The 143,588-nt window shown below is 45.3% G+C and overlaps 2 protein-coding genes and 1 long non-coding RNA gene across 16 annotated transcripts; 2 read left to right on the forward strand and 1 right to left on the reverse strand.

Moving 5' to 3' along the window:
- Positions 1 to 515: 515 nt before the first annotated feature.
- On the forward strand, positions 516 to 29,905 carry Ralbp1 (ralA binding protein 1). Of its 7 annotated transcripts, none has more exons than XM_004853231.2 (11): positions 615 to 803; positions 9,424 to 9,460; positions 15,846 to 16,148; positions 17,974 to 18,432; positions 20,814 to 21,163; positions 22,517 to 22,678; positions 23,834 to 23,965; positions 25,954 to 26,061; positions 27,349 to 27,470; positions 28,043 to 28,226; positions 28,575 to 29,905. In XM_004853231.2, exons 3-11 carry the CDS (start codon positions 15,905 to 15,907, stop codon positions 28,791 to 28,793), a joined length of 1,980 nt encoding a protein of 659 aa, XP_004853288.2. In that variant the 5' UTR covers positions 615 to 803; positions 9,424 to 9,460; positions 15,846 to 15,904; the 3' UTR covers positions 28,794 to 29,905. The 7 variants fall into 7 exon arrangements, with proteins under 7 accessions (XP_004853289.2, XP_004853287.2, XP_012930760.2 ...); XM_087190005.1 differs by lacking the exon at positions 9,424 to 9,460 and adding an exon at positions 2,792 to 2,963 and having other exon boundaries at positions 673 to 803; XM_087190013.1 differs by lacking the exon at positions 9,424 to 9,460 and adding an exon at positions 2,792 to 2,963 and having other exon boundaries at positions 673 to 803; positions 28,103 to 28,226.
- A 2,662-nt stretch (positions 29,906 to 32,567) lies between these two features.
- On the reverse strand, positions 32,568 to 89,744 carry Ppp4r1 (protein phosphatase 4 regulatory subunit 1). 8 transcript variants are annotated; one of them, XM_087189990.1, is made up of 20 exons: positions 89,562 to 89,744; positions 89,366 to 89,410; positions 74,447 to 74,582; positions 73,780 to 73,886; positions 61,752 to 61,894; positions 61,188 to 61,334; positions 58,558 to 58,665; positions 58,354 to 58,419; positions 57,575 to 57,733; positions 54,939 to 55,063; positions 47,995 to 48,506; positions 43,740 to 43,912; positions 42,409 to 42,504; positions 40,925 to 41,110; positions 38,861 to 39,022; positions 36,684 to 36,784; positions 35,240 to 35,360; positions 35,019 to 35,153; positions 34,203 to 34,344; positions 32,568 to 33,511 (listed from the first exon to the last, which is right to left on the reverse strand). In XM_087189990.1, the coding sequence occupies exons 1-20, from the start codon at positions 89,566 to 89,568 to the stop codon at positions 33,483 to 33,485; spliced, it is 2,700 nt and encodes an 899-aa protein (XP_087046116.1). In that variant the 5' UTR covers positions 89,569 to 89,744; the 3' UTR covers positions 32,568 to 33,482. The 8 variants fall into 8 exon arrangements, with proteins under 8 accessions (XP_087046116.1, XP_087046117.1, XP_087046111.1 ...); XM_087189991.1 differs by having other exon boundaries at positions 74,447 to 74,531; positions 89,562 to 89,741; XM_087189985.1 differs by having other exon boundaries at positions 32,568 to 33,458; positions 89,562 to 89,740.
- A 223-nt stretch (positions 89,745 to 89,967) lies between these two features.
- On the forward strand, positions 89,968 to 93,612 carry LOC147830179 (uncharacterized). The gene is made up of 3 exons (XR_015444813.1): positions 89,968 to 91,333; positions 91,910 to 91,933; positions 92,232 to 93,612. It is a non-coding gene; the product is annotated as an uncharacterized LOC147830179 (long non-coding RNA).
- The last annotated feature ends 49,976 nt before the right edge of the window (positions 93,613 to 143,588 follow it).

Raw genomic sequence — 143,588 nt, forward strand, 5'->3', positions numbered from 1 at the left:
GACCTGAACCCGGCCAGGGCTGTAAGGCAGGTAGGTGCTGCTTCGTTGCCGGGGAGCCGCCAGCTCCCATCCCAGGACTCGCCCGGGTATTCTGACGCGACGCTCTCCGCACAGTCCGGGCGCTCCCCTCCTTTGAGACCCCGAGCCCGCGTCCCCACCCCAAAACAGCGGCTCCATCGGGGCGGTGCGCGGGCACGTTGGACCGGTTAGGACTGCTGAGGTCCGCGTGGCACAGTGTTGACTTCGGCAGCAGCGGGACAAGCCGCCCAAGCGCTAGGACGAAAGCTCCTGCCCTCCTCAGGCCCACGTCCTCTCCCAACTAGCGCGCTTAGGCACCGGTGCCTCGGATCTCCAGGCCTCGTACTGCGCAGGCGCCTGCCGAGTACCAGTGTTCTCTCTCGCGCTCGAGTCCCACCCAGAACCGAGGGGAGAGGGGAGAGAGGGAGTCTTCTGGGTGTTGTAGTGTGCTTCCCGGATGAGCGGCCTCAGAAGGGCTCGGCGTCGGAGTCTGCAGACTACAACTCCCAGCGTGCGCAAGGACCCCGGGCGCTGTCCATGACGACCTGAGTCGTCACAGCGAAGCGACCCGGGAAGCCGGCAGCGGCGGCGGGAGGAGCAGGTGCGCGTGCGCGCCGGGCCCGGACTGCCGCCTTTCGTCCGTCACTGTAAACAGGCGGAGGCTGGGCGGGGGTGGGAATGGGGCGCTCGAGGCCGGCCCGGGGCTCAGCGAAGGAGGCGGTGGCGGTGGCGTGAGCGGGAGAGGCGGTGGAGTGTACAGTCGCGCGGCGGCAGCGGCAGCGCAGGTCAGCCGGGCGGGCGCGTGCAGGCGCGGCAGCGGCGCCCTGAGTGCCCGGAGCCCCACGCCTGTCAGGCTGCTGCGGGCTCAGGCTCAGTGTTCGGGGTCGGGGTCGATCCGGGGCCGGGCCGGGCGGGGACCGGAGCGAGCGTCCCGCTGCGCCCACCCTGCGCCCACCTGCGCCGAGGCCGGGCTCTGCGGCCCCGTCGGCGGCGGGAGGGTGGGGCCCGCGTTTCGCGTACCTCGGATCCAGGCTGGACGCGCGCTGCCCGCGGCGGGCACCGGGCTGGGACGCCTACAGGGCGCGGGCCCGACTGCAGGTCCAGCGGGGTGGACGGGCCGACCTGGAGTCCAGCATTCCCTTTCCAGGCTGTTTCCAACGATGCTTGCGCCACACGGCCTTTAATTGAGGTCAGCCCGTTGTCCTTTTCCTTCTTTCCGGTTTGCTCCGGTGGAACAGGTTTTACAGCACCTCGGTCTTCGCGGATTGCTGCTGCTGGCTCAGGTTCTGGGATTCAGCATTGCAGAGCGGCCCTCCCAGCATGCAGCGTTTGCCCCGAGGCCTGGTAGCCTTCTTGCAGATCGCTGAAATTTCAGTTCAGGGGATACCTACGTTGGGTTGGTGCACTCTTCGGCCCCCTTGGATACGCTGTCACGGAGTTCTTGTTGGAGGGAGTGGACGGGTTTGAATGCTGCAGTGCTTTTGTCATCTTTGGCAATTATTCACAAAACATTCAAGTGGTGATAAGGAATAGACCCACTTGTGGTTTGATGTTCGGGGAGACAGCCCTTCTCAAAGAAGAAATGAGACTGTAGATGAGAAATGTAGCCTTATTTTCCCTCTTTGGAATTGTGTAGGTGATCTGTTGATAATTCCTTTTTGGCATCTTCCTGAAAATAAGCTGTACTGGCAGTAGTCAGGGTAGGAAGAAAGTAGGGTAGTTCCCATTGTTCATCCCACGAGTCCCGAGGTCCAAGAGGATAGCTAGTTTAACAGTAACTACAGGCAAGTATATTTAAAAAGTACCTAGAAACTACACAAGAGAACTTAATGTTTCTTACAGATCTATAGAGGCTGTTTCCCCCCAGTTTAGATGTGGTATGAGAAAATGCACATTAACCTTAGTTTGTACAGTTATATTTGCAGAGTTGTTCGTTTGGCAGAGAGATTTGGTCCCTAACTTTATGCGAAAGTAACTTTTTCTTTTTAAAAAAAATATCCCTCATGGATGCTTATGTTTATCTAAGAAGGAACAGGGAAAATGCAAACTTTTTAACCCAGGAATTACTGTGTAACAGACTCATGGGTGAGACAGCCCCGCCTTCAGGTGGTCACGCTTCAGCTCTCAGTGGCATCGTGAACAAGTACAGGCGCATGGCCCCCCCCTCCCCAGGCCAGTGCTGGTGTTGGACCCAGGACCCAGGGCCTCAGGCATGCCAGGAGAGCTCTGCCACTGAACCACACCTCTGCCACAAATACAATGTGTCCTTAAGATTGCTTTGATGGGAGAAAGTGTGCGTGTTCAGGGATGTACAGAGGAGCTGGAGAGCAAAGATGAGATTATGGAGGGGCAGTTCCTAAGAAAACCTTTAAATAGAAAGTGATGGAAACAGCTGGACAGGCATAGAAACAGCATTTGGGTAGAAGGAACAGTGTGGGCAAAAGCGTCCAAAACTATATTGCAGGATCTGCAAGGGTATATCTAGTTAGAGTGTAAGATGGTGGGGAGACATCAAACTGGGGAGGTAGGCAGGGGCCAGACTATGGATAGAGATAGTCTTGTACACCATCAGAGAAATTTCAGCTTTTTCTTTTCTTTTGGTACTGAGGATCGACCTGGGGACCTTGCGCTTTCGAGGCAAGCGCCAGAACCACTGAGCTAAATCCCTGGCCCCTTCAGCTTTTTCTTGTAAGCAAGTAGCAGGCACTGAGACAGGACGAATAGGAGAGATCTAAACTGGCTCAACCCATTTTTAATTCCCTGTCTGTAACAGGCACTATACTAGGTACTGTATATTTTATTATACCTGAAGCTTAAGGACTTAATGACTGAGGCAGAGATTGAAGAAAGAAACTTAGACCAAAGGAAAGTTGGGACACACATGTGGCACGAGAGAGCATGGGACACTGAGGAGGAGGAAGTGTTCCACAGCTGTGGCCATTGTGGTAAGTAGCAGACAGGGCTGCAAATAGATCCTCAAAAGTGCTACCTGCCGCTCTAGGGTGTTCAGTGTTTTTTCCTATGGGTGATAGTAGGGTTTATGGATGTTACTTGGGAAAGATGCATGATAATGTTTTCACTTCAGAAAAGTCATTCTAGAATTGCAGACGATAACTTTAAGTCAGTTGGGATGCAGTTGTAGGTTAACAGCACAGATAGTTATAAAGTACAGCTTATAGGATTCAGCAACAGGTGGATTTGGGGAGTCGGGGAGAAATAACAGGATTAGGTGACCTGGATCTCACCTTGGGTAATTGAGTAGACAATGATAAAGTATACTGAGATGGAATTCAAGGAGGGGAGCAGATTTGGAGAGGAGTATTTTTTAAACTTTGGAGATGTTATTATTTTTTCCCCAGTCTTAGTGATTGAACCCAGTACCTTTGCCTTGAGCTACAGCCCCATCCCCCCTTTATTTTAAATTTTGAGACAGGGTCTCGCTAAGTCACTAAATTGCCCACGTTGGCCTCGAGCTTGTGATCCTTCTGCCTCGCCCTCCCAGAGTACCGGGATTCCACCACACCTGCTGAGCTTTGAACATAATGGGAATTATCTGTGAAACCTCAGGTGGCATCACCTGCTATGGAGTTGCATGTGTAGATTTGCATATGAGAGAGAGATGTTGATGTGCAAGTCAATAGACTGTTTTAACTGATAGCTGAAGCCTTTGGCTTAAGAAACATCACACAGGAAAAGTCGTACCAACAAGCAGATAGTTCTGGAAATAGGCCTGGAGGACAAATAGGTAGAGGAAGCTAGGTAGAGGGAAAAGAACCAGAAAAGGAAACTCCTAAATGTTCAGAGGTGTAGAAAAATCGTGAAGAAATGTCATGGAAGCCACAGTAGGGTCATTTTTACACTTGATCTTAGCCAAAAGGCCGAGAAGTGATAGTAGGGTCATTTTTAAAGGCAGCTCTACTTCACAACTCTCCAGAAAAAATAAAAACAAATAAAGGAAATCCTTGATTATTATTATTTTGGGGGGGGTACTGGGGGTCGAACTCAGGTCCTTGCGGTTGCGCAGTGGGTGGCGAAACCCAGATTTTTTTCTTTGGAGAATAAATACATCGTTTTTTTGTTTTGTTATTTTGGTACCAGGGATAGAACTCAGGACCCTGTGTTTACATGGCAGGTGGAGGAACCACTGAGCCAAACCCCCAGCCCAATAAATACATCTTAATGGTGAAGGGAAGAATGGAAACAGATGGCAGCAGAAAGTGATAAAGGATGGAGGGAAGGGTTTTTAACATGACAAAGACTTGAACCTGCTTTTCGAAAATATATTTATTGAAATTTAGTTCATATATCCATAAAATTCACCCTTTTATTTTTTATTTTAAAATTCGAGACAGAGTCTTGCCAAGTTGCTCAGGCTAACCTATAACTTTGGATCCTCTTCCGTCAGCCTCCTCAGTAGCTGGGATTATAGTCATGTACCACTGTGCCTGGCAAAATTGATCCTTTTAAAATGTACAGTTCAGTGATGTTTATTATATTCATAGAGTTTACAGCCATTACTAAAACAGTCAGTTTTTAGAAGATTTTCATTATCTTTCCAAAGGAAAACTTACTAGCTGTCTCTGCTTGCCCATTAATGTACTTTCCATTGCTGTTGTTTTGCCAGTTGTGGACATTTCATGAGTGAAATCATACGCGTGATCTTTTGTGACTGACTTCTTTCACTTAGCACATTTTCAAGGATCATCCACAATGAAGAATTCTCTATTGTCTGGATATACAGGTCGAGCATCCCTAACCTGAAAATACCAAATCCATAATGCTCTAGTGTGTGCTAGTTTGAGATTTTTGGATTAATGCCCTTCCAGTAGAGTTTATGTATATGTTCCCAGATCTCCAACTCTGAAATCTGAATCACTTCTGGCTCCAGATGTATCAGACAAGGGATACTCAGCTTGTGCCACATTTTGTTTATCCACTCATTGGTCGATGAATGTAAATTAATACTTTTTGGCTGATGTGTATAATGCTGGGTGAATATTCATGTACAGCTCTATTGTGGATATAAGTGTTCTTTCTCTTGGGTATATTCCTAGGAGTACAATTGCTGGGGTGATATAATAAAAATTTATATAGGATTAGGCTTTGTTCCTGATTCTTAGCCCAGAACTTCCAGGACCTGTGGAGTCTCCTGAAGACAGTGGTCCGTCCCTTCTTATTTGCAATTCTGCTTTCAGCTGTTAAAGTTGCCTGTACTGAGCTATCATCCACAAAAATTAAGTGGGAATTCTAGAAATAACCAGTTTATGAGTTTTAAATTGCATAGTTCTGAGGAGTGTGATGAAATCTTGGTCTGTCTCACTGGGCACATGACATCCCTTTGTCCCCCACACACACCCAGCTGTGCGCTACCTGCCTGCTAGTCACACAGCAGCCTCCTCGGTTATCAGTTCTGCTGTTGTGGAGTTGCAGCACTAGTGTTTTGATAACCCCTGTGCAGTGGCTTAACATGATGTCAGTGCCTGCACATTCACCTTGCTTCGTCTCATCACTTATGTGTTGTACTGCCTCATGCCATTGCAAGAAAAGGGTACAGTAAAGTAGGAGATTCTGAGAGATTTCGATCACATTCATGTAACTTTTATTAGTCTGTTGTTAACACTGTTCTATTTTATCATTGGTTATTGTTGCTCTCTTACTGTGCTTGTTTTATACATTAAACTCTACTGTAAGGTCTGTATGTATAGCAGAATTATAGTTTCAGGCGCCCTCCATGGTTAAGCAGGGAGTGTCTTGTTTTCTTTTTTGGGGTGCAGGTACTGGAGATTGAACTTGGGACCTTGTGCTTGCAAGGCAGGCGGCGGTGTCCTGTTGCTCTTAATAGGCCTCTTCCAGTCACGCCTGAGTTTATGCTAATAAAGTGACTGTCAGCGGGCCACTAAATAACTTCAGGAAGGGACTGCTTCCCAGAGGAGCCAACCATGTGATTGGAACTTTCTGCCCCAGCCCTGGATGGGAGCAGGTGTGTGTGTGGGGTGCACATTGAGCTCAGTCATACTTTTGAGATGGTGCCCCCATAAGACCCACTGAACAGTGGGTTTCACAGTGCTTCTGGGCTGGTCCTGGGAGGCTGTTGCATCCTACTGTCACAGGAAGGAGCTCCTGCCCCTGTGACACTCTGGTCCTCATCTGTGTAACTCTTTATTTAACTTTTCATTTGTGTCCTTTGTATCCTTTATCACCAGCTAGTACGTGTGAGTGACGTGTTTCCCTAAGTTTTGTGAGCCACTTTTGCAAATTACTGAATCTGTGTCGGAGGTTTCGGGAACCCAGATTTCTGGCTGTTTGGTGAGAAGTACAGGTGGTGGGCAGTGTGGCGCACGAGACTGGCGGCTGAGGTGAGGCAGTCTTGTGGACAGAGCCTTTAGACCTTGGGAGCCTGACTTTAATTCTTGGAAGAGGGTGTCAGAATTCAGTTGTGTTAGAGGACAGTTGGTGTCTGAAGGGTTTTGGTGTGGAAAAAAATACATGTGGTGTCAGAAGTGAGAAAATGCCTCATATGGCGACCCTGATGTTTAACATCCGTGGGTCTGATTATTGCCCAGTGCCCTTGCATGTCAGCATGGAGGACTCCCTTCAGCATGTCTTGTCGGGTATGTCTTCTGCTGATGACTTTTCTCAGCTTTTCTTTTTTTGTTTTCTTGTCTGTTTCTGAGACAAGGTCTCATGTAGCCCAGGCTGGCCTCATACTGATGGAGATCCTCCTGCCTCAGCAGGTATGTGCCGTCATGCCTGGCTTCAGTTTTTCTTAATCTAGAAAGGTCTTAATTTTTTAATCTTTTGCTTTTGAAAGATAGTCCTACCAGATAAAGAATTCTTGGTTGGCAGGATTTTTCATTCGGTGCTTTGACTGTGTCATCCCCATGCCTTCTGGCCTCTGGTTTCTGAGAAGGCAGCTGTTACCGACGAGTCACTTTATTCTCCCTTCTTTGTTTAGGATATGTCTTGGTGTGGATCTCTTTGGCTTTATCCCACTTGGAGTTGGTTGAGCTTCTTCATTGAATTGGGATGTTTGGGGCTGTTATTTCTTCCAAGATTCGTACTGCTTCCCTCTCTCTCCTTTTATGTGGATTTTGGCATGCTAAAAGAACTAAAGGAAGGGGTTAGGGATGTAGTCAGTGACAGAACACTGAACCAGCATGCTGGGAGGCCCTGGGCTTGATCCCCAGTACCATTGAAAAAGAAAGAAAGGAAGGAAGCAAGGAAGGAAGGGAGAAAACGCGAGCAAAAAGAACTAAAGGAAAGCATCAGAACTGTCATCGAAAGAGCATACCAACAAAGAGAAAGAAATTATTTAAAAATATATCAAATTCTGGCATTGAAAAGGTCAATAACGGAAATGAGAAATTCACTAGAAGGCACAACAGCTGACGTGAGCAGATGGAGTGAAGACCCAGGGACATGAAGACAGGTCAGTTAGGACAGGTCTGCCTACAGTCGGAAGGAAAGCAACACCGAAGAATGCAGGACAGCTCCTGAGAGATTTGGGACACCACCAAGCATACCCAGTCCTGACTGTCACATGCCATTCCTTAGCCTTTTCTCTCCAGACTTTTGGTCGGTGTGTTTGCCCTCTTGTCTGTTGCTCCAAGTGGCAGCAGCTATGAAGATTTATGTGCCTATAAGTGTTTTTTACAACATTCCCCTTGTCCCATAGTGCCATTCACTTCAGGGGAGTTGCAGATTAGCTGCTTTAGGGGAGATTTAAAAAGTCTTTTAAGTAGGTGTCTATAGATGGGGCAAAGCAAATATCATGATATTATAATGTGTTGCAAATGAGGTTTATTCTGCGGTACCGGTCTTGGGATATGGGCTGTTATTTTCAAGGCTGTTTTATCAAAAGTAACTTTATAGGGCTGGGGATTTAGCTCAGTGGTTTTGCCGCCTGCTGTGCAAGCGCCAGGACCCAAGTTCAATCCCCAGTACCAAAAAAAGGGTAACTTTATAAATTATTTGTCATGTTTAGTACCAGTATTTTTCCCAGGCTTCTTGTTGGCCTTTTGAGTTTATGAAATTTTTAAAATGTTGTCTTTCTGAAGGTCTTTTCAAACAATTAGGGAAAGAGAAAGAATTAAAACCCTTTCAGACCTTCAGACTTTTTATATGGGGGATGTGTTTATTCAGACACTTTTACACTCTTGCATGAATATAGGTAATAGCAGAGAAGTTGAGGTACTGAAAGTCTACAGGTGTGTTCCAGACAGAGCGCCAAGGCTGCACCTAATATACTTCCTGCTTACCAAACTAACTCTCCCTTAGTGCATTTCCCAGTTTACAAAGCGATGGTGGTCTGGGTGAGATGGAAATAAAATGATCACATTTCTCATTAAGAGCACTTAGCATTTAGTTTATTTTTTGACAAATGGATTGCTCCTGGCACATAAGGGTGAGAAGTATTTGTCTCCCCTGTACCCTGTTGCCTCAGCCATCCACGATCCCTCCCAGAGGTGACAGGGTAATACATCCATGTGCATTCTTCAGAGGTATTTTCTACTCATCCAGGTGAAAGTGTGTGTGCAGATGTGTGTACTCTACCCTAAACAGCCCTCATATGTAGACAAAGGGGCGGTGCTTGTAAAACGCCTGCTCTGTGAGGGCTGCTGGGCCTGTTTATATGTGAGTGAAGTTCCTCAAGCTGATTTGATTAGCTTGAAAGGCTATAAAATTATTTAAGAAACTTTTGGATATAAGATTGTTGAAAACAGAAATACTGGTAAAACTCATTTGGAATTATTTTCTGAACTGATACCATGGTCTAATGAAGCATCATAAAATAAAGGTTAAATTCACAAGCACCAGAAATTGAGGGCCCCTGTGTCAGGTTGAGAATAAAACTACCTACCGTTTCCCTTGTTTACAAATGAAGTGACTCAGTTATAAAACAGTATTTTTGTGTAATTGGAACTTTGCCCTAAGCTTGTTTATACATAGTGACCTTTCCCAGTTTGCCAGTGATTGGAGTGTTGATTTGAACACACGGTGGGCTCTCTGTGTCCACAGCCACGTACCCCTATGAAATGTACAGGCACCGTCCCTAAACAAGACACCACAGCACCCACTGGCGGAGCACTGACATTGTGTTACATATTATAAGCAATCCTGATTATAAGCCAGCAGGCAGATGGCTTTCCATCTATGGGGATGTGTGCAAATCCTATGAGAGTCTACATTCTAGCAGCCTCACATTTTGCTGTCTGCAGAGTTCCTGCAACCAAACCCCCTGGGGTACCAAAGGAGGATTGTATTTTTTACATCACAGCAACTTAGCCATTTGAAAAAATAATACTAAAGCTGAAAGAGAGCATCATATTTCACTCTTCTGTAACTAAAATTACTGCCTGTCTCTCTTCTTCCTCCCTCCCTCACGCCTTTGTCCTGCTACCCTAGAAGACCCATTTCACGAAGGGCTGTCATCGAAGAAAAGGTAATATTGTCGGATGTTGGAACTGAACTCGAGGCCTGTAGATGGTGCAGTGGCTGACAGTTGTTGTTTCTGTCAAATTTAAGATGTCCCAGGGCTCTTTAGTGTGTTGCCTGCAGTACCCTTGGGTGCCCTGGTACAATGCCTTTATCCAGTTCCCATTTTAACCAGTGGTGTAAATTTTTCCCTTCCATCCCCAGTTAAATTCTGATTTCAGATTTTCTTCAGAATAGCTTATATGATCATGAAATGTAGCAGGAAAGAGGCCTGCTCTTCCAAAGGAAACACCATCCTGTAAAAAGTATTATTTCATTGTTAAGTATCTTTGATATATTTTTATCAGAAAACTTTTTTTTGGTACCGGGGATTGAACTCGGGTCCTTGCACTTGCAAGGTAGGGGGTGGAACCACTGAATTAAATCCCCGGCCAGAAAACATTTTTTAAAAGAATTTTTTTTTTGATTTCCATGTTTAGAATGACTGCTACTGATAGCACTTTTGACTTTTAACTGCAAGAGCCCAATGTGATTTTCCCCTCTGGTGCTGAAGATACATGTGCAGTATACCTCTGTGGCTCAGCAGCTGTTTGTAGCACTGAATCATGTCTTTCCTAGCCTTTCACTTTGAGGTCAGGAGGTAGAATTAGCCAGGTCTTACAGGTTTCCCCTGTGTCGGTCCCCCCCCCCCCCCCCCAGGACCTTCACACTTTTAAAATGTGTGTGTGTGTTTGAGTCTGGGTCTCAGTAAGTTGCTCAGCTGGGCTTGAACTTGCAATTCTCCTGCCTCAGCCTTCCAGAGTGCTAGGATTACAGGCATGTGCTTGCCCTCATAGCCAACTCAAGTGTTCATTTTTTTGACATAGAGCATTCTGATCCTCAGTTTACAAACTTTTCTCTTAAAATCCTGGATATAATATATGGTTTTTAGATTTTAGCTGCTTCTTAGAGTTGATTTTGCATTGTCTTGTTTTTCCTGGGATGATTTATTAACTTTTCTATTTTCTTGTCAGTATTCTTTAATAATTGTCAATATAAAAAGGTATTTCATATATTATATTCCTTATGACACAGTTGTAGACTTTTCCATTTCCTAGGCGATTTTATATGTAGATCTTGTTTTAGGGATATTGTTTAATGTGTAACGGTGACAGCATGGGGAAGCTGTGTGGAGAGCCCTGTGTCACTATGAAGTTAGTGAATTTCTGAGAGTCACACCCTGGGCTCTGAAAGTTTGTTTTTAATCTTTTAATAAACACTTGAGGGTAGGGAAGAAGCTAAATAGAAGATTAAGTCTGGTGATATATGAGAAGGGTATAGAAAAAACAGAACAACCCAAGTAAAGAGTAAAACCTCTATTAAGTAGTACATCTTAAAGAGTGTTTGTAGATTTGAAAGGGTTAATTACACAGTCACATTGGGTGCTAACTGGTCTGTGGGGATGTGTGTGAGAAATGAGTCCAAACCTGTAACTGTGAATACTAGTTGGTGTTTACTAGGTCCCAGTCATGGCCTCAGATGATTGCCGTGGGAAGGATTTCGCTCTTGATGATATGGTACCTTCTAGACCTGCTTGGTCTGATAGGGTTATTTCTGTCCCATTTGTGCTCATAAGGTAAAAATAGATACATTAAGAATACTAATAATCATTTTAAGAGAAAGTCCATTTTCCCTTTTATTTTAAAAGATGTACAATTGCTCTTTATGTGGACACAGCTTTTTTATGGTTTAAGTTTAGTTAGGGTAACTTAGAAGAAAGAGTAGCTGAAGACACGCGTGGGTGCCTGTGCGTGAACGTGAGCGGCAGGCCCGCTCGCCACTTGGCTGGCAGACAGATCCCCACACTGCTGGGGAACTTCGGCCGGCCGGAGCGCTCCTTGAGCCTGAGCTATCCAGACAGGGTGCTTGGCGCTGGGCACCTGCTTTTTGCGGGGCCGAGCGTGCCCGTGTGATGAGCCTCGACAGAGTCCTGGGGTTCCCGTCTCCGTGGAGCTCTTCCTGTCCTGGAGGAGCCCAGCGTTTGCTGTGTGCCCCGAGGCGGGAGGGCCTTGGAGCTTGTGCTGGATCCCTCCAGACTTGGCCCCATCTGCCTTTTCCATTGCGGCTTTGCTTGGTTTCCATCCACGTGAGCGTTGTGAATCCCGGGCCTGGGAGGTCTTGGCGACCCAGACACGGCGCTAACAGACGCGAAGGGCCGAGCACTATTCCTGCCTCTTTCTGTACCCCATGCAGTGCTAGTTTCTTCTATTAGCTGTTTCTTATTTCAAAATAAAATCTCTAAACTGCTGTTTCTTGTCATCCTGGTTGTTGTGTTGTCTGCTAAGCTGATGTGATGGATGATCCCCAGCCCTGACTTGATATTTTCTTTTTTTTTTTTTCCAGGAAGGAGTTTTTTATCTTTTTATTTTTTTATTTATATATTAATTGGTACATTTTAGGTATACGATACATTTACATTTATCATTGGGTGCTTGTACCTGTACATGATGTTTCTTCGTTCCTACTTTTTTCCCATTTCCTGTGCACCCTTCACCCCCTCCACCCTTCCCGATTTACATAGATTTTGTTTCCTTTTTTTTTTTCTTTCTGATAATTTTTCCTTTCCTTTCTTCCCTTTCCCCTTCCCCTCACGCCACCCCTCCACCTTTGGACCTTTTCCTATTGCAAAGTATCACTTATTCATTTTAATCATTTTCATCCTTATTTACACTTTCAGTTTCTCATATTAGAGAAACTATTTGGTATTTACACATGTGTGTCCTATTTATTTCACTTAAGAGTATGGCCTCAGTGTGTATCCATTTAGCTATAAATGACTCTAGTTTCTTGTTCTTTATGTCTGAGTAGTACTCCATTTTATAAAAAAGCCACATCTTCTTTATCCAGTTTCCAGTTGATGGGCACTTGGGCTGTTTCCAAACTTTAGCTATTACAAACTGTGCTGCTATGAACATGGGTACACATATATCACTGTGGTATGATTCTTTTAATTCTTTTGGGAAGATCCCCAGCAGGGGGATAGCTGGGTCAGATGGGACCTCTAGTCCTAGTTCTTTGAGGTGTCTGCATACTGACTTGCACAGTGGTTGCACCAGTCTGCACTCCCACCAACAATGGGGAAGGGTTCCTTTCTCCCCACACCCCCGCCAGCATTTGTTATTGGTTCATTTCTTGATGGCAGCCATTCTTTCTGGGGTGAGGTGGAATCTCAGTGTTGTTTTCATCTGCATCTCTCAAATGACCAGTGATGTTGAACATTTTTTCATATATTTATTTGCTGTTTTTACTTCTTTGTCTGAGAAATGTCTGCTCATTTCAGATGCCCATTTTTGAATTGGGTCTTTGAATTTGGGGGGGGTCTGATTTTTTTCAGTTCTTTATATATTGTAGACAGTAGTCCTTTGTCTGAGGTACAGCTGCTAAAAATTTCTTCCCACATTGTAGGTTGTCTCTTAGCTCTGTTGGTACCATTTCTCTTGCAGTGCAGAAGCTTTTTAATAAGATGAGATCCCAGTTGTTGATTCTTTGTGTTAGCTCCTGTGCTGCTGAAGTTTTGTTCATAAAGTCTTTTCCTATGCCAATGTCATTGAGAGTTCTACCTAACTTATCTTCCAGCAAGTTTAGTGTTTCTGTCTTGATATTTAGCTCTTTAATCCACTTTGATCTTAGTTTAGTGCACGGTGATAGGTATGGGTCTAGTTTTAATCTTTGGCAGGTTGAAATCCAGTTTTTCCAACACCATTTATTAAACAGGCTATCTTTTCTCCAAAGAGGGTGGTTGGCTCCTTTGTCAAAGATGAGATGGCTGAGTATGTCTGGAGTTGTTTCTGCATCTTCTAATCTATTCCACTGATCATTGGGTCTGTTTCTTTGCCAGTACCATGCTGTTTTTATCACAGTAGCTTGTAGTATAGTTTCAAGTTGGGGATTTTGATACCCTCAGCCATGTCTCTGTTGCCTAGAATTGCTTTTGTTATTCTAGGTTTCTTCTGCTTCCAAATGAGTTTTTGGATTGTTTTCTCTAGTTCTGTGAAGTATATTTTTGGAATTTCAATTGGTATTGCATTAAATCTATATAGCAGTTTTGGAAGTATGGCCATTTTCACTCTATTGATTCTTCCTACCCAGGAACAAGGGATGTCTTTCCATTTTCTTTTTTTCTTTTTTTTTTGGTACTGGTGATCGAACTCAGGACTTTGCGCTTGCGAGGTTTCCATTTTCTGATAGCCTCTTTGATCTCCTTCAGAGTGCTGTAGTTTTCAGTGTAGAGGTCTTTTGCTTCCTTTGTTAGGTTGATTCCTAGATATTTCATTTTTTTTAGATGCTATTATAAAAGGAATTATTTCCCTAATTTCTCTCTCAATGGGTCTGCTATTTGCGTATAAGAAGGCTATTGTTTTTTGAGTGTTGACCTTATATCCAGCTATTCTACTGAATCTCTGACTTGATATTTTCTTAATGGAGTCTTTGGACAGAAGTCTAATTTGTCATTTTAAAATGTATAGTTAGCACTTTCTAGTACTTACTGTCTGGGAAAATCTTGGAAATTTTAAATGTTTTTAATGGTCTTTGTTTGTTTGTATTTTTTTTTTTTTGGTACCGGGGATCGAACTCAGGACCGCTTGTGAGGCGGGTGCCGGAACCACTGAGCTAAATCCTGGCCCTGTTTGTTTGTATTTTGAGATAGGACCTTGCTGTTGTAGTCCAGCTGACCTCGAATTCCCAACAGTCCTGCCTCAGCCTCTTGAGTGTGGAAATTACAGGTGTGTATCACCACGCCTGCCATTTTGTGATTTTTAGACTTTAAATTTTAGGTCTGATGTCTCGTGAGTTACATTTGTGTGTGATGTGGCACCGCGTGCTTATCCAGCTCCAGTTGTTGTAAAGGCTTTCCTTTCTTCTCAGGAGTCTCATTAAAATCAGTTAATTGTTTCTTCCTGGGCTTTTACTTTGTTGCTCTGATTATTTGCATGGTCTTCAGTCCCATACTGTCTGGATCGCTAAAGCTTTTAACCCCTTGTTGACGCCCACTGGGGCTTGGGTTCCTGATAGCATTAGCTCCAATGTGTGACGTGAAGCAAGAGAAAATCTTGGTGACTGGTAATGGAGGTCAGTGCTAGAGCACTTTCCGATCACTGCAGGGCCCTGGGTTTGATCCGGAACACATGCACACACACGCGTGCACCCCCCCACACACCATACACACTCTGCAAAACCAAACCAACACAATAAAACCTCTTATTTTTCTAGCCCTTTGCTCTCTGTCCACCTTTCAGTTGTCTTCCTTTTCAGTATATGTGCACATGTACCCATTCGCCACCTTACTGTTCAAGGATGGGTATGAGTTAGTCAAGCAGACATGTGGAGAGAAAGCCCAGTGTGGTGGTACTCCCGGGGGTTCCAGCTACTCACAGGCTGAGGCAGGAGGGTGGCAAGTTGGAGGCCAGCCTGGGTAAATTGGGGAGATCCTGTCTCAGAAAGGGGGCTGAGGATGTAGCTCAGTACTGCCTGGATTCAAGCCCCAGTACTGTTGACACGAGGGTGGGGCAGAAGGCTGGCTGGGCAGCAAAGACGGCGGGAGGCCAGGCGGGAAGCGGGGCTGGGGCCTGCTCCCTCTATTTGTGCGTCCAGGCGGACCACGGTGCAGGGGCATTGAATCGTGGGAAATAGAACGCACTTCGGAAAGTTAGTGATCTGTAATTATGCAAATCATTAGACACACCATTTAACCCCAGTAAATTAATGATATAAACTGCTCGTGGATGGTTCTGATCCATTGGTGGCAAATTTATGGCACCCGTGTTGTTTTTCTTTTAAGACAAAAGATGCTAATGTACGAGTTGCTTTTTCTAAGCTAAAACCTCAGTGCTCAGGTTTAATTGCAGTGTTGGCACCTTGCGATGAGTAAGTGGGTTTTTGGTTGCAGTCTGGGCAAACTGGCTGTGCTGTGTGACTTGTGCGAAGGGGGCATCCTTCCTCGTGATGTTTGTTAACTTCATTCATGTTGTGACCAAACAAGCATGCATAATAAATTATGGAGACTAGAACAGTGATGGCAGCCTTCTAGAGACAAGTCAGAAGAAAGCCCTCTGCATTGGTGAGTTCTTTCTAAAAGAACTCCGTACTCTGCTTAAGAGCCAGAACTCTGATTTTCATCTGGCTTACTTTGCTAACACTTGGAGATCACAGTGCTGTCACCCCAGAATGGACACGGGTGACGCCTGGGCCGTAATCTGTGGTAGCACATGGAAGGGTGTCTCAGAGGGTGTGTGTGTGTGTGCGCGTGTGTGAGAACAGTCTGGCGTGTAAGTGTAAAGCGAACTGCTGCACCGGCTTGTGTGGCGTTTCTGCTTCTAGAGTGGAGTTGGTGACCCTGGGTGTTTTCTCCGCAGAGGTATGTGATGGACAGGTGACCCCGAGGCCACCCCGTCGCTGCGCTCAGGGTGCCAGCATGACCGAGTGCTTCCTGCCCCCACCCAGCAGCCCCGGGGAACACCGCAGGGCCGAGCATGGCAGCGGGCTGACTCGGACGCCCAGCTCAGAGGAGATCAGCCCCACCAAGTTCCCCGGCCTGTACCGAACGGGTGAGCCCTCGCCGCCCCACGACGTCCTCCATGAGCCCCCGGATACCGTGTCTGACGACGAGAAGGACCATGGAAAGAAAAAGGGGAAGTTCAAGAAGAAGGAGAAAAGGAGTAAGTGCTGTTTGTCTCTCTGCTCCTGAGATGTTTTAGATAAACTTCCCCCAACCGGATGTAGTCTGGAAAGATGTCCAGTCCGAGACTTTGGTTTGATTTTTTCTGTTCTTTATTTTTCAGAGTCTGTTTTTGATACGGGAGTTGTGTTTCAGGGTCTTAATCTCACAAATAAAAATACCTAATTTCCAGAAGTGGCAGTTTTCCAGTGGATAGTTTTTGAAGTGTTTGTTCAGAATAACTTGAAAAGTGGGTCCTGGAGTTTTGCACTGACAGTCTCACTTTGTCTGCTGGGTCTGGGTGCACTTTCCTGGGTCTGTGAAGAAAGCAGTGCGGTTTTCTTAGAGGCAGCCAGGACCCCTCCCTCCACCCAGACTCTTGGGCAGCGGGAGGGAGGAGTCTAAGCAGAGGTCTTTAGGGTGTTAAGCAGAGAAGGTGACTAAGTACTTTGGATTTCATGATGCTTTTAAGTTGATTTATGCACAAATGGTGTACAGCTTGATGGGACCACGGCTCGGCCCTGAAAACAGCACTGTGGGCCTCGCAGTTCCCCTGGCCGCCTTGGAGAGGGGACCCAGCTGTCTCCTGCACGCTGCTGTACCCCGTCGTGCTGCCTGACTTACGTGGTGGGGCGTCCTTCCTCTGGTGTTGTCTCCTTGGCCCAGTGTGCTGTTCGTGAACTCACTCTTGCTGTTCCTGTGACAGCGATCTGTCCGTCTGCCTGGGTGCTTTCCTGCTGACACACTGGAGCTTCTCCTCTCTGCTGTTCTTGGTCGTTTGCTGTTTTCAGTGTTTGACTGTGATGAGTGGTGCTTCTGTGAACAGTGCACATGCGCCTTTTCGGTGCGTATGTGCACATTCTTGTTGGGCGTGCCTGCACGGAGCTAGGCCCAGTGGTGTGCACGTGTGTGTGTCTGCTGTGTGTGCCCGCGTGGTTTTGCCCCATTAGTGTTCGTGTGTGCGCGTGTCTGCCGTGTGTCCTGTGTGGCGTGCAGGCTCCCGGGCGTCAGAGAGGCTTCTGGAGTCATGGCGCCGTTTACATCCCCAGCAGTGTGAGGGCTGTGCTTTCCACCGTGGCATTTTGTCCTTCAGATATTTGCCATCTCCTCGGGGAAAGAACACAGGTAGGGAGGCTCGGGGCACCATCCTGTAGTCCCACCTGCTCAGGAGGCAGAGGCAGGAGGATCATTTGAGGCCTGCTCTCACAAGTGGACGCAAACTGAGATGACTGATGTGGTGTGAAGCAGGCGGGGTCTCGGTCAGTGCGGAAGCAGCTGGTGTGGGGACCCAGCCGCCGGGTCTGCCGTCGTCTACACAGGAGGGCGCCTCCCTGGGCAGGCCGCAGCCACTGTGTCTGCAGGGAGAACTGGCCAGCTGGCCACAGAAGCACCCGCGTGGCATGGAGGTGACGGGAGCCAGGAGCACAGAGGAAGCGGTGCAGCTGGCGTCCTGCTAACAGGGCCCAGTCCCAGCCTCCCCTGTGGGAGAAGCGCACATGAGGGGAGGATGCGGTTTCTCAGGGTGCGTTCCGTTGGGCTCTGTGTAGAGCCTGGCGCTGGCGCGCGTGTGGACTTTTGGCTCCGGGTTGCTGTACGGCACAAACCAGCGTCCGCTCCGGGGAGCTGCCAGGGTTCAGGCCGGCGCCCGTCTCCCTCTTGTGGCCGGTCGCTGTCACTGCAGTCTTCCCTGGCTGAAAGATCATTTCTTTTGCAGGGTGCCCAGGGAGGTAGTGCCGGCAGGCACTTTTTTGATGGTCCCTTTTTAGGAAGCACACAGTCTGCGGCTAAACAGTTGTCTAACGTACACCCTTGCATTGCTTTGGCAGCTGAAGGCTATGCTGCCTTCCAGGAAGACAGCTCTGGAGATGAGGCCGAAAGTCCTTCAAAGATGAAGAGGTCCAAGGGCATCCATGTCTTCAAGAAGCCCAGCTTTTCTAAAAAGAAGGATAAGGATTTTAAAATAAAAGAGAAACCCAAAGAAGAAAAGCATAAAGAAGAAAAGCACAAAGAAGAAAAACATAAAGAAAAGAAGTCCAAGGACTTGACAGCAGCTGATGTTGTTAAACAGTGGAAAGAAAAGAAGAAAAAGAAGAAGCCTATCCAGGAGCCGGAGGGGCCTCCGCTCGACGCGCCCAGCCTCAGGCCCATCTTTGGGATTCCCTTGGCCGACGCGGTGGAGAGGACCATGATGCACGATGGCGTCCGGCTGCCGGCCGTCTTCCGGGAGTGCGTGGACTACGTGGAGAAGCACGGCATGAAGTGCGAGGGCATCTACAGGGTTTCAGGTACGGCTCGCGTCGTCGCGTGCTCACCTGCACTTCTCAGAGGCAGGAAAACCGGTGCTGCACGAGGACCCTGATCTGATCGTGTCCAGGTCCCTTCCACCCCAGACTCTTCCCGCGTCCTCGGTGCTGGGCGTCCCTGCCCACAGCAGCAGCAGCGCAGCAGCGCAGCCCCTTGCGCCGGCCCTGCAGCTCACACTCAGCACTCCGTCGGCTTTTGTTTGAGAGATTGAGTTACACATCCACCTGAGGGTCTCATGCGTTTCCGGGCTGAACTAGTCTACATATATACTTAGGGTCCATAGGTTAGACAGTTTTTCCACTTAGTTGGTTCCTATGCATTTCCAGCAGGCCGAGGAAGGGCGGCTGCTCTGGATGCTTGGGGAACCCTCTGTGTGCCCCAGTAGGCAATAGGCTGTCACTTAAGCATATTTGGGCTGCACTGCTACTGCTCTAGAGGAAATAATGTAAATCAGGCAGTGAATTGGAAGTCATTGTTCCTTAGCACATAGAATGCACTTTAAACACATATTTGAGTTCGATTTTTAAGAATAATGTATGATGAGCTGCTTTATAAAATATTTAAACAGTAATGGTATAAGCTGTTCCCCTCACCCAGTCTTGGTGACCATGAAGGAGTTTTGTTTCAGGCAGAAGTTTTCCTGAAAGCTTCTGCAGGGTTGTTCAGAGGGTCCTCTTCTGCCTCTGACCTGTGTCTGAGCTGATGCGTGCACCCCTCCGGAGTGTGCCTTGCAGGGCGTCTCTGTGTGAGCTGCTCACCGAGCTGTCCCCCGCGGTGCTCCTGCAGAGCGGGCTGCTCCCCGGGGACTTGCCTTCTCGAAAGCCAGTAGTAGAACTAGTTTCTGCCGGAGAGCTTTGGTTCTCATTCATGAATCAGTTGCAGTTTAAAAACTGAAGTGAAAGACAATTTAAGTTACTTTATGTTTTTTAATTGACTTGTCTGTGTTTTCTTATTCTTTTCATTAAAGTGTACCTGACACTCTTTCTCTCTCTCCCTGGAATTCTTTACTTGAAGTGTCCAGCTTTTAAAAGTTGTTAGCATTTCCAGAGTAACAAGAAAGCAAATGTAGTCAGATTGTCTGAAGATAATCTGATTGGCTTTGTAGGCACTGTGGGTGGAAAATTAAATGTATTTAAAGCAAGTACATTATGCTGTTTTTGTTTTGTTTTGTTTTGTTTTGTTTTTTTGGTATTGGGGATTGAACTCGGGTCCTTGCGCTTGCGCAGCAGGCGGTGAAACCACTGAGCTAAATCCCTGGCCCAGCAAGTACATTATGTACATGAGATGCTGCATATCTATCTCATGTGTGTTTGACAGAGATCTTTGCTAAGAATTTCAGTTATTGTTCACCTGGTTTTATTCATTGTCATAAGAAATGGAAATTAATTTTCTAACTTTTCTGTCTCAGAGATTATGCATAAAGATTCTTATTGTTATTTTTGTATTTGGGGCCATTTGATTTTACTGTCAGTGCTGGATAAATTAAGATTTACTTATACCATTGAGAGGTTTTCATGTAAGACCAGGAATGCCAAAGCCCAAATGTGAGCTCTGTGTTGACTATAAAATGCTGTTCAGATCAGAGGACAGTTGCTGTTAGAAAGTATTAGCCTTCATTTGTGGCTTGATTCAAATAATTGGCCTGACATTTAAGCTCAGAGCTGGTTTGTACCCTAATAAGCAGCCTCTGTCACTGAACAACATCGCCTAGTGCAGGTTGGAGTGAAGACGTCGTACCTGATGCAGTGTTTGAAAAACACTCACTTCATGTGTTAGTTTCTTTCTGTCCAATAGGAAAACCCAAACAATTTGATTTTAGAAACTCAAACTTGAATTGTTTTGTTCCAGCTTTGTTTGGATTAAGAAAACACTTTAAAAATTCAGATAGAAATTAAGTGGGAACTATTGAATGGGAAATAATTTTCGAAGAATTCATTTGATAGGTAACTTACTTTTTGTATTTGTTTACAAATTTTACTTATACAAATTGACTCACCTACAACTTTTGCGAACATACACAGTGTGAGCCAGGTTGCATTTTAGGGCATCAGCCTTATGACAAGTGAGAAAAAGCAGTCGGCTCATGTTGGGTTGTGGTTCAATTCTTCCCCAGGTTCCTGTGTGGCTCCCGTTAGACTGTAAGCGCTTTGTCAGTGGGCGTTAATACATCCACCTCGCTTGCTCTCCGGAGTGCGCGCTGCCCTTTGGATGCAGCTCATCCTGCACTGCACGCTCGGAGGCAGTGCAGGCGCACAGGGAGATCTCCCCATCTGTCAGGAGGGTGGTGTCACGGTGAAGAAAGCTCTGTGTCCATTTCCTGCCCGCTCACTGTTCTCCTGTCCTCTTCTGGAAATGCCTTAAGGAATTAAGTCCAAGGTGGATGAGCTGAAAGCAGCCTACGACCGTGAGGAGTCTCCCAACCTGGAAGACTACGAGCCCAACACCGTGGCCAGCCTGCTGAAGCAGTACCTGCGTGAGCTCCCGGAGAACCTGCTTACCAAAGAGCTCCTGCCGCGCTTCGAGGAGGCATGTGGGAGGGCGGCGGAGAGCGAGAAGGTGCAGGAGTTCCAGCGCCTGCTCAGGGAGCTGCCCGAGTGCAACTGCCTCCTCGTCTCCTGGCTCGTCGTGCACATGGACCACGTCATCGCCAAGGAGCTGGAGACCAAGATGAACATTCAGAACATCTCCATCGTGCTCAGCCCGACCGTGCAGGTACCGCCTTCTGTGCGCGCCCTCGGCTCTGCGTGGGAGGCGGGCACAGTCTGACGCTTTGTTTCTGGTTGTGGTGCTACGTGGGCTTGAATCAAGGCCTTGTGTGTGCCAGGTAAGCGCTAAGCCACTGAGCTGTGGTGGACCGCAGAGCTTGTCCTTCATGATGCAGATGGCGTTGACATTTAATAAGGAGCACATTTGCTGCTTGGAGTGCAGCTGTGAAATTCGTGAGTTTGGGAGCCGGCCCCGGATGTTGGTGATGTCAGTAGTAGGGGACTCTGGGTCCTGTAACTACAGCGCTCAGCTGTAAGGTTGTAAATGTTCCAGGTATTTCATCAGGCAGCATGATTGCTCAGTTATATCACATACAGGTCCAACTCAGGCACCAAGGGGGCCTATATTAATTTGTTGAAGAATTTATTGAGGGTCCCATTCATAAAGACTGATCTCAGAGCTGGAGGCTCAGGCAAGAGGGTCACAGATTTGAGCCCAGCCTGGGCAGCTTAGCAATGTAGTGAGGCTTACAGAAAAGGCGGGGGATGTAGCTCAGTGCAAAGGTCGGGTGAAAGAGGTGGGCCCCAGAGAGGCGTGCCACCAGAGCCCTTGTCTCAGCAAGGCTTGTGGGCACAGTCTTGCTTGCCGTTCATGCACAGTACACGTTTGGCCTCCTTTGACCTTAGTCTAAAAAAAACAGGACATAATAGTTACATTTTTAATTTCAACTACTTTTTGGCATAAATCACTTTGGCCGTAAGTCATGTCACTGTTGTAAGAGTGGGTTTTCTTTAAAGATTGTTTCATTGCTTATGTTGCTTATATTTTATAAGCAAGATGTTTCTCAAATTTCTCAAACTGAAACGATCCCTAGTCTGGATTTCAGAATCCGGTAGAGGTCCCCGTTCACGGGTGACGCGACACAGCAGGTCCAGGTTTGTTGCCAGCAGACACTGGTGGTTCCAGGCCGTGGCCTGTGGTCCCGGGCTCCCAGGTGCAGCGGGCCCAGGGGCCTTTGCCTCTGCAGCCTCCCCCCGGCCCTCAGGGGCTCTCAGCGACTGGAGACGAAGGACAGCGTGTGCTTGGACCAGGTCACCTTACAGGGATAGAGGAGGGCGAGCTGATGTAGCACTGTCGGCAGCCTTCTCAGGGCTTGTGTTCCACTTCTGTTCCGCACAGTGGCTGAACACGTGATGTGCCTCCGCTTAACCATCCCTTCTTAGACTGGCCATTAGTGGGCAGAGCCTGTCTCGTCACTACGGAGAATTTCCATTCATAGGTCCCAGGGTCCAAGCTTGCGCTGTGCGATGCACACAAATGAAGTAACTTTGTTCTTTTGTAAATCTCCTTTTCCTCCAGATCAGCAATCGTGTTCTATATGTGCTTTTCACGCATGTGCAAGAGCTCTTCGGGAACGTGGTACTGAAGCAGGTGACGAGGCCCCTGCGATGGTCCAACATGGCCACGATGCCCACGCTGCCCGAGACCCAAGCCGGCATCAAGGAGGAGATCCGGAGACAGGTGTGCCGCCTTGCACAGCTGCTGTGGGGTGGGGGCAGTGGGCTCTGCTGCCCATGTGTGACCTGTGTGTGGGGCATGTGAAGCACACATTCCCACGGGCACTGTTCATGCCACAGATGTCAGGGCCTGGGTGGGGATTTTAGATCCGAACACTGCTCTAAGCTCCTGCTCTGCTGGATAGTAACACCCTGGCTTTGTGCCCGTTGCTCAGCCCTCTTCAGCCTTGGTGGTCTTATTTTTTTCGTAATTTAAAATTTTTTTTTTGTTTTTTTTTGAGACAGGGTCTTGCTATGTAGTTCAGGCTGTCCTTGAACTCCCCTCATAGCCCAGGTGGGCCTCAAACTCATGGCGATCCTACCTCAGCCTCTCAAGTGCTGGGCTTACAGGTGTGCACCATCACGCCCAGCTGATGATGTTCTTATTTTATTTATTTATTTATTTATTTATTTTGGTACCGGGGATCGAACTCTGGTCCTTGTGCTTGCGCAGCAGGCGGCAAAACCACTGAGCTAAATCCCCGGCCCAGATGTTCTTATTTTAAAGTGCGCCCTGTCACGGGGTGCTGTGAGTTCCCGAATGGGATGACGGATGAGGCGCTTGGCTTGGCCTGGCATGTGGTCACATTTGCTTGTTTAGACGAGGCTGCATTCTTGGCCATTTTACACATAGGGAGGCTGAAATTTAGGGGAGTTAAAAACTGTCATCTGATTTCCAGGCTAGAGAACCAAGATTGAGCCCAAATTGTGCTGCTGTGACTTTGACATAGGAAACAGTGCTGTGTGTGTCACATTAAGCAATCCAGGACTAAATGAGGAATCCAGGTGCACCTGATCATTTGTATGCACATCACCACCTTGCTCTCCTCCCTTCCTCTGCTTGGAGCTCCTGGTGGTTGTCAGGGGGGGCTGTGTGAGGAGCAGGCACCAGGTCTGGGTCAGCTGCTGGTGGACCAGTGCGAGTCAGTGAACGCGAGCCTCCTTCCCAGGAAAACTAGCGAGGATGGTTCCTCATTTCCTCGGGAAGTACCTAGTGCTGTTCGCTCACTCCTGCAGTGCTAGGTGAAAAGTAGCTGATTCCACATCTTTAGGGATTGTGTGAGTTATAAAAGACACAGTAGGATGTGGGACGCTATCAGTGTGTGCTCTTATTTTCCAGGAGTTTCTTTTGAATTGTTTACATCGAGATCTGCAGGGTGGGATAAAGGATTTATCTAAAGAAGAAAGATTATGGGAAGTACAAAGAATTTTGACAGCCCTCAAAAGAAAACTGAGAGAAGCTAAAAGACAAGTGAGTTAATTTCTCATTTTGATATATCATTTATAAGAAGATATAAAAACGGGGGCCGGGGATTTAGCTCAGTGGTGTCGCTGCCTGCTCCTCAAGCACAAGGACCTGAGTTTGATCCCCGGTACCAAAAAAAAAAGATATAAAAAGAATGTGCTGGAGTCTTATACACTATTGTAAATTATTTCTCCTAAATATTTGTACATACCTGTTAAAGTGAAATTCTCTACTGGGAAGTTATCCCCTGTAGCTAGCGTTCAGGATTACCGGTGCTTCAGCTTGCTGTGAGTCAGATGTTGCATCAACTTAGAAAGGTTTTATGTTATTAAGACGATCTTACTAAGAGATGTGGCCACCTCCTGCTCAGTCACACCTCTGCTCTGCGGCTCAGGACAAGCAGCAGCAGGGTTGGTGACATCTCCAGAGCTGTGAGGGCTCGGGCTGCAGGGCGAGGCGAAGGTCCCCGGATGGAGTGTGCAGCACCAGGCTGCTGTCCTTGCCTGCCGTGTGGGGTGCTCACCGCGGGGTGCGCGTTTCAGGCGGTTGAGGCCTCTGACACCCCAGGGGCTGTCAGCAGGAGGGTCCGGGAGAGACGCCGGAGGACAGCAGCGCCCTGTGTGGTTCTCTGCCGGCTCAGACCCCGTCCAGCTGCTGTTGCCTGCTCCTGTGCATCGAAGCCTGGGCCCAGGCGCTGGAGCCGGATGGCCTGGCCCGGCCAGATGGGGCAGTGGCCGGCTGGCGCTGGGGCCCCGGGCTAGGACAGCGAGTGCAGCTTCGGCCTTCATGCCTCTTGCGCCTGTCCCTCGGTAGCGGAACCGTGCTGTGGCAGCCAGGGCCAGTGTGAAGGGGGTGCACTGCCATCCTCTCCGGTTCTCCAGTTCTCCCATTGTTGTTCCCCGTCAGGGGCTCGTGCAGTGTGAGCCTCACCCGCAGCCTTTCCCAGTTTTCTGGATGCTGCAGTTTACGCCTGCTGTCAACTCACAAACTGCCCAAAAGACTCCTGTTGGCTCTTCACCTTTGAGGGAGGCGTGATTTCTTCGAGACAGGGTCTGTGTAGTTGCAGCTGGCCTCCAACTCTCTCCTGCCTCAGCCTCCTCGAGTGCTGGGATTACAAGTGTGTCCCGCCACGGCCTGCTTAGGAGTGCCTGACTTTTAATCTCAGGTTTTAGCAGGTAAAAGTAAGAAAAACCACACAATCAGCGTGGCGTTTTCTGTAAACAGTCCCACTCCTGCGTGTGTAAGAGAAAAGCTGATGTTGCCCGACGTGTGTGCATGCGTGCTGAGGCTCTCATTCTGCAGGGCCCCTGCCCGCCTTCTGGTGAATGGTGGGGTCCTGGCTCTGTCCGCGCAGACTGGGGTACGTCTGTCCACAGCATGGTGCTCAGCAGCTGCTGATACAGACAGCACGGGAGGAGACTCAGCACGATGCTCAGGAGAGAAGCAAGACTCCGAGAGACTCCTTGCTGAGTATTCAGTTTATATGAACCTCAAAAGGAGGAGTGGGGTGTGGTGGCGCCTACTGGTAATCCTAGCACTGGGAAGGCTGAGGCAGGACGATCACTGCAAATTCAAGCCCATCCTGAACTACAAAGCGAGATCCCATCTCGAAAGAACAACAGCAACAAAAAACTGAAGGAAACCTGGTAGTGGTGGGGAGCAGGTTCGTGGGGGTATGAGCCAGCGGATGGCAGGGCTGGGGGACTCTGGTGACGGAATGTTCTGAAGAATGACGGCGGCAGTGTGGCTGCACACCTGTGTCAGAACTGACCCCTAGGCCGGCGTCCCCAGAGGCCCCAGAGGTGGCGAGCAGGGCAGACTGGGAGCCCGAGTGAATTCTGGTCCCCGCCCAGGAACAGATGCGTGTCCTTCCGGACGGCTCATGCAGTGGCATCCTGTGATTCTGCCCAGTGCTGGAAACGAGAGCAGGCTTGCGGAGTGGATGTGAACGAGTGACACGCAGGCTGACTGCTCTCTTCTGTCTTGCTGGACAGGAGTGTGAGACCAAGATCGCCCAGGAGATAGCCAGTCTGTCAAAAGAGGACGTTTCCAAGGAAGAAACGAATGAAAACGAGGAAGTTATAAATATTCTCCTCACCCAGGTAAGCAGAATTCTTTTTCTCTCTTTTATAAGACTTTTAATCATCATTTAAAAATTAAGCCTGCAAAGGTCTGCTGCAGAATCTTCTAACCTGAACCATGACGTGCAGGTGAAGGGCATTCAGCACTCGAGACCAGTGCTCTCCCACCGACCCCTTCCGGCTCTGCCCCATGTCGGCCTTGTCGTGCTTAGCCCACACGATGGCCGAGCTACACGGACTCTCCCGCGCACAGAGGCGGGCGTCTGTTCCCTGTTGGTGAGATCGCACTCCAGGAAGGATTTAGCTTGGGGTTCTTGGAGGTCGGGACTGGAGCAGGCTTTCTTCTTTGTGGGGCCGGAGGTAGTTGCTGGAGGTGGGTTGTCTCGAGACTCCTCACTGACTCAGTAAACAGGCATGGGCTGAAAATGAGCTTGTTTGTCTTTGAGTTGTCCAAGTCAGCCTTACTCTGTTAGGAAATTCCCAGGCTTTAAATGGAAAGGCGGAAGTTCCAGCCACTACACGTCTCTGTCCAGGCCTGCAGAGACCTGGGCACGTGGGTCACCAAAAGCCCTGCAGGGTCTGCTGCTCTTCCGTCCAGCAGGGACGCGGCTCCAGGCCGGGTCTTCATTCAGGGTTTCTCAGCTGAGTGCTCCCCGGTGTAGCCACAGGGGTGTGGGGCGGATGTCTGAAAGGGAAGCTGAAGACCTTTGCGTCCAGCTCCTCTTTCCCACAGGCAGATTCTGCCGCTGCCTGCACTGTCTGCCTTGGCCTCTCCTCTGGAGGCTCTGGGTCTTGGGCGAGTGATGATTCCCTGCTTTCACGAGCCTATGACTGTCAGCTTCAGGCATGGGTCCTCTGTTACACAATGTTTGTTTCCTGTCACTTGGTCTTGGGGATGGGCAGTGGACAGTGGCTTGTGGTGAGAAACGATTTCTGCACCTTCTTGCCTTGCACGGGACACTGACGCCAGCCACATGTGGCCTGGGCCCTCTCTCTCTAGTGATTCGGTGGAAGGAAGCCCCCCTGGCCCTGGGGGATGCATTTCCTGAGAGGCAGGGTGGCATTAAGCGGGTTTGTCCCTTGGACTCGTCTTTGTTCTGGTGCTGCTCCCAGGCAGTGTTGGCAGCAGGCGCCTCAGCATCCCAGTGGGTTTTGCTGCAGAGAAGCCTGGTTGCCTCTGAGTGCCAGTGCATCTCTCCTCCTGAGGGAGCCCTGCAGCGTGGCAGCACGCATGTGCAGCCAAGTGGAGACCCCCAGACGGCGCAGTTTCCCAGACTTGAGCTGCCGCCTCACTGTGACTCATTTTAGGAGAACGAGATCCTCACCGAGCAGGAGGAGCTGCTGGCCATGGAGCAGTTCTTACGCCGGCAGATCGCAGCTGAGAAAGAGGAGATCGAGCGCCTGCGTGCCGAGATCGCTGAGATCCAGAGGTAAGAAGAGCCCAGGTTGTTCAGGTTTCCAGAATGTTCACTAAATGTGATGGGTGTGGCATGCATTCTAGGAGGCTGAGACAGGAGGATTGCAAGGGAGACCCAGCCTGGGCAGCTTAGTAACTTGTTTTTGGAAAGTTGGCTTTTGTAGATTGCCTCAGCAGAATTTTTTTTTTTTGGTACTGGGGATCGAACTCAGGACCTTGCTCTTGCGAGTCAGGCTGCAGAACCACTGAACTAAATCCCCAGCCCTCAGCTTAGTAACTTAATGAGATAGCCCTCCCCCCAAAACTGTTTGAGCTCTCAGACTTTCTTGCAAAAGAATGAGGCCTATGAAATCAGTTGTCTTTAATTTCCTGTCTGTTGGGTCTTCAGAATGGTGTAGTTGCTGGGTGTGGTGGTGCACACCTGTGACCCCAGCCCTCTGGGAGGATCAGGAGTTTGAGCTCAGCCTGGGCAACTTAGCAAGAGCCTGTCTCAAAATGTAAAAGCCAGGGTGTAGCTCAGGGCCAAGGTCCTGGGTTCCACTCCCCGTGCACACACAGGACACAAACGCAGGTTCTGGTCAGCAGTGTAGTTCGGAGAAAGGGTGGCAGGCGAGAGCGCCGGGCAATGTCCCCGCCTGTCCCCAGCCGCCAGCAGCACGGCCGGAGCGAGACGGAGGAGTACTCGTCAGAGAGTGAGAGCGAGAGCGAGGACGAGGAGGAGCTGCAGCTCATTTTGGAGGATCTGCAGCGCCAGAACGAGGAGCTGGAGGTGAGCCTCGGGCCGGCGTTTCCGTTTCCGGGAGCTGTGGGGTCTCCCGTGGTCCCTGGCGGGGAGGCGGCGCAGGCAGGGATGGGGCGTGTCTTCTCGCTCGCCCACCTGGCCGCGCAGACCTCCTTCCTCCCAGCCGGAAGGCATGTCGCCTGCATGCCACTCGGGCCGCTCGGGGATGAGCAGAAACAGCGGGGCTGGGGCGGGAGGAAGTGTTCCCGGGCGGGGTGGTCCGTGTCCGTCCGTGTTCTGGCTGTGCTCGCGGGGCCCTTGCCCGGGACCGGGACGCAAGGGCTTGGAGCCAGGCGGGCTGAGCGAGGCGGCCGGCTGCCCTCTGCCTCCCCGCAGATCAAGAACAACCACCTGAACCAAGCCGTCCACGAGGAGCGCGAGGCCATCATCGAGCTGCGCGTGCAGCTCCGCCTGCTGCAGCTGCAGCGCGCCCAGGCCGAGGAGGAGGAGGAGGAGGAGGAGGAGCCCGAGGAGCCCGAGGAGCCCGTGCGGCCAGCGGGCGTCCCGGAGGCCAAGCCCTCGCCCAGCAGAGAGCGGAAGGAGACGCCCATCTGAGCGCTGCCGCCCGCCGGCCGGACGCCTTCTGCCCCTGCAGCCCGTCCTGGACTCGGCTTCCCGGGACGCAGGGCCCTTCCAGATAGTGTCACCTCATTTGAAAATTAATTTTCTTCGTTAAAGTAAGGATTTTAACCTCTGAGTGGCTTCTTTTTAAACCAAAAATTGTCTGTCTTTGCTTTTTTATCACAGCAGAATCAGGATCTTTCTCACCCAGAGGCCCCGACCAGGTCGCTGCTGCGCCTGCCGGACGCTGGCCAGCTCGGGCCTGTGCGCACCGGCGCTCGTGCTTGTGCCTTCCACACCTCCTCGGTGCACAGAGGCCGGGGAGGGAGCGGCTCCTCTCCTCCGGCCAGACGGCCAGCTGGGTGTCCCTTAGCCACGCCCCTTCTCAGTCCTCAGCCTGCCGCGGGCCAGGGCCAGAGGCCTCCGCCCGCGGTGCCCAGAGGGTCCTAGCCAGACCCTCACGGACCGCCTCCGGGCAGGCCCATGTCTGCCCGGGGAGCAGGCGCGTTGCCAGATGCCCATGTCCGTGGCCAGCCTCCCGAGGGGCTCCGGCTGACCAGGTGGAGCAGCAGGAGGGCGACTTCCTCCTGTGCTCGGCGCGACTCACCCAGCCCTCGGTTCGGGTCCATGCTCGCTCCCTGGCCGCCTGGAGGCCTGGCCGGGCTGTCAGGTGAGTGGCCCGGCGCGGGCTCTCTAGAGCCTCCTAATCAGTATTTATTCCCAGCACCTGTTTGATGCGGTTCCGCTCCTACCTATTGCACTGTTGTGACTTGGCCATTATTTGATTTTTGTACGAAGAAAAGCTTTGTTATAGAAATCAGCATACTATTTTTTTAAATCTGGAGAGAAGATATTATGGTGACTGAAAATATGGTCAGGTGTCATAAATGTATAAACGCCTTGCTGTCCTATCAGACATAGTTTATTCATTTTATATTCATTGGCGGTGTTGGAGGTTTCTTTTTTGTTTGTGTAAACTCTAATGTCTGTCAAGGTGTCATGGGTTTTTTAAATTAGTATGTCATTACAGCTGTCTGATTGGTTAATTTTTTGCCAGAACCATTATTGATCAAGCAAATAAATTCAGCAGCCATTTGGGAAAAAAATGCTCTAGTATTTCTGTACCCAGTATTTCTTCGGAATAACGGAGTGCCCTGTGGCTAGGAAGGAGTTGGCGCTGGTACTGCTAGGCCAAGAGCAGTGGGGCTTTGTTCTTCTCTTGTTGCTCTCGGTCACCCCGGCCTGAGCAGCCGCTGGCTCCACTCTTCCTCGCCTGTCCCCCACCGGCTGGGCTGGGGCTGCAGTCCTCTCCTTGGCGGCGTCCTGGCCCCTGCGAGAGTGGGCTCTGCCGCGGCTGGCCCCAAGGGGCCCTGGGGTGTGCAGTTCCAGAGGTGCAGGCCCTTGGGAAGCTGGGACCGAATTACCATTTCTGGGATGGGCTGACCTGGAATAAACCGTCAATTCCTCATTTGCTTTTTCCCCTTTAAAAATTCCACACAGTGTCTGTCAAAGTGTAGACAGCTGGCTGCTTCTCCATCTTCGAGTTGAATTCTAGAGCTGGGTTTACGTACTTGAGTTCTGGTTTACACAAGGCCCCAGCACCCTGATCCGAGCATGCTTAGCACCAGGGACCTGGAGATAATGGCTTTGAGAACTGGGGTCAACTTACATGCGGGCTCTAGTGCTTGGGTGATGTTTTCCCTGCAACCATTTGTGCTAAAAAAACAGTTTTTTAGTAATGTATTAAATCACTACTTCCCTGTGTACAGGAAGTCCTGTATCCAGCCAGTGACAGTTACTGACGTCTTTAGTGCTGCAGCTAAGCAAATCAGGGTGAAATACTCCTATGGTAAAACTGCTGACAAACCTCCTGCAAATACCAAATATTGCTACATTTGTCAACGAAATCTGATAGAAAAGAAAAGACTTGTTAGAAGTAAGTCCTCCAGTGCCCTAAATGAACACGTAGCCAGAAACCTGATGACTGGACTTGTGTAAAGTTTTCTAGCACAGGTTTCCTGTGTGCTGCCCTGGGGACAGAACCCGGGCCTGACCCCAGGTACGGGCTCCAGCACTGAGCTGCGCCACCGGCCCTGAGACTTAAGGAAAAGAATTTCTGCAAGACACAATTAAAACTAATTCCCTGTAGGAAATGGACAGAGGAATTAACATGGCTTAACAGATCACTGTAGAAAACACCTTCCACAAGTTAGTTGTGGCTGGCGTGTCGGCTGAGAGTGTGCTCGAGGCCAGACCCTGTGCTGGTTAAGCAGGAAATCGGAGTTCCTGGCGGAAGGGTTTGACAGTGGCCTCTGCCCCCGGACCAGGATCGCGACCGGCCTGCCTCCTGGAACCCTGCCATGTAGGAGGGAAGGGCCCTGCCCTGGCCTCCTGCCTCCAGTGTGGGGTTAAGGGGAGAACAGAGGAGCTGTGAAGTCTTACTTTTTCACATTTATTTCCAGATCCAGTTTCTCTGGCTTGAGCCAGGATGCACCTTAAGGCCACTGCTCTGTGGAGTTGCTGGGAGCTCTCCCCCGGCTCACTGCTCATCCCGGGACTCGGCACAGGGACAGCACAGTGCCTTGGGCGCCATGGCCTTGCCCTCTTCCCCAAAGGTGTCTACCCCGTGGGTGTTGGAGGAGGCCGCAGGCCCAGATGGCCGTCAGCACACGGGCAGCGCCATTTGGCATGGCTGGGTTCCAGAAAACTGCAGGTGGACTCATACACATCCTGGTGGCCGCAGGAGACACCACTTGGGCTTCCGAGTCAAAAGCTGCAGGCAGGGAGACAGCGATCCAAGGAGTGGCACCTAGACTGGGGCTGGCCAAGCTGGTCAGGGGCACTGCGTGCCCTTCAAGGGGCGGGCAGGGGCTGGAGGTGACCAAGCAGTGTGGTCTTCCGGCTCTGGCCACCTCGTGTTGAACACTGTATCTACTTCCACTGTGTGTGACCTGCGCGCTGTTATCACAGCAGTGTGTTGCTGTTTTACTCAGGTTCACGTCGTGAAATGCGAGTATTAGCTGGCTGGGTGTTTTCTCCCCCTTAGGCAGACCCTGTGTGCTGAGGCCACACAAGAGTCCAGGACAGGGGAGTCCCATGCCACACACGAGCCCCTTGCCTGGTCCCCACCATCCCAGCGGCATTGCTGTTCAGCTGCAAGGGAGGAGCTGCTCAGGAGCTGGCCTGCCTTTCTTCCAGCCTGAATTTCTCGAGACCTTTTTAGCCGGTGAGGTGGCGGCAGCTTTGTCCTTGCTGGTAGTGTCCAGAGGTGGCCCAGGGCACTGCCCTCAGCAGCGTAGGGTCCAGTGTCATCTACAGAACTGAGGGGGGGGGAGCAGGAGTTCTGCGATAGCACTGGCTGGGAATCTGCACCTGGGGAAATCAAGCAGGCAGCCCTGCCTGTCGGCCCTGCAGAGCCCGAATGCTTCCACTTCCACTTCCGAACTCATGCCTGGGACACAGGTATGCAGATGCATTCCACACAGGAAGCGGCCTGCATGTTTTCACGACTTCCTGGGTGTGTACGGAGTAAAGCCCAACTGGTCCCAGCACCGGGAGCAGCTTGGGTTTCCACCCGCAGTGCCCTCATCTGCCTGCTCTCACTAATGGCTGCTTTCCTGAGGAGGAGAACCCAAGACAGAGGCTGACAGCTTCGGGGAGGAGGGGCTCCCAGAGCCATGCCAACTGGGACATGGGCAAGCCCAGGGACTGCCGCCCCAGGTGACAGACACTCTTCGGTCTGGTTTCTGTTTTGCACTAAATCAGGACTACAGGTCACAAATTGCATTTATTCACAGACAGGTAGAAAACAAGTATCTATATATTTCAATCAATTTCATTTGGACAGGAGAACTTGTGCCACAACCATTCTGACTGCATGATCCGGACGGCAGCACTCCTAAGTGGCTGCATGGACGCACAGCGTGGGAGAAAGTCGCACCTCGGAGCCGACCACAATCATGTCCACAACACCAGTGGACACACGCCGAGAAGTTTCTTCTGGTCATGACCAGCATGAAAAACCAAGACACATATTGAGCAAACATTCTGCAAATGTGCACAGCAATATGCTGCATTTACAAGTTAAAATCAGATTCTACTTTAGTGTTAGCATCAAGCCCTTGGGAGAAATGCACAAAAATCTCTTCGTTTCTACCCGCCTGGAACTATCCGAGGGGCTGCAGTGGGCTAATACTGAAGGCCTTTCCCGTCTGTCCAGCGTGCGTCTCTTCTGGCTGCAAGAATTCATTCATCTGATGTGAAATAGACCCAGGAGAGAGCAATGCGGTCACTCTGCCCTCAAGTGTCGGTCCGCCAGGAAGACAGGGGTGTTAAGGCTTTGGTGACGTGAGAATCCGCTGAGAAACGCCGTTCCCTTCAGGCGAGGTAAGACTGCCTCTGAGCCCGCCCTTGCCCATGACCTTGTGGGGTGAGCAGGCCCAGAGGTGGCCGCCTGCCGCTGCCCCAGGGAGCGGGGCCCGAGGCTGGGCCTGGCCTAGTACGTGGAGGAGGCTGTGCTCATGGCGTCTTCAGAGATCTTGGTGCCGGCGGGGTGGGTGCTGGCGAAGTACTTGACGTCACTGTCTCGGTCCATCTGCAGGGCCATGATAGTCTGCTCCACAGCCTCCTGGTGGCAGCTGGCAGAGGTGAGGAAGTACTCTGGCAACGACACGACAGCACGCGTCAGGGCAAGTGCAACAAGTGCTCAGTCACTACAAACACAGGACATCAAACCGTCACTACAAGTGATCTGCCAAGGAAGAAGCCCCGTACGCACAGGCTGGGACTGATCTGGATTGCTTTCATGACAAGAAATCTCCTGACATTCAGTGGGAGCTAGGGAACGGTCAGCTCAGCAGTGAATTAAAACATCAGGCTTCTTAGCTATCAACTGGCTTAGCAAAGGAAAAATGCTTATAAACATCGGATGCGTGCGCTCTTCCTAAAAACCAAACCAGCCTTCCCTGCCGTTTCATTTTTATTGCTTTCTCTGAAAGACACGAATGGCAAGGCGAAAAGCAGCAGCCCTCGTTTGCTTACTCTCAAGTCCATGACCGCCTTCCTTCTGTGCTACCCTCCTGAGTTCACGCATCAGCTGTCATGAACTCCGTGAGGCGCAGGGGTACAGCACCCATGCACGACCTCGGGGTGTGTGGCTCCTGCTGGGGGAGGGAGCAGCTGCACTGTGGCCCTGGGGCCCCTGCCATGCTGCACACTTGAGTCGGTGCCGAGATAAGCTGTGAGCTAGAAAAATGCTAACGCCAGGCCCAGGGACCCCTGCAGGAGGAGCAGCGCACTGACTCAACGTCCCTGTCACTGGCAGTGTCCTTGGAGGGAGCCCCTGTGAGCTGGCCCGGGGGTTGCAGGGCACAAACCCCGCTCTGGCTCCCGGCCACCACCTACCTTTCTCTAACAGCGTCTGCCTCAGCGTCTTGGCGAGCAGCACTCTGACGTTCGGGACTCTGTCGTTGGCCAGGGTGAGCAGGTGTGGCATGAGGTGTGCAGCGAACTGGTCCATGGGGAGGCAGTCGTCCTCGATGACAGTCTAATGCAGAGAACCGAGGGCGTGAGCTCACAGCCAGAGCAGCCATTAGGGAGACTGCTTTGTAACCCGTCTCCCAGGTGCTTGGGGCCTCGAACAAAAATCCCATCATCAGGAAGGGACTGGTGGCCAGTGGGCAGTGACACATAGTTCGGTGGATGGAATGCATGATGGTGCCCAGCAGGTGGGTGATGGCTGTGGGTCAACTGAGACGCTGGCAGGAAAGACCGTGACTTCTCAGCACAGACACGAGGGAGCTCTGGGGACAGATGTGCTCCCCTGGTGGAACACCCCGTGTACACAGGCACCAGGGCAGCACACGGCACCCCATAAATGTGGACAAGTTCTATGTGTCAACTGGAAAATTTTAAAATACACATTGTTTTGGTACCGGGGATTGAACTCGGGTCCTTGCGCTTGCACAGCAGGTGGCAAAACCACTGAGCTACATCCCTGGCCCCTAAAGTACACATTTTAGAAAAGGACGCCTCTCTGCCTAGACAGTGTGAAGCTGTTCTCCAGAGAGCAACTGGTGCTGCAGGCCTGCACTGCCAAACTGCTCAGCTTCCTGTGCTGCCAAGGGTGCGGTCCTGGGATGCACACGCCACTGGACATGCTACAGAGCCCATGTGTAAGCGGTATGGGCTGTGGGGAGGGCAGTGGTGCAGAGGCCTCACCTGGCACACGAAGACGAAGGCCTGGCGGCCTGACCACCGGGGACACCTGCCGAAGTTCTCCACCAGCTCCCGGATGAGATCCGCGCCAAAGGTTGGGGGTGAAGCTGTGTGCAGCTTCTTCACCATCTCGCTGACCTGCAGGGAGCACAGGGGAGGGGGAGCTTGGGCTGGGGACCCACATGGGGTGGCGTGCAGCTCGCGGAGACACAGTGACTACGCACCAGCTTGTAGGAAATCCAGCGGACGGAGGACACTTTGTCTGCACACAGGCTCAGGGCGATGGGGCGCAGATAGTCATAAATGTCTCTGGGGCCGTATAGCTCTAGAAGTAAGATCAGCTGCCTACAAGACACAGTGAAAACTCAGGCACAGCTGCATGTAGGCTAACAGTAACCCTAACACTGGATGGTGACAGTGAGGAGCCAGCCAAGCAGGCTTCTCCTGCACAGCAAGCCTGGGCGCCTGGGCAGCGTGCAAACTCACAAACGCCGCCTCCTGCCTGCAGCATGCGGACAGAAGCCGTTGGACTCTTCCCCGGTAACAGGGACTAAACCTAGGGTCAGCTCTTGCCGGGCGAGAGCGCTACCCCTGAACTACACCACAGCCCTTTTGTGAGACGGGGTCTCACTGAATTGCCCAGGCTGGCCTCAAACTTGGGACCCTGCCACCTTAGCCTCCTGAGTAGCTGTGATTTCAGGGGTTCACCACTGTGCCTGGTGAACACTACAAGCCTGGATGCACCTATAGTGTGTCCCAGGTTCACAGCTGGAAGCCCGGCCCCAGTGTGACTGTCCTGAGAGGAGACGGGACCTCCCAGAGCCAGCAAGACAGAAGGCAGTGAGGTCCCAGACACCAGGCCCTGTCTTGCTGGAAGGGGTTGGGGAGGCCAGTTCCGTTCCGCTCTCCAGTGCCACAAGCCCTCTTCCCTTACACATTACTGTCATGGGCGTTTTGTCACAGCAACATGAAACAGACACAGGGCTGGACGGAAGATGGTGTGCGTTTCCAGTCACAGCTTGGGACATCCTGAAAAAGCACCACCCACCAGTGAGGGTCTCACAGAAGAGCCGGTGGTGGCTCTGCCCTGTCGGGGGGGAGCCAGGACTTCATGATGCCTTGTGACACTGCTTCCCAGGGGGGCCAGGCCCCTGCTGGAGTGTGCGACACTCAAACTGTCCCTAGGACACACGGCTGGGGAGACACAGCTCAAGCTACAGCCGATGGCCCACGATAGACAGGGCTGCATATTGGTCCTTTTTCTGCCACTAATCCCCACCCCACCCCAGGAAAAGCACCAAGACATCCTTTAAAAGGTAGGCAGTGACTGGCAGACATTAGGGGACAGTGGCGAGCCACTGGATGCTCCCTGGGTCCCACGGCAGGTGCAGAGGGGACAGGAGCCCTTCCCGGATGCCGACCCTTCCCTACACCCGATGGACACGAACCCCACTGGCAGGCACACTGTGGGAGAGTGGAAGGCTGAGGCAGGCAGTCGCCAGAGAAGCCTGCAGCCCCCAGCAAGAATGGAAGGATGCAGGCCACCCACACTGCTCCCAGTGCACACACAGGACCTGGTGACAGAAGGGATGCCAGACGGGAGGCCACAGGGCACAGAAATATTGGGGGACAGCACCCCAGACAGTCAGAGGAGCTCACAGGACTTACTCAGCCAGCTCGGCTCGGAAGCGCCAGTTTCTACTATTGTCTGTCACCAGAAACTCCTGAAGTTGATACAGATACTCTCGTCTTTTGTCAATATGAAGAAGCTGAAGTAACAAAAATATTTTAATTTAATCAGGACAAAGTATAAGCATCATTTCTTTTACTAGACTGCTTGAGAATGGACCCTAATATAGGTAGTTGTGAAGAAATGAGGTACCTGTATTTAATGCTTTTAAATTAATAAACTAATTTCCCCCAAATCCCTCTACCTTCCAGAGTCACCACCTCTCTGGCTATCCCAGGCACAGCTCATCCAGCCCTACAGCCTGGTGTGACACGTGTGGCCCTGTAACTGCACACCATGGGTGCTTAATGCACGTGGGCAAAAACAATGTATCCTAGTAACTGCTCCACCACCAAGGGGCAAACCCTCACTCTTGATACAAATGGAAACCAACCTAACAGCCGGCTGGATAACATCCACAGGAGGCAGCACAGCCCGGCCTCGGACTCAGGGTGCGGATGGCAGCCCCGCCCACTGCTTAGTGTCGCAAGGCTGGAGCCACTTGAACCCAGCAAATAAGTGCATTGATGTCACTTCGAATTCAAACAGTTTTCATCTTGAGAGAGAAGAAGAAACCCGAAGTGAAGAAAGAAGAGCCAATGGGTGGGACTGGAAGGAGTCCCTGTCGGCGTGAACTGAGGCCGAGGACGTGGGCGTGTGCGTTGCACCTGCTGGACACACCACCCAGGCACACGTGTACTGAAGCGTCACCAACAGCCCATTATATAGGTCTCGCGTTTTTATACATCAGTTAAGAAAATGAGCCCAATAATTCAAAACCAAAACAAACCACCCCTTAGCTTCTGCCTCCTGAGAAGGCCTAAAAGGACCCTGGGGCGAAGGCACATGCAGGCACAGGGCACCACCTGGAGGACGGCAGGTGGGGTGGGGTGGGGTGCCCAGAGCAGGGCAAGCCAGACGGACACACAAGGCAGCTTTGTGACGTCTCCACAGACAACAGGAGCAGAGTACAGCAACAGGAAATCCTGGAGTCAGCATGGATAGTAAAGTTTTCAGGAGGGCCGGGGGAGCAGGGACAGCTTCTTACAGGAAGAGACAAGGCCACTCCAGCACCCACATGGGAGCCACTGCCATGCTGTGAGCCATGAAGGGCCAGAGCTGTGTGTGAGCTCTAGGGACAAGGACACCACAGAGCCCCGGGGCATCATTCACGAGGGCAAACGCCGAGCAGCACCAGGACCCAAGTGACCACACTAGTCACCAGGCATAGGCAGAGCTGACACGTTACCCCTGCGTGACGCATCTGAAAAGACCCAGGGCAGCCCAGGCAGGTGACAAGCCTGCCAACAAGCCAGTGTCGCCAGCATCACAGACCATTGCCAGGCTTGGAGAAACCATCCCCAGGGGCCCCGAAGGCGCCTGGTGTGGACTCAGATGCCAAAGCAGGGAGAACAGAAAGCCTGGGGCCTGGCCTTGACCTGCACAGCAAAAGATGTAATGTTTACATTCAACAGCTGCTTTCCAAGATGAGGGGACAAAAGCCATAAAGGAAATCATTGGAACATTTAAAGAAATTCCAATATAATCTATATAAAATATTTTAACTTCTTTTTTTTTTTTTTGGTACTAGGGATCGAACTCGGGATTGACTTCTTTTTAAAAGCAGGATTGTGATTACTTCCGTTACTCAAAGCTTAGAGTGATGAGTCGGTTCAAGGTGAAAGTCGAAGAAGCAAGAGCATCCCCAGCTTCACCCATCCGTAACCAGGCCAGGCCCCTACACGCCGGGCAGCAGGACCTCACGGCAAACAGGCGAAGGCCCGAAGTACCAGACAGCTCTAACTGAAAGGTGGGAGTTTCTAACATGTATTTTATTCAGTAATTTCAAAAGAAAAATGTACAAATGTTTATTTCCATAGCCTAACATCATTTAAAAATGAACTTTAGCATAATTATTTTTAAATTTAAAAATTAAGATGACATCAGCAAAGCTGATCCGATCTGTTTTTCTTTATGAAATCGTATCTTAACATTGACGCATGGGGATACGTCCTTATAAAAGAGCACAAAGAACTCCTGCTATCACCAAAAATAGAGATTGTAGGTTTACAGTGGAATCTTAGTACGTTTCTATGTAAAAGAATTTAAAAGTTACCTTCAGAAAATCATGCAAGTGTTTAAGGACACCTATCCTGACTTCATCGAGGTCTTTTAAAAATCCATTAAAAATTGGAACCAGATCCGCAGCTGTCAACTGATCTCCAAGAATAACTGCGAGCTCGTGGATGGAGAACGCTAAGGTCCTTCGAACTTTCCACTGCAGAGACAAAAGCTGTGTTAGCAAGCTAAGCTACAAAGCACTCAGGACTCTGAGTATTATTAGTTGCAAAAAGAAAAAATTACATTAGTGCCGAATAGCAGACATAATGGCATTAAGTTTGAAATGCCGACCGCAGGCCTAAAATGTGGCAAGCTTATAAAGTCCCTGCAGTCATCATTTCCCCTTTCTTAGGAAGAAAGCCCCCTTTAGGAGTCACCGGCATACAGCTTTGTACTTCTGCACACTTGATCCCTGATCTACTCACACCCATGTGTATCAAAGGCCACCTTCCACGACCCCACTTGACTCTTCCTTGGGACTCCTGTCTGGGCATCTTGGATAAAAGACACGAAACTGGTGCGTACAAAACTGACAATTTAAGAAACAAAAAAGGAGCAGAATTTTTTTTGTACAGCCTTTGGATTGCTAGGAATCTTTCATTGCACACATTTCTTAGGCTGGGTGTGGTGGTGCACAACAGCGTCCCAGAGCTCAGGAGACAGGTGAGGGGAGCTCAGTGCCAGCCTGGACTACATGTGCAACCCTGTCTCAAAAACACCCCCCCAGCACCGCCGCCATTTTGTTTTCCATGTTGCAGTAATTTATAAGTCTGTGTTGCTTAACTCTTTACCTATGTGAACCATCACACAGTGAAGCGTCCTCCCCGCTATGAAATGTGCTCACGAGTTTGCCACAAGTCATGGGGCAAAGGCAGAGACGTGCTGAGGAGGAAGGGACCACAGGGACAGACTCCGCCACAAGAAGCCTCCCTGGCACCTGGGCACTGCTGGGCTCACCAGTGCACAGGCTCACACATGTATGGACACTGGCTTTGTCCCCACGCCCAGACCCACTCTTGGGGGTTGGGCCTGGGCCCCAGCTCGCAGGCCTCCCAAGGTTGGAGGAGAAGCATAAGCTCCACTCTCCCGAGGTTACTTTCCACTTCCACTGTGCTGAGTCCAGGGAACCGATTCCTTGAAAAACTCAGGAAGCACTGCAAGGGTTAAGGGAAAAATCATTCCTTTCCTGGTAGAGAGTCTGATGACCCCATTCGACTTCACTAGAAGACCAGCTTTCTGTGGAAGAGGAGCAAATTTTTGATTCATGGAGCCTAGACCTAATAGCAAGGGAGGTATAAGTCACCAAAGATAGGGAGAGAGCCACAAAAAACACACTAACCAAGTGTGGTGGCACAGGCCCACAACCCAGCCCTCTGGGAGGATGAAGCAGGAGGATCATAAGCTGGAGACCAAATTGGGTGATTTGGTGAGGCTCCATCTCAAAATAAAAAAAAAGTTTTGTTAGCGCTTGGGCTGCAGCTCAGTGCAAAGGTCCTGGGCTCAATTCCAAGCACTGCTAAATAAAACACACAAAAAAAGCCAGACACAATGGCTTGTGTGACACTTTTCTTTTCCTGCTCTTTTGAAGGGGGCTGGAGTTCAGGGACAGGGGGAATAACCATCAACTTTTCTGTCGGCACTCAACACTCGGGCACGGGGCTGAGAACGGAATGGTGCTAAGGAATCCCACCATCCTGTCTATTAAGGCTGAATGATCTTTTGGGATCGGTATAAAGATTGATTCAGCACTTATACCAGGATTTCTAGGGGGATGTTTATCCTCAAGAAGTAATCTACAAACCAGCTTTAAATAATACACATTTCTAGGCTAGGAACCTAGGCATGTCAACAGTGTCAAGTGTGTTCGAGAAAAGCGGAGAAGCCAAACTCTCTGGAACTCTGACTGCAGAAAGACAACGCCCTGCCAAGACTTTCATGGCATCCGCACTGCTTTCTGAGACACCAGGTCTGTGCTGGAAGCCTTGCAGGGTTTTCTGGGTCCTGAAAGCCAAACCACAGCGCGCTGCTCCCCATCCAGTCCCCTCAGTGCCACACTCACCTGCATGTCAGAGGCCAGGGTCTCGTAGGTCTCTCTCAGGCAGTGCCAGTTCTGCCTGCCAAGGGTCAGGGCCACCCCGGGCAGGCTGTATGCGCAGTGCTTGGCGATCTCCGTGTCCACCGTCTGTGCGCGGGACGGGTCGGTCATAGACAAGTACTGGTCCAACAGAGCCTGAGGCACCACGTCCTGTTGGAGACAAGAGGACAGTGTGACAGTAGAGCATTCAGATGTGTCTACAGCCGCCAGACTAAGGCAGGCAGAAGTACTTTCCAGTACATGGATGTGATGTACCTGCTAGATGAAACGAATTAACTCAAGGACACAGGCTAGAGGAAACACAAAAATAAATAAAGGCGACTCTAGAACAATAATGAATATGATCTTAAAGTTGGAAACAGTTGGAAGTCTTTGAGAATTAACTACTCAACAGACACTACGAAAGAGGTGGCACTTGCCCCATGAACACGTAAGACAGGTCCTCCACGCGCAGTTGACAACAAGTTTAACATACAACAACCATGTTCCTCGGAGGGAGATTTTAGCAGTCATCTATAGAACATTAGCACTTATATATCTCTTTGTAAAATATGATGGAAAGACGAAAGAATATACAGCTTGCTGATGTACTGCAATGATGCTCTGGAAAGGGACGTCAAGGGAAGTGAGACTGCTGTTACTGGGAAGCACAGTGGATGAGTGGAGGAGAAAAACGTAAGGAAATTCCACTGCCTGCCCCTTTATCTGCACTATAGATAAAAAATAAATTAAACGGAAATAACCCATTACAAGGATGCGATAATCTGTATGTATTGACAGAGTACCTCTTCGGTAGTGGGGAAAAGCATTTCAAAACTGCATACCGATTCCATTTTTAGTAAGGAAATGTGCCTCTGACCTACAAAATCTAGTACTAACACGGTCCCAGAGCAAATCACAGGCACGGGGACTGTGACCCACGTGCCTGGGGAGGAGCAGCGCTGTCGGGTGCTGGGCTGGGGCTCCTGGGAGATCTCCACAGCGAAGCTTTTACAAAAGAAAAGCACCAAGCGCCCCCCAGTGATTCCAGGCACCATCTCCACACTTTCAATACCCTGAAGATGAGCTGTGCCTCGGGGTGCACAGCACTCTACAGCGGCTTCAAGCCATTTCACATGCTCTGTCCAGAAACCAGAGCTACACTTTAAATTCTTGGCAACTTAGGCAGGAGAAAGGGCCTAGTGGCATCGGATGCTCATAACTGCCTTGAGAGACAGCAAGGGGTGCCCCTGCTGTACCCCCAAATCCAAGAGGCAACCTGGTGGAGCTGTGGCTGGGGAGGATTTGAGCTTCTGTGTGATTCTCCTCTATGTGAACTTTCTCATTCCAAGTGACACGCCAGTCTTCATCTCGAAAACACTCATTGTGCACAGAGGTGAACATGGGCAGGAAACAGGCTGCAGAAGAGGGTGAAGCACGGGCACAAAGCAGGGCATCCTATCACTTGCCTGCACTTTAGGGCTCCTCTCCTCGTCCGGGCTGAAGCTGCTGCTGGTGCTCACGTCTGAGTCGCTGTGGACGTAGTGAAGAGCGGGGTCCATGCTCTGTGAGGAGAGAGAGCTACTTCAAGAGCTGCTGTGTCTCTCACTTCAACTGTCCTACGCGCCTACTCACCTTCCAGACTGTCCCAGAGACAGACAGACAGACAGACAGACACACACACGCTCTGCAGGTCTTTATAAGTTTATGCACATGCCTAAGGCCTCATAAGAGTCCTGATTTAAATCAATTTGGTGAATTCTCAAAAAATTAAAAGTAATTAAAAAGTAAATTTGGAAGCAATTTTTAAATAGTCTAAATTTCTCAAATTAGCTCACTTATAAAGTGATACTGAAAAATTCTTTCAATTATCTTAGAGGCCACTGGGTGCCATGTGTAGTTTTCTTCTACTTCCTCTATTCTTGGTTATTGATACCTAATTTCACAAACATTGTGAGCCAATGCCCCCATACACAGAACAAAAACAAATAAACCAAATCTCCAGTAAACAGCCATGTGAACAGCCAAGGGTTCAGTCCAAAGCACTGATATTACACATTTCTACAACACTGGATGTCATCTAACAAAAAACGGAATAGAAATGCACCAAGAATCCTCTTGCCACCCCCATGTATAAGGACACACTTTCCTGAGCTATCGTTCAAGCGGCCAGGATCTGGGACCACTGGATTACGGCAAGGAGTGGTGTGTTCCTGCTCTGATTATGTAACACGGGAAGAGACACACACTCAGTGGTGCCAGCTGGAAAGGGATGTGGTGGGAGACAAGGGAAAGATCGTGCGAACAGCTACAGCTGCACAGCAAAGACGATGCTGTGTGACAGGAACAGTACCCACCCTCACACTCGAGTCCAGATAATGCCACTGGCCTCCGCAACATGGCCTCAAGTCCCGATCTTCTGCTCAGAATATTGTGTTGCTTGCTGCAGTGAAATGGTCCGATCAGAAACAAAGAACCTCTCCAAAAAGAAAAGGGAAGAGTTAATTATTCTTGATAAAGGGCTTTGTTTCCAGTAAGACTATTTCACTGCAGTGAGCTACGTTCACATTGAGTCTAGCAGGATGGGCATAGAGACGGCACTGGCATTTATGCTTCCAGGCATTTACTATGTCACTAGTGTTACAAGGAAGGACGTGGTGATAACTATGACTTTTACTTCATGCAAAAGAAGAGCTGCTGAAGGAATGAGCTAGCTAGGAAGTGATCAGCTACAGCATCCCCAACAACAGACTCCCAGACTCAAACTGCTCCCATCGGTCAACACCACTGGGTTCGTTACCTCAACAGCATCGCTGATTAAAGGCACAGAATCATCTTGATTTATTTTACAATTTGGTAGCTCATTTATACCCGGTTCGTCTTGCAGCTCGCTGCTCTTTTCCATGCTGACAGCCTCTGTGTGAGTGTCCAGGCTGGAGGCGCGCAGGGCAGCCGACAGCACCTCCACTTGAGCTGCGGGAGGAGGAAAGACAGTGAGGGGCAGTCCTCTCCAGTGCATCACGTGTTAGCAGTGATATGTGTACTTTCATTCTGCCATCAAAAAGCTGGAAAAAAGTCTACGATGGTAAATCATTAGTCCTTCCAGAGAAAAAGGAGAAAACTAATATGCTTTCATTAGATTAAAATGTTTATCCACTACAGCACATTATTCTGCGTTAGTATGAAAAGAGAAATGCTATCTAGTTGCCGGAGGTAGCTCTGGTTTATTAAAGAGTCAATTTCAGGAGAAGTTAACTATGTTGTGGTAGTGACAAGGCTTACTTACTAAACTATTTTAGCAGCAGAGCAGTCACACAAACCCTGCCAACATAGAACAATGGCAATTACCATGATTTCTGAGGCAGTTACATTTAAACATCTCATCTCAGCTTATTTTTCTCTCAGTGATGATGAACTTTTTAGAGACGAGTCCCCAAACCGCAAAAGTGCCGACACTGTAATTAAACCTAAATTCTGAGGTTTTAGTTTAGAAAAAATAACTCACACATTAACATATTTTGTCTTAAGAGAAAAACAAATAACATGTGGTCCACCATTGCGCTAACTCTTTGAAAATGAAATCATGACCTTGTACCAAACATGGGTCCCCTGTGAGTATCCACCATGCCTGCTGAAAATCAGAACGACAACTTACCAGGCAGTGGCTCCTTCACCTGGCAATTACTACTGCCTTCCTCTTAAAGGACATTCAGAATGGAGAAAAAGAACTCTCTATTCGCCCCCAAGGAAATGACAAACAGCAAAAAACACTGCTTATTAGCAGCTTAGTATTTACTCCAAGTAATCAACTTGGATGTTCAAAATGTGAAAAATTTAAATTAAAATGTATAAAAATAAACAAAATAACCAGCAATTCCCTAAGACAACCTATTAACAGGCTGCAGGAGGCACAAAGTTTCTCTTGTCTCAGAACACTAAGTACCAGGCACACACACAGGAGGTTCCGTCTCCTCTCATTGGACACTCTGCTTAAATGGGGCCAATCGAGGGTGTCTGCTCATGACGTGTTCCGGGAGTACTCATCCCATCAGAACCCCGGTGGCAATCTGCACAGTCACTCACTCTGCCCCTCCCCTCTCTGGGACCACTCAAGGTTCCCCAACCAAAGCCAACAAGACTCCAGGAGGCCGCACAATTCAGGACGGCTGTGGCAGTTTGCACCACTGGAGCGCGTGCATAGGGCATGGCTAACGTGTCCCCACTACTCCCTGGAAGTGACTAAGGCAGAGCCTCTCACAGAACACGTCAGGCACCAGCCACTGTTTCTAAGTGGCTCACATGCTTCCCCTTACTTTGTCCATGACTGCCCTTAAGTTTGAATGCTCATGAAAATGTAAGGTAAGTGACACTCTAAACTTATCCTCTTTCCCTGCAAATAAGACCTAGCTGAAAAGAATCATCCCTGAAAGCTAGAGATCAAAAATGCCAGGGCCAGTCCTCACCTGACTTGCCTTAGGCAGTGGCCACCAAGCAGAGGCTCAGTGTCAAGAGAACAGTGGCAACAGGTAAGCAGAGCTAGGCTGATGGGGCTGGCATTTTTGCTCTCTAGTTTCCAAGGCCGAATATTTTCCAGCTAGGTCTTCTTTTCAGGCAAACACGGTACCTCCTTCCGGAAAATGATCTAAGATGGAGCCTAGTGCAGATACCTCCAGTCTCCAGCCAGAGGAGGAGGGAGCAGGAAGCTTGTGCTCCGGATGTAAGACACCATCACAAGGAACTTGGGAAATAGCACAGAGGGCTTTACCACGACCTGCCTTGTACCTACAATATAGACTAAAGTCCTAGGGAACAGTGATGCAGAAGATTGAAGAGAGATTTGTAGGCAACACTATGGAGCTCCCTCACAGAAGCCCAGGCACCCAGCCTTACCAGGCCCTCTGCAACCCCTGAAGCCTGGGACTTGTGTACTCCTTGCCTGAGATGGCACCAACCCTGCGGGCTCAGGAAGGACTGGCCACCAGGCAGACAGCACAATGTAACAAATCTCCATGTAGCAAGCCTGAGAGCTGAACTAGAAACAGAACGGATTAAGTCTGAGTATTTATATTGAAATCTCTCTAGTACAGGAGACCAGCTTGAAACTGCACTGAGCAGGCTTTAGATATCACTGTGAGTTGTCCTTCACCAGTACACAGTTACTCCCCTTTTTCAGCCTGGCTCAGTAGTACATTAGCTCTGCTGTTCTCTACATCTGCCTTCACGGCCCCTGCTATGCACTATCATCATACATACTGATTAATCCAGAGCTCAAAGTCTTAGCCAGGAGAGAGCTGAAGATCAATTCCTGGCTCCCAGAAGTAATAAACTATCATTCATTATTCTCTATTTCTTGTTCTCTTTATATTATTCTTCCATCCCCTGCTGTCCCTTCATCAGGGCATCCCCCAGTAACTGGTCGGGCTATCAGCCACGGCACAATAGTATATAATATTAGCCACTTTTGCTAACACAAAGTCATTTTGAAACTTCTATGTGTGCATTGGTGTTTTTTTTTTTTTTTTGGTACTGGGGATCAAACTCGGGACCTTGAGCTTGCGAGGCAGGCACCAGAACCCCTGAGCTAAATCCCCAGCCCGTATGCATTGGTTTTTAAAAAGCAAACTATGGAAGAGGAGTTTTAGCTTATTTGTTGAAAAAAAACATAAAGCATCTCATTCAATATTTCAGTTAGTATCTGTTAAGTTCCAGAGAACCAGCCAGTACTGCTATGCCATGAGGGCCCCTAGAACAGGCTGGAAGACTAGTTGGTAATGTATTTTGGATAAAAATGGAATTTAAGACAAATAAAATATGATAGTTATTGAAGTTTAATGAACATAATACAACTTAAACTGATACTAGAAACAACAACTATGTGAAAGCTATGATGAAACTGAACATTATCCAAAGATGACGGTCTTTGCTACACTAGAACCTCACAGTGGTATGATTCTGTGCTCAATCCTCTCCCCAGAAGTGGGGGACACTAAAGCAGGGCTCTCTGGTGAAGCAAAATAAAAACCTCAATACTTGCTATATCATCAAGTTGTCACAAAATGCAGAGAACTGGCTCACTGGAGTAAGAAAAACCTATGACAGGCCCACAAGTGAGGAATGAAGCAAAAAGCAGAGCTATCAGGGTTCTGTAAGAAATACGGTGCCCTCCTGCAGTGGGAGGAGGAACACATTGGAGTATCCCACTGAAATCACCCAATTTCTTTCCTGCCCTTGCTAAGAAAGTGACAAAAAGACTCAACGACTGAGATACGAACCACGTGGACAAATCTCAGATGTGCCGCCAGATCCCATTTATGTGGGGTCCAGAAAAGGACCGACCAATCATAGGCCTGAGCAGGCCAGCTGGACGCGACAGGCAGGGAGGAACGGGCTGACGGGAGGGGTGGAGGGGAGGCTTCGGGTGAGAAGAACGCACACCACTGCTGCCACCCAGGTGATAGGTGCGTTACACACAGCAGCAAAATCAAATCTGACTCGTAAATATGGACAGCTCTTAAAACACCACATTCCACAGAAAATAGAAACCTATGTCCACTGTTAACAGGTGAGAGTCTTTCCTTGAAAAACAAGAATACCATGTCTACTGCTATTTTATAAAAAGGCTGACATGATCCAGAGCAAAACAGAGCAGGGCTCAAGATTTTAAACTGTAAATGCAAAGCCCTAAATAATGGTGAACAGGGCCAGGGATTTAGCTCAGTGGTTCCGGCGCCGGCCTCGCAAGCACAAGGTCCTGAGTTCAATCCCCAGTACAAAAAAAAAAAAAAAAAAAAAAAAAAAGGTGAACATTTTAGAGGAATTAGTGCAACAACATATGAGATTTTAAAAATAAATCATATCTATCAATCTTTTTTTTTGGTACCAGGGATCGAACTTGGGTCCTTGCGTTTGCGTAGCAGGCAGCAAAACCACTGAACTAATCCTTGGCCCAAATCTATCAATCTTAAAAGAAGGCAGTTTTCCTGGAAAAAGTTTTTTTCAAGTCATAGCATTTCATGTACGATTTCTGAATAAAGAACACGACTGACTCTTCGTACCTTTAACATCAGGATCATCAATATGAGGCTCCAGGTTTTCTAGCATCTCCTCCAGCTCCCTCCTGGTGGCCATGGTGATGTTTAGAGAACCTGGCATGAGGTCTTCTGGGGCTCCTTCTGGCCGCTCCAGGCCGAGGCTCTTCCCAGAGTCCTGCTCAAGCTCGAGGTCCAGATCTATTTCGGGAAGAGGAGTCCTCCAGAAATGGAAGGAGTTGTACAATTCCTGATCTGGGAGAGCTGAGTCTTGTGACTTGCTGTCAGCCTCCAGCTGGAACACGGATTTGCAGCCATAGGGCTTTGTAACCTCATCACTACTAGCTGCTTCTGGGTGAGACTCTGAGGACACAGTACACAGTGAAGAGCTGTCTGCCGGAGCCGGGACACCCAGCTCCTGTGCAGAGTCCCGAGGCGCTCCAGCACCACGGTCTTCCAGCGCACACTCCAACCTGGCACTGGGCCCAGCGACACTGAGGGCTGAAGGGACATCCTCTGGCACCTCTTGGTCTCCGAGCCTTAATTGTTTTATTTGGGAGAAAACAATCCAACAGAAAAGTATAAAAATAATTACTGGAAAAATCAATGAAGAGATACTACATCTAACATTTAGGCAAGTTAAATATTAAAGATGATACATTATCCACACAAGTGGAATAGTTCATGTATACATTATTTATAATACTGCTTTTTTCCAACAGGTGTATGTGTTCAGAGAAGTAAATACTTGTCAAGCATGAGTCTAGATATGAAGCATTACTGGCTGGAGATGGTAACATTAAAGAACACTAGGGTTCCACAACACCATGCTAATTTCAATACTAGGTCATCAAAGAAAAACAGTAGGAAGTAAAAAATTCTACAGTGTATCTTAAGGTACATAAAAATTTTAAGTTATCTAATTTTTAGGATTGTATTGCCACTCTGTTCAAACGAGACAGTGAAAGCTGAGAATTAAAGCTTTTTTGCTTATGTAAGGGGAAAACTATCTAGGTGTATGGAAAAGACTTCCTATCTACAAAATATATTAAAGTATTAAGGATTATTTTTCTTTCTTCCACAATTTTCATCTCTACTCTCAGAGGTCTTCCCCAAAAGAAGCCGTGACTTAACTGGTAAGGACAAAGAGTACAAATTCCTAGTTAAAGCCCACTGATTACTGACTGCCATCCATTCTGTTGTTTGTCTCCTATATTTTATCTGATTCAATTAAACCGAATCAGCATTTACTGAGCACCTACTGGGAGCCAGAAAATAAAATCAGTTTTGAGAATGTGAATGAGATGCAGATCTTGCTGTGGAGATTACGATCAGAGGCAAATAAAAGCAATGGGCAAATAAGCAAATTCCCAACAGACAGAGTGGTGAGCAGGGAGGATGTATGCTGAGCATGGGGAGGAAATGAAGACTAAATGTTTATACGAGGCTGAGGGAAGAAAAATACGTGAGGAAGAACCAGCGTACCAGGCTAGAGCTGGAGAAGCCATATACTGTACTGTGCTCAGAAAACAGCGACATTACTGGTGCTAAGAGAAGGAAAGTGATGGACAAGAATGAGAACATCTCAGGGTCCACTCTCCTCCACACTAACACCTCAGAACTCAGTCTGCGGGCTGCAGGAGATAAGGTAGGAAGTATGTTATGAGATGTGTTCTTTTTGCAAGACCATTCTGGAAGCAGAGTAGAACACAAGATGCAGTTCTGGACAAGCCTGTGAGAGACGGTGATGCCTGGGGCTACAGAGGACAGGAACACAATCCGATGGTGACATGACCCAGTCCACAGTCCCTTATTTCGTGCTGGAGCCCAGAAACAAAGTGAGGAATCTGGCAAGATCCAGATTGCTGGCTTCGGCCACTGAGTAGACGCTGGCAGCGCCAAGTAAGAATAAAAATGGAGAGGGAAGTCTGACAAAAAAGCTACCTGGCCCAGGTCTGGACAGGGTGGGTGGGTTAGGCCTCTGCTGAGAATCAGGTGGCAATGTCTACAAGATACTGGAAAGAGGTGGAGATTGGAGAGAGACTTGCAGGTCACTGATTCCCCAAAGATTTAAGAAACATTAATGAAAAATTGAACAATTCCAAAGAATAATGGAGTGAATAGAGTCTTCTTGTACAAAAGGATGGTAAAAATGAGGATACTTTTAGGCTGAGGAAGATAGGCTAGAGGAGATGAAAGAACTGAGACATGGATACTGCCAGCATAAGTGATCAGATACTGTCTTTCTGAGGAGAAAATATGAGCTCAAGAACAAGAGGAAGCAGGCTATGGTGGTCCATGCCTATAATCCCAGCACTCCAGGAGGCTGAGACAGGAAGATCACAAGTTCAAGCCCAGCCTGAGGAACTTAAGAGAAACCCTGTCTCAAAATTAAAAAAAAAAAAAGACCTGGGGATGTGAAGGCCTTGGATTCAATTCCCAGTACTGCAAAACAACAAAACAAAACAAAACAAAACAACAGCACCACCACTACCACCACACAGGGGACACCAACAGGTGAGGAGATGCCTCCTTTTAAGAAAGATGAGAGGGAGATAAGGATGGCAAGATATGTGCTTTTTTGTTTTTTGGTACCAGGGATTGAATTCGGGACCTTGAGCTTGCAAGGCAGGCGGCGGAACCACTGAATTAAACCCCCAGCCCTAGGATGGCAAGATACAGATGTCAATTTATAAGGTGACTATGGGGAAGATAAAAGTCCCCTTTAAATGTTGTGTGCCTTTAAATATACACAATCAAAGACACTGGAACCAGAGACTTGCAAGGACTGGGCAAAAGGAGCGCTGTTAACTCCACTGAGAGAGACTGCAGCAAGGCAGCCACCGTGCACTGCCCGCACTCATGAGGCCAAGCTCCTCTCAGCCCAGTGCTTACCTTGTTTTAAAAAAATACTGATTTAAAAAATTATTTAAAAAAAAGTACTGAATACTGAAGATTTCTTAAAGATACAGATAAACAAAAATATACACACAAATACTCTGAAAACAGAACACACAATGATAGCATTTTCAATTCCAGCGTTCCCCATCCGTTCTGTAACTACACAACATCTCGCATGCACACACCGTGCGTCCTGACCCGCACTGGCAACCCATTCGTAAAGTTTGGCCTCAGGACACTGACTCCACGCATGCTCCTCCCTCAGCATGCAGGACGGCCTCGGCACCCTGGAAGGGCCTTCCCCTCACAGAACAGCTTTAGCGCTCTTATGCAAAGGAAGTGTGTGCTTTCTAAATGAGGAATTTTCTAACCATGTGGTCTTTATTAAAAAAAGCACGTAATTTTTTCTTTTTGTTATACAAAACATTCATGGTGAAATTTGACTAAAGTCTACAGATCAGACAATGTATCAATTATTTTAATTTCAACACCTGTGTTCCCAAGAAATATACAGTAAAATATGAGGTAAAAAGAGTATCTCTTCTAAAATGTATTCTCAAAGAGTTCAGAAAAACAGGAAGTAAATATGATAAAATAATATTTGAAGAATTTGGATAAGGGGATATGAGATTCTTTGTGGCATTTCTGTAATTTTTCTGAAATCATTCAAATAAAGTATTTTAAAGCAAGGGGATGGGAAGAACAAATGGATAAAGCTTAAAAGACTTCATTTGTTATCTGAAAAATTTAAGAAACTTCCATTTAAAACATATAAAAAAGAACCTACTTAAATGGCCATCCAGAATGTAAAATTATTCCAGGGGCTTGGAGTCCTTTGATTGCTGTCTCACCTTAACGTGAAGAATAAACTTCAATATTCTTAGCAACAAAATCCAACGGAGATGACTGCTCAAGTTTTTATACCCACCCAATGAATGCAAACATAGGAGTATGTCCACACTTCAAACTCACAGCACGGCTTTTAAGAGAGAAGTACACGACATGAAAAGGTTTTCCCTAGTATTAAATTCTGGGAAGACTTACTGTGCACGTGGCCTCCAACTCTCAAGGGTAAGTTCTCTAAGAACTAACTTTCCCTGGAGGTAGGTTACAGTCAGTGTGTATCAAGTTACCGAATGCCAAAACTCTTGAGGTTTCCCCGCCAGACCTTGAGATGCCGTTATCCAAGGGATTCATGGGTATAACTGAGGGGCCCCAAGCCCTGTGTGCACAGCCACCTCAGCTCCTGGAGATGCGGGCACAAGTGTACCAGAGGGCATATCAGAAGTTTCTCTCAACGAGAGCCTTCACTCTCTTTCTCTGCCCATGTTAAACTCAGTCAATATCCTCAAAGCTGCCCAGGAAAGGCTCTGGTGCCTAGAAAACACAGTTCAGTATTTCTTGCAGAAGATGGCTCATAGGACGTCTCGCCCAAGACACTGGGTCCAGAGAGGAAGCCAAGGAAAGTCCAGGATGCACCTGGCAAGCACTGTCCCGTGCCTTAGCTCTATCAAGTGAAGGGTTACCACTGGGGAAACACTTCCGGGTGTGTGCCAGTAACAACCAATTTTCTTCTTACATAAGCATCAGTAAGCTGAACAAATCAAAACTATCAGCAAGTGCCAACTATGTGCCAGGCCCAGTGAAGGTGCTAGTATCAACAAGGATAACAACTAGACCTTGCCCACGGCAGCCTCTGCACGACACATGGAAATATACAATTAAGACTGGAGGCTCCAGTCACAGTGTTGCTGGCAACAAAGACAAAGAGCTCTGAGTGGGCTTGGGGAGAAGTGACCTGTGGCAGGGCCCACACTGCTGCCCCCTTTGTCGAAAGAGGGTGCAGACGGAACAACATGGCTTTCCAAACAGGGCAGCAAGAAACCGAAAGAACACAGTGCACTCAGAGGGCAACGTAACTGTTTCAATAAATATAAAAGCGAATGCTCATTTTACACAACTTTACAAATTTGAACATTTAATTCTCTTTCTGGAAGTAGCTAGAAACACTTCAAAAAGCAGGAATAAGCCCGATGAGGTGAGTGAAAGATAAATCTGATCAATTCTGATGTTTGCTGTCATTAAGTTCTTCAAACAACAGTGGCAGCAAATGCTCCCAGGGCCAGGATGAAAGGCTATGAATGGAGACGTGGCAGTGGACATGTTGGGTCCAAGACTTGCTTACTTTCGTTCACCTGAGAAACTGGAATTCTAAGAAGCTGCGAGGGCCTTAAGAACAGGGATCAAGTTCCAGCTTTCCATTTACAGTGGTTCAGAGGAGGTGCTCAGTTAAGTGTGCAAAAGCAATCAATCACTGCAATGGTACAGCAGCTTTAAGGCAGCTTAGAAACAGAGGCCAGTGCTGTGTGTGGGGGGGTACAGACAAATATACGGTGAGCCTATGACCTATAGAAGACCTCTTTATGACGCCAGGAAGCCAACATGTACAAAAGTGATCGCAGTACTTAAAACAATCCCTTCCTTGGCCAGGAGCTCTCTTCCCTGCATCATGCCACTAACACAGTTCAGAAACACCTGGTGCTACAGTGAAAACCTAATGCTACAAACAGCACTGACCTGGCCACGGGACATAGCACATTACAATGGAAACAGAATCAAAGAATTAAACTATCTTTATATAGCTCTTCTAACACAGGCCCCGTCAGCAGAGACAGCCTTAACGGCCACATGGATGGGCTTCAGCAAGCTTTACTGGAACACAGCCAAGCCCTCCATTTACATCATGTCTACGGCTGCTCGAGATGGGCAGAGCTAAGGAGCTGTGACAGTGGTAATATTTACCACTTGGCCTTGTACAGACAGCATCCTGCCCGTCCTACAGGGCTCTCTGCAGATTTAGACCTTCACTTCCTAGGCCCTCTTCACATTTAAAATAAGTTACATAAGCCTTCAATACACTTGAATCAATACTAAAAAAGTATGCCAACTTCAAAAATGAAAACCAGATAACATTCCCACCCCCCAATCATTTGTGTCAAGCTCCTTCCAGCAGCTGTTTTCAAAAGAACCGAGACTTTGCTTGCTAGGAAGACAGGTTTAGAGTGAGTTTTCTTCCTTTACAAAAAACAGTACCTCAGGTTTGTTTGGCTATTCAGCAGGACAGTAGGAGAACGGGCAAAAAGGTAAAACAAGGCAGCAGAGAAGAAAGGAAGAACTGCCAAATCAAAACACCAAGAAAGCAAATATCACAGTATCAAGACCTATAGAAGAAAATGTCCATTAGCATCATGACAAGGGAGGGACAAGCACTATGGTATCTCAAGCATTGCAGTTAGGGACCATTTCAAAAGCACGTACCCAAACCAATTACTTTATGTGCAGAAGTTTACATTTTATGCACACTTCCCATGCATTAAGGTCTGAACAGTTATTTCCCTAAGTATACATTTAAAGCTAAAATTCAACTGAAAATTCTTAATGCAAAAAGTTTTTCAAAATAAAAATCAGAGTTGACTTTTTAAGCTTTATTTAAAAATCTGGTTATCATAGTAGATCAACATATTTAAAACTGATATTCTAGTTAATAAGCCATCTAATTTAGTGCCAATCATTAAAATGTTCAATCTCTCAACTGAAAATTACAATTATTCTGTAGGCAGAGAATCCATTTCACATTAAATTAACTGACTGTAAGGAAAAATAATGGAAATGGACTATATACAAAAAAAATTTCTTAAACTAGGTTTTACTCCTTAAAAACAAATTTTTAAAAAAACATTTAAAGTATATAAGCATTATCTTTTATATTTTAAATATCAACAGTTTACTAGATAAATAACGTATTAAATAAGCTTATTCAAAAATTATAAAATCTACCATTTAGTTTTCTATGTGCAAGGCCTCAAGCTAAGTAGGTTACATGCATCTTCTAATTTAATACGTAACTACCTGAAGACATAACATCTTATGTATTTAAAATAAAACTTTATGAAAATGTTAAGCAATTTTTATTTTCAAGAGAAATAGTAAATACTTCAAAAAGAATATAAAATAGCAGAAAAGATGCTTACAGACAAGTAAATTTCAAAAACAATGTTTTAAAATTATACCTATTTTTATCTTCTGAAATATCTTCTGAATTTTTGCTTTCTTCTTTAAAATATTGGCCTGAGCTAGATGGATTAGCAAAAGTTGATATGAAAGGTCCCAGAGACTGAAAAGCTGCTTGGCGAACCTAGGAAGAAAGAAAGAACAATAATATAATAAGGATAAGAGGTTTTTTTGGTTTGTTTTTTGGTGGTACTGGGGATTGGACCCACAGGGCCTTCACATTGAACTACATCTCTATCCCTTATTTTTTATCTTGAGACAAGGTCCAATAAGTTACTAAGTTACCTATGCTGGGCTTAAATTTGTGATTCTCCTGCCTCAGCCTCCCAGAGTACTGGGATTATAGGTGTGCACCACCATGCTCTGCAAAAAGTTTTTAAAGTCCAAGTTCAATCCCCGGTACCAAAAAAAAAAAAAAAAAAGTTTTTAAAGAACAAACAAACACACTTATCTCCATATTTATTTTCCATATACCAAAGTCAAAGTGTGTCTGGGATAATAATAAAGCTTTTCTAAAAGAAACCCAGATTAGGGGCCAGGGATGTAGCTCAGTGGCACTGTGCCCCTGCCTTGCAAGTGCAAGGTTCCTCAGCTGAGATTTAAAAATCTTTACAAATTATTTTTTCTTTTACTTCAATTGTTATTCTAAGCGTATATATTTAAACCATTATAAACCATTATAATCTGCATGAGATCTTACAATATTTGCATATAATACATCTTTAAAAACAAATCTTCTTTATTCTCAAGGAAAAAAAAAAAATGAAAGCCAAAGTTAGCAAACCAAAGATACAAAGCAAGAAAGCCAACAGAATGTGCTACACACACCAAAGGTCTGCAGGCAGGAAAGACTGACCTGTGCACTACAAGGAGGCAGGAGAGATGTGCACAACTGCACATGCATCCAGCAGCAGCAGAGCACTGCGAGGTGTCTCCAAAAAGCAGAAGTGCACAAGTGCTGTTACTGACCAAGGCCATGTGGGAGGGGTGGTTATGGAGTTCTACTGCATATTTACTTCTGTTTCATTTCAAAATCTGGGTTGAAACACCGGAGCTGGGCATGCTGGTGCACACCTGTAATCTCAGCACCCTGGGATGCTGAGGCAGGAAGTTCACAAGTTCAAGCCCAGCCTAGAGCACCATATGGACTTACTAAATCCCTGTCTCAAAATAAAATATATAGCTCAATGCAAAGGTCCTCAGTTCAACTCCAAGTACCACAAAACAAACAACTGAGAGAATGTTTTATGGGAGGAGCAGGATGGATACAGCTGACAGGGGTGGCCCCTTCAGAGGAACTGGTGCACCAGACACTGAGTCCTCTGAGATTTGGCATCCCTCTTCCAGGAAGAAGGTGTGACAAGACCTCTGCATGTTTAAAATGAATTATGCAGTATGTGTGAAGTTTACAAAGGTAAATACTCGTAAAGCTGATTAGCTACTAGTAGTTGCTCACATGGAAAAGCAGGTACAGAAATGATTCAGTTGGATTTTTCTTTTCTTTCTTTTTTTTTTTTTTTCAGCTTTTTGAGACAAGGTCTCACTATATAGTTCAGGCTAGCCCTGAACTCACTATGTAATCCAGGCTGGCCTTGAACTCATGGCGATCCTCCTGCCTCAGCTTCCTGAGTGCTGGGATTACAGGCGTGTGCACCGTGCCCAGGCTCACCTGGATTTTTAAAAGGCTAGAATTACATGCTTCATAGCAAAAAATACTGTGAAGGGATTATTTTACCCTTTGTAAGGCAAAAAGCATTAGTTTCATAAAAACATAAAAGGTTACTTTTAAAATTATATGCATGAATTTGTTATTCTCTGGATATTGTACTATCTCTGAGCTTGTTCCCAACAGAAGTCAGAAAATAAATTTTAAACCCACCCACAAAGAAAGGCCCAGGCCCAAATGACTTTACCACTGGATTCTATCAAAGATTTAAAGGAGAAATAATACCAATTCTTCATGAACTAGAAGAAATAGAAGAGGAGGAAACACTTCCTAACTCCTTTTATGAAGCTAGGATAACAAAAACCAAGCAAAGTCATTTTGTAAAAACCACAGAGCGTCTATCTTACAGCTTGGAGGCAAAGACCCTCCATAGAACACTAGCAGCGGAAGTGAGCCTTACAGCAGGAGAAGGGGACACTGTCCCAGTGATGCCACCTGATCATGTCTGATGTGAAATCAACTCTTCCAGAATCACAAGGTCAGTGTCTAAACCAGAGGAAGTCACACATCACACTGACTGCATGAAAACCTGTGAGACTCACATTCTAAGGAAACAATGTCCAGTTACCAGAAAAAAACTCCTAATATACTAGCCTTTCCATTGTCTAGTCTTGAAAGTATGAATGGACAGATAACATACCTTAAATTACAACTTACTTAGCAGTATGGAGATTAAACCCAAGGCCTGGTGCACACTAGGCAAGCACTCTCCCACTGAGCCATTTCCCTGGTCATTTTTTTATACCACTGAAACAGGGTCTCACTAAGAGCCAAACTGGCAATCACTCTGCCTCAGCCTCCCGAGGGTGGGATCATAGGAGTGTACCACCGTGCCAGTCATAAATTATTTCTGAAATTAGGAAATGCTTATTCTAAAACAGACTATAAAAATGATAAGCAAAATCATACCCAACGTGAAGGGTCACTGATCAAATTAATAAACTGTGCTGATAACTTGGTCCGTCGGATTTCTTGACACGTTGCACATGAGACTGCCATGAAGCACTCAGCACACGCCTTCCGGACTCCCCACACGTTGTCAGAACAAAGCTGGAAAAACCTGGGCAGCTATGCCAGAGGAGCCTTTGTTAGTCACACAGACAGGGCTCTGCAGCAACTTCACTTTCATTTCGTTTCCAAGTCTTTTAAACAATGGGTTTTCTTAAGTAGGTAATTACTTAATACTAATATTTAGTAATTTTTAATAAATCGCATCTAATTCACAACTGACTATACAAACACAAAAGCACTCCCAACAAATGGAGGTCTGTGTTACTGAACAGCTTGTAGCTGAGTTATCTCCACAGACATTTGCAGACACTCTTGAAGGTACGAACTGATCATCAAGCACGTATGTCCCATGTGCTACCACTTAAAACTAACCAGCTGTAGATTTAATGTGCCACCAAAAACTTGAGGGTTGCAATAAAATTAAAGGTTCAATTTAAAAAGTTACAGCTGATTTACTTGACAGAAGTGGTAAAGGTAATAACAATCCTGTGCTTCACAAACTGTCCTTAGTAAAGCACAATCCGAGTGCCCAGGTTACGGAAATTTAAACTTCTCAACTCAAAGCCATTATCATCTTTCTGGTTTAAACTCATGGAGCTGTGCTAGTACAATTTTGGGGTACATGCATTTTGGGCTTCCCGCACTGCTCTGTAACACACTGTACCTGCTGTACTTACCAACATCTCCTCAGTAGCTTGCTGGCCAACGACACTGCAAATGTCCCCAAAATTGGCGGCACAGACCTGACAACAAAGGCATCACTGGCATTTCAAAGTATCACACATGCAGAGTTCTTAGAAACAGTCTATTAAATTGCACACATCAGTACCTTACCCATCAGAAATATATGCTCTTATATGGAAGAAAGTGAGTCACAGTACCTTCCGAACATGGAACATTCTGCAGTCGCAGCACATCTCACAGAACCGTGGGAGGAGGAGGCGCTCTGTGATGCCCCTCCCAACCATCGGCGCCATCCTGCACATCACCTGGAACAGGGAGAGGCATGCACTGCAAACACATCCTCAGCTGCAACAACTCAAGACACACACTATGATGTGGCACTGTTACACTGCATGCACCACAGAAAACACCCACAGCCAATTATTGCTTCTACCAAATTCTAAGAAGGAAACAGAAAATAGATATTAAGTACTATCATAGAATTAACCAATAAATACTAAAAATAAAAAAGCACACAGAATATCCTAAAAAATTCATTTCAGTCCACATTATTTAACCATCATTACTTAATTTTGCTGGTTACTCTAGAAGTCAACAACAGCAAAACTCTACATTTCCTAGTAAAAGAATGAACACTGACTGTTGAAAAGATTCCACCAGAGGGTCTGGGTTGAGTGTCCCTGTACTGTGCAAATTCCACACACAGGCAGCCCTGCCCCACAGAGCAGCAAGCTAAGTCAAGCTGTGACCCAGTTCTGCAAAGTTTCAGCTCAAGGGAGGCCAGGACACAGCTCTGTCCACGCAGAGGAGGATCAACTTACAGGGAAGTACATTCCCCTCACACTTCATATAGGAAGAATTACGAATAGTCCATCGTCATTTACCAATGACACCTGTTCCTAGACTGGCCCAGTATGACAATAAAACGTAAAGGGCACACAGAATGGGAAGAAAGAAAGCACTCTTTATTCATATATGACATGTTGTCTAAATAGACAATCCCAAGAATCTATAAAGAAGCCACCAGAACAAATGAGTTTAAGAATTAAGAAGGCTGCAGGATATATACTGAAATGTAAAAATCTACCATGTTTCTATTAACAATGAAAACTAGAATTCTTTAAAACATTATCATTCACAATAATGTTGAAAAATATGCAATCTAGTAAAATACATGTAACATCTTTCTGCTGAATACAAAACATTGACAGTGTTAATCAAGATCCTTAAATAAATAAATGGAGAGATATGTCATGTTCATGGGCTCTGAGGCTGGCAACTCCCCTCAAACTGATCTATAGATTCAACACGATTCCTCCCCAAATCCCAGCATCATGCGAACTGCAGAGAACGTGTATATTTTCCAAGACTAAAGGCCAGCTTTTTTTTGTAATAAGCATTACTCAAAACCTAGTTAAAAACCCGGAGTTACACCGTATCACTCATCTAGGACAACTGAATTTATTAGAATGAATTATTTCTAAAAAAGAGACTAACACAAGGCATGACACGACAAACTTAAGTCAATTGTTGAGAGCCCTACCAGTGCTGGACACAGTCTTGTATTAGAATGTTTTGTTAATTTAAAATCTCATCCAAAATTACAATCCAGCAAAGTTAAATTCTGCTTAATAAAGACCAACAGTTATGCCCACTGCGATTTCCTTTACTGAGGAATTTCTAAAAATGTTTTGAAATTAGGTAGAGGCAGTGGTTGATTGAACCGCATAGTTTTAAGATGACTAACTCTATATTACGTAAATTTCACTTCAATAAAAATATCCTGAGCTAGGGATGGTGGCACATGCCCTCTAATCCTAGCACTTGGGAGACTGAGGCCGGAGGATTGCTGTGAGTTCAAGGCCAGCCTGGGCTACATTGTGAGTTCAAGGCTATCCTAAACTACATAGACCCTGACTCAAAAAACTAACAAACAAAAAACAAACAAACAAAAATCACTGAGAAAAAAAAATACACTTATTATTAACTGGTAACTATCTAAAAATAAAAATAAAACCAGGAAATTTTTCAAGGCAAAGAAACTAGAGGCATCATCTAATTTATCTACTACTGATGATCAAGAAGTGCCATAACACTTGGGTACCCTTTTTTTTTTTTATAGCAACAAAGATGCAATTACATTACTTTAGGTATAAAGGTTGAACACTCACATTCTAAACAGATTTGAATACATTTTCAGATCAATTTATCACTTTCCTAATTTACCATCAGAATTCTTAATATATGAACTCAGGTACACAGATGTGAATCACAACAGCTATTACTAAATTCTAACTCATGTCCTGTGTATCATGGCCCTTTTAGAAGATTTGCTAACCATGTTAAAAAAACCCCAGAAAACCCACTATTAGCCTTGACTTTATTATGTGCACAATGGCTTAATAGTCTGCATATTTTTCTAATAATTATCGCTGATTACTTGCATGACTGTTGTCCTCTCAAACACCGCACTCTAAGGGCAGGAGCCAAGCCCTGTGTCTTGCACTTCCATTGTCCTTATGCAGTGTCTAGAAAAATACTCAGCAGCAATGAAAGGTGTTCAAATGTTGCTGTTGAATGCCACTGGTAATACCATCTTATTTCTCTATTTCGACAAAACAATGTATTTAGCGTTCCCTATTACTGTCTTACTGTGGGAAGATCACCTTTTCCTTCAGAAGCCCTGGTGCCCCTTCTGAGCTCCCTGTATTTCAGATTTAACAATTTATGGCTACCTCAGAAGGATGTGTTACACGAGACAGGCCCCTGACACATGATGAGTGCTCTATGCCAGCTAGAACTGCATGGAAAACGCTGTCGTACTTACGGCCACGGCCTCTGTCTTCACGTCGTCGTTGCTGTCAGGTGCAGTCAGCTCTATGAGGACAGGGCACACTTTGGTCTCCACATCAAAGCGCTCGATCAGCTCCTGCTCCAGCAAAGCCAGCAAAGCTGCTTGGCTTGTTTTCCTCACCTAGGGGGAAAAAGGGGGGAAAAAACAGTATAAACAAAAGACTTGCATGCATGATATGATAAAACTCTGTCACTTGATTTCTACAAATTTGAAGACTGCTCATCTCAATTTAAAAGAATTCATAACTTGTTAAAACCTTGCAGATAAGTATTTGTGGCTTTATTCAACTGTTACGAAGTAAGTCTTTGTGACTGGGTAGACTGTTGTGAGAGATGAAGTGGAACACAAAAGCCAACCTGTGAAGATGTCTCTCTCACAAAGTAACATGCCCAGGGACACCTAGGAGGTGCCAAGTCAAGAGTGCAGTGACCAGGGCTGCCCACCGTGGCATAAAAGGGACCTAATCTGTCAGATGCTCAGCACATCTACAACAGAGAAAAATAACCAGGCCACTCTTCAGAAACAGAGCACTCTCACCTGGTTGTTCTGATCTGCCAGATACCGCACCACAACGGGCAGCAGGTACTTGGAAAAGGCGCAGGGGATGGTAGGCCGGCTCTCCTGGCAGAACAGCGCGAGGTGAGGCACTTGCTCCATCAATTCTGCGCGCACCGTGGGCTCTGGGGAGACAGCAGCGATGTGGGCGGATGAGTTCTCTCACAGCAGCAGGCCCTCACCTTCTGGGCAGCCCAGCCCCACATCCTCGCTCGGCACAGAATGCACTAGCCCTGCTGTCTCTGCACAGCTACCCACAGGGCAACCCAGGAGGGCAAGGAGGAGCTGACGCCACCCGAGCCTCTGTCACTCTGTGCACGGAGCACACTTGACTTCCTTCAATAAACACATCTTACCCCGTATTTACACTGACACTGTGACAGGAACTATCTAGAAACTCCAGGATTTTTTTTTTTAATGGTACCAGGGATCGAACTCAGGACCTTGCACTTGTGAGGCAGGTGAGGTACCACTGAGCTACATCCCCAATCCTTTTAAACTCCAGGATTTAAAACCTCCTAGGACAAGATGTGAGGACTGGCTGCAACCCTAATGGAGTCTATCCAGATTTACAATCAGACTTGACTAAGACTAAAAAAGACAATGAATATTAAAGGAGATAAACAGATTTTAAAAAATAATAAAAAACCTGAAAAGACCCAAGTGCAGATGGCAGATTTACTTGTGACAAACATGGCATTTCAGATCTCTGGGTTTCAAAGGATCAACTACCAGATAAATAATGAGACAAAAATTAGCTAATTATGTGAGGGGAGAGTAAAGAGTCCCTACTGCAAACCGCCCATCAGTTTCAATGAAACAAAAGTTTCAAACTTAAAATCCTGAAACCACTAAAAGATACTTTTAGCAGAAATGTTCAACTTGGACTTGAGAAGACAAAAACCAAATACCCACTAGTTTCATTTTATAAAAATTTCACTACAGATGACAGATACCATACTAGCTAAAAGGCCAAACAGCCTAGGAGAAATAAATGTGCATAGCATAGGATTAATAAATCAACTATACAAAGAGCTCACTGCTCAAATATAGGAAAGAAAAAGAATGAATAGGCAATTCGTGGAAGATACACAGACACACACATTCAGACTATTAGTAACAAGTCATCCCATCAGGACTGCATTATTAAAATTAGGTAAGTATGAATGAATGTGCTCAACCTAATTTCACATCTCAAAAAAGAAATTAATATGGCTATCAATAAAAACACACTGAGCCGGGTGTGGTGGTGCACGCCTGTAATCCCAGCACTTGGGAGACTGAGACAGGAGGACTGCCAAGAGTTCGAGGCCAGCCTGGGCTACATAGTGAGTTCAAGGGCAGCCTGAATTACAAAGGGAGACTGTGCCTCAAAACAAATAAACAAACAAAGAAACACAGCATAATAACATTTTACAAATTTAAGAATCTTAGCATTTGGAATTTCTATTAAATTGTGGCATGTGAAATGAGCAGTAGTACTTACTTCTGGTTTTGAAGAATAAAAATATTAATCTGAAAACAGATATATAGATCTAACTTTTTCTCAATGATCCTGAATTTGCTAAGTTAACATTGACCTAATTACTTCTATGTATTTTTTTGAAGCAAAAAGAGCACACAACTTGCAGTTTCAGTTAAGAATGAAACCAGGTCACGCGGAAGATGCCGAATCAGCCCGCTGCAGACAGGCAGGTCTGTGCATGCCCTACCGAGGTCCTGAGTCACGAAGAAGACGTCGAATCACCCCGCTGCAGACAGGCAGGTCTGCCCACACCCTGCGGAGGTCCCCAGTCGCATGGAACACATGCCGAATCAGCCCGCTGCAGACAGGCAGGTCTGTGCACGCCCTACCGAGGTCCTGAGTCACGCAGAAGACACCGAATCACCCCACTGCAGACAGGCAGCCACCTGATTCCACATTACCAAGGCGCAGAGGACACCAGACCACCAGACCAAGGTACTGAGTCCCACTGTTCCCGGCCCAGAGGTAGGGGCTTCTGAGCCGTCGTCCCACTGCTCCTGGTCCAGAGGAAGGGGCTTCCCAGTCACCATCCCTCCCACCGCTCCCGGCCCAGAGGGAGGGGCTTCTGAGCCACCATCCCACTGCTCCTGGTCCAGAGGAAGGGGTTTCCCAGCCACCATCCCTTCGGCTGCTCCCAGCCCACAAGAAAGGGCTTTTGGGTCACCATCCCTACCGCTGCTCCCGGCCCCTGTCCCACCTCACCCAGCTCAGAGGAGGTAATCCGTGCAGGCGCTAACAGCCCCCCACACCAGTTGAAATGAGAAAACACATAAATAAGTCTCAAAACCAGACTTCCAGATCACCTACAGCAACCCCAAAGGGAAATGAGATGGAACCCTCTGATACTCAACCACCTGGACCCACTGAACTGGCAACAAAAGGGGATCTGGAAAAAATGAAATCAGAAATAATTTCTCAGATAACAGGAGAAATTGTGCCCTTAGTGCAAGACATGATTAATAAATCTAGAGAGGAGCTGAGGAACATGATGGAATCCCAACATAAGAAACAAATGGAATCCATAAAACAGATGCAAATAAATTTCCAGGACATGAAAAACTCCATTGAAAGTCTACACAGCAGAATGAGCCAGTGTGAGGACAGAATTTCAGATATAGAAGATAAGATTGCAATTAGTGACCAGGAAAAGAAAAATTGCTTCAAAATTATAAGGGAACATGAGAAATCAATCCAGCAGCTGCTAGATGATGCAAAAAAGAATAACATAAGACTGATTGGGCTCAATGAAGAAACAGGAGAGAGTGCAGATGACATAAAAAAATCTCTTCACAGAAATAATGGCAGAAAACTTCCCAAGCGGGGGAAAAGAGATTGACATACAGATAAGTGAGGCATGTAGGACTCCAATTAGCCTTGATCAAAAAAAAATCTACCCATAGGCATATAATTGTTAAGATTCCAGAAACACAACAGAAGAACAAAGTTCTCCAAGCAGTCAGAGAAAAGAAACAAATCACATACAAAGGAAAGCCCATCAGAATCACAGCAGACTTCTCAACACAAACCATCAAGGCAAGAAGAGCTTGGAGCGACATATTCCAAGCCCTAAAAGAAAACAGCCTCCAACCCAGATTGATGTACGCTGCAAAACTTTCAAAATGGATGGAGAAGTAAGATACTTTCATGACAAAGAGCACCTTAGGAACTTCGTGAATACCAAACCAGCACTCCAAAGAATTTTACACAATAGCCTAGGAACAGACATTGAAGATCACAACCCCAGGAAGCAAAGCAGAATGAACCCATCTGGCATGACAAGAAATTAAATGTAAAGAGGGAGAACCCAACAAAAAGAAAAAGTCATGGCAATGACAAGTCAATACGTTTCAGTTATAACCATCAACGTTAATGGTCTCAATTCACCAATCAAAAGAAATAGACTGGCAGAATGGGTCAAGAAGCAAAATCCAACAATATGCTGCATACAAGAAACACACTTAATTCAAAAGTAAACTCACAGACTGAAAGTTAAAGGATGGAAAACAATACTGCATGCAACAGGAACCCGAAAAAAAGGAGTAGCTATCCTCTTGGCAGATCAAGTAGATTTCAAACCAACACTAATTAAGAGAGATGAAGAAGGATACTACATCCTTGTAAAGGGAAGAATCCACGAGGAAGAGATGACAATCATAAATATCTATGCACCAAACACTAGTGCACCCAACTATATAAAACAAATAATAACACTAGTGCACCCAACTATATAAAACAAATACTAACGGACATGAAAAGCCATATATGCAATAATACAATTGTAGTGGGGGACCTCAACACCCCACTGTCACAAATAGATAGATCAACTAGACTAAAAATAAGTAATGAAATACTAGAACTCAATCGAACTCTTGAACAAATGAACTTAACAGATGTTTACAGTCTTCCACCCCACAAAATCAGAATACACATTCTTCTCAGCTGCACATGGGTCATTCTCAAAAATAGACCACATACTCACACATAGAACATGTTTAAGTAAGTGCAAAGGAATTGAAGTTATCCCCTGTATATTATCAGACGATAGTGCGATAAAATTGGAGATCCATAGCAAAAGAAACTCAAAAAATTTCATAAACACGTGGAAATTGAACAACACACTTCTGAATAACCAATGGGTCACAGAGGAAATTAAAGAAGAAATCAGACAGTTCCTTCAATTAAATGACAATGACAATACAACATATCGGAATCTATGGGACACAATGAAAGCAGTCTTATGAGGGAAATTCATAGCAGTGAATACACATATTAGGAAAACAGAATGAGCCCAATTAAACAACCTGATGCTGAACCTCAAGCTTCTAGAAAAAGAAGAGCAGGACAACCCCAAAGCTCATACAAGGGAAGAAATTATAAAGATCAGAGGAGAAATCAATGCAATGGAGACTAAGAGAATGATACAAAAAAATCAATGAAGCCAAGAGTTGGTTCTTCGAAAGAATCAACAAAATTGATAAACCTTTAGTCAACCTTGTCAGAAAAAGGAAAGAAAAGGCCCAAATCCATGCAATTAGGAATGAAAAGGGTGAAACTACAAGACCCAGCAGAAATCCAGACGATCATAAATACCTACTTCCAGAACCTATACGCTAATAAGATGGACAACACAGAAGAAATGGACAGATTCCTAGATACATATGAATTACCAAAGTTGAATGAAGACGACCTAAAAATTCTGAACCCAATATCAACCAATGAAATTGAAAATGTAATTAAAAACTTATCACCTAAGAAAAGCACGGGCCCTGATGGCTTCACTGCTGAATTCTACAAGACATTTAGAGAGGAACTGCTGCCACTACTGTTTAAACTCTTCAATGAAATTGAAAGGGAAGCAATACTCCCAAATTCATTCCTGGAAGCAAGTATCACCTTGATCCCCAAATCAGAGAAAGACCCAACTGAAAAAGAGAACTATAGGCCAATCTCACTAATGAACATAGATGCAAAAATCCTTAATAAGATACTGGCAAACAGAATGCAGAAGATCATCAAGAAGATCATACACCCTGATCAAGTGGGATTCATCCCAGGGATGCAGGGATGGTTCAATATACAAAAATCAATTAATGTAATACACTATATCAATAGAGCCAAGGACAAAAACCATATGATTATCTCCATAGACGCAGAAAAAGCATTTGACAAAATCCAACATGCATTTATGATAAAAACCCTACAAAAAATTGGAACAGATGGTCTCTACCTCAAACTGATAGAAGCCATCTATGAAAAACCAACAGCCAATATCATACTAAATGGTCAAAAACTGAAATCCTTCACACTAAAATCAGGAACAAGACAAGGAGGTCCACTATCACCATTCTTGTTCAATATAGTTCTGGAAACATTAGCCACGGCAATTAGACAAGAGAAAGAAATAAAAGGAATAAAGATAGGAAATGAAGAAGTCAAATTGTCATTATTTGCAGATGACATGATACTCTATATAGAAGACCCCAAGAACTCCACCAAAAGTTTTCTAGACTTAATAACCAAATTCAGTCAAGTTGCTGGTTACAAGGTCAACACACAAAAATCAATAGCTTTCCTCTACACGAATGACAGACTCACTGAGAGAGAAATAGGGCAAATAATTCCTTTCACAATAGCATCCAAAAAACTGAAATACCTAGGAATCATCCTAACGAAAGAAATCAAAGACCTCTTCTCTGAAAACTATGGCACTCTGAAAAGAGAGATTGAAGATGATATCAGAAAATGGACAGACATCCCCTGCTCCTGGGTAGGAAGGATTAATGTAGTGAAAATGGCCATACTTCCAAAACTGCTATATAGATTTAATGCAATTCCAATTGAGATCCCAGCAGCATACTTCATAGACCTCGAGAAAAAAATCCAAAAATTCATTTGGAGCAAGAAGAGACCCAGAATAGCAAAAGCAATTCTAGGTAACAGAGACATGGCAGGGGGTATCACAATCCCCAACCTGCAACTCTACTACAAAGCTACTGTGATAAAAACAGCATGGTACTGGCAAAGAAACAGGCTTGAGGACCAGTGGAGCAGATTAGAAGATGCAGAAACAACGCCAGACACACTCAGCCATCTCATCTTCGATAAAGGAGCCAAACACCCTCACTGGAGGAAAGATAGCCTCTTTAATAAATGGTGCTGGAAAAATTGGGCTTCAACTTGCCAAAGATTAAAACTAGACCTGTATCTCTCACCATGCACTAAACTAAAATCAAAATGGATTAAAGATCTAAATATTAAAATAGAAACTCTGAACCAGTTGGAACAGAGGTTAGGTAGAACCCCTGAAGACATCGGTGTAGGAAAAGATTTTATGAACAAAACTTCAGTTGCCCGTGAACTAGCACAAACAATCAACAAATGGGATCTCTTCTTATTAAAAAGCTTCTGCACAGCAAGAGAAACCACGAGCAGTGTGAAGAGACAATCCACAATGTGGGAAAAAATCTTCACCTGCTCTTCCTCAGACAAAGGTCTACTATCTCGAATCTATAAAGAAGTTAAAAAGATCAGACCTCCCAAATTTAAAGACCCAATCCAAAAATGGGCATCTGAAATGAACAGACATTTCTCACAGAAAGAAGTAGAAATAGCAAATAAATACATGAAAAAATGTTCAATGTCACTGGTCATTCGAGAGATGCAAATGAAAACAACGCTGAGATTCCACTTCACTCCAGAAAGAATGGCTGCTATCATGAAATCAACCAATAACAAATGCTGGCTGGGCTGTGGGGAAAGAGGAACCCTGCTCCACTGCTGGTGGGAGTGTAGACTGGTGCAAGCACTGTGGAAATCAGTATGGAGACACCTCAAAGAACTAGGACTGGAAATCCCATTTGACCACGCTATTCCACTGCTGGGGATCTTCTCCAAAGAATTAAAAGAATCATACTACAGTGATATATGTGCACCCATGTTCATAGCAGCACAGTTTGTAATAGCTAAAACTTGGAAACAGCCCAAATGCCCATCAACTGGAGACTGGATAAAGAAAATGTGGTTTTTTTATAAAATGGAGTACTACTCAGCCATAAAAAATGAGAAATTAGAGACATTTATAGCTAAGTGGATGCACATTGAGGCACTACTCTTAAGTGAAATAAATAGGACACAGATGTGTAAATACCGAATAGTTTCTCTGGTGTGAGAAACTGAAAGTGTAAATAAGGACTAAATGTATAATAGGTCATGTGAAATAGGAAGAAAAGGGGCAAAGGGGAAGGAAGTGGGAAGGCTAGGGGAAAGGATAGAAGGGAATGGGATTAATATGAGAAAATGGAAAAAATAGGAACAAAATTTTTGTAAATAGGGAGGGCTGGAGGGGTTGAAGGGAGGGCTGGGCAAGGGTGAAAAATAAGAACCAAGAGAGACTATGTAAAGGTGCAAATTTCGAATGATGAATGTCATTATATTGTATACCTAAAATGTACCAGTGATTAGAATGAATAATCGATAATGTAAAATAGGAAGAAAAGGTCCAAAGGGGTAGGGGTAGTGGGAGGCACAGGGGAAAGGAAAGAAGGGAAAGGAAAAAATGATGAGAAATGGAAAAAATGGAAATAAAGTCTTTGTAAATAGGGAAGGGTGGAGGGCGTGAAGGGAGGGCTAGGAATGGGGAAAAAATAAGTACCAAGATGCATTATATAAAGGTACAATTCCCAATGACAAATGTAATTGTGTTGTATACCTACAAGGTACCAATAAAAGAATTTAATACAAAAAAAAAAAAAAAAAAGAATGAAACCAACATTTGTTCAAACTTATGTTTAGAATCAGACTGTAGTGGGACACTCATGCAATCCCAGCACTCGGGAGGCTCAGGCAGGAAGATCACAGGTTTGAGCCCAGCCTGGGCAACTTAACATAGCGACTGAGCGAAACCCTATCTTGAAATATTTTTTTAAAAGAGCTGGGGACACAGCTCAGTGTGAAGGCCATAGGTTCAATCTCTAGTACCACAAAAAGACCAATGGAACAGGAGCAGAGTCCAAAGACAGAGCATACACATCTAGACAAGTGAGTTGTTCCAGGAGGGAAAGGCAAAGACGGCGCTCTACACAAACGGTGCTGTGGTGAAAGACAGAACGAAATGTCTCTCCTACTTCATGTAACACACAAGAAGAAATTTGAGAAGCCTCATATTGTATATAATATACACAACTTTTGTCAATTTAATAAAAAAAAGAATTCCACATGGAATACAGACTTTAGTCAGAGGCAAAAACAATGACCCTTCTAGAATTAATAATACATGAAAAATATGCATGACTCTGAGGTAGGGAAAATTTCCTTGAAGAAGACACAAAGAGCACTGTGCACAAAGAGAAGAACTTCTTTCCGTGGCATCATTATGAGAGCAGTGGAAAAGACACATCCACACACATACCTGACACACATCAGAAGGAAAAGAGGTCCTGCACAGGAAACAACCCTGCCGGTTTAAAAGAGGGGAGAGGCTCTACAGCCGCTGTCAAAAGAAGATACTGTGTACACAACCAGACGCTCAACCTCACTGGTCACTAAAGCAAGGGAAGTCAAACCACCGCGCAGTATCAACACACACCCACTCTCCTGTGACAAATTAAACAGTGCGTCGGGCTGGGAATTTAGCCCAGTGGTTTCGCCGCCTGCTGCGCAAGCGCAAGGACCCGAGTTTGATGCCCAGTACCAAAAAAAAAAAAAAAAATTAAACAGTGTATGAAGGTGTGAAATTGCTGGTGGGACTGCCAAGAGCTACACTATGTACCTCGGAAGCCTGGCGGCATGTCTGTTAAGGGTGAATCTGAGCTCATGTAGGACCCAGTGACTCCACGTCGAGGGATAAACCCCATGGGATGCGCAACCCTCAGCGCACAGCAGCACTGGTAGCCTAAGCTGGAAGCAGCCCCGGGGCCCCTCACAGAACAGTGTGTGGCTCTGTGGCAGCTCCCTAACACTTTACTGGGGAAAAAAGAAAAGAAATTCAATAACTAGTCATATGCAACAACACGGTTAACTTCATAAATACAAAGAAGCCAGAAACAAAAGAATAGGTTAAGTTTGAGTCCATAGAGAGTTCAGACAAGCAAGCTAATCTAGAAGTGGTCAAATGCAGCTTAACTCTGGGCCAGAGGAGGGAGAAGTCAGGAGGAGCCCTGAGATGATTTCTGGGCTGCTGGTTCTACTTTTTAACCTGCACACCAGTTATAGGAACCTACCTTCATTTTGAGAAATTTCACAAGGCTGTTAAACTTGTAGTTCATAAACTTTTTGTAGTCAGTTTTTCTTTCTTTCTTTCTTTTCTTTCTTTCTTTCCTTCCTTCCTTCCATCCATCCATCCATCTATCTATTTATCTGGTACTATCTATGTATATCTATTGGGTACCGGGAATCAAACTCAGGGCCGAACGCTTACCAGCTAGGCAGGCCCTGCATTCCTGAGCTATATTCTTGGCCCAAGTTATACTCAATGTTAAAATAAAATAAAAAAATCTGTTTCTAATATGTTATTTCTGAAGCCCCAGGCACACAGTTGCAATTGGTTTGGGTTCCAAATTCATACATCCAAGCACAGTTGAGAACTGCCTGTCCCTACATACCCAGAAAGAGCTCATCCACACCACATATACACAGCCAAACAAGCATAAAGTGACTCCTGCTTGCTAACAGCCCTGCACCGAATATCAAACTCCTGTGAAGACCCAGTAATGATGAACTCACAGATCCAAACTACAGAACGACAAGGAAAGGATCCCTCATTAGCAAAAAGATTCAGACACAACAGAATGATTCTAATACCAAGCACTCCTAAAAATGAAAAAAATGGAGTTAACAGCAATGTAAAATTCAACAGTCAGAAGGCAAGTCAGTTTCTAGTAGCAGATACCTTGCTGACAGGAATTACTAAAATGCAGATGGGAGATAAAAGACTGAAAAATAAGAACAGTTAAAGCCACGAAAAATACAATTATCTAATAAAAGTTCTACATCTTCAGCCATATGAAAAAAACCTACTCAAAAACAAAAAAGATTTTAAGATGGAGGAGAGACAATATTTTGATGAAAAAACAACAAATTCAAGAAGCAGGACAAATCCTGAATACAATAAATTTGTACCTAAAGATACCACAATAAAACTGCAGAATGGCAAGGAAAGGGGATTTTAAAAGCAAGAAGGAAGAAACGAGAATATCTACTGTCACAGTTTATGCCTGGACGACCTCCAGAGCCTCACACACTCACAGCAGGGCTCATGCATGGTGACTGGATTACAGGGACGCTACAGCTGGCTTGGTGTCAGGTGGGGCCTGGTTCCAAGGGGCCAGTGACCCTGGAAGGGTGAATCTCTCTCCCAGGCTTCTTCTCTCTGCTTCCTGGCTGCCACCATTCAAGCAGCTTTCCTCTGCCTATGCCCTTCCACCAAGCCTTCCTGCCTTGGAGCTGGCCAACTAGAGGCTAAAATATGTGAGCCAAAATAAACCAATCCTTAAAATTTTGAGTGTCAGGTATTTTTTCCCAGGGATGATAAAAGTGACTAAGACACCTACAAAGACACAAAATGAGACTAGCCAATTTCTCAATAGCAACAATAGTAAAAAAAAAAAAGAAATATCATTAAGACTACCAGCCAGATTTCTACAACAGCCTTCATCTTACGTGGGCATCGCTATCAGCCTGGTCCACTAAGCAAGGAACCTCATGGTCTACTCGACCCTCTCCCCTATTCTAACTACTGAGGCAGCTCTCTGGAATCTCCTCCTGCACTTCCGTTTTTCTCAAAGAACTCATAACAATTAGCAGGATCTCCCAATTAGTCTTCTTGTCACCTATCTTTAAGTCAGTTTATACACTACATTATTATTACAGATCACAAAAAAGTCTCTAGCACGGGATATCATAAGCCTTTACAACCAAGCCCTCCCCTGCCTCACTGCCCTGGAGATTCACAGACTCCTTGCTGATCAAGGGCCAGCACCCTGACCCTCCCACTTCTAGGCCTGTGTGTCCTTCCCTCCACTGTGCATGCCTCTCACCTCTGCATCTCATCACACCTCCAGATCCAAAAACTCATCGCATAACTGAAGTTTTATTTAACATGTTGAAAAATACAAGTAAAACTCATACTTGATGATACCCTCCATTCTAGAACACAAAATACAAGGACAATTACGTATACAAAGATAATAAGCTTCCAAATATTCTTTCCGCCCTGTAAGAAAAGTTTTTAAATCTAAGGCTTCTGTAGTTAACCTAATCCCATAAAGTGATCTGCTTGCCAAAGAATGAGATCATCTAAAAATTAAAAGATGAGACTTGGTGACACATCAAAAAATTTGTTGGAAACTGAAAACACGTTTAATAAAAAGGTAATGGATTCAAGAAAAAAGATTCTGAAACTTATTTTTGGTTTGTAAAATCAAGTACTATCCAAAATATGATTAAAATAATATTGGCTGAAGTGTTTTTAGGTTATATATATTTTACAATAAAAAAAATTTTAAAAACATTAACATCACCATATTCTGAGGCTCAAATCAAGCTTACTTCTTCTTAAGCAGATTCTCCTACCTCTGGCTTAGTGACAACCAGCTTTAGTTTTACAAATGGAAGATTAACAGTTTTGCAAGCAAGAAGGTATACAGAACAAGAGCATTTTATATTTACCTAAAACACTATAATCCCATCTCTTTTACTCTACATTATATTTATAATTTCTATTAATCCTAAAGTATAGTATGAATACACATGATGCAAAACAATGTTCTCAGACTTATCTGATGAGAATTTCTAAAATTAAACTAAGCCTACCACAAACTATTTGGGTCTTGGTAACAGGATTTTTTTGTTTGTTTCTTGTTACTACTGGGCTTGATAATTAAGAAATCTCTTAAGATATCTGATATCACACTAGCTTTTCCAATAGTTTCAGAAACACAAATTTGGTTCCAGAAATAGTAAATTCACTTTTTCTGCACAAACATGTACCTGAATCGTCAGCTAATCTGCTAATTCTTTCCAGAACAGCAACACAATCTCTTTCATCATCGCAGACTTCCCTCAACGTATCCAGCAAACTCCGAGCCACCATTTGTCTGCACAGAAAAAGAAAATTAATACAGTGGTTCAGTGGCATCAACAGTTATAATTACAATTTTAAAAGATAGAATCTATATGGATTTGAAAGGCTGTTTTTCTTATAAAACATAATAAACTAATTTCCTGAGTACAGATGGTAGTATTGATTTTATAGATGAGATTAAGTATTACTAAGTATTTTTTATCTTTATCAAGCTGATCTGGCAACTTTCTGAGGTCACTGGAAATTTACTTCAAAGAGCTATCCTTTGATTATCATGATAATGGGAAGATATATTCGTTTTTCACTATACAAAAGTATTCTTTACTAGTATGAGTTTTGCACAGCTACAATAAAAAACTTAAACAAAGACCTTGATTCCCCAGAAGGCCTGGTACAGCTGTCTGGAGACCACGCTGGAGAAGCTACTTTAAAGCTAGAGCTTGGTCCTTGCAATGGCACTGTTCTCTGAGCACATGCTAATACCTACTTCAAGCTGGATGGTTTTATTTTCCCTACTGAAACTAACCAAACCACCCTTCTAGTTCCACATTAAAGAATAAAGTATGTACAAACCTGTTGAACACGTTCTCACTCGCAGCATACTTGTCCAATCTTCCCAGTGGCGTCAACATTTCATCTTGAGAGACAAAGTCCAAGGCTGAAGGCACAATAATCACATCAGACTCTGAGCCGTAGGCATCCACACCAACTATCAGAGACACCAGAAACACCCCTTATAACACTCGGAAGCTCAAATGCACCCTTTGCCTGTCTGAAGCAGCATAAGTATGTTTCTGGAGTAGAACAAAGAAATGCAAGAGAATCGTACACTCAATCCAGAAGCCATGACTAGCTCTAGACCACTTTCTCTCCTGTACCTACAGATTGCTCTAGTGGCCTCTAGAAGCATAAGGGTAGAGAACATGGAAACTCAGTCTTAGAATTTACACGCTCAATCAGAACACTGACAACTCGTGAATATACAAAAGACAAACACTGACAGTCAATTCTGCAAAGTAGAAGATAAAGCTAATCCAAGTAACTGACTTCATTTACTAGAAGAAAGCTAAAGACCATTAGGATGCTCATTAATCAAATATTTATTAAGTACATTTGTGCTAAGTACTAAGCTAGATGTTGGGGAAATTACTATGAAAATACTAATTGTTCTGCTTTCCAAGAGCTAACATTCCATTGAGAAAACAATCCAGTTTAAAATGATCATCTTAATAAAGGCATGTACAAACTGCAAGGCCAGAAAGCTGGTTAAGCTTCAAGAGGAGGAATGGAAGCCGAAGCAAAAATGGCTGAAAACTCACCCAAGGATAACGATTTGAAAGGAACCAAGCAAACAGAGTTTGAAGGTAGGATTAAATAGCATCTTTTAATTTAATAGCCAAAAGGGGCAAGCAGGGACTGGAAGATGCCCACTGAATGCAGTAGAGTTTGTGCCATGCTGGGTGGAGCCCAGGTTATCAAACAAGGGCAAGAGAAGCCAAACCCCAATGACTAAAGGAAGTGAAGATGATCAGTGCAAGACACGCTCTCAAGAACTGCAACTGTGTAAGGTTCCACTCGGTTACATTACTAACCAGGGCACACGAGGTGATATGAAGATGTTTTGTTTTGTTTCTAAGAAGAGAAAGATTTTAAATATTTTTATATGTATCATGAAAATAAAGTCAACAAATAATTATAAGTTGAAATTCCAGAAAGAAGAGGGTAGAATTGATGGAAAAATTATGAGGTTTGGAAGAGATGCAACTCAGAGCTAGATGTCTAGGACTTAAACAATTCTTTTTTTTTTCTTTTTTTCTTTTTCTTTTTGGTACCGGGGATCCAACTCAGGACCTTGTGCTTGAGAAGCAGGCACAGTGCCACTGAGCTAACTCCCTGGCCCATTAAACAATTCTTAAACAGTGAAGGGCCTTTCCTCAAACTTAGGAGCTTCCAAAACATTTTTTATTTCCTGACACTTCTGATCCTAGCTCCTAATTTACTTTTCTCCATTAGCTCCTGTCACCACCTCATGTCTATTAGCTGTTGTCTTTATTTATTGTCTATTGCTCTACATGAAGATATGGTGTTACAGGGACAGAAATCTTCTTCGTCTGCAAGAGTATTTCCTGGCACAAAGTAAGCATGTAAGTATTTTTGAAACAAATATATCTGTTCATCACACACAATAACAGAGTTTATCTTTGCTCCAGTTTTTGCTTATGAGAAAAAGAAATATAAGAAACTCTTCCCAGATGCTGCTATATAAAAACAGTCATAATTTTCCAATTAAATCCAGTTGCCTTGATGGCATTTAAAAATTCCTATTTTAAAAAGAAAGAACATGTAGCACAGGCCCATGTTGCAGAACTATTTTGAACAGATGATATTAAGAGAGCAACTTTTACTCCCAACAGAACACTGTCAGAGCTACTTTTTTAATGACTTTAACTTGCTAAAATAAAAATAACTTCTGCATTAAAAAACCTAAACATGATTGTTCTTCCACTTCTGATAAAGATGGAGTTTCAAGGACCGAATTTATCCCCATACCATTAGGTTAAAAAGGACAGATGGTTTCAGACACAAAAGGAAAAGTGTCCAGGCTACAGCAGCAGCAGTGAGCCTCAAACACCCCAGTGGAGCCCGCAGGCCAGAGCACAGAGCAGAGTGTGTCACAGAGCTGCACAGGCTCCCTTCAGCTAGGAAGCCGGAAGACAGACACAGCAGACATGCAAAGCAGACGTCGTCAACACTACAAGAAACACCAAAGCCCTTAAATCAAAAGGAAAACTACAGTAGATGGAAATATGGATTACACAAAGGTATGAAGAGTATCTGAAATGATAGTTAAGTAAATAAAAAGGCTTTTTTTATTTTTGAAATGGCTTTAAAAGGTAATTGTTTAAAGCAGAAATATGCACTGTAAAAAAGATAAAAGCTTATTGTGAAGTTTATAACATGTAGCAGTAAAATGACTGACTACAAGCACAAAGCAACAAAAGGGAAAGGCATGTGTTGTAAGGGTCTTACACCGTGTGAAGAGACATCTTCCACACAAGTAGACTGCAGTAAGTTAAAGATCCACACCAATGATAAACTCTACACCAGCCAAGTCAATAAGGGCCATAAATACTCGGTCCGAAAGAAGGGGAAAAAGAGGATAAAGGGAAGGAGGGAGAAATGGAAAATAGATAAGAATTAACATTATGAGAGACAAACTCAATCATCAATAAGTACATGCAATACAAATGATGTAAAAAATCCCAATTAAGGGCAGGCATGTGGCTCAGTGGTGCCTTGCCTTCCTGGCAAGCACAAGGTCCTACACAAGATCCTGAGTTTGATATTCGGTACGGGAGTGGGGGGAATCCCAATGAAAATGCAGCGACTGTCATAGTGGATTAAAAATAACACCTAACCATGTACCACCTACATGGTACAGAAAAATTTTATACTTCTGGTTACAATACATGGCAAAGTACCATGTTCATCATGAATCAGAGCTGTAAAAGCACTTAAGACACTTATAGGGGATATTTCCTCCCTTGTAATAACCCAAAGGCACCTTTATGGAGGCTCTGGAACTCAGATTGTTTCATCAGTCTCCTGTGTGCTAACCCTAAGGTACATGTGAATGATACTGGTTGTGGACCATGGAAAGCAGTGGGGAAGACTCCTGCAGTGATGACTGTTGAACACCACTGTGTCTAGGACAAGCTGGAGCACGTACCCAAGTGCAGATGGTGGGATCCCACACTCAGGGCTGCCAGGGATCAGTTAGTGAGACACAGGAGCATTTCTTTTAAGAAATACCCCCACCAATTCCAATGCAGACTATTCAACAACCTTATCATTTATTAAAAAAAAACAAACCAAAAAGCAAAGATCACAATGTCTCCTCCCAGGCAGAGAAGACCACTCTGTCTTCACACAGCCCTTGAGAGAACCTACACCTCGTTCCTAATACTCCTCTTTGCAGTCCTACCATGCAGTCATCACTGAGCCTGACCCTTGCCAAGAACAGATTCTGCTGGCTCCACTTGAATCAGTATCACAGCTATGCCCCTTTCCTGCCCAAATATGGCCTGATATACTAAAAATTCTAGCTAATTCAGGTTCATTAAATTAAAAGTTTTAATCTTAAATCTTAGAGTTCTCTCAGAGGATAGTCCACATCTCTATTTGTGGTACCCAAAATCTTCTGGGTGTGGTGGCACATGCCTATAATCCCAGCACTCAGGAGGCTGAGGCAGTAAGATTTCTGTGAGTTCAAGGCCAGCTTGAACTATATAGCCAGACTGTCTCCAAAAAAAAAAAAAAAAAAGACCTAGAATTGCCCTCAACAAATCAACTTCCATTCCTTCCTATCACACATGCACTTAATGTACCTGATGGGGGAGGGGGGAGGGGGTGGGACATAGCAGTGCCAGCAACCAGGAGGACAGCAGCGGGAGAGAACAGTCTGAAAACAGTCTTGACTCCAGCCACAAGTGAGCAGACCTTTGCTTAGAAGCAAGAGGAAATGCTGTTCCTTTACTGGTCTCAGTCCCCACATTTCCCATCTTACAGTCACTGTCCGATGACGTATTTCTCCAAGAACATGGGCCTTGAATACCCACCACCTCACCCAGGACTCATCTACAGAAGCAACGCTCCAATAGTGAAGGGAGAAACAGGTGTGCAGCTTGAGGATTACCACGTGTACTGTAATTATGAGCAAGAGGAAGCACATGGCTTTCTCCTCTCACATTAACTCCAGAACCCACACTTGCTAGTCCCTGAAACGACGCTTTTCATCAAACTTATTGGTGTAGTTCTCTTGGCAGTCATCTCCCTCTCAATACTTTCTTATTCTCTAGCCTGCTCCATTTTTGTTTTACTCTGTGGCTCTCTTCTCATATGTAAGCAATAATTTGCAAAAATTAGGAAGCTCTTCTCAGACCTGGTGACTCACTTCTCCTGGATTTCACAATGCTCACACCCTTAGTCTTTACCTATGTTTCTCGACTATTCTTGTTCATTTCCTTCTGATCCTTTTTATGCAGGTCTGTAAATAGGTACTTCCCGATGCCTTTGTCTTCACATGCATGGCACACGCATGTGCAAAGCTATGGTTGGAATGTGTTGTTGGTGGGTGAGGTCTAAGGAGAGGTGTTTGGGTCATGGGGCACTGCGCTCGGGAATGGACCAAGGCTGTCACATACTACAGTACTTGGGAATGGGTTCCTTATAAAAGGATGGGTTCTTCTTTACCCTTCCGCCATGGGATGAAGAGTAAGACGCCCTTTCCTGTTGCAGCCCCTTCGACTTCCAGCCTCCAGAACCATGAGCCCATAAATTTCTGTTCCTTGTAAGTTATCCAGCCTGTATTTTTACAGCAGCACAAAATGTACTAGGACACAAGCACAGCAGACACTTCGCAGAGGACCCCTACCTCCCGTTACCCGATCCTTATGTGCACGTCCTTCACAGAGCTGCTACCTCAATGTCATGTTTCCCGTGAAATAATCTGTCCATGCTACTCTTACCAGACCAGCTCTCCCTCAGGCTCTCCGGTTAGCTCCCATCATTCTCCCCACACCTTCAGTTCACCAAGTGAGTGCTGCAGTTAGTTTTTAACCTCATCTTTCTTCCCGGTCCCCAGACCCGATCTGATCTGCTGCTAATGCAGTACTCTGTAACTGGTCTCCTCCTTTCACTTCTGGGCACTCATTCAGAAACGCCGGTGGGTTGCTACTCAGAGAAAACGAGGACTGCACCTGGACCCTAAAAGCACCCACGTGAAGGCTTCCTTGGGGGTAAATCAGAATGGATAACTTTGGGGGATTTTCCAGGCCCCATTTGTGGAGTGTGGGACCTCAGGCTTTCCCTTTCAATAGTCTCCCCTCTCCCCTCTGACAAACAGGCATCCTGTCTCAGAGCTGTTAGGGCACTGCCACAAGGCAGGAAAAGCCTTCCATACTAAAAAAAGCGCCATTTGAATTAATGATGAAAGTGTTAGGAGATAACTCTCCAAAGGCTGTAATAAATACTTTACACACCAAGTGGTTTACATCTTTTGTTTTCAAAAAGAAACTCAGACTAAAGCTCATTACAAATATATTTTGGGGCTGGGGATTTAGCTCAGTGGTTCCGCCACCTGCCTCGCAAGCACAAGGTCCCGAGTTCGATCCCCGGTACCAAAAATAAATAAATAAAGAGGGAATATACAAATATATTTTTAAAAATTTTTATAATTGGGTTGGAAGAAGTTCAAAATAACACTCTCCATTCCCACTGACTTTATGTACAGAAAATTTCAAGTAGTCATAACTCTTAAAACGTAAAGTTAGAATTAATACTAAACAATAAATTATATATATACATGACTAAATAAATTTTTAAAACCTCATCAGCTGCCTTTTCCACAAAATTCTGTTTACTGCTTAGCATGATTTGTAATATATCTGGATCATCAACTGAGTAGTAACAATAATGGAAATGCAATAAAAAAAGGAAAAATTTAAAATTTTTAAGGAAATTTCAATTGCTTTTGTTGTTTCATTTTGATTTTGAGACAGAGTCTTACTAGCACAGCCCAGGCTGGCTTTGAACTTGCCATTCTCCTGGTGCTATCACGCCCAGCCAGCTAGAGGAAATGCAAATTTTACATTTTTCTTTATATACTTTTTTTTTTTTGGAGACAGAATGTTGCTCTTAGTTCAGGCTGGCCTTGAACTCACTATGTAACCCAGGCTGGCCTCAAACTCAAACAGTGATTCTCCTGTCTCAGCCTCCCAAGTGCTGCGATTACTGGTGTGTACCACCACTCAGGCTTATATATATATTTTTTGGTACAAATAAAGAGGGCAATCAAAACTATAACACATAAAAATACATTAGAATAAAACTGTGTGGGAAGGGGAGAGATAAAAAAAGAAACATTACCAATTTAATGAGTTTATTCATGGATTTTAAAGAATAAGGGGAATATGTATCATGTGCTATGGTGTTTACATTCCATCTTTTTTTTTTTTATTGGTACCGGTGATCAAACTTGGGACCTTGCACTTGCGAGGCAGGCAGTGGAATCACTGAGCTAAATCCCTGGCCCCTACATTCCATCTTACCATGACAAAATTTTTACTCTCAAAATATTGATATTCATAACACACTGGAAATTACACCCTCTGAAAATATCTTACAGAGAAAATATTGGGTACCAACTTTAAAAATTATGAGTGATAGAGTTTTCCCAATTTTTTTACAAGCATGCAGTAACAAGGCTTAAAGACCACTGCTCTATGCTATTACCTCCATCTCACTCTACCTCTTCTCAGTCTTTCTTCATTCTAACCCTGCTGGCCCATCCTCAGCATTTCAAGTTCCTAAAGCTTGTACTGCACATCCAACCCTGGGGAAACCTCCCATAGTCTTCATGAAGGTCCAGCTTTCTCCTGCGGGAATTCCAGGGCTGCCATAATTCGCCATGGGGTGGTTCACTCCAAAGTCCTCATCCATGCAGGTGTTGACTTTGTACAACACACCCTAAGACTTTCCAGTCTCATGTGATACTGTTTGTCCCATTTCTGTTCTCTCCTGCCTCATCTCTGTTTAAATTTACTATTACAAATACCACCCAGGAAGCACTTTTTTCTAATTAAGAGCTCTTCCTCTTTTGCATTCCTCGAAGTCTTGGGACCCCTTGCTTTTTACTCTGGCAGCAACTGAAGTGTTTGGGTTTTTTCTCTCCCTCTCTTTTTTTCATTTTCTGCTCCCCTCTATCCCTCTGCTTCACTCCCCGATACAAATTCAGTGTTCCTCATAAAGGAGGTACATTCATTCTATCTGTGAGTGAAAGACAGCACAGAAGTACTTAAAGAGCCAAACGTCACTTTAACACACTTCAGGCTTCCCTAGGACACTCACCAGCCGTTAGCACATTAATGCTTTGGAAGAGTGCTACACCAAAGAGAACTGGTTCATCTGTACAATCTAACTTTTACCAAGCTTGATCACAATACCCTTTTAGGCCCCACATGACCTCTGAAAATAGCCCATAAGTCAGAAAAGGGCTGATAGTCCATCCTCACCTTCGAGCTTTCCCTTGATTCTGCTGCCCAAACCGTAACTTGCCAAATGTTCTTTTCTATTTCCTGTCTTTACACTTTAGAAAATGAGGGCTGGGAATTTAGCTCAGTCGCACCAAGCCTGCTTCCCAAGTGCAAGGTCCTGAGTTCAATCCCTGGTATCAAAAAAAGAAGGAAAATGAAAGATAGAATATTTAAATTCTTTCTATGAGAGTCATTGTAAGAGGGCTGAGGATGTAGTGACCTGTACAGCATGTGCAAGGCCCTGGGTTTGACCCCCAACGTGGCAAAAAAACCCCAAAACGAAACAGCCCCAAGACATGGGGCTTTGCATATTCTCACACATGAATAAGGAGGGAGGGCAAGCTCTCCGGTGGAGCAGAAAGCCAGCCAGCAAGTGTTAGCTGTGCAGACAAGCAGCACTGGTATACTCTAACACTAACAGCTTAAAAAGTCGGAGTGGGAATGGAATAGCTCTCCAGTCTTAAATCATTTCCCTTATTAATTATAAAAGGAAAAACAATCTTCACAGCAGTGAGACCTGGCAGACAGTCACCTCAACACTGTCAATAATGGCAAGACAGCCCTCAGATGCCTCCTGACAGGGAGCTCTGTGAAAACTACAGTCTCACTGTTTACAGAGCTGTCCTGTCAAACAATAAAGTAGCCAGAGCCCGAATCAAATCAGGAGGAAACAAACAAAACCAAATGGACTCCAAAAATGTGTCATGAGGTAAAGGCTGAGAAGTTATTCCCAACCACAGACACGACAAGTAAATACAATACACAAACCTGGATTAGCAAAAGATAATTGCTGTGAAAGAAAGGTATTGTTGGACAGCTGATAAAATTTAGCATGGTTCGTATATTATGGAACAGAATTGTAGCACCATTGCATTTTCTATATTTGATTCCTATGTCTATGTAAGAGAATACCCTTGTCCTTAGGAGACAGGGATAAAGATCACAACCTGTATTTAGGTTTAAAAGGTGCGCTGCAGAAATTAAGATTAAGAATAATGCACACATGACATTTTATGTATGTGTTTGCTAACCATATAGAGAAAAACAGAGCAAGCTGGCAGAATGTTAACAATTGTTGAGTGTAGATGAGGGTTTTCAAAGTCTTTTGTGTGGATCTCAAAGTGTTCCAAGTAACAAGTTTAATTTAAAAAGAAATTATTTCATTATATGTCTACAAATTAGGTTAATAGCCTTATTTAGCTTGGCCAGAAAAGAAAAACAAAAATCAAGATTTATCTTGACAAATATGCACTGAAGGTCTACTGTGTGAGGGTACCCTGCTTTGCATAAGAACAAAAATGTGACAGACCCTGGATTTTACAGCACAGTAAAGGACTACAAAACTGGCTCACCTTCTTTCTTTGTAAATTAAGTTTTATTGGAAAACATCTGTGCTTACTCGTTTATACAGTCCATGGCTGCTTTCACCCTACATGGCAGATCTAAGTCACAGAAACCATGTGGTCCATAGAACCTAAAATATTTACTATTTAGCTCATCACAGAACTTTCTAACCCCTGGTCTACTGATGTGGCAGAAACCCAATTAAGTCACTGCTTGGGAAAAGACCATTTATAGAAAAAGATATAAACTGGAAGACCACACAACTCAGTCCTTATAACCTCAAGCAACAGGTTTGTCAAGTTTCAATGTGTACTTTGCAATAATATAAATGTTTATCAGAAAGCCTTCCTGCAACTATAAATACTAAAACTAAATTCTTAAAACTGATCTTTACAGATAAGTACAAAATTATCTACAGCATATTCAATCTCAAGTGAATTTAAGGCAAGAGTAATTTTCTAGAATATAGCTGGCCCTCCATGTCCATGGATCTACAATCCAGGGAGTAAACCAACCTCAGACCCAAGTATTAAAAAATAAATGAAACAAACGTGCCTTTGTAATGAACACATACAGATTCTCTTTAACTTGTTATTTCCTAAACAATGCAACTACTTACACAGCATTTATACTGTACTAGGTATTATAAGTAACCTAGAGATGATTCAAAATATATAGGAGAATATGCCTATTTTACGTGCAAATACAGTATGCAGTAAACGTCACTTGCGCACCTACAGATTTTGGTATGAGAGGATCCTTGGATACTGAGGGATGACCAAACATAAGTGGACAGAAAGGGCAGTGGTTCAGTCGCCACGAACACACTTTGCATGCACTGTCTGATAAAGATGGCCTATCAAGTATTTGCAGGGTGTAGATCTCCCATACGTTATAGATATGCAGTTGGTGCCCTTCAGTGAGAAAACATTTTCCTTACACACTTATTATCCCAATTACTTTGGTCACTAACCCTGTTTTCCATAGGCAGTCCAAATATAAAATTTGAACTAACCTCGGTCCAAATCACCATCAATCCCTGGTGAGTTATTTCTCCCACAACTAATTTAATGTATTTAAATGTAAAAATGATCTACATGAGTCTGGCTTTGAGTATTGACTCAGATCTCAGTAACATTTTGGAATAGTCTCTTCAGGTGAGGACCCTGGCCAGCTACCTGTTCTTTCTCCTCCAAGTTCACATGTAGAAGAGGGGTGGGGTTAAGTTGACACAAAGAGAAGGGTACATGGTGATTCATCTGCTTTTGTGTATGTTTGAAGTCCCCCCAAACTAACAGCATTTATTATGTAAATCAATGTAACTCATCCTATTGAAAAACCAAAGATAAGTAAATAAACACAATCTTCTCAACAAACACAGAAAAAGTACTTGACAAAAATTCAACAGCAATTCCTAATTTCTCAAAAGTTCTTAGAAACTCAAGGAACTTACTCAACCTGCTAATTTCCTCATATCTATGAGGAAATGATAAAAATCACAATTCAAAACTTCAGCTCTCTTGAGGGCCATTAAGACAGCAAAAAACCATATACTAGAAAATATCTTCAAACCACATACTTGAGAAAGGACCTGTACCTGGAATTACAAAGAACTCTCCAAATTTACTAACAAAATAATCCAACAGGCCAGGCCAGGGATTTAGCTCAGTGGGTTTCACTGCCTGCTTTGCAAGCGAAAGGACCCGAGTTCAATTTCCGGTACCAAAAAAAAAAAGAAAGAAAGAAAATAATCCAACAAAAAGACGGGCAACTTCACCAAAGAAGACAGTAAGTGAACACACAAACAGAAGAACATTATTGCATTAATGAAATGCAAATTCAAGCCACACACAAAAAATGCCACCTTATTTGATGTCTTAGGCACAAAGTGGGTGACATGCCTCTGGGACTCAGGCCCTGGATGTTAAAAACCTGGATTCCCTGTCACCTCTACAAGCCTTGCCTTGCTTTTAGCACAGATCTTTGTTTGAGCTGGCAGATCACCTTAGGTTCTTCCTCCTCAGACCTGGCTCTAATTTGTCAGTCATCTTAGTTTCTTAGAGCCCCACAGCAGTCAGGGAATGGATTTGGAAAGACTGAGGCAAAGGACCAGAAATAACAAACCAGTGACCAACTTCTGAACTTTACCTAGCAAGGTCTGTTTATCTTTGACAGGCAAGAACAAACAAAACTATGATTTAGTTTTGGTGTTCTTTTTTGTTTCATTTGTTGTATTTCATGCAGCTATAAGCCCATGCAGAGCTACAAAGAGATTTCCCGTTTTCCTTTTTAAGATTCTATGTAAGGAACTGTTTGCCCTGTGATTGATTCTATACACAGATGGGTAGACTAAATCCATTTTTAAAATACTCTTTTTTAAGGATTTCTCCTGTCCAGTCTTGTTGGTAGCAATCGAAACATGTTACCATGTCTCATGACTCACATTCTCAATCTCTGTTGAATAATATCTGAATAGCATCATGTTCAAGGGCACCTTCTGAGGATTTCCTAATGATTCACTAGCTGCTAATGGACATGGCCCCTGTGTTCTGCGCCTCACCTCCCCAGGGACCAGGACTGGTTTTCCAAAGCTATGGGACAGAGAGAGGTGCAGCCAGGGCAAGTTCTAGAGCCTTCATTTCCACATGTTGCTTCAACACTGCCCTCAAGTCTGGAAAACAGTCACCCCTTTTACATTCCAAAACTTCAACAATGAAGAAACCTGCATCATGGTATATGCCGTCATACGGTTTCACAAGCTCTTCAACATCATGCTTGGTGAACACAGAATAAGCTATATTATACCCAAGTTCCATCCCCTGTACCCTCTCCATAAAATTAAAACACACACAGCATTCTGCATTCATTTTCAAATATATTTTAAACATGGCTTCAATACACTGTCTACAAGTCTGGGCTGTTCAATGCTGAAAACTAGGCAACTTAAGAAGAGACAATATTTACAATCAGAAAGCCTAGCTTAAAATTCTGTCTGTACTTAAGGGTTGTGTTCCTTAAGAAAATATTTTACTCCCTTTGGGCATCAATTGAGTTATTTATCAGTATCACAATGCCACAGTCTACACATCACAGGACCACTGGGAAGAAAAATGTGTGTATCAAATTCACTTTAAACTATTCCATGTTAATAGCAGGCTTCAATATGTTACTATGATAAAAGTTTAAATTTTAGTCAAACTCTTTCAATGCAATTATTTTTCTAAGTATTATCTCATGAAATCTTACTGTATTTTAATTGCTATCTCACTCATCTTAGAAATCTAGCAACTTCAAAGAAAATCAAAGTTACATCTTTGGAATACTTACAATGGAAACCTGAAATAACTTTCCCTAGAAGTCTATAATTTTGTACTGCCTCCCATTATTCAAGGAATAGAATAAGTCATAAAAATTCAAATGGATTTTTATCCAACTCTGAATCTGTTGAAACCTCTATTCAAAGGGAATCCTGGTTTGCTTTCACTGTGAAATCCAACATAAATTTTATGATACACTACTGAAAATATGACTTCTAAACTTTAAAACTATTGTATTATTCTCCTAAACTTCATTTGAATAGTACTTAATGATTTTTACTTCTCTTTATGACCTTCTGATATATAATCCAATACATTCATTTCTCATGTATTATGATTATTTTGTTTTCCTCTCTGAAAGTTATCAGCCAAGTCAGTCTCTGACTAACCCTTTCCCTAACTCTACTGACTCTGCACAGACACTCTGGGGCTTGAAACAAACCAAAACAAAAGACCCAAGACTCATACTAAGGTCTGGCGCTGTCCCTGTTCCAAGACCTGGAGCCTACCTGCACCCTCTCCTGCCGCCATAGCTGCACATGACTCTCTTGTCACCAGTTAGGGTCTTCATTCAAGAAAGGCAATCAGGTTGCAGGGTTGACCAGAAAGTAACCTCCTCCCACCCCAAGGGCTGGCTGGGACCTAGCCTGGCAGAGTGGGAAGATGAGGTGTAGAGATTTCTGTTCCTAAGCTACCACCTAGTCCTAAAGGCAGCCTGCACTCCATTCTCTCTACAACCTCACGCCCTAGACTTTCTCCACCTTCTTTAGGATGTGACAAAAACCCTTAGCAACCATCTTGGCCTGTATGTAGTCACCATGACCAGATTTCTGCCTCATTCATTCTCCCTTCACAAAAGATGCCAAGTGGTCCTTCAACTTTGAACGTATGTTCAAAGACCCTCTATCCCTGAATATTCTGGGTAGAAACCTTAGCAACTGAGAAACATCAGCAGCTACTGTGGCACCTTCAAATGTCTAAGATTTTATCCTACATTAACGTGAACAGGGAACAGTCAAAAAAAGTTAAATTCCGAGTACCAGCAGCATTTCCGAGTACATCAATGCTGGGGTGTAAAGCTCAACATCAGTACCACCTCTGTTTTTTGTTTGTCACCCTCACTCCTTACCCAGAACAGCAATCACTCCCGGCCAGGTATTGTACGGAGTCTCATATCCATTCATTCACGTAAAGCCCTGAACCAGAGTAAAGCCAATAATACTAAGCCTATTTACAAATGACAAATGCAGGCATTGAGAAGAGAGGCCCAAGTTTGCCCAAAGAGACACTGCCAAGACTGAAGCAATGTCGCCTGGCTGGAGTCTGTGCTGTTCACTGTGGTGCCACAGAGCCCCTGGTGCCCGCAGCACGGTACTAAAACTGTGTGCACACCACTAGAGGGCGCGGGCTGCGCGTGGCCTCCTCACAGCCATATCCCCAGGCCAGGCACTCTGGAAGCTCACTGCTGAACGCTGTCCAGGCCGGCCTTCCGCCTCAGACTGTGCTCCCAGGGGCCACTGAACACACTGCACTGTCTTGCCTTCAGGGTACAGAACCCTAATTGGAAACCGAGGAACACTCTGGTGTTCTTCGGGTCAGTCATGATCTTCCATTTACAAAGTTCTGAACATAAACACAGTAAGAAGCCTGCAACTAGAGATAACAGGATCCAAGCCATCTCAGATCCTAACTTTGCAAGAAAGCCAATAAAACTGGAAGGAAGACAGGTGTGGTGGCTCATGCCTATGATCCTAGCACTTGGAGGCTGAGGCAGGAGGATCTCTGCAAATTTGAGGATGGTAGCTCAGTGGTTGAGTGCTTGGCTAGCACGTGCAGGCCCTGGATTCAAACCTCAGTCTCAGTACTGCCTCCCACCCCCAAAAAGGAGAGACAGTCCTCCTAAATAGTAAACCTCCCTTTACTCAAAAACAACCATTTTAAAATTAAGTTTAACTTTGGTTAAGGGGAGCACACTAGACAATGTTAAGGATTAACTACGCGGTCGCAAGACCGACCTCAATCCACGGCCCTCTCTGACTCCACCCCACAGGTATTCAGCCGGCCCACCTGAGCTTCTGGCAGACTTCCCCAACAGGCAGCGGTTCTACCCGGACAGCATCCAGCCCCACAGGATTCCTACGCCCCTCCCTACTTCCTCGATCCACCCTGCATTCGCTTTGCACACCTGTGCTCCTGAGACGCGTTTCAGAGCCCGGTGATTCTCCTACCCTGCCGCTGTTCTGGACCCTTAGCACGAAAGGGACGATTTTACGTTAGCCACCAAATGTGACTTCTTTCCCTACCCACTTGCTTAACGCTCCTTTGTCTTTTCTGTCATCAATCCCACTTATTCTGATGCTTAGAAAAATAGGTACAAAATTAAAAATCCCTTTCTAAAATTCGTTTCCATCACCAGGATGGAAAGGTCGGGGAAAAAAGTTGGGTTTTTTTAGTCTATCAAAAAATTGACTCTAAAAACTTCAGTATCTCTGAGAGGCGTGCAAGGCTAGCGTGTTAGAGACGGGTGCGTTCCGAACACTGCGCTGCCCATTGTACCCGGGCTGTGGACCCAGGCCCCGGGTCGAGGCCACACCGCGGCCGAGGCCACAGCTCCGACGCGGCTTCAGACCCGGGCCGACCGCAAGCGAGGCCACAGCTCCGACGCGGCCCGCACACTCGGTCCGCACACTCGGGACGCGGCCTCCCCCCAACCTCGGCCTCACCCCGGCCGCACTCACAGCCGTCGGCGTCGTCGGGCGGGTCCTCCTGCAGCAGCGACAGGTCTGCGCCGGGAGAAGGGAGAGAGCCGTCAGCACCCGCGCCCGCGCCCGCGCCCCGCGCCCCGCGCCCCGGCCCAGCCGCCCCCCGCCGCCCCCCGCCGTCGCCGCCGTCGCCGCCGTGAGGGGGACGCGGGCGCGGGCGCAGGCCACGTACCCGCCATCTTGGCCGCCGCGGCCTCGGGATCCGGGCGGGGCGGGCAGCCGCGGGCGCGCGCAGGGGGGGGAGGAGGCCGCGGGCGCGCGCGGGGAGGAGGGGACGCGCCAGCTCTCGGAACCCCGCCCGCCGCCGCCGCTCAGCCCGGGGCTCGGTGCGCTCCGCCCCGCCGCTCTGGGCTCCCGCCCGCCGGCTCCGACTCCGGCTGCGCTCGCTCCCTCGGCCCGCTCGGCGCGCGGCCGGCGGTGGGTGGGGAGGTGGGCGGGGCGGGGGCGGACGCAGCCTTTATTGGGTCACGGCCCCGCCCCCGCCCCCGGCGCCGCGCCCCGCCCCGCCCGGCCCCCGCCCCCCGCCCCGCCCGCCCCCCGCCCCGCCCGCCCCCCGCCCCGCCCGGCCCCCGCCCCCGCCCCGCTCCGCGGCGGACAAAGCGGCCGGGCGAGGCTGGCGACTCAGCCTTAGCCCCGGTCCGGAATCGCCTCGGGCCCTCCCGCTGGCGCGCGCTCGCGCGGACACCGGGGCGACGCGGACGGCGGGAGCCGGACTCGATGCTCTGCTCGTGGTTTTGGCAGCGCTCCCCAACGGGCGCCTGCGTCTCTCCCATTGTTTTATCGAGTCGCGGGACTCGTCTGAGCCCCGAGATGCGAAGGGGCGGAAGCCGCGTGTCCTGACTTCGCGACTCCAGGCTAAGCCAGGTCCGCCTCGTCCTCCAAAGTGGGTCCAACCCACACGAGCCAGAGCGCGGCTGCGGAACCGGTGCCACGGGGGGCCGGGGGTCAGCGTGTTCCCGTCCACTCACAGTCATAACCGGGAGTCCGTAACAGCTGAGAACCCAATCTCTAAAGTGCGCACGTGTGTAATAAAGTAGGCTCTGCATAGCTCTTCCGAAAGAGTCCCTGGCAGATATTGCAAGACACAACGCGGATTGTACAGTATAAAAATCAAAATAGGCTCGGTAACTTCCAATGTGTGCCTAATTTTTTTCTTTGTGTGTGTGTGCCTAATTTTCTAAAACAGACTAAAGGCCAGATTTTCCTCTCCTGTTCCTCTCCTTCCCATACATAATACCCTTATGTGAATTCAGCTGATCCTAACTCTCAAAATGCCCAGGAATTAGAAATTCACAAATTGTCCACAGAAACCAGCTCCAGGTAACTGGGACCAGCAGAGTCCTGCCTGGCCAGGCTGCTGGCCTTGGAACACCTGCCACTGCAGCAGTTCTGGGCCGGGGGAGGAGGAGGATGGAGGCAAAGAGCTCTATCTACACTGGTGATCTCGCCATGACACACAGCCTGCCCTGGGCGTACAAAGGGGAGCGACTGTCCTGATGCTCTCTCCCTAGTAAGGCAGCTTAAGAGTTCTTGGTGATTAAGGGAAAAGAGATCGAGCGCCCCGAGTCGGCCCTGGAGCCTGGAGTAACTCTCTCTGCTCTGGTAGCCAGGCCCCAGTAAGTTTGTTCTCCAAGAAGGACACAAAGGAGGAGTATCTGGATAATCTCTCCTAGCCGAGTGGCACACTGTGACAGGTCCCTCTATGTACAATGGCTTTTATCTTGTCATCAAGGGCGTCCTTACCCATGGTTTAGCACATGTACCTACATGTTTTTTACATTTGATTTTCTCTCACTCTCTACTTTCTCAAAGATAAGATAAATGGTCTTATTTCTGTAAAATGCACTGTATTCCAGCTGGTTTGTCTAGTGGGTAGAGCACACCATGAGGTCGTAATTCACACCCTGCTCTGCCACCAACTTCAGTAAAGTGGAAGTGTTACAGGTCAGTTTTTAAGAAGGTATTAACTATGTGGTTACTAAGGCCCGAATTTTAATAAGACAGTGAAAAAAACCTTTCATTAGCTGTCCAGGAGGCTTGGAAATTAATGCGTTTAACACCTCAACACAAGCATAGGCATCGTGGGGAAAATATTGCTAATAAGCACCAAGCTCACCTGACATTGCTCAGCCCTATCCTGTTAATTAATTATTGTATCAGCAATGAACTGTTTACTTTTGTCTTCAGAGTAATCATTCCTGAAGTTGAAAGTATATAAAAGGCAAAATTATTAGTTGTTTCTACATGATAAAAACAGAATTACTTTGAAAAACGGAGAAATACTTGTAATGATAAAAATGCTTTTTAAACAACTTTTTAACATTCATTTTCATTTGTCTTTGACTTTTGGGGCCAGGTTGCTGCCTTGTCCATCACAGACTGCCAATCTCAAGTAAAAAGAACAATTTTTAAAAACTAATGCGCAGTTCTTACTTAAACTTTGCTCTGCATTTCTGCAAGTTGGATAAAAGTGGAATTTGTGTGAGAGTTTTCTTGTCCTGCTCCCTGTGCTTCTTCTAGGCCCAGCTGAAGCTCTGTGTCAAGGTGACTTTCCAGAACAGGAAATCTTGGCCTTTCTCCAGCTCCCATGGTTTGGTGTTAAGACACTAGATTTCTTTTTATAAGTATCAGGGAAAGATGCATTTTCTCAGGCCTTCAGGAAGAGAGGAGGCGGGAGGAAGGAAGGAAACAGAAGAAGGAAGTACAGAGGGAGGGAGGGAGGAGCAAAGGAAGGGAGGGAGGGTTAGGAGGAGGGAAGCAAGGGAAGAAATGGAGACAAAGTAACCCCAGAGTGGCGCTCAGTCAGCTGCCCCTATACAGGCTGTTCTTCCTACACTGACAGGAGCTGCTGGAGCCGCTTCTGGAACACAGCAGGACACCAGCTCTGTCCCATGGTCACTAGTGGTCATCACCCATAGCTCCAACTTTGTCAGCATAGACTTGGGCATCCTGCTAGAACCATGACTGTACACTGAGGACAATAAACCCTGTTTCTTGTCCACCATGATGACTACTCCCTCCTTTTTATGGTGTTCCAGAATAATAGAGCTGAAAGTCTTCTCCAGGACAAATTCTGTAGCTACTCAGCCAAGGTACCATATCAATAGTTTGTTCCATACATTGAATTTCATTAGAGGACTAAGATGTATAAATAGTGAGTGTTGAATGTATGAAACCAGCTGTCATGGCTTGTATCTAGATGATCCCCAAAGCTTTGTGTGCTCATAGGTGGGGCTCTTGTGAGGTGACTGGATCATGGGTGTGTGATACTAGATTAGTCCGCTGTATAAGTGGGTGTGTGATGCTGAGGGGGGTGAAGCCTAGTGGGAGGAGGTGAGTCACTGTGGGTGTGGCCTGGATAATATATATCCTTCCTACCTTGAGCACTCACATATTCCTGCCTGCCATGCCATGGACTGTTTCTCCTCTGTGATGGCCCTCTGCCATCCTCCCCTCCCTTGGGGCCAGCTGACTGTGGACTGAAACCTCTATAAAGTGTGAGCTAAAATAAACCTCTCCTCCTTCAACTTGAAGGTGTTGGGTATTTTGTTCCAGCAATGAGAAAGAAACTAAGACACCAACAGAGCTAATTTTCCATATCTTTCTTAGGATGCAGAACACAATGGGGGCAGTCATATTAGAGAAGTGTGGAAGAGCTCACCACAGTGTCTGGCAGAATATGTGCTGAGGAAATGTTTGCACTCTGAATTTAGAGAGAGAGGTCAGGTTGGACCAGGAAAATGCCATAGCAAACCACATGTTCAAACCCAGATTAAGTGCAAGATTTAAGCTCTGCATTGATTCCAAGTGCCCTTCGCACTCATGTGCTTTCTGGTTCCATGGTGCAGAAGAATTTATTTCTGTTCTAATTTCACTTCTGTGTAACTCCTTGTAACAAAAGTGCTTGTGTGCCTGTCTGAGTCCTTCCTTTGGTAAGAGAAGTTTTAGCGTGATGACACAATCCAGTTCATACACAAGGCAGCTAGTGTATTCCTTAACTTTTATTTTGAAATTACAGATTTACAGGAAGTTGCAAAAAAATGTACCCGGACATCCTGCACCCCCTTTACCAGGCTCCCAGTTGTGATATGGTATTTGGGAAACATTCTTAAGAAGCATGTGCCAGGCAATATGTCAAGTGTGCTGATGTACTTTCTGATTTAATTATTAAAACAGCCCTGTGAAGTAGATATTGATATTTCCCTTTTTAAAATAAAGGAAACCAAAGCTCAGAAAGATCAAGTGTTTTTTTTTTTGGTACCGGGGATTGAATTTAGGTCCTTGCGCTTGCGCAGCAGGCGGCAAAACGACTGAGCTAAATCCCCGGCCCGAGATCAGGTATTTTTACAAAGGTCTGTGTTCTGAATGCTGGTAGTACAGTTTGCATATCATTCTGTGTACAGCTTTTCCGTCAAAATTGTCCTGAAGCCAGCTTCTCTGGTGTTAAGGGGGGTTCTGTCTTTCAACATGGCTGTTTTGAGGTCATCTTTAATCCCACCCCTACGCTGTTACTATTGAAAAACTTTAAGAGGCACCCCTGTACTCTGTTCTTGCCACTAACCTTAAGATATTAACCACTTCAGAACCACACCAGCAACTTTCTCACTAGCCTTTTAAAATTTATTCAGGCCAAGGATGCAAAAATCATCTTTCTTGTGTACTATTTTGCACATAACAATTCTGTGAAGATCCCGAGCATGACCCTTAACAGCAGCCTCCACCAAATTCCTCTGGCTTCTTGGCCACGGCTCACCGCCATTGGTCTTCTACTGTCGGCAGAGTTGTCTGGAGAGCCAATCACTTCTCCTGCAAACCGGCCCTTGGATTTTTTGGAAGCTTTTTTGTCTTTGTAATACTTAATCTTTTCTGGGTTGTTTTTTTTTTTTTTCCCAATTTAAAAAATACAAATCCTTGGAAAATCCAGAAAAGTGTAAAGAAAAAAATTAAATCACTCCAAGTCCCCAAATTCTCAGGGATTATACTAAAAAATTATTATATCTTTACCTACTTTTTAAAGTTTCAGAGTCATGTATTTTAAATTTTTAATAGTTTTATTGAGATATAAATCACATACCATAAAAAGTACCCACTTAAAGTGCACAACTCAGTAGTTTTTAGAATATGCACAAGAGTTGTGCAACCATCACATCTAGGAACATTTCTTAAAATTTTTAATTTTTATTAGTATATGTTTGCAGTACATAATGATTACATTCATCATGGGGTGTTGGTACATGTACATATCTTAGTTCTTTTTATGTCCTATATCTGGGAAAATTTTTATCACTTCAATATATTTTATTTTATTTTTCCATTAAGTTTATTGGTACATTTTAGGTATACAGTACAGTTACATTCCTCATTGGGAACTTGTACATTTACCTGATCTATCTTGGCTCTTACTTTTTCCCCCTTCCCTCACCCTTTCTTCACCTCCCCACTCTCCCCTATTTACAAAGACTTTGTTTCCATTTTTTCCTTTTCTCATATTTTTTCTTTTCCCTTCTTTCCTTTCCCCTACCCCTCCCACTTCCCCTACGCCTTTAGACCTTTTCTTCCTATTTCACAATATCAATTATACATTTTCATCCTTATCTACACTTCCAGTTTCTCACACCAGAGAAACTATTCAGTATTTACACATGTGTGTCCTATTTATTTCACTTAAGAGTGTGGCCTCAATGTGCATCCACTTAGCTATAAATGTCTCTAGTTTCTCGTTCTTTATGGCTGAGTAGTGCTCCATTTTATACATAAAAAAACCCCCACATCTTCTTTATCCAGTCTCCAATTGATGGGCAATTGGGCTGTTTCCAAGTTTTAGCTATTATGAACTGTGCTGCTATACTTCAATATATTTTAAATTTTTATTTATGATCATTGAGTACTTACATATACATAAAGAACTGACCTTTAAAAGAAATATATATCATTAGCATTCACTGGTCATTGCCATCTTGCACAATGCCAGTCCTGGGGTATGAATCCATTTCCTGTCTCCATTGGTTTGCCTATTCTGAATGTTCTACACAAATAGATTAACTAAAAGGTAGCCCTTTCTGCCTGGCTTCTTTCACTCACCATAGTGTCTTCAGGGGTCATTCATGTTGTAGCACGTATCAGCTGATAGCATGTATTTCTTTTTATAGATGAATAGTATTCTAAATTATAGCTATACCACATTTTACTTATCTATTCATCAGTCTTTGGAACTTTGTATTGTTCCTACTTTTTAGCTATTATGAATAATAAATATTCATATACAAGTGTTGGTGTAGACATATTCTTTCAGTTCTCTTGCGGAAATACCTGGGAGTTCTCTCCAAACTGGCTTCTGAAGCAGTATACCATTACATTCCCATCAGCAATGTATAAGGGTTCCAGTTTCTCCACATCTTCCTACATAAGATGTGCCTCTTCCAAGGGTAACATGTCATGTCACAATTGACATAAGATGTGCCTCTTCCAAACATGTCATGTCACAATTGACACAATTGTATATGTGAAAAATGCATAACTTGAAATAAACTATTTAAATTAAGAAGTATATTTATCAGGGGCTGGGGATTTATCTCAGTGGTGGCGCTTCTGCCTCAAAAGCCCAAAGTCCTGTGTTAGATCCCCAGTACTAAAAAAAAAAAAAAAGTATATTTAGCAAATCACTGGACAGGAGGTCAATACTATACCTATAATATAAACAGCTAATAATTATAAATAGAATTTTAAAATACAATGTTGTTTACAATAGCATTGAAAAATCTTGCAATGAACCTAATGAAAGACATACAGGACAATTACATAAAACTATAAAATATTATCAGGAAAAATTAAATTATTTAATTTTTAAGTAAAATGTAAGTCTACATCAAGGGTACAGAATAGAAAATTCAATCATGTAAGTATGTCAGTTGTCCTCTAAATTGATTGACAAGTTAGATTCATTTTATTCCTGGTCACAATCTGAGCAAGTTTTCATTGCTTGTGTGAATATTGAATATTGGATCCTAAATGTATATGTGGAAATGCAAGGGCCAAGACAGTAATGACCAATTATTTTGAAGAACAATAACAAAGTGAGAGGAATTTACCCTGTTGGATATCCAGACATACAGTAAAGCTACAATAATTTAGTGAGTGTGGTATTTAAGAATACATAAATAAGCCAGGCTGGGTGGTGCATGCCTGTTATCCCAGCACTCAGGAGGCTGAGGCAGGAGGATCGCCATGAGTTTGAGGCCAACCTGGGCTACATAGTGAGTTCAGGGCCAGCCTGAATTACAAAGGGAGACCCTTCCTCAGAAAACAAACAAAAATAAATAAATAAAGTAAAAAATAAATTTAAAAAATAGAAAGAATATATAAACAAATAGACCAGTACATGTATCTACACGTGTGAATACCTGATGTATGACAATGTAGAGTAGTAAGGGAAAGACAAAAGTAGCACTAGAGAGCCGTGGGAGAAAGCTGATGCTGGTCAGTTGGAGTGCCATATGAGAAAAAAAGAAAAAAAGATTGATCCCTAGATCCCTATCTTACTCCATATACAAAAATTGAGTCAGATAAATTGAGAAACAAACATGAAAAGTAACAGTAAAGCCTCAAAAATAAAATGACTTTTACTTTTAATTGCTGGAACAGAACATCCAACACCCATAATTTAAAGAGGAGAGGTTTATTTTGTCTCATGCCTTAGACCATAGTTGGCTGGCCCCAAGATAGGAAGGCATGGTGGAAGAGCCTGATGGAAGACAGCTGCTCAAGGAATGGTATTCAGGAAGCAGAGTATCAAGGGAGAAGCTGGGAAGGGAGATATGACTTCCAGGTCATGCCCACAGTAACCTGCCTCATCCAATCAGACTCCACTTCCTAATGGCAAAACAACCATAAGCCCCTATAATCCAAACACCTTCCAAAGTTCCCACATATGATTGCACGAGGCTTGGGACATTTAGACATAAACCATAAATTTCTGCTCCTGGCCTCTAAGAGACTTGTATACATCTTTTTCTGCAAATTGAATTTAGTCCATCTCTTAGAGTTGCCAAAGTCCTAACAGTTCCAGCATTGCTGAGAAGTCCAAGTGCAAAGTCTTCTCTGAGACTTAAGGCAAATTCTTAGCTGTGAGCCCCTGTAAAAATAAAAAAGAAAGTTAAACACTGCTAACATACAATGGCATAGGATAAATATTCCCATTCCAAAAGAGAGAAATAGGGTGACAAAAACCAATGGGACCAAAGTAAGGCTGACACAGCAGGGCACACATTAAATGCTGTAGCTCCATGTCCAGCACCCAGGGCAAGTGTGACAAGTACAAACTCCAAAGGGCTTGGGTGCCCTACATCCCTAAGATATTTCCAGTGGTTGTAGCCTTCATAGCTTCTCTGTTGGGCTGGCTTTGCTCACTCTTTGTACCTTTCCTCAGATGTCCCACATCCCTGGCTTCTCCAATTTTCTGGACTTTTAGCTTCATTCTCACAGCCCCACACACTGCCCTCTAAGGAGCAGACTGCCTGACCTCCCAGGCCTGCTGAAATCTGGGAGGAAGCCTTCCTAACCCCATAACTCTTGCATTCTTCATGCTTCTGAAAACCAGCACCATGTAGATGACACTAAGGTCTGCTGCCAACTCTCACAGTAGCCAGGCCTTTTCAAAAAAATTGTGATTGCAGGAGCCTCTGAGTGCCTGGATGGCTGAGCAATGTGAACAGAATCCCAGGAAACCAATTTCCCATGTGGCCTTTCTTAGCAGGGTGCCCTGGGGCTCTCTTCTCAAAGCAAAGTCTTTCATTTTTCCACCCTGGAGTCTGTGAAGAGTGAGGTCTTTCAGATTCTTCCCTTCCCTTCACAATATCTCAATGTAAAGTACTTGGCGCTTTTTTTTTTGTACCTGGGATTGAACTCAGGACCTTGCACTTGCCAGGCAGGCATGGTGTCACTGAGCTACATCCTGGCCCTTTCTTGGCTTCTTTTTAATACTAACCTTTCCAGCCACCAAGCTCTCTTCTGCTCCAAATTCACAGGTCCCAACTTTACAATAGCTTCCTTTCTAGTGAAATTCAAAACTTTTATAATCACTCAGCTGTGCCATTTGCTCCTGATTCTCAGTGTAGAGCTGGCTAAAAGTTCCCACTAGTACTCATACCACAGCCTGAATGTTGGGCTGCCTTGAAATTTCTTCCACCAAATTAATTAGTCCACTGTCCTTATTTCTGTCTCCCACAAAATCTCAGGACAGGAGCAAAATGTAAATAAATTTTCTGCCAGAGCATAACACACATGGCCTGGAGTCCAATTGCAAATGGAGTTCTTGTTCTCAATTGAAACCTCCTGAGCCTTGTCTTTTCCATGTGACTTTTAATCAGCATTTTGATCTTCTGGGCTCCAACCAAGCCTGGTCAGGATGAGGAAGTAGAGTAGGAATGATAGTCCTGAAAGCCTTCATGAGATGCCACCATGCCACATCCAGGTTTATCAGCATGTATAGGAAAACTGCATGCTTTTCCTCTGCTCTCACACCCCAAGAAGCACAGAAGTCTTCCAAAGGGGGTGAGGGATTCCTGCCGCCAACAAGCAAGGCACTCTTTAGCCACAGACTCCAGCAGGCTGGCCTCTACTCTGGTTCTGCTCTGACGGTGTCTACCTGGAGGCAGCATCAGCTCCCACAGACTTGGGGTTCCACTCCCCAGCGCTGCCTCACTTAGATGCCATTCACAGGCCCCAGGTTGTTTGATGTGTGCTTCTGACTGGCCAGTGATACACCAGGGTTCCTGTAGTCCTTTGTTCAAGTTCAATTCATTTGCTTACATGGCTCACAGATCTCAGGGAAACATTTCTACTGGCTTATTGTAAAGGACACTACGAGGGGCACTGATGAAGAGGTGCACAATAATACCATTCACAACAGCATCAAGAAAAATTACATACTCAAGAATTAACCTAGCCAGGGCCGGGAATTTAGCTCAATAGTTCTGGTGCCTGCCTCGCAAGCGCAATGTCCCAAGTTCGATCCCCAGTACCAAAAAAAAAAAAGAAAAAAAAGAATTAATCTAGCCAAGGAAGTGAAAGACGTCTATAACGCAAACTACAGTACGCTGAAAAAGGAGTTAAAGGGAACATCAGAAAAAGGAATGATGTCCCATGCTCCTGGATAGGCAGAACTAGTATAGTCAAAACAGCCATACTTTCAAAACCGTTATGCAGATTTAATGCACCCAATCAAAATACCAACAGTATTCCTCACAAAACTACAGAAATAATCCTAAAATTCTTACGGAACCAGAAGAGACCCAGGATACCAAAAGCAATCTTGGGTAACAAGAACAAGGCAGGAGGCATCACAGTCCTGGGTTTTAAGTTATATTACAAAGCTAGAGTGATTTTTTTAAAAAGCATGGTACTGGGCCAGGGATTTAGCTCAGTGGTTCCACCGCCTGCCTCACAAGTGCAAGGTCCCAAATTCAATCCCTGGTACCAAAAAAGAAAGGCATGGTTTGGGCATGAAAACAGATATATAGATTAATGGGACAGAATAGAGGATACAGAAATAACCCCAGACACATTCAGCTATCTGATCTTTGACAAAGGGGCTAGAAACATGCTGGAGGAAAGTCAGCCTGTAATAAATGGTGCTGGAAAAACTGTCTATGCACATGTAGAAGATTGAGTCTAGACCCATATCTCTCACTGTGCACTAAACTAAAATAAAAATGGATCAAATGTTAAAACAGAAATATTTAAGCTGCTGGAAGACAAAATAGATAAAACTCTTGAAGACATTAGTGTATGGAAGGACCTTCTGAACAGAAACCCAGTTGCACAAGAAATAGCACCAAAAATCAACAAATGGGATCATACAAAATTAAAAAGCTTCTGAACAGCAAAGGGAACAATCGACAGAGTGAAGAGACAACCTACAGAATGGGCGAAAAATTTTGTCAGCTTTTTTGCTTTTTTTTGGTTCTGGAGATCGAACTTGGGAACTTGTGCTTGCAAGGCAGGCGCTGGAACCACTAAGCTAAATCCTTGGCCCTGTCAGCTATTTCTTAGAAAGAAAACTAATATCTAAAATACATAAAGAACTCAAAAGAATAAGAAACAAGAGGCCCAATCAAAAAATGGGCAACTGTGATGAATAAATACTTCTCATAAGAAATGGTCAACAAGTACTTGAAAAAAATGTTCAACATCGCTGGCCATTACAATAATGCAAATCAAAACAGCACTGAGATTCTGTCTCACTCCAGAAAGAATGGCTATAATCAAGAAATCAAATAATACATATTCTGGTGAGGTTTTGTTGTGGCGGGGGAGGAGCTCTTCTACACTGTTGCTGGGATTGTAAACTGGTACAGCCACTATGGAAATCAGTATGGAGACTCCTCAAAAAACTGAAACTAGAAATTCCATTTGACCCAGCCAATCCCTTTTTAGGTATCTTTCCCAAAGAGTTAAAGATGTTATATTACAATGATCCATGGCTATTCACATTTATAGCAGTACAACTCATAACAATGAAATCTTGGAAGTGGTCTATATATTCATCAACAAATGAATGGATAAAGAAAATGTGGTATTCATACAATGCAATATTATTCTCCATAAAGAAACAGAAGCTTGACTCATTTGTAGGAAAATTGATGCTCTTTGAGACTATAATGTTAAATAAAATAAATCAGACACCTAAGCTTAAATATCACATGGGTTCTCTTACATGAGAAACCCAACATACAAATAAAGAGCAAAGTAAATGATAGGTAATAGGAAGCAGGGAGACAGGTCTGCAAATGGGAAAGGGATGAAGAGTGGAGGGAGAGGGAGGAAAGGGAGGGGAAGGAAATGAAAAAAGAAGCGATATGTGTTTCGTACTTGTACCAACTCCACATGAGAAAGTAAACATTTTGTGCTGCAAAAATGTATCTAGAAGAAATAAAAATTGGAAAAGAAAAGAAAAGAAAAAGAGCTGCTACCAGTGTGGCTGTGACCATCAGGGACTTGGTTTATGAAGACAGGTACCCAGTGCCTGACCCGGTGGGTGCCCAATCAGTGCTGGCATATTTGCTGCACTCATTTATTCGTGCTGTCCTTAGGGGCTCCCTAGTCTGCAGCCGCACCATGTTATCACAGTATCACTCCACATCGCAAGGTCACCAAGAGCACAGGTGGTCACAACCACATCAGCAACCTGCTGCGGGGTCCCGGTAGCACCAGCCATGAGTTACCCCGGGCACCAACTGCAAAACACACAGAGCACACAGCATTTCTGGGCTCAGAATCACTCGGCGTTGGTAGAAGAAGACTTCTTCCAGTTTCCAGTTGATAAAGCTTCTCTGCAAGTTATCCGATTTGTGGATCACAACAACTTTATAGATCAAGGGCAGGGGCTAGCTGCACGTTACTATGATGGCGTAGGAGGCTGAATGGATAAAAACTTGTATCTTGGGGCCGGGGATTTAGTGTAGTGGCACCATGCTTGCCTTGCAAGCATAAGGTCCTGAGTTCAATCCCCGGCACCGAGAAAAGAAAGAAAGAGAGAGAGAGAGAGAGAGAGAGAGAGAGAGAGAGAGAGAGAGAGAGAGAGAGAGAGGAAGGAAAGAAAGAAAAAAGAAAGAAGGAAAGGAAGGAAGGAAGGAAGGAAGAAAGAGAAACTTGTATCTCACCATGCAGGGGTCTGCATGGATTCGGGACTGAAATCCAGGTCTCCGACTTAATCAGATGTTTTAAAGTAGGTGCAAATACTTTAAAATAGGTGCTTGGGCAATACTGAAGATAAAAAAGACCCTAATAAATCTTGAATTTTAAATAATTCTCATCATTTTAAATTTGCTTTCCAACTATGTTAATGTATGTGGACTTATTTGCAAGTAGCACAATTTTCTTCCATTTTTATTCTTATTTTTGAGTCAGGGTCCCGCTATGTACTTCAGGGTGGCCTTGAACTCACTATGTAGCCCAGGCCAGCCTCAAATTTGCAGAGATCCTCCTGCCTCAGCCTCCAAGTGCTAGGATCATAGGCATGAGCCACCACACCTGTCTTTCTTCCAATTTTATTGTACATAATCATTTCCATTGTCAGCCAATTTAAGGAGATTTCCTTGAATGGAATCCACTGAGGACCCCAGTGCCTTGCCTGTGGATGGGTTTATCTCTAGGGACTCCTAGGTTGGCAAGTAGAGCACAGTCCCTTCAGACGTACTTCAGTCAATTCACGAACACAGATGTTCAGTCTGCAGCCACTGCCATCCCTCTTCTCTTCCATCTGCCTCAGTGGGAACCATTTCCCTAGTAAATTGTACCTGTTCACCAAAGGGATGGTGTTTATTAAGGACATCACATATTCTCAACGAGTGTCACACTGAGAGAACAATGTAATTGACACGAATTGGCTCACAGGATGTAACTGACCACTTGGTGCTCAGCACCTGCTGAGTGAGCAGCACATTTCACTGCCTGTATCCGTGGTCCTCGGATGTCAGCCTGCCTCAGCCCCCCAGGAGGCTCCTAAAAGTAAATATTGCTGCTCCCTGGCCCAGAATTTCTGACTTTGCTGGCCTGGGGTGGGGCCTGGGAGCCCACACTTCTGATAAGTTCCTATGTAACACCAGTGTGGCTGGTGGCGGTCACACTGTGGGGACCGCCCCCCCCCCACAGCATGTGGGAAAGCAGGGGTCCTCTCCTAAGGCTGCATTACGGAGTGATCGCTTCATCCCTTGTTCCCTCAGAACACACATTATTGCTCCATGGAAAGTTTTTAAAAATAGACACAGTGGCATCTTGAGATATAGTTTCAAACTTTGTGTAGTGAGAATCAATGATTGTTTCTCTACAAAACACCTTTGTATTAGAAGAAAAGTAAAGCCAAAAGTGGCTTACACCTGTAATCCCAGCACTCTGAGAGGCTGAGGCAGGAGGATCAGAATTCCAGCCCAGGCTGAGCAACTTAGTGAGACCCTGTCTCAAAATAAAAAGTGAAAAATAGCTGAGAATATAGCTCAGTGCAAGGCTTTGGGTTCAATCCCCAGTGAGGGAGGGAGGGAGAGAGAGAGAGAGAGAGAGAGAGAGAGAGAGAGAGAGAGAGAGAGAGAGAGAGAGAGAGAGAGAGAGGAAGGAACAAGGAAAGGACACATCAGACCAGGAGGTCCATGTTCAAATCCCCCAGCCTCTGCTAGGGGTCAAGGGAGGCAGAGAGATCTCCAGGAAGCTGTGGGGCTGCTTGTCTTGTTTTGACGCACGCGGCTTCCTTAGGGTCTCACCAATGCAGGCACGGGGCGGCCTCTGGTCTCTGCTTAGCCTGCCAGTTCGCACAGGGGCTCTTCGACCCGGCAGCCACCCCACTTAGCCTCTTCTGGGTGGGGTTGCGGCGACTGAGGCCACCTCTCTGTGTGACCTTCCCCCACTTTACGCTGTTTTTCCAGCCAGACGAAACACAAAGTGAAAGGAGGCCGGAAAGGCCTTCGTTGGCTCCAAGGCACCAAACCCACAGACAGAGTCGCTGTAAAGATCTCTGCGCACCTAGGCTGTGGCAGCCGCTGGCAGCCGCAGGCGATTACACGCAAACCTGATTGTATTTTCTCCGTGAATCCGATTGGCCCCAAACCATCCTCCTCTCACCAAGACCCACACCTCCTGGGAGCGCAGTGAAGTGTTTCATTGAATTGAGTGAAAGCAAACAGCCTCAAGACTATTGTTCTCACGTAGCTGTTAAAAGGAATTTGCAACTGTTTTTAAGAGCTACCGGATAATTTTCTCTGCTGTGCTGTAACAAATACCCCAAGACAAATCAACTTGTAAGGAGAAAGGTTTATGTTGGCCACAGTCTCCGCCCATGGCCATTGGGCCCCATTCTTTGGGGCCCTGGTGGGCCGGCAGATCTTGGTGGAATAGAGCCCTCACTTCTTGGGGGGGACCCTGAAAGAGGAAGACAAGAGCACCCACCAGGCCTCACCTCGGAAGGCTCCTCCCCTTCCAGTGGTACCACGCTGGGCACCAGGCCTTTGGGGGACATTTAAGATCCAATCTCTAGCCCATGGCATAGCTTCCTCCCCCAATTTTTGGAACAACAACAAAAATGTTTCTTGAATTAGGCATGGAATGAACATCTTCCACCTCCAGCTGACTCCATCTTCAGAAGTAAAATTACAACAACAACAACAAAAAGGATGTGTTTGTAGAGTTTCAATTAAGTAGAAAGATGTGAATGCCAAATCCTCAAAGTCTAGAAATCTTACCATTTTAGTACATTCTTTTGTAAATATTGGTCAACCTAGCTGGCGGAGAATACTTCCAGTGAAGCCAGAGCAGGATTTAGTCCCTTCATAAAGGCTTGTGCGATGCGCGGTCACAGAGTCCTCTTTTCTCCAGGTGGCTGATGGTCCCCAAAGGGGACAGGAACTCAAGGTGATGGTGCTGCAGACCTACCAGGAATATTTGGAGAAAGGATCAAAGTTCCTGCTGGCAGTAGAGTATAATAGAGCTTTGTTTCTATTCTCATAAGAGGTGCCTTACTACTTTATTATATAAAATCCTTAGGACCTATGTAATTTAAAAATAGTCAGCATTATCCAGCAGTGTAGCTAACACAGTCAGAAGCCCTCTGATTTGATTCTATGGAAGCATTAGAGCCTGCCGTAGCATGCCCAGAGTCTTTCTTCACAACACATTTCCTGGTTTCTTCACCTTCCAAACCAAATAAATCACTGACAAAGCTAAATGAGTAATTATTATTGGTAAGAGTTCTTGAGAAGTCAGAGTGGTATAGTAAAGAGAGAATATGTTTAGGTTGAATATAATCAGTTGTAAAATCTAATTTCCAGCTTATTGGAAATATAGGGGACAGAGGAGCAAGCAAGCATTTGGGGAAAACACAATTCTTAAAAGTGATATCAATGTCAACACTATAAGTAGAGGAACGGAATATTGTTCTAGATTAAAAGAAAGTTTAGGCTGGGGATTTAGCTCAGTGGGTCTGCCGTCTGCCTTGCAAGTGCAAGGTCCAGAGTTTGATCCCCGGTACCAAAAAAGAAAGTTTAATAACTTTCAAAATAACTGAATGTAAGGCATGGTCCTTGCCACAGTTTAGATGGTCTATGTGTTAAAGGCTTGGCCCATGTATTCAAGGCCGCTGGGAAGTGGGGGCCCCTTAAGAGGTGGAGCTTAGTGGCAGGAAGGAAGTCAGGTCTCGAGGGAGTGGCTGGACAGAGTATTGAGGCTCCACCCCTTCCTCTCCCTCTCTTTCACTTCCTGTCCACTGTGAGGTGAGCAGCTTGGCTGCACCACAGACTCCACCATGTTACTCTGCCTCACCACAGGCACAAAACCAGAGCCACCTGGACTGGTGGCGCACTCCTGGAATCCCAACACCTTGGGAGGCTGAGGCAGGAGGCTTGCTACGAGTGGCCAGCCTGGACCACACAGTGAGTTCCAGGCCATCCCAAGCTACATAGCGAGACCCTGTCTCAAAAAACAAAACAAAACAAAAACCAGTGGAGTCAATTGACTGTGGGCAGAAGTCTCTGAGCCCATGAACCAAAATCTACCTTTCCTCCTTTTAAGTTTATTATGCCAGGCATGTGTTACAGTAATGGAAAGCTGGCTAATAGAAGCCTTAATTGGAGTTTGGTTTGAGCAAGCAGGTGTCTGAGATGATTTGGGCACAATTGGGGCAGTTTTATGTAGGGTGGGTATCAGTGGGGGGGATCGCTGCTCATAGGTTTGGTGTGCTGTTATTACTGTCGTTGTCTATGAAAACATCTTTTTCTTCAGAGGTACTTTCTGAGTAAGAGTGAAATGACACATCTGCAATGTAAAATGATTTGCTAAACAAGAAAACAACGTATTTGTGAAGCAAATATGTTGAATATTAATTGTTAATATTAAAAGTAATGGGAAGATTTTATTATATTCTCTCTACTTATCTGATGTTTGAAGTTTTTCAATAGAAAAGGTTACAAACAAGATTTGAAGTTTATATTTAAGCAATCTCCTAGCCTCAGTTACGCACTTCATGAATCTGAAAAAGTTGTTTAAATTCTGAGACTCTGATTCTTTGTAAATGGGTGATGCTAACAATAAATTCAAAGTTGCATGAAGATTTAATAATATCCCCGTAGAAGTGCTTCACAAATGGGTAAAGCTCATGTTTCTCTCCATCTTGTTTGTGTATATGGCTTTTAAAAATCTTGAAATAAACTCCAGAATGCAAAGAGGGGCTGGGAGTTTAGGTCAGGGATAAAGTGTTTGCCTAGCATGGCTCAAGCCTTGGGTTTGATCCCCAGAACAACTATGAGGGGGACAGAGAGGGGGAGGGGAGGGGGGGGAGGGAGAGAGGAAGCGGCTCTAGAGTGCAAAGAGCTGCCCTATCTCTGAAAGCACTGTAGGTGCAGGTATTAGGGTTCTCCAGAGAAAGAGAAACAGAGCTTAAGGGTGATGAATGGATGATGGATAGGCAGACAGATCTATGTTAAGGAGCTGGCTCACATGATTGTGGAGCCTGGCATGTCTGAAAATCTGCAGAGTAGGCCCGGAGGCTGAAGACTCAGGGAAGAAATGTGTTGGTTCAAACTCAAAGGCGCTCTTCTGTGTGGGGAGGTCAGTCTTAGAACTTTTGTTAAGGTTTCCTACTGGCTGGATGAGTCCAGCTCTCTCTCTAGAGGGTGATTCGCTCCTCTCAAAGCTGGAAATGTTAATCCCATCTACAAATATCCTCACAGAGACATCGGAAATAATGGTCGACCAAATATCTGAGTACCACAGCCTAGTGGCATTAACATAAAAAACTGTTACAGTGCTTAATAATCATTGGTTAATGAGACAGCTAGTCTTTTACTTCTTAGAATTCTCTGCAGTTGCACACAAATGACCTGCTACTGATTCCAGCCAGAAGCATTTGATGTCATACCTCTCAACTAGCAAGCCCTATGTGGGAGTTTTTTAAAAATCCACCTTAAAACCAGAAGTTTTTTTTGTTTACTTGTTTTTTGTTTTGTTTTGGGTTTTTTTTTGGCAGATGAAATGAGAAATTGTTACCAAGTAGAAAACCTAAACAATCCCTCTAGCTTCACTTGCTCTTGGTCAATTTAAAACCACTAGTTCTGGAGGTCACACAGCTGGGCATTACAAGCTTTGCTGCAGATAACACTCTGACCTGTGGGTTATGGTAATGGTTCCCCGGGTTACTTCCCAGGAGTCTGAAGGCCACTTTTGCTGGGTACCCTGACTGTTCACTTGGGCCCACGGATGTCGGATGGGGGACGAGAATGGGGTAGAAGCTGTGGCATCTCCGTCTTCACACTGTGTCTGTCCCCTTCGCAGTCTCAACCCTTGAGTCAGATTCTGCTCAGCTCTGCACACAGACGGTTACCAGTTGAGAAATGTTTTGTCCAAGACTATGACACAGGGCTAGCTTAGCCTATCACCGGTTGGAGCTGGTACGTGCTCCTTCAGTAGGTCCAGCACTGAACAATATTACAAAATGAGGACGCCAGCCCTGAGAATAACTCGGTAGTTTCTGAGTGAAGTTGACTTCCTGTTAGCCCACTGTTATGGTTTGGATTTAAAATGTCCCCCAAAGTACTGCATATTCAGAAGTGGGGTTTGGGAAGGTAACTGGGTCCTGGGCGCGCTATGCTCATCAATGGATAGATCCATTCATGAGTGTGTGACTGAATGGGCAGTGAGGAGGTGGTCCTGGTTGGGGAAGGTGGGTCACTGGGGATGTGACCTGGAGGGTGCATTCTTATCCCCTAGGACTTTCTCTTCCTCTGCTTCTCTTGCCTTCTTTCTGCTTCCTGGCTTCTATGGGTTGAGCTTCCTCGGGTCCTTCCGCCTCGCCATTTCTGCCTTGGACCAGCCAATCACAGACTGAAACCCTTTGAAACAGGGAGCCAAACAAACTTCTCTTAAGCTGTGGGTGTCAGATATTTTGTCCAACAAGGAGAAGTCAACTGCCACAGTCGCGAAGTACAAGGCTGGAATGTGCTGTTCAACAGCTTCCAGGATGAGCTCACTGGGACCACCTGGGGATCCAAGCCTCAGATCTCAGCGGTCTGCCGGTGGGGCTGGGATTCGAACTTGGTAGCACAGGAATCTTGCAGGTCCCGTATGGTCCTCTTCCTCTACCTATTGCAGACCTGTGGGTCCCGGGGTCTGCCCTGAGGGCAGGGGGCGGAAAACCAGAAGGTTTTAAGACATGGGGGAGGGAATGGGGGGGTGCAAAAGAAAGGGGAGAGGCAATGGGGATAAAAATAATCAAAGTCTTTAATAGAGTGCACCAATGTACCAAAATGAATCTCACTATTTTCTGTTACTATTATGCTTCAAAAAGTGAATAAATACATAAAATAAAGCTGTAGAAAACTGTAAACTCAGTGTCAAAATCTAGTTTTATGTGACAAGCATCTGCTTATTTCTGGCCTGACATGCCAGCCTCCCTGGAGTGAGGAGGCTGTGGTGAAGCGTGTTCATTGAAGACGTATTTATACTAGATGTGTTTACAAGGCCTGGCTTAAAAAATGTAGCTCGCAATCCAGGAAAACCATTGTTGTTTGAACAATGTTTATGTAGTATCAGTATTTCCATTTCTGTGTAAAACTAAGTATGCTAAATAAAATTTCAGCATGTGTTTGAAAAACTGATGTTTATACTCTTAAGCCAAAACCAAAGAGAGAATCTATGTCTAGATTTCTAAGTTACAGCTGATCTCCATTTACATGAGGGTAGATTCATAGTCTTAAAATTTCTTAGACTTGTATTCTATTTCACAAATTAATGTCTGTTTCCATTATTATTATTATTATTATTATTATTATTTTTAAAATGTATAACTTTACTATCATTTGCTAAACACACATACATACAAAAATTAAAATTATTCAAAGAAAAGAAATGCAAGGGAAAAAAACTATAACAATATTCAAATATAATAGAGCTCAACCAAAGCAAAACTGAAAAGTTCTTAAACATTTTTCCATATAATTTTAAAAAACACCTCAAGCATTAACAAGACATCAGAGGATGTGATTTATTTTAGAAAGATTTTCAAACCTAATATTGAACAAATAGTGGTCTGGAAAAAAAATTCTAATTAGCTAGTAGACTCCACATAGGCCAAATTTTTTAAATTTAAATTTCAATACAGTCATGTGACACATGATGGAAATATAACCTGAAAAATATGTTATTAGGCAATTTCATCCGTGTGTATCGCAAAGTACCACACAGAGTGCCAACTTCTAAGTGCAAACTGAGAAGGTATACGTCAATCACCTGTGAAGGCCCCTTGGTATTATCCAAATACGCAGTTAAACACGAGATACATGAGGCTACCACTGGCATAGCAGCACATTGTCTTACAGTAAATTCTTTTACATAAAATGGATTATGCTCTAAAGGATGAAAAGCACAGCATGTTATGATAAGTACCTAAAACAGTAACAGTCATTTATCACACTGTCGAGTACTGTGTACTGTACATAGTTGTATGTGCTTCTTCTGGAAACAGACACTTCTCTCCTTTGATTATATCCATTATAACTTTTAGGTTTTTAAAATATTATTTTCGGAAAATAATGTGTCTATAAGGTAAATTATAGAATATGACTGTGGTAGATTTTAATCCTTCTTTCCAACACTGTTTTTCTCTTTCCAAGACTCTTGAAGGCTAAGATATAGTAAAATGAGTGCTTTAGATTATTTGGGCCTACATATAAATGTGAAATATTAATATTTGAATTATATTTAATAGATATTACATACCAGGACTATTCTGGGTGCTTAAAATGTTATTCTATTAATAAACTTTAAAAAAATCTACCTTGCTGGGTGTGGTGGTGCATACCTGTAATCCCAGCTGTTTGCAAGGCTGAGGCAGGAGGATTACTAGTTTGAGCCCTGCCTGGGCAACTTAGTGAGATCCTTCCTCACAATTAAAACTAGAAAGTGTTGGAGATGTGTAGCTCAGTGCAAAAGTCCTCGGTTCAATCTGAGGTACCCTCCTCCAAATCTATGTTCATGTTATTGATGTCTTTCCTATAACTTCCTATGCAAAATTTACCCACAAGTGGAATTAGTAAGGACCTTACTTTCCATGATGATAGGAGTGTAAGAGCCATGAGAACAAGGGTTTCTCTGTGCCTTCACTGCTGTAGCCAAGGCAACTAGGGCTGTGCCTGGTGAAAGTTGGGCATGAAGGACATAGTCATGCAGCAGCAAATTCACAGGATGGAGCTGAGCAGATACAGAGCCTGCAATCAGAAGCATGTGATCAGGATATCACATGTACATTTCCTATGACAAATGTGGCGTGGGTCCACGTGCCTAGAGGAAATTTCATGTCAGTTTAATCAGAAACTCTCCACTTTTGTCTGGACACTGGGATATCAGATTTATTGAAGTACAAATCATGCCCAAGCACATTCTGTGTGGGCTTGAATTTCACATGGACAGAATGACATGCATACCAAATGCCACAGTAATTTAATCACTTGTGGAGAGGATTCTCAGTGGAGCAGCCTACGGTTTGCCAGTGGGCAACTCCCTACCTTCAGTATAGGCTGCCCTTCCCCAATGCCTCTCTGTGACTGTCATCTCCGGGCACCTGTGGGCCAGAGTGCCACCTTTGGTTCGTATTCCTTTCCAGCCTTCTCCAGCAAGATGTGAATCCCTCACGAAGGGTGCTGAGCTGAAACTGGCATGCAGTACTCGAGCAGGGTCGACCCGGTCTTCCCGTTATCTTTGGCCGGCTGTGTCCCTGTGTCTCTGCCTCGGTCATGACTGTTTCCCGCTGGGATCGCCCAGGAAGCATCGTGTTCACAGTTCTGCCTCAAAGCTACAGCGGCTCCTGTCTGGTGAAAGCCATGGGGCTTGGTGGAGGGTTTTTCTTCTTTTCCTTCCTTCTGTGCTTAGCTAGATGTGGGTAAGAAATAACTTCATTGTCTTCGCCTCTCTGAAACAGGAGAGCAGCAGCGGGAGAGTCAGGGCTGTGGAATGCCTCCTGCTCTGGTGCCCTGCGTTGCTGGGAGACCTGCCCTGTGTTTACACACGGGGTGAGCAGCAGCCCTTCCGGGGATTCGGTGATCGCTTCCACATACCTTTTCCAGTTTCCTTCATCAGCTTTTCCAAAGCCACGGCCATACATTTAGCAGAAGACACGACCAAGAAACATTTATGAAAATGGATAGTTGCACAGCTGCATTTTGATAGAATGTTATCATTAGGGCAAACGTCACACTGGGAAAAATAATTTTTAAAATAATACAAAAACTAATAGGAATATTTCAATGTTTTCCATTTGTATATTAAATTTTATTATGACTATACCTACCTTACAAGGCCCAATGTTCAGGTTATAACCTCAGGTGATATGCAAAAACTTACATTTTTGACTAGCAAAACTATTTGCTTCTTCAAACAAAACATGCATGCACATGTTTCTAGCAGCACAACTCATAACAGCTAAATCTCAGAAGCAGCCTATATGTTCACCAATAGATGGATGGATAAAGAACATGTAGTATTGATATACAATGGAGCACTACTCTGCCATAAAGAAGGATAAATTTAAGTCATTTGTAGGCAAATAAATCAGACACACAAGCTTAAATATCACATAGTTTCTCTTATATGAGAAGTCTAAAGTACAAATAAATTAAGAGCAAAATAAAAGGTAGATAATAGGGAACAGGGAGATCTTTTGTAAACGGGAAGAGGACCAAGTGATGGAGGGAGGGTGAGGGAAGGGAGGGAAGGGGCACAAAAAGAATGAAGATGCGTTATATGTGTGTACCAACTCCCAGCAAGGAATGGAAGCATACAAACATGTATGAATAGAAATAAAAATTGTGAATGTCTCTAATAACATACTAGTTTTAAAATCACCCCAGATGCAAATGATTTAGCAGCGATAGAGTCATGTTCTCTGAGAAAAGGATTTCTATTCCTGAAATGTATATATTTTTAAACAGAGATGTCGGAATTGGGAGAAGTGGTTCCTCTTCTTTGCCAATCTAGAGGGAGGTACATGTCACTTTCTGGGGCAGCGCCTATGCGGCTCCTAGGAGGGTATAGGAGGACTCGCCAGAGCAAGGTGCTGGAGTTCCTGGCGCTGTGCGGCCTCCCTGCAAATGTTACTCTCCCTTGCTTGTCCTAAGGGACTTAGTGCATGTGGAAAATCTGAGAAGTAAATTCACATGGAACACTGGGATGTCACATAGATGGAAAATTTCATGAATCACGCAAAATTCTGCTCTTACCAATTAAGTAGCATTCCTGTGTTTATATTTTAAATCAAATCAAATCTGCTTAACATTTTTTCTATGAAAAGACTGCAACTTTTCCCTTTCTTTTAACAAGGTTCAGCTGTGTTAACTCAGTGTAGCGTGTAGAGGTCACGTATATCTTTGAGCCCTTTTGATAAGATAAAAAACGCATTCTCTGCTCTATGTTCAAGGTGCATCTATAAAACAAATGTGCTTCCTAGTTACTATGGTGAACACTATTTGCTTGGCAGAAATACAACTGTTTCCTCCTCTACACTGATTGATACTCAGTTGTTTCGAAAAATTATGCATTTTATGAATCTAATAAATTGCTTCTGGAATTCTGTCTAGAGTCAAACACATTTTCTTTAAAAGTCGTGAACAACTGTAGAGAACAATCCTGTGCTTCTGTGTCAGACTCCGACTGCCGAGGCCCTGTGTGTCCACAGTCCCTGCCTTTCCCACGCCCTCAAGCACTTCCTGTCTGACCAGATTTTCCTTGTGCCTTGCACTGGTGGATGGATCCCTTGCGACTTTCTCTGTACTTCCTAACAATTTATTTCACCAGGTAAGGTCTGAAGCCATGTTGGTCCCCAGGCTTTCCCTGCTGGTGGTAGAGACACTGAGCTACCAGTACGCCCTCTTTCACAAGTGACCATTGTTTGCCTGGGACCAGCCCCCCAACCTGTGCTGCCAGAATTCTGCACCCAGACCTCTCCAACCTGCCAGCAGTTACCTAGGTAATTTCAAGAGTCCCATCTTTTGGAATGGTTGAAAATACGTTTTTGATGAGAGATTCTCTCGAATAACAGATCAAGAAATTAGCCAAGATACAGTGGTCTCCATTTTGGTGAAACAAAACCCAGGTACTTTTGAAGATAATGCACTGGCACCAACATGCTGCAGCTGGAGACACCATAGACAATTAATTTATATCCTGAATAAAAGAATGTTGACTCTGGTCTCTTGAAAATGTGTGATGCTGTTTGACCTTCACAATGGTTTTTCTTGATTCTTTCTCTGTATTAGGTTTTTTCTTTGACCTACTGCACTTACAGATGCAGCTTGGTCTCTTTCAAGCTCTGGCTGCTGATGGTTCTCTGCACAATTGTGTGTCTTGCTGCTCCTAAGACGTCAGTAACGGAAGTAGCCTGTGGATGTGTTACTCGTGCTGGTTGGGAGGGTGTGACACTATGTGAGTGTGGGCTGGGATGCTCCCGAGTGTTAGGAGCAGTGCTCCAGGTCATTAGGATGCATTTCGAGTCACAGCCCTGGACAGTCGCAAAGCCCAGAGCAAATGAGAATGAGCAACATTGTTGTTTCTCCGTTTCTTACCAGCAAGTCAAGTTTGCTGCTGCTCAGAGTCCTAAGGAGCAGTAGCCGGGCTGGAAAAGCTACAGGAGCCCGGGGACTGAAGGGAAGCATGGGCGCCGTGTCTAGCCACAAGTGGCAGCCTGCGCAAGGTGCAGAAGTGGTTCTGGGCTGGTCATCATCGCCCGATGCCCCAACCAAAGGTCCTCCCAGACTGAAGATTCAGCAGTCCCCCAGACCTGGATACCATGTGCCATATTGGAACGTGGGTGGGGAGGGACAGGAGGCTCACTCGGTGACATCCATCGGCCTCCTCCTCCACGCCTGTTGCATTTTGTGCTTGCAGTTCTCCTGGGAGGAGGTGCCCTCTGCATGGGAAGAAACTGGGGAGGGGAGCAGCAGGTTGGAGAGGTCTGCTTGGAGAGTGGGCAAGAGTCAGAACCCGCTTCCCACCCAGTCGCCCGGTCCTGCAGGCTTCCCTGGCTCAGTCACGGGGAGTGTAATGGGGACACTGAACGAGGAAGCCTGCAACAGTCAGACCTTGGGTGGAGCTCCTGCTCCCTCCCAGCCCTTCTTCCTTTGTCCCCGAGCCTTGGTCCCTGTCACACATCTGCAGCGCTCAGCCGTGTGAGGGTCCTGGCCCGGACTCCTCCTGCACGGCTCAGGGGAGGCCAGGCAACAGCGAGACGGCACTGCCCATTCAGGAGCCTGTGGGCAACAGGCAGCTGGGTGCCAACTGTAACTGCTGGGACAGCCGGAGAGTTGTTTACCTAGCTCTTATCTCGTTATTTAAATTGTTCGGAATTTCTTTTTAACCAGTGCCATTATGTTTCAGAGCCATCTGAAGGGCACAGAGCCAGAACAATCAGGCCCGAGGCCGGCTCTGTGGGGCCCTTCCCTGCCCGAGTCTTGCCCTGCACCGCCCTTGTTCTAGCTCAGATCCCGACGGTGGCACGAGGCCTCCTTTGCAAGGACAGAACTCCCTGTGCTGGTGCGGAAGATTAACAAGGCCCAAAGTGGAGAGGAGCTCTGTCAACTAACTCACTGCCAGGGTGGGGATGAGAACACTCAGCACATCGCCCTCTCCAAGCCAGTACCCAGTGGCCGGTCGTGGGTGTCACTGGGACTGGGGCACCTGGGGAGCAGGTGGGGAAGCCCCCGCCCAGTGTGGGCGACACCACCCTGGCATCCAAGGAGAAGCCCTCCCAGGTCTGTCTGGAGCAGGGCCTGTTCTCTCCTGCTACTGCTCAGCAGACGAGGAAAATCAGAATTCTAAAATTGTATTTTAAAGGAAAACTGCAGCTGCAGGACACAAAAGCTACTCAAACCTTCTCCCTTCCAGGAAACTGAAAAAGAATTCCTAAAGGTGTTGAAGACACCACAAGCTGCCACGGGCTCTGGGCCTGCGATTCCTGGGGAATGGCCTTGGGTCCCAAAGACCCCACACAAGGCAGCTGCTGCATGAGCGAGCTCGGATGTCGGCCTCAAACCCGGATAATGGTTTGCTTTCTGACACAGCCCAGAGGTGCAGAGAGGAGGAAACAGCCCAGTTCACCGTCCTGAGGACGCCGGAGTGGCTCCCCCACCCCCGGGCCCCACTCTACACCTTTGAGTGTCTACTGCACTTTAAATTTCTGTCTACTAAATCCTTTTGCTCCTCTTGCTAATGCATCTTCTTTTTCTAGAACAGGAGTCAGTGACCCTGCAACTGGATTCCCCAGGTAGGGTGGGTTTGAGAACCTCCTGGACCCAGTGCAGACTCCAGCTCTTCAGCCTTTGGACTCTGGGACTTGCACCACTGCCCTTGGGGGGCTTTGGGCCTTGGCCCTCGGGCTGGGGCTGCATCCTGACAGCCTGGGTCTGAGGCTGTGGCTCAAGGACTGAGTCCCTCCCCACATCTCCTGCATGCTGGTGGGATTATCCACTCAGGAGAGTCCTGACTAATCTGCTGCTGGAAAACCCCCAATCTAAGAACCGATGTAGACTGACATAAATGTTCCATGTTTCTGATTTTCCATACTAGATTTCACTTGATTTTTTCACTTTTGATTTCATTTTGGTAGTTTTTTGCAGTGCTGGGGATTGAACCCGAGGCCTCAGGCATGCTTGGCAAGCTCTCTACCACTGAGCCACATCCGAGCCAAGGGTCAGCCTCTCATTCTTAGCACTTCAAGGCTTTTCAGAGCAAGCAAGGTCCAGTGTGCAGTGCAGACTCTTTAAGGACTGTGGGAAGACTGTGGACAGCACTGCTGCCCTGTGCCTGGGAGCTCCCAGGTGCTCCCAGGTGCTGACAGCATAAGCCCGCCCATCAGGCCTGAGCCTCTGGTGGCTGGAGGACCAGGTGGCCTCAAGGCCCCCTTGTTGCCCATTCTACTTCCTACACACCCAGCCTTGCTCAGCTCCTGTGCAGAGCAGTCTTGACGTCCACCCCACAGACACTGTAGGATCCATGTAAAGAAGCTAAACTTCCTGGAGAGAAGCAGCAAACAAAACAAGAGCTATCTCGGGCATGTGTAATATAATACACTGCTAGAGGGAAGAGGTGCACCAGGGGTTTGGAAGTTTAAAAGGGAACCAGTCCCCTTCCGGATTCCATTCATTCGATCTCCAGCTTCTCCGCATACTCAGCCAATCAGTACTTCCAGAGCCTTTGGTAGGTGCAAGGGGCTTTAGGATGGGAAGGAAAGGAGCTTTCACCTTGGGCTCATGGGGAAGGAGACAAGCGCGGCCGCACACAGACAGCTCCCATTTAGGACAGAAGGCCGGAAACACCACCGAGGCGTGTGCCGGGCTTCAGGACACAGAAGCGCAACTCCAGCTGGGTGTGGCAGTGCACTCCTCTAGTGCTCTGGGAGCCTGAAACAGGAGGAGCACAAGTTTGAGCCCAGCCTCAAAATATAAAATAAAAATGGGCTGTGGCTATAGCTCAGTGCAAAGGCCCTGGGTTCAACCCACAGTACTGAAGAAAAGAAAAGAAAAGAAAAGAAAAGAAAAGAAAAGAAAAGAAAAGAAAAGAATAACCTCAGCTCAGAGCCAATCCAGGAGGCTCCAGAGGGCCGATGTCCAGTCTAACCTTGAGGACAAGGCTGGGTCTGTACACGTGGACTTAATCAAACTCACTCCCAGTCAGTGGTGCCTGGACAAGCACTTGGCATTTGGAAAATATTCCTTACAGAAACAATGTTTTCTCTAGCCCTCGCTCTTCCTGTCTGCCCACGAAAGCTCATTTAACCCACAGTGCACCTGAGGTTCTCATAAATGCATTTGCTCGGCTACCTGTAAACGCCTCGTGTGCCTCTGGGGATGCCCCCCTGTGCTGACTGTGGGGCTGTCCAGCCTCCTCCCTGGGCCGAAGCCCCAGGGCTCAGCTAGCATCAGGCTGCAGGGAGGAGCAGGATTTGCAAGGGGGAGCCAGGCTGTGGGGCTTGAGTGATGCAACTCCGGGGGCTCTATGTGAGAAAGAGAATTTACAGATTACTCACTTTTACTAATTCTATAAAACCATAGCGCCTCTGTGGAGGTATCAGTAGGCCCTGCCTCAGGGCTGGGTCCCAGCAAGCTAGAAACCCTGAGGTTGGAGTTTCATTAGCTTTCTAGAAAATCACCTCTGAGATCTGAAATGCTTGGAGTCCAAGATCTCTTGATTCTCTGTTCCTCACTCAGACATGGTGACTCCCACAGCTCCTGGTGTCTGGAGAAGCAGGACTCATGCTCCAGCCCTTCTGCCCCTGATAGGAGGCAGAGGGATAGGAAGATGACGGTAAGCCCCAGGCCTGGACATCAATCACAGCACAGGTACAGGAGCCAGACAGGCTGGGGCTGGGTTCCAGAATTTCTCACTTTTACAGCTAGTGGCTTCTCACGCAAAGACGTGGATCACAGTGCCAACGTCAGGGTGCAGTTTCAAAACCGTCGTGTCTAAAACACAGAGCACAGATTTGCCAGCTGCTAACCAGTTACGCTGCTTCCATGGACCGGGAAGTCAGACTGCTGGAGAGCAAGGACCACACGAGCAGCCGGGCCAGGGAGGCAGAGCAGCTGAACATGGATATTTTATTAAATATTGCTCAGGTAGATCCAGGTGTGGTAGAACATGTCTGGATTCCCAGCTACAGTACTTGGGAGGCTGAGGCAGAAGGATCACACGTTCAAGGCTAGCCTTGGCAACTTAGCAAGACCCTAACTAAAAATAAAATAAAAAATTAAAAGAGCTGGGATGTAGCTCATTGGTAAGAACTCTTGCCTAGTGTGCACAAGGTCCTGGGTTCCATTCCTACTACTACCTCCATCCCTAACGGCCACGTAGAATCCTTATCTTTTGGAGACAAATACTTAAGTGTTTATCAACGTAGCGGTGGGTGAAGAATTTGCTTCCCTGTGGGTCAATAGTCGAGGGCACAGGTAAACTTGCCCATTTGTCTTCTTGGGTACTCAGTAGCTCTGCCCTCTGTGGTTTTGTTTTGTGCAATTTCAGTTACCCACAGTCAATCTTGACCTGAAATATTAGATGGAAAGTTCCAGAAATGAACAATTCCTGGGCTTTAAAGAGTGCACTGTTTGAATAACAGGATGAAACTTCATGCTGTCCATCTCAGTCCCACCAGGGACAAGAGTCATCCTCTTGTTCAGTGGATCCAGATGGTATATGTTACCCTCCCATTAGTCACTCAGTTATCAGATCAACTGTGGCAACATTGCAGTACTTATGTTGAAGTCACTCTTATTTTACTTAATAACAGTCCCCAAAGTCTAATAGCAGTGCTTCTGACAATCCCAGTAGACCAAGGAGAAGCCATCAAGTGCTTCCTTTAAGTGAGAAGATAAAAGTTCTTGATTTAATAAGAAAAATATTATATGATAAGCTGTTAAAATCTGTAGTAAGAATGAATCCTTTATCCATTAAGTCATGAAGAAGGAAGAAATTCATGCTTTTCTATTGTTGCACTTCAGGCTGCAAATGCCATGGCTACAGTATCTGCCAAATTCTTGGATGAGCTGGGAGAGGCAGATGAGTGATTGGGTTGGATGCCACCTGTGGTCTCAGACATCTGCTGGGGGCCTTGGAACACCCCCTTCATGCATAATGGGGGACCACTGCATATCTGAAAATCTTTACAGTATACAATTTGAAAGTGATCAGATAAATAAAGTCACTTATTCTATAATCTAGCAAATGTCAGAATGCATCCTTTGCTGGGCCTGTACCTCACTGGCATTTCCCAAGGGCTTCTCTCAGTCTTGCCTGCCTCTGGGCCCTAGGACAGGCTCCTGACCCTGGGGGAGGCTTCTTGATGGCTATAGAATCACCCCGCTTTAGAGGATTCCCCTCCGGGGCACACTGGGTCTCTGTCATTATCTTCTTTGACTGATGGTCTTTGCCTGCCTCAGGCCCTGCCTGGCCAGTGCCCATGTATTTACAGTCTTTTTGCTTTCTCTCTGGCTCTTGGAACTTAGTATTGGAGCAACTCTAAGGCTCAAGTCAATTTCATGCCTGTTGACTAATTTTTCCTTCTTTTAGTTTGGGACCTCACTCAGTCTCCATGATCAATTGGCGCTGCCTGCTCAAAGCCTTTGAAAGAGGAACAGCTGTATTTTTCACTATCAAAAGAAGCATATTTCATTTCCTTATAATTTTATTTTGGAGCTTTTAATGACTATATATTTGCTTTTTGTTTGTTTGGTACTGGGACTTGAACCAAGGCCTTCACACCAAGCTACATCTCCAGCCTTTAAAATTTTTATTTGGAGACAGGGATTTGCCAAGTTGCCCATCCTGGGTGCAAATCTGAGATCTGTCATGCCTGGTCTGAATGAGATCTTCACAAGCAAATAGGCTGCTCTCTGTAAACAACAGGCTACTAGGCTAGATGGCCATAAAGAAAATTTAGGACAGAGCATACAATCTTCCTGGCACTGAGAAGTCCAGTATTGTCTACACACCTGCACTGACCATCCTTGGACCCTCAGTCATAAACATTTCACCCCAGATTCCTTAGCTCCTTCAATACTTATATAAACCTAATTCCCTTCCCAGCTCACTTTTAATATCTTTCTCTTGATGTTAGCTCATTCATACACAGATGAAATCTCTTCCCAGGTAGCTGTTGAAATCTGCCCCTGATTTCAGTCAAAAACCTTTCTTTTTCAAAAAGCCTGTCTGCGAGTGTCCTCACATTCACTGTTTGTAACAAGATCCTCTTGCCTCAGCCTTCCAGAGTGCTGGGATCACAGGTGTGTGCCACCACACCCAGCTTTCTGCTTTAAGTCTCTCGGTTTTCAGCCATCATATGAAATCTCTGAAGTGGTCTAAACCAACATGAAATTTATTCTCCAGTAGTGCAGCAGTGTTGGCAGGGGTGCTCCCTTTGAGGCTGAGGGGCAGATCTGTTTCCTTCATCCCCTGCATGTTGCTGGGCAGTGAACAGAGGCTCTGGGGACCATGGGTCACCTTTGGAGCCATGATTCTAGAAACAAGACAGATTTGTGGATCTCTCTCCATCAGCTCAGCTTCTGGCAGGACCTGGAAGAGTGCTGGTTGATTTAGATGACTCCTGATCTTACCTGCTGCCTCCTATGTGCTGATAACAGACCAAGTGACATATGCTTGTGGTTTGTTGTTGTTGGCCCAGGACACCGAGGTTCCACTCTACTCTGCCTGGGCTTTAGCTGCACCCCGCAAGACCACATGTCCCAAGAATGTGGCCCTGGTATCCAACATAAACAAGACTGCCATGCTGTCATCCCACACAGGGTGGAATTCTGAAGCTGGGAGGGAGATTGGAGAACATCTATTATTTATTTATTTTAGCTAATTTTTTAGGTGAAGACAATGAGAACTCAGGATGCTAACTGAATGACTTAGAGAGGCCCTGTCTCAAAAATAAATTTTTTTTTTAAAAGAAAAGGCCGGGGGGCCAGGGGTTTAGCTCAGTGGTTTCGCCGCCTGCTGCGCAAGCACAAGGACCCGAGTTCGATCTGTGGTACCAAAAAAAAAAGAAAGGGCTGGGAGGTAGCCCAGGGCAAGTATTGTATACAGCTAAGTTAAAAATATTATAGGGGTCAGGCAGGCTGGGCCCTCAAAGAAGTCAGTGAAGAGGACAACTGTGTCTGGAGGCACATTCACTGAGGGCCAGGCTTCAAGACAAAGAGGAACACTACACCCATACACTCTCCTAGGATGAACATCGGTAACTGATACCGTAAATGGGCATCAGTCACCTGGGTGGGACCAAGACCTTACCCATCCCTTCCAGGAAAGGTCCCTGACCTGTGCCTGCCCAGAAATCCTTGTCCTTATACACTTGCTACATGATTTGCTTCCGCATTTGATCCCCATGTAATCAATATTACCTAAGTGACCATACTTGTTGTAATCTTTTTTTTTGTTTTTGGTACCTGGGATCAAACTTGGGTCCTTGTGCTTTTGAGGCAGGAGGTGGAACCACTAAGCTAAATCCCCAGCCCACTTGTTGTAATCTTATTAGTTGACCATAGATTTTTCCCACCTCATACCCACCTTGTGATTTCCCATTGGGTCAATATTACCTAAGCAAGGGGGCAGGGATTTAGCTCAGTGGTGCTGCCACCTGCCTTGAAAGCCCAAGGTCTTGATTTCAATCCCTGGTACCAAAAAAAAAAAGAATTACCTAAGTGACTGTACTTATAGTCTTACTAGTTGACTGTAGTTTTGTCTCACCTTGTACGTGCCTCACCTTGTGGCTTTGTTCTATAAAACTTCCTTGAAAAGTGACATCTGCAGGCAACTCACTTTCTAAACTCCTTCTGTCCCTCTTAGACAGAAGCTATCTTTCAATAAATTCTCCCTACTCTTAACCTCTGTTGTTTCTAGAATTCATTCTTCAATTTTAGAGAACATGAATTCACGTTTTTAGATATATAGCAGGTTGGGAGTTATAATATTTCCCTTATATTATTTGGAGGTCCATAGATCATGTGCCCTATATAACAAGGACCCTGAATTCAATCCTCAGGACCAGCCAAAAAAAAAAAAAAAGATATAAAGAACTTTCCTTATTTTCTTTCCAAACACCACTGGTAACATCTGTAATTCTTCCAGTAGATTTTTATGAGTATTTTTGTTTTGTTTTGTTTTGTGTTTGAGACAGGGTCTCACTACATAGTATAATCCAGGCTGGCCTTCAACTCATTATACAGCCCAGGCTGGCCTAGACCTTGCAGTGATCATCCTGCCTCAGCCTCCTAGGTGTTAGATTTACAGGTGTGCATTAGCACACCCGGCGGTGATTGTTTTAAAAAGAAGGTCAATGTCACTCTAGTGGTACAAGTCCAGAGCCCTGTGATAGTAGAAAAATGAAAGTCCTTTGTTCTAAAAGTGCACCCAAATGAGCTGCGGTGAAACAGAACAGTATTGGTAGAGATGATGGTGCAGCCTGCCTTCCAAGTCAGCCTTGTCTTGGGCGTGGCCAGCATGGTTGGCAGTGCCTCGTGACCTCCAGGTGTGGCAGCAGGGTCAGGAGGGTGCACCCTTGCCCTGCTCAGGCAGTGCAGTGGGGCCCCCGACTTCTGTCCAGGGAAACAGAGGCACACACCCTGGGGGAGGACTGTCCCGGCCAGCCTCCCTCATGGGACCCTTTATTCACTCTGGGTCAGCAATGCTGCAGCACCATTCCCTGCTCCCAAATCAGTGCCCTGGGGCCTGTGACAAGGAGCTGGCCATCCGGTGGGATTGTTCAGGGCACCACGCTTGCTTTCACAGAACCCAATCTGGCCAACAACCCCTAGGGGTCCACACAGCCTGGGGAAGCCCCTTGCTTATGTGGAAACAGTAGGTTCTGTCTTTTCTATTAAATACGAGTGACTCTGTCTTGGACTCTAGCCCATCCTAGACAGCCCTTCCTGAGCACACTAGGTTATGGAAACACTCGCTCCGTTCCAATCCTGGGAACACAACTACAAACCAGACAGTTTATCATACATAGGTCAAGGATTTTCTGGTCTCCACACCCACCTCCACTCTACTCTCCTTCCCCTAGGCAACCAATTGGGATAGACTGTGAACCTCTGCACCAGCCAATGGGAATGTGTTCAGCTGCCCCTCCTGCCTTAGGGATAAAAGGAAGGGGCAGCCCTCCTTTGTCCTGTGAACCTGCTACCTTGAGCTCCAGCCCATTAGCTGCACCAACAAATTGAGTCTGGGGGCTCATTTCCAACAACTAGAAGGCTTGAGTTGAAGGATGTCTCCCCTCCTGTGGCAGATCCAGGGAGGAGGAGGACTCTTGGGCAAACACCCTGGCAGGGCCAGATCTAGTAAAGATCTAGAAGCTGTTACAGTTGGTTCAGATTTTTATTTTTTCTTAGAGATGGTTGCCCAAGCTGGTCTTGAAGTCCTGGGCTCAAGAGCCCCTGTTGCCTCAGCTCCTGGAGTGGCTCAGACTATAGTTGCCCTATGGTGCCCAGTGAGGGTTGGATTTTTTAAAGTATGAGTTTGTCTGGCAGCTCATGAGCCTTGGAAGCTATCATTATAACTCAGATTTCTCATCAGTAGATCCTACCAGCCTTCAGAGGAGTGATCAAGTAGGTGGCTGGGGTGGGAAGGTGCAGAGTGATTCCTTGTTTAACAATGCATTTACAAACTAACTGGAATTTTAACGGAAGGGGAAGGGCGGTACGCAACATGAGGACTGTGAAGGCACAATCAGAGATACAATTTCTTTCCAGATCGCGCATATAATCATCAGGGGGTGGCACTCTGGGGCAGCAACATTCTGTCTGCAGGTTCTTGAGTTCAGATGCTTGAGAGAGCCGTGTGTGGAGTGAAGGGAGACGTTTCCCTGATAAAGGGAGGCTATCCAGATGATTTATATGCCCATAATTCATAACAGTGACGCCTCCTTGAGCAATGATTCATTTCCTGTATTAAATATTACAAAAATAAATTGTGGCAAGTGGGTGTCAGATGAAGAAATTATGCAGGCTGCTTAATTCAGCTTCACATCTTTTGCCCTTGATATTCTAATTCACTGCCAGCTAAAATGAGCTTTCACGAGAGGCATTGATTTATTACTGTGAATTTTTCCTCCTGCTTCCTTTGTTCCTTCGTTATAGTATTCCTGAAATAGTAATGGAGAATTATTTTTAAAAACACAGCTGATCTGAACAACACCAAGAAAATTTAGATTTTAAATAAAATAAACTTGAGGGTCTTTATAAACCTCATCATAGAGACCAGAGAGTGAATTGTTACCATGTACCCTGCCTGGAGTTATCACTATATATTCTGATGTTAGCATAAATCCCATCTTGTACATCAAGCATCTTAAGTTCCTCACTCAAGACGAGGTGATGAGTGAAACTATTATGAATCATGCTTTAGGGCACAGGGTTTCCAAATCCTGATTCTCACTGGAAGAAGAACTCCACAGCTCCCAGGTTGCCCTCAGTTTCCTGATGGGGTCTGGAGTGGAGAAAGGCGTCTGTATTTGAAACAAGCTTCTCAGGGGCTCTGAGACCCTGCCTGTGTGAGATGCCTTCCCTGGGTTACCGGAAGTAGGTTGTAGGAGCTGGTCAGAGGGATGATGTCCTTGCTGTCTCCCCTAAGTCAGAGCCCTTGTTGATAGCTCAGGGATTTCCTTTGACTTTAAAAATTAATACGCAGTAATTAAAATTCATGAAATCTAGTTTTATTGAGCATCTAAGTTCAATCTGATGTCTTAGTCTATTTACCAACATGATGCATTTTAGTCATCACTTTTAAAGGTCTTTTGCAATTTGTGTTCCTTTAGAAATTCCAAACTGTATAGTCATAATATACTTGGTTTCTTTTTAAGTACCTTAAAATTTAATCTTTCTCAAGTTCTCAAATACCTAATAATACTTGATTAATTAAACATATTTTTTTTGATGTTATAACACTATAAAAGCTTAGCGAAATGTTCACAAAATAATCACAAATCAAATTGAACCGGAAAAAGTATTTCTGAGCAGGAAGTTTTTTCCTGGGGCTAGCTGACCTAACTGACAAAGAGTCACTTGCAGCTCATAGCCCCTCCCACATCTAAAGCACGTCCTCCTTCATTGTCTTTTGTTCTCAGTAAATGTCTGTGTCCTCAAGATGATGTAATCCCTACTTTCCCACCATGTATAAATGAGATGAGCTCCTGTGTACTTTTCTATCCAATCATGTAAACTGAAGGTAACTTCCTCAGCCAATGAACTGATGTTAAGTGCCTTGCTTCTGTATATCCACCCCTCTTCCCTTGATCCATACAAACCCTGTTCATTGCCAGCTCCAGGCCGATCGCTTTGTGGAGAAATCCCCAATCAGCCTGCCTGCAAAGCTGTCCACTTGCCTCCAACCTCTGGGTTCGTTCTCTATTCTTCTTGGCCTGATGCCACTAAACACTAAGAGCTGTAACACTGTAAATCGCAAGTCTGCCACAACAAAATCAAGCCACAGATTTTAAATATGAATTACCACACTAACCTCTCTGATTCTAATAACACAAATATTGAAAACGTTGCAAGTATGTAAAATTCAAATTCACATTCCGGGACACAGTAATACATTTAGTAAGCTCTCAAATTTGACTTTTTAAAGTGTTTTTATGCTTAATTCTAAATCTTTCCAGGGAGAGAATTTCCTTCCTACTGGTAGATGTTCTGGAAGCTGCCCATGGACGAGACAGCTGAGCACTGTTTCTAGTGTGTGCGTGCAGTGCATCTTAGACGTTAGTCCTCGTGTGTGCAATAGAGAATCTTTGTCACTGGAGGTGGCACCTTGGAGATGCACAACTGGGGGTCTGGATCCACCACCTAAGTGTGGGCCCTGACCTAGGACCCAGAGGCTGCTGTGTGGGGCTAGTTTTTCAGAATCATGTGCATTTTATCTTTTATTTTGAAATGTAGCAGGAGGCTGTAATTTGAAGCTGGTGCTCCCTAGCGTGGTTTTCCTCTTGAGCCATGCTGGGGCCCTCTCCCTGGCAGCCCTGCACCACTGCCCATGGCTCTGCCCCTACTCCCTCTCCCCACCCGGGCCAGGGCTGCTGCATCTCCAAAGGTGCAGGTGGGATTCAGAGGCTCCAGGTTCTGGATGGGAGCAGTTTCGCTCTGTCAGTCCCTGTGCTGTTGCTACAGCAAAGCACCACAGATGGGGGAAACTACAGAGCTGGGTTGGGGTTGTGCAGGCTGGGAGTCCAGGAGCTTGGCGTCAGTGCCTGGCGAGGACATCTGTGTGGAAGCACAGCCCGGCAGGAAGCAGTGAGCATCAAAGGGACACAGAGAAAAGGGAGGAGGGCGAAGTCACATGGTGGTTTTTTTTTTCAGTATTGGGGATTGAACCCAGGGCCTTCACACTGATCTATATCCCCAGACCTTTTTCTTTTGAGACAGGCTTGCTAAGGGACTTGCTAAGTCACTAAGTTGCCCATGCGGGCTTGGATTTGCAGTCCTTCTGACTCAGCCTCCCAGAGTTCTGGGGTTACAGGTGTGCACCACCACGCCTGGCTACTCACGCTTTTATCAGATGCCCACTCTCAGGATCCCTAGCCCACCCTTTCCATACTCATGGCCTAAAGTTCACACTTGGTTCTGCTGCAACAGCAGTTACATTTGGGCATGCGGTCTGGGGACTTCCAACCTCAGCGATCTCTGTTTCGTACTTAGCATTTCCTCAGCTGTGCATGTAGGCAAGAAGCCACAGCCTATTGGCAGGACATAGGCATTTATCACCAGTAGGAATATAGATACTTTTACACAAAATCTCAGTATCTTAAAATATCATCTGCATTAACCATGACTTTGAAATTATGGTAATTATTAGACCAGCTGCTACCTCTTGCTATTGGATGCAGTGTTGTAGTACATATGTTCTGACACTATGAATTTGTTTTTCTTGTTGTTTGCTTTTTGTTTTTAATTAATTTTATTGGTATATTTTAGGTATACAATATAATACATTCATCATTGGAAATTTGCACCTTTACATAATCTCTCCTGATTCTTATTTTTTCCCCATTCCCTGCCCTCCCTTCACCCTCTCCACCCTTCCCTATTTACAAAGGCTTTGTTTCCATTTTTTCCTTTTCTCATAATTTTTTCTTTCCCTTCTTTCCGTTCCCCTTCCCCTCCCACTTCTCCTACCCCTTTGGACCTTTTCTTCTTATTTCAAATTATCAATTATACCTTTTAATCCTTTACACTTTCAGTTTCTCACACTAGAGAAACTATTCTGTATTTATTCATGTATGTCCTATTTATTTATTTCACTTGAGAGTATCACCTCAATATGCATCCATTTAGCAATAAATGACTCTAGTTTCTCATTTTTTTTTTTTTTTTTGGTACCAGGGATCGAACTTGGGACCTTGTGCTTGCAAGGGAGGCAGCAGAACCATTGAGCTAAATCCCCAGCCCAAGTTTCTCATTCTTTATGGCTGAGTAGTATTCCATTAAAAAAAAACACATCTTCTTTATCTAGTTTCCAGTTGATGGGCACTTGGGCTGTTTCCAAGCCTTAGCTATTATGAACTGTGCCGCTATACACATGGGTGCACATATATTGCTGTGGTATGATTCTTTTAATTCTTTGGGGAAGATCTCCAGCAGGGAGATAGCTGGGTCAAATGGGACCTCTAGTCCTAGTTCTCTGAGGTATCTCCATACTGATTTCCACAGTGGTTGCACCAGTCTGCACTCCCACCAACAATGGAGCAGGGTTCCTTTCTCCCCACACCCCCGCCAAGATTTCTTATTGGGTGATTTCTTGACAGCAGCCATTCTTCCTGGGGTGAGGAGGAATCTCAGTGTTGTTTTCATCTGCATCTCTCGAATGACCAGTGATGTTGAACATTTTTTCATATATTTATTTGCTGTTTTTACTTCTTTGTCTGAGAAATGTCTGTTCATTTCGGATGCCCATTTTTGAATGGGGTCTTTGAATTTGGGGGCTCTGATTTTTTTTCAATTCTTTATATATTCTAGATAGTAGACCTTTGTCTGAGGTACAGCTGGTAAAAATTTCTTCCCATATTGTAGGTTGTCTGTTAGCTCTGTTGGTGGTTTCTCTTGCAGTGCAGAAGCTTTTTAATACGATGAGATCCCAGTTGTTGATTCTTTGTGCTAGCTCCCGTGCCACTGAGGTTTTGTTCATAAAGTCTTTTCCTATGCGAATGTCATCAAGAGTTCTACCTAACTTATCTTCCAGCAAGTTTACTGTTTCTGTCTTGATATTTAGCTCTTTAACCCACTTCAATCTTAGTTTAGTGCACGGTGATAGATATGGGTCTAGTTTTAATCTTTGGCAGGTTGAAATCCAGTTTTTCCAACACCATTTATTAAAGAGGCTATCTTTCCTCCAGTGAGGGTAGTTGGCTCCTTTGTCAAAGATGAGATGGCTGAGTATGTCTGGAGTTGTTTCTGCATCTTCTAATCTATTCCACTGATCCTCAGGTCTGTTTCTTTGCCAGTACCATGCTGTTTTATCACAGTAGCTTTGTAGTATAGTTTCAAGTTGGGGATTGTGAGACCCCCAGCCATGTCTCTGTTGCCTAGAATTGCTTTTGCTATTCTAGGTCTCTTCTGGTCCAAATTTATTCTGAAAGATTTAAAAATCTTTAAGAGCATCTCAATACTATTTTTAGAAGATTATTTTCCCCTTTCTTCTCTCTCTCTCTCTCTCTCTCTCTCTCTCTCTCTCTCTCTCTCTCTCTCTCTCTCTCTCTCTCCAGGGTCTTGCTATGCAGTCCAGGCTGTCCTTGAATTCACTCTGTTGCCCAAACTGGCCTTAAACTCAGGATCCTCCTACCTGAGCCTCCCAATTGCTGGAATGATAGATGTGCACCAACACGCCAGGGTTACAATGTTATTTTCTATTTATTTCGTTAGCTTTTACTCTTCACTGAGTTTTAATACATACAGAATAAGTGTGTGCAATACACAGCCTTAAGTGTGCACTTAGTGAAATCAGACATGCGTGTACACTGCTTGACGGTATCAGAGTTTCCTTGTGGGCTTTGCCACTCTCTTGTGTGGCCTCCTGTGGAAAAGTAAGTGTCATCTGGACTCCATGTCAGTGTTCTCCGCTCACTGCAGCGCTGAGCGCACCCCTTGTGTCAGCTCCGTTCCCAACACAGTTGTGGTGGGAGATGTCTGGTTCCGTCTGGTGTCTGCTCATCTGCTCTCTTCCGTTGTGCAGTGCTCTGGTTTATGAACCAACACAATATATTTGTCTGCTTTCCTCTTGGTGCACAGATGGGTTGCTTCCTATTCCTGACTGTTATAAAGAAAGCTACCGTGGGCATTGTTTATCTTTGGGAGACAGCAGCCCTCGATTCTCTGGGGATTAAAGCTGTGGGTGGGGTTGTGGGTCCTGGGGCGGATGTAGGGTTAGTGTTGTAGATATTCCCGGATGCTCTGAACTGCTTCCCCCAGGGTTGGATGAACAGCACATGCATGCCAGTTGCTCTGCTTTGTCTCTGGTCTGGGTTTGCAGCCTCTCTCGTGGGTGTTTTGTGGGGTATTTTATTTTATGCATTTATGAAGGTTTTGCTGAGAAGATATCTAAGGAGTCCATGCCTCAGAAGGTTCTCAGGTGCCTGGATCGGTTCAGAATCCTTGTGTGCCAGGCCTAAACTGGGCACTTTGCTTTTCCAACTCCAGAGAAGGACAAAGAGCAGAAGTCCAGACAAGCAATTTCCTGTGAAGCAAGGGGATGCAGGTTGCTCATTGCTTAGTCACTTGGCCACACCTGTCCTGAGGGAGTCTGGAAACATGGTCTCGGTTAGGCAAGGCCTTTGCTCAGATTAAACTCTGCTAACATGGATGCAGGACGGTGGAAGGCCAGCTGTCCCCATGCTGGTGACTCGGGGAGGGTGTGTGGTCACAGTGGTGCACAGTGCCTGCCCGGAGGAAGGCCGCAACAGCCTATTTGGCCCTGTCCTGCCTTTGGGTGCCTGGCTTGGGGCGGCCTCAGGGGAAATCAGGCGCTGGGTTCCGGGCAGGTGTTGAGCTTGCCCAAACCCAAACACATTAGGCATGTTAGGCAAGGAGTGCTGAGGTTTTCCAGCCCTGGGTGGGAGACATTTAGCGTAGATCCGTGGCCTGGGGGTGAGTACATCATTTTATTTGTGTCCTACGGAAGAACACTGTGTTACTTTCTTCTCATTGCTGAGACAAAATACCTGCCATCCAAAGCTAAAGGGGGAAGGTTTATTTGGCTCACAGTTCATAGAGGATTCAGTCCATGGCAGACAGCCAGAAGCAAAGCAACAAGAGAGCCTAACGCCATCTTTCTGCCCCTTTGATCCCATCCAGACTCCCGGATTAGGGCAGTGCCAGACCACTCATTCACATGCCCTTAACCCCAGCATCACACACTCCAGCTTCAGCGCCCTTAGGACTGTGAGGGGGTTTGGGGGCATCTAGACACAGCCACAGTGAACTCCAACGGTGTCGATGCGGGGTCACGCCTCTCGGGGTCACGCCTCTGCCAGATACCCTTGGTCCCACTCCAGTCTTTAACTCAGTTGCCACAGACACGCTGACCCTGCTCCAGGAAGTCACCAATCCTTCTGCTCCACACTCAGATGGCAGCGATAGGAGGGTGGAAAGGCAAGCAGGGGAGAGGATGTGACCTGTCTACCAGGGAATTGTGTAGCCAATGCCCACAGTACACATGGGTCACCCAGGAATCAGGGGAAGGGGTTGTGGCCTGGCTCCTCCAATGCCAGGTTGTCTGAAGAGGCCCAGTCTGCAAATCAGTGTCCAAGTGGAGCTAGTGTCTTCATCGCAGTGAAGTCAGATTTAAGCAGCTAGGCTTGGGTGGAGCTCGGAGCTCCTAGTCAGACTAAAGAGATTAACGTGTAATTTAAAAAATATATACCTGGTGTCCAAGTTGATTTTCTGTGGCTGATAACAATACTGCAGCCTGGATGGTTGTAAAGAAAAGAAGTTGGTTTGGGCTGATAGCTCTGGTCCAGGGTCACAGGTGGCATCTGGCAATAACCTTCTTCTTGGCAGAGTCTCAAGGTGGAGCACGGTGGCACATGGTGAGAGACAGAAAGTGTGCTCGAGACATAGGCTACCAGGCTCTTGTAGCAGACCCATGCTCCAGGTATGCCATGAATCTCTGACTCCACCTATCAAGTGAGTGGATTAATCCATGTATGAGGGCAGATCTCTAGTTGCTTCTTAAAGGTCCCACCTGGTCCTCTACTATCTTGTAATAGAGCCAGACATGGTGGCATATACCTGTAATCCCAGCACTCCGAGGGAGGCTGAGGCAGGAGTATGCAGATAGGTAAGTTGGTTAGAAATTATAAGGCAGTTGAACAAAGCTGGGCCCTCAGCATAGAAAGCAGTTGAGCACATTCTCTGATTAGCATTATGAAAAGAGAGAAACTTCTACATCCATGTACTTCCCCTAGGGGTGACTGGCAGTGATTGATATTCTAAATAAGCATCAACCATCTGGGTGTGCAGGCCAGGCTAGAGAAACTGCTTGGCTGCCACAACTCCCGGGAGCTCTTGTCAGAAGGCTGAGGCTGGCGGGGACCCGTTGCTCTCCCATGGCCATGCGCAGGTGAAAGGGGGTGGCCTTGAGACAAGAAAGCCCTGACTTTAACACTGTCCCCTCTCCTTTACAATACAGTATTGGGCTGAATGAAGAGCTATAATTGTAGATGTTTTCTGGGCCACCTACGTGGATGTCTGTACTGACTATAAAGCGTTCGGTGTTTAGGGCATAGCCGCCCGCTCATTAAAGGCGTGGGTGATCTCCTTGGGAAGGTAGTGAGGTTCAGTGTTTGTGATCAGCCCCTGTCCCAAACATGGTAATGTGCTCAGCACCAGGAGGGGACCTGTGAGAGCTTCGCCAACCTCCCCATCAGATGGGTAGGAACTCTGGAAAAGCCCATCTATGGGGTAGGCCTTGCTGATGGCTTTGGAAATCACTTCCCAGCAGCAGTTCATCAGCAGTCTGCTCACAGCTGCAGCATCTAGTGAGAATATAGCTTCCTTTTAAAACATAATGAAAGTGATGTTCAAATGAAAGGTGGGAGAGAAACATAGTCAACCAATGTCATTTACCCATTCACTTCAAGTTCTTCACTAAAATTATCATTAGAATTAGAAGTTAAAACAACAGATGAAGGGATGAAGAAAATGTGGTATTTATACACGATGGAGTATAATGAAAGATATCATAAAAAAGGATAAAATAGTTCCATTTAGGAAAATGGATGCATCTTGAGACTGTAATGTTAAGTGAAATAGATAACATGTATAAGCTTAAATATTATGTGATTTCTTTTACATGAGAAACCCAAAATATAAATAAAATAAAGAGTAAAATAAAAGACATGTAATAGCAAACAGAGAAATAGATCTTTTGCAAAGGGGAAGGGGACCAAGCGATGGGGGAAGGAAGGAGGGAGAGGAAGAAAAGTGTAGGGAATGGGAAGGGGGCATTACCAGAACCTCTGCAGTGAGTCCTGGTCTCCTGTGAGCCACTACAACACAAAGTGAATTAAAGAATAAAGACAAGAAACGAGACTTAGAGAAGAAGCTGAGCTTTGTGCCTGATCCGTGTTGCTCTGGGCAGCAAAGAAGGCACCCCAAGCTTGCCACTATTTACTGGGTTCATAGGGAGTAACAGATGACTTGGAGAGCAGTGATAATCCTAAATTGACAAGGATCTTATAATCAGAGGTAGTATCAGATGACTTGGAAGGCGGCAGTAATCCTATGACCATGAGGATCTTATGCTGATGGGGATCTTAGGTGGATGAGGAGTTTACATTGATTAGGGTGGTGAGGTGTGCAAAACATTCTTGCACCAGTACATTGGATGATTTGAACTGATAAGGAATCTGTTCCTCCTGGTGAAGCCTTTCCACTCGATTTCCAAAGAACCAGGATGTCTTCCTCTGATGTAATCTTGCCCTTGAGCATCACAGGACTATTGAGACCTCAGACAACCCTAATCATAATTTAATTGTGAAATGATTTCCCCCTGAAATTATGTAGAGTGGCTTCTGCCAGAAAAGGGCGTGAAAAAAGAATTAAGATGTGTTACGTACATGTACCAACTCCACATCATGAATATAATTATATACTGCAAACATGTAATAATAAAATTAAAATTAAAATGTGGAATTAGAGTTAAGACTAAGATGGTAGGGCTGGGGAGTTAGCTCAGTGGCACCGTGCCTGCCTTGAAAGCACAAGGTCCTGAGTTCGATCGCCGGTACCAAAAAAAAAAAGAATAAAATGATAATCACAGAAAAACTGAAAAAAAGATACAACTGAGTATTAATCAGACCTTTGATGTGTTTGTGTAAGGGTGGGCCTTTAAGTTTAGATGAAATTACATAGAAATAAATACATGTATTTTTATGATATTTTGAATGTCAACATTTGCAAAACACATAGGACAGAAAAAAAGACTGGAAGATAATATCACAGGCCAATGAGGAACAAGTTAGCCATGATTGTCTTGCGTCAGGTTCCATAGGAACAGGCTCAGGTGAGGGTTTGCCTACAGGAAGGTTATGGGGAAGATACTAGAAGCAGCAGCGGGAGGGTGTGAGGGCCCAGGAGGGGAGGGAGAGCTCAGCTCAGGCACCAGGCCTGGTCTCTGGGGGCATTTGGGGGCCATCAGGAAGCCGGCTCTGGGCAGGGCAGCTTCCCTCAGACCACAAGAGCAGCAGGGGAGCAGCTGCCAAATGTCCACCTCAGCTAGGGCTGTGGGTGCTTGCTTCTTCAAGGGGGCTCTGGAGGCTCCTGTCATACCAACTGCAGTCACCTAAAGGGGACCCAAAGTCAGTGGAAGGCACAATGCAAAGCAAGAAAGGCTGATTTTGCTCCAGTGTTTCAGAGGCCTCTGTCCATGGTCAGTTGGGTCCACTGGTCTGGGCCTGTGGTGAGGTGGGACAACCTGGATGTGCGGTGGAGCCAAGCTGCTTGCTGTATGGTAGACAGGAAGTGAAGAAAGAGACAGGAAGCGGGGGGGAGTCCCACATCTCCTTTAAGGGCACATCCAAAAACCTCCAGAAAACCTCCAACTAGGCCCCACCTCTTGAAAAACAATTATTTATTGTGGTACTGCGGATTGCACACAGGGTCTTCACCCCAAGCTACATCCTCAATCCTTTCTTTCATTTTTCATTTTGAGACAAGGTCTCAATAACTTGCCAAGTTACCTGAGCTGGGCTAGAACTTGCAATCCTCCTGCCTTAGCCTACCAGAGTGCTGGGATTACAGGCATGTGCCATGTCTAGCCAGGCACACACCTCTTAAAAGATCCCAGCAACTCCCCATGACATTGGTGACCAAGGAGATCACCCCTCCATTTGAAATCAGGCAACTCTGAGTTAACTGCGTTATCAGGCATCTATGGGTTAACCAGGTAACTGTGCTCTTTGTAGAATGTACCTGAGCAGCCATGACAACTTCTGTAATCTGTCACCAAAGGAGCAGAACAGACTCAGAAGGTCCTGCCAGAACACTGCTCTCCCCCTCTCCATTGCTCTGCTTTGTGCAAATCCTGCCTGCCATATTCCCAGGGAAACGCCAATGGAATGGAGCCTCGTATATGTAAAAATAGGTTTATAAGGAAGTGCAAACTTCTGTTTCGGGGCTTTTGAGACTGACAGAAATCACTCGCTGAGCCACTGACATCATTAAAAGCCACTTTTTGCTCCTGTCTTTGTGTTAAAGAGTTATCTGTGCCCATGCCCTCACTGTTTCCTGCTTCAATTTAAGATCAAGCTATATCTATACAGTATTTGTCCTTCAGGGACTTTGCTTCCCCAGTTTAATGTCCTGGAAGTGCATCCTTGGGAGAGCATGTGCTAGGCGTCCTTCCTCCTGAAGGGTGGGCCACACCCAGTGCCTGTGCACCAGGCTGTTTACCTGTCCATCCAGGCTAGACACTAGGCTTGTCCACCTTTTGGCTGTTGTGAGTTGTACTGTGGAAAATAAACCAGGCACTTTTACATATCAGGTTGTTCATTGCCAGCAGGACCAATGACGGCCCTTTTCTCTCTAAAAAGGTGTCGTTCTCATTTGTTCTCTTTTCTCTCTTCTCCTTGCTGGTGGAGGACACATTGCTGACTGACTGTACAATGTCTCCAGGAGGCAGGAAGCCACATGAGCTCACACAGGACTTGGGGGCGTTTGGTCCCAGCCTCTGGTCCTGGGTGTGGGGAGAAAGGTGGTGCCACCCTTGACCTTCCCAGGTGACCGCATCTAACTCAGTGAGGTTGCATCCTCCGGGGGAGCGGGGTGCGCAGGAGTTAGTTCAGCTGTACAGACGGTGTCTCCACCCAGGAGGAGAAAGCCGTGCGGGTATAAATATGCAAGACCTTTTCTCATCCCAGCACTGGAGTTGCAGGCCAGCCCCAGCTACCTAGTGAGCTCTAGGCCAGCCAGAACTAACAAGGAGATGCTGTCGCAAACGTCCAAAACAAACAAAAATCAACTACAAGATTTTGCTTAAATTGGTGATTGGTTTCTGTTTCATTTGTAATTTTCGTGTGTGAGTGTGTGTGTGTGTGTCCATGTCCTGGGGATTGAACCCAGAGCCTTGCACGTACTAAGCATGAATCTACCATAGAACTCTACCGTAGCCCTTCTTTTGTAGTTTTATTTTATTTTTATTAGTCCACGCTTGCAGTCCATAATGATTGCACTCATTGAGGGGAGTCAGTGTGTGTGGATAACTCATCTTAATTCTCTTTAAACGCGCTCCTCCTCCTCCCCTGTCTTTTGATCTCCTTCCCTTTTGCAAAAGCTCTGTACTTGAAAAGGTGAGACCCAGTGCACAATGAAAACAAACCTCACCCCAGAGAGCCCTGGCCTTGGCCCTGGGACACGGGGAGGTGGTCCCTGGGCCTCTGGACTGACCTGTGACGGTGGCTTTGTTTGCCTGGAGGTAAGCGGTGACTCATATCAGGAGACTCAGGCTTGGGGAGCCTTGGTGTCTGTTCTGCTCCTGGACGGGGCTGAGCTGAAGACCAGCACTGTGGGCCATATGTGACCCTCCAAAGAGGACACAGGATGCCATGGGCCCTGGTGAGCTCAGCGTGCCTACAGTAAGGCCATCTCGGGTGCTGCTGTCTTGGGCTGGTGGCCCGTGGCTAAACTCTTTCCCCAGGTCTAGGAGTCCACACTGCTGAGTCAGGAAGTAAGATTATCCGTGGAGATAATCCACGATCACCCGGCCCTGCCCCTGTCCCTGCCCCGACTCCTCCCCCTTCCGGGTCATCTGTGACTTTGATTCTCCAGCTACCAACATCTTTCCAACACGTGATGTATTTTCTTGGTGCCCCAAATTGGAGCCTGTTATTTGCAGTTAAAAGTATCCTTAACCTGACAGCAGATTTCACTGAAGAACTTCTCTACAGGACAAATAAAAGTCAAGTTAGGTGAAGAGGAGGAAACAGGAAGCAGAGAACAAGAAATGAGAGAGCCCCAAGGCTGCTGGCGTAGGGTCTGTCTTTCTAACGCTGGCACATAAGGGAGAGGGTCAGGCATTTGTCACCTGCACATTATCTGAAAGTAGATTTGGCCCGTAGGATAGAACAATGACTTCCTGCTCCCCAGCTTTAAACGACTGTCAATATTTTACCAGTCAGGTTTTATCTGTACCTGCCCCACCTCTCCCCTACAACTCAAACATGTTACAGCCATTCCAGAAAACACGGCATTTCTTCAGGAATACCTTGGGGTGTATCTCTAAGACATAAGTTTTTTTCTCCCCCAAACACAATCACAGTACATTATCTTTTCTTTAAAAATTACTTAATTACTATTCCCAAATATAGAGCCAACATTATGAGCTCATACTTATTTTTCTATTCAAATTAAGTAGCTCATGATTTTTCCCTCTTAATTTAACATTTATATGATCTTCTTCTTACATCAAATAGCTTAGTTCTTAATAAAATTTACCTCACTGACATAGTTATCTCAGAAATAGTTAGATAAACGGGCCAGTCATAGACAGTGTGTGTGCATGTGTGTGTGTGTGCATGTGTGTGTGTGTGCACTTCAGTGTCCAAGATGTGGTCCAAAAGCATGGTGAATATTTAAATTTTAAAAGACACACGGCCCTTACTCTCCCTCAAGATGCTCCCTTTTGCTTTGAACATGCTCATCCCATCGTCCTTGCTACTTTCTGAAACAGCTCGAGAGTCCTCTTTCGTGAGTGTCTTTAGCTGTGTCGTCATGGCTGCCTTAATATCCTGAGTTGATTAAAAACATTTATGTTTCATGGTCATTTTGACTTTGGGGAGCTGGCAGTCAGTGTCAGATCTGGTGAATAAAAGGAATGAGGCTGCACGGTTTTGTTTTTACAAGCCTGCCTTTCTGTTGGATGGCACTGGACAGCAACATTCACTGCGTTTTTGATCATACCTTGTAATGACTCTCACAAAGTACCACTTGTCTCTTATGCAAATTTTTTTCTTTTTTGAGGCAAGTTCTATCTATGTATGTGGTTCAGGCTGACCTTGAACTCATTATGTAGCCCAGGCTGGCCTCGAACTCGAAGCAACCTTCCTGTCTCAGTCTCTTGAGTGCTGGGATTACAGATGTGTGCCACTACACCTTTCATGCTAAATTTTCATATTTCTTTGAGTGTTTCTGGAAATTCCAATCGTTGCTCTTTCTATTTAAGTGCCAGTACCACAAATTTGAATCACAGTAGTTTTAAATATTTAAATTTAAATATCTGATAAGACCACTGTCCTCATATTGTTTTTCAGATTTTCCCTGACTCTTTCCTATGAGATATAGAATCAGTTTACTTTTTAAAATCCTGTTAATAGTTTTCACTGGTTACATCAGTTGTGATCGATGTTTCCTTAGAAAATTATCTATTCCATACACATTAAAATTTTTTTTCTATCTCAAATCTCATATTATTAACTGTGGCTGTATTCTTTTCTTCTTTGACATATTTGACATTGTACATTTCCTTCAGAGAACTATTTGTGTATTAAATTTATCTGATGGTTTCTAATTTGTCTATTTTTGCTTTTGACTTTACAATTTCTTTCCTTTGTTCTCTTTAGAGAAAAAGAAATTAGAGAAAAAATGATCATTTATGAAAAATGTCTGTTTTCAATGTAAAGGAAGGCTTTTTTTCCATGCATTCACTTAACAGTTTTTAATGTCTTCTCTGGGCGGAGATAGGAGACTAGCCAAAAGGAACAGTATGATTTCCTTTTTCTAGGAAAATGAGACACCTTCCCAGCACATAAATACCACCAGAGCTTGCGGGCTGTGTTCTGGAACATTTCAGAGTGGAGCAGGCAGCCGTGACCTCTCTCTGGCCAGGCATCCTGGGTTCTGATCTCCCCACCCCCCCTGGGCCAGGCGTCTCAGAGCTGCAGTTAATAATTCACAGGCACTGTCCTGACCTGGCTGAGTCATCGTGCCCTTGGAAACCTCAATCCATGCCCTGTGAGGGAGAAGGCCCGAGAGTGAAGTCGTGCAGTGCGCCAGCTACCGGGGAGAGGCATTTGAATGCCAGTAATAGAGACTCTCCGGCCAGCTGGCACTGTCTCACCTCCACCGGAGCAGTGTGGCCTTTCAGTGAAGCTTCCTCAAGCAGTTCAGCCTTTTCTCCTATGTGCTGTGAACGGATGACAGCAGAAGTGACACTCACTACCCCGGGGGTCTCTGATGCTGTCAGAGATGCTCCTTTTGTCCTGGGTTTCTGTACCACAGATACTTCCTTTCCGTGCCTTAGCATGAGCATCAGGGACCCTCTGGGGTTCTAGCTCAAGGCCACTGCCTTCCATGTCTGAGGGTGGAAATCATCGGGGGCTGAGCTGGCCCCTGGCCCAAGGTCCCGGGGTTTAGTAGAAGAAGGTGCCCCTTCCTGTAATGTCTCATCTATAGAATCAGAGCAACCCAGCACAGGCAAGTATGAATTATGGGGAGAATAAGGGAAAGTTGTAATGTGCTCAGTGAAGTCACTGGTGAATAACATTCAGTACGTATAAGCTGACATGTTTAAACTTTTAACCTGAGATCTGCAATAGGCATATGTCCCTAGGTTCCTAGAATTAGATGGTGGAGGCTAGAATTGTCTGGGACCCCAGAATATTAGTGCTTTTAAGTTATCTCAGGAAGCTGATGGGTTGAGAAATGTTCAGAGCTAGCACCCTGGCTGCAATCAGAGCTGTAGTTCATAGCAAACCCATAGCATTCCCTTCGACATCACATTCACTAACATAGCATTTAAGGTAGCAGATTTCACTCAATTACACGATAGTGAGTGAAAGGTCAGTTTTCCATACCAAAATGCATCATCTTGCGGGTGAACAGAAGTGCGATGGAGATGACTGGGCAGCTAGAGCCTTCCCTGGGCGAGTCTCTCCTTCCATCACAGAGCCTCATCTGTGATTTCTCTGAAATTCAATTGTTGTCATCAGGGTTTTGTAAGGGAAATAGATTTAACAGGACACATCATTTATAGGATTACTTTAGAATAGTCACCCAAAAAGTCAAATTCAGGGGAGTGCAAGAGATCTAGCTGCACATGAGAGACCCGAACAAGTCAGCCAAGGGCCTGGATCCCACAGCAGTGTCCTGCACAAGTCCAGCTGAAGGCCCAGAGCCCAAGGCAGTGTCCTCCACAAGTCCAGCCAGTGGCCTGGAGCCCACGGCAATGTCCCTTGCTGGTCCTATCGAGGATCTGCACCAGGAAGTCCCAAAGGCCAGTGGTGGGAGCCAGAAAACCTGCGCCTGTGGGGTGAAGGATTTGTGCCACCAGGCTGAGGGATCCACATTGGAGCCAGGAAGTCATGCTCACAGTGAAAATCAGGGTTCTCCTGATGAGAACAGCAGCCATTCTCAGCAACAGTGAGGCCCTGAGCTCCTCCTCCGGTGTGAACAGCCGAGTTCACATCAGGAAAACCGTCCGCAGCAAGCTTCTCCAAAAAGTCAACAGCCCCAGATCTTCCCCTCCAGGTTTCTTTTTATGCCGTTGGCAACAATCCCCAGGTGGGTCTTCCATGCCCAACCACGCTGACTCAGTTCAGCTGGGCGTTACAAGTTGACCATTAATTAATTCTCCACATCAATGCAGCAAACTTATTTTAAATACAGTTTTAAAGAGATTAAGCCCTGGTTTGCTTTACAATCTATTTCCTGTTTTCTGCTCTACCCTCAAACAGCGGTTCAGCAAGAAAATTTCAGTCTCTAGTTGATAAGGTGTTTATCCTAGGGTCTCCACAGGTGACCTTTCAACATCATTTGACCTTGAGCATGGGAAGCCCTCATTTGGACCAAGGGTTGGTAGACTTTTGGACCCCAGGAGTATTTTTATTGCGAAATAATAGACAAGACCAAGATCTACCAAAATTATATGGGAAAAATGAAGGCCACCTAACCATAGGAATATTAAGTGCTAAAAATAGATACAAGTCCCACCCAAATATGATAAGAAGTGGGATTCTGGCCCAGGGAAACTTGAAATAGCTTTTAAACTACATTGCCTGTTCTTTAAACTGATGCCCAGCTCGCTCATTCTGACCCCAGTTGGAATTTCTCTTTTTTCACATGGATGAGACTCCAAAAGAATTTTCTTTCTTTTTTTTTTCTTTTGGTACCGGGGATTGAACTTGGGTCCTTGCACTTGCACAGCAGGCGGCCAAACCACCAAAAGAATTTTCAACGGATGGGTGGTATGAAAAGACAATGCCAGGCTGGGGATTTAGCTCAGTGGTGCTAGGCCTGACTCACAAGTGCAGGGTCTCGAGTTCGAACCAGGTACCAAAACCAAAACAAAAACAAAACACAGAAAAAGACAATGCCCGTGCTCCGAGTTATGTTGGGTGAAAATCCAATCTTGATAGCTTGTCTTTGGGGCGTGGGGAGCAGGCTGTGGGTTAGCAGACACAGCATGCTGCTGATCCCACCTGCTGGTGGACATTTGGGTTGCTCCAGTTTCGGGCAATCACAAACTGAGTGCTGGGAACGTGTTTTCATTGCTTTTGGTGGATTCATAGGAGTGGACTGTCTTTGCTTGGTTTGGTTTGTGGTGCTGGGGATTGAATCTAGGGCCTCGCTGTGCGGTACGTGCTCTGCCACTGAGCTACACTCCCAGCTCCCCAAGTTCTTAAAGAAGCTGCTAAACTCCTTTTCAGGGGGGTTATAACATTTTACATTCCCACCATTGAGGGTTCCATTTCCTCTATGGTGTCACCAATACTTAAAAGATCAGCATGAATTCTAACCACCTTAATGGGCGAGCGATGGTATTTTACTGGAGTTTTAATTTGCACATCCTTATATGTAATGGTGTTGAGTGTCTTCTCATGTGCTCACTTACAATTCATATCACTTTAATGGATGTTTCCTCAGATCTTCTTGGCCATTTTAAAATTGTTTTCTCATTGAGTTTTGAGAATTCCTTGTGATTGCTCAGACACATGATTTGTTCCCCCAGTTTGTAGCTTAGCTTTTCATTCAGTTAACCGTATCTTTGCAGAATGGGAACTTTGAATTAAATCTAATTTATTCATTATTTCTTTGCTAGGTCGTGCTTTCGGTGTATTTAGAACACCTTTGATTAACCCAAAGTTGCATAATTTTCCTCTGGGTTTTTTGAGGAGTTAATAATTTTAGGTCTTGCATTTGAGTCTCGAGTCCATTTTGAGGAAACTTTTGTATATGAGATGAGCCACAGGACAGTTTTTATTTCATGTGGAAATTTAGTTGTTTCAGTACTATTTGTTGGAAAGATTGTTTGTCCTTGGAATTGCCTGGGTATCTTTGAAAACGTCACTTATCATGTATGTGTGATCTACTTCAGGACCCTGTTTTGAGTTATTTGTCCATATTTATGCCAATATCATGGATGTTGATTGCTGAAGCTGTACAACATGCCTTCAGATCAGGTCATAGTAGTTGTTCAATTGTTTGCCTTTTCAAGGTTGTTTTGACTGGAGATTTTGGCGTTTCTGTGTGTATTTTAGAGACTTGTCAACTTACACACACACAGACAGCCTGTTGGGATTTTGATTAGGATTATGTTGAATCCGTAAGTCGAGATTTTGGAAGGATGTCATCTTAACAAGGTTGAGCCTTTGATCCACCCACAGGATGCATATCTCTCCATTCATTTAAGTCTTAGTTAATTTCTTTCAGTAATGTTTTGTTTTTAGCATATCAGCCTTGTACTTCATTTTTCAGACTTATCTTTAGGAATTTAATAACTTTTGATATATATGGTATTTAAAATTTTCAATTTCTGATTGTTGCTAATTCATGAAGAATAATTGATTTTTTTTGCTTAAATTCTTTTATTGGTACATTTTAGGTATACAGTACGTTTACATTTATCGTTGGGTGCTTGTACCTGAACATGATGTATCTTGGTTCTTACTTATTCCCCATTCCCTGCCCTCCCTTCACCCCTCCACCCTTCCCTAATTACATAGACTTTGTTTCCATCTTTTTCTGATCTCATAATTTTTCCTTTCCCTCCTTTCCTTTCCCCTTCCCCTCCTACTTCCCCTACCCCTTTGGACCTTTTCTTCCTATTTCAAATTATCAATCATTCATTTTAAAGAATAATTGACTTTTAAATTTGATCTTAGGAGAAGTAAAAAGGATTAAGATGTGATATATACATGTACCAACTCCCCAAGATGAATGTATTTATTATACATTAGAAACATATGCTAATACAAAATTTTAAAAAATAAATATTGATCTTGCATCTTGCAACTTTATTAATCTTACTCAACTCTAGTAGATCCCTTCTGACTTTCTACATAGATAATCAAATTGACAGTAAAGGGTTTTATTTGTTTCTTTCCCATCTGGATGTCTTTTTGTTTGTGTGTGCTTTTATTTTATATTTTTCCATTTTGCTGTCTAAATCTCAGTACTACTCCTGAATGGAAGTGATAAATTTATGTTTTGTTCACAATCATAATGGGAAGGAATTTAGTTCACCATAAAATATGATATTCAGTATAGGTTTTTGTAGGTGCCCTGTATCAGGCTGAAGACCCTTGCTCCTATTCCTGGTTTGCTAAGTTTCTATTGGGAATGGGCACGACATGTTATTACTTGAAGGTGGAATGTGGTGCATTATATAGGTCAAGTCTGTTAACTGTGTTTTCCTAGTCTTCCCTTACGGATGTTTGATTTGCTTGTCTGTCCTGCCAATAAGGGAGAGAAGAGTGTTGAAATCTCTAATTACAATTATAGATGTGTCTATTTCTCAGTATATTTCTCTCAGCTTTTATTTCACTTTGGGCTTTATTATTATGCATCTATTCACTTAGTATTATTCTGCCCTCTTTACGGATTGACTCCTTATCATTATGAGATGACCATCTTCATCCCTTGTAATATTATTTTTGCTGAGAGCTCTTGGCTCTGTCTTTGACTATGATGGAATCTTTTCTCAATATTATTCTTTTTTCTTTTTTCCCTGGTACTGGGGATCGAACTCAGGACCTTGCGCTTGCGGGGCAGGCACAGTGCCACTGAGCTACATCCCTGGCCCTTTTCCTCATTATTGTAATTTTACTTTTTGGTGGTTTTATATTTAAAGTGTGTCCTTCCTTTCTTTCCTTCCTCCCTCGTTCCCTTACCCTTCTCTGGGGTACTAGAGATTGAAGCCAGGGCCT

This window comes from Heterocephalus glaber, unplaced genomic scaffold, assembly GCF_053883595.1.
Source record: "Heterocephalus glaber isolate CG9 unplaced genomic scaffold, H.glaber_assembly_v1.0 deba00000331, whole genome shotgun sequence".
NCBI classification, from domain to species: domain Eukaryota; kingdom Metazoa; phylum Chordata; class Mammalia; order Rodentia; family Bathyergidae; genus Heterocephalus; species Heterocephalus glaber.

What these genes read in the sequence shown, in the direction of transcription:
- Ralbp1 (XM_087190005.1), top strand. Translation starts at nt 2,843, where the DNA reads ATGACTGAGGCAGAGATTGAAGAAAGAAACTTAGACCAAAGGAAAGTT. An exon ending in GGGCATCTACAGGGTTTCAG is followed by an intron (nt 18,433 to 20,813) that starts GTACGGCTCGCG and finishes AAATGCCTTAAG; the next exon opens with GAATTAAGTCCAAGGTGGAT. An exon ending in GAGATCGCTGAGATCCAGAG is followed by an intron (nt 27,471 to 28,042) that starts GTAAGAAGAGCC and finishes TCTGGTCAGCAG; the next exon opens with TGTAGTTCGGAGAAAGGGTG.
- Ppp4r1 (XM_087189985.1), bottom strand. An exon ending in GCCCGACGACGCCGACGGCT is followed by an intron (nt 74,583 to 89,365) that starts GTGAGTGCGGCC and finishes TGTCTCTGATAG; the next exon opens with TTGGTGTGGATGCCTACGGC. An exon ending in AAGCTACTGAGGAGATGTTG is followed by an intron (nt 57,734 to 58,353) that starts GTAAGTACAGCA and finishes CCTCTGGCATAG; the next exon opens with CTGCCCAGGTTTTTCCAGCT.